Source organism: Symsagittifera roscoffensis, chromosome 9 (assembly GCF_963678635.1).
Source record: "Symsagittifera roscoffensis chromosome 9, txSymRosc1.1, whole genome shotgun sequence".
In the NCBI taxonomy this organism is placed as follows: Eukaryota; Metazoa; Xenacoelomorpha; order Acoela; family Convolutidae; genus Symsagittifera; species Symsagittifera roscoffensis.
In genome coordinates, this window is record NC_087070.1 from 1,730,696 (window position 1) to 1,874,874 (window position 144,179).

A 144,179-nucleotide genomic window follows, 5' to 3' on the forward strand; every position below is an offset into this window, starting at 1 on the left:
GTTGACTTTTCTCAAAAACCCTCTCAAATCTGATATTGTAGGTTAAATGGAAATAACTAGATGCTCCCCTGAAATAGCGGCCACTCACAAAGTTTATCACACAAAAAATTATCGGCCTCGGAAAATTCAAATATTTGATTTTTTTGAGTTCAAATTTTTGAATATTTTCGAAAACTACTCTACCATATCTGAGATTTTGGTTCTATTCAAAGAACGGGTTACAGAAAGCTAGTTTGTCTATGCGACTGCGCCTAAGTTTTTCGGACACCGAAAGTTGTGGCCCTCGCAAATATCAAATTAATGATTTATTGACCGTTTTCTGGACTTTTCTCGCTAGCTTTTCTGTCGAATCTGATATCAAAAATTTAATCAAAACAGGTTGTTGAAAGCTTACCTTTCTATTTGACTATGGCCAGTTTGCAGCTTGCTTAAGAAAAAAAAATTAAGACCTTAAAACAAGTCCGAGTTTTAAAACTTTAGACTAATTTTTGGAAACTTGTTGACTTTACGTGATAACTACCGTGCCAATTCACAGGTTGTGCTCAATCGATAAACGCAACCTGCTTTTTGCACAAAAAATTACGGTTTTTGGAAAAAAATGTTTTTTAATTTTTTTTCAAATTAACAATCTAATCTGAGATGAATAACTCAATTGGAAAGTTGTTGCAATAATTGTTCTGAAGAAACCGGGACTCCTTAATTTTTTGTAGAAAAACGTAATCTTCTTGGGAAAATTGATTATCTCAATTTTTTTTACTCTTCTCTCATATTTTAGTAGAGAAACATCTCTGAGGTCCTCGCCTATTCATCTTGCTGATTTATGAGCTTCCTCATAAAATGTCTCGCCTTCGTCGTTTAACTTATCGAAATATTCAATTGAAGAGTATAAACGTTTGCTGTCTACAAAAATAGAGATTGATAAAATGGACAAAGTGAGAAATAGCAATAGAAGTTCTAATCGTGGCATCAGATACCCTCGAAAACTACAATAATTATCTAGTCCGATTCAGTTCATTTGTCAAAAGAAACCAACTGAAGCTCGTTTGCTTTTGATAGCATCTACAATCGGCAGCCGCTTTGTCTCGTATCTTCTTTTCAGTGCTTCCAGCTCCTGGTTCAAACACACATCCACTTCTGCCATTTTTTGTCTCAATTCAGCCAGATTGGAATCTTCTAGGAACTCGAAATTCGTTTCGTCGTCAAAGGGTCTGACCAAATGACCCTGATGATCGAAAACCCCGGTTGATATTGAGGGGTACTCGTTGTTTCCTGGACCAGGATGGTAACCCGGAGGTTGATAAGCCACTTGATTTTTTTGTTGTTTGTTTCTGATATTATTTGTGCTCGTTTCTGAGCTACTGAGATCGACTCCCTGAGCTGCCTTTTGTTCGAAATGCTGCAAAAAGAAGGGAACTTCTTTTGAGGATGTGTGGGATCCGCGATTACTCCTGGTCTCACTCAACCTTCTCATCGTTCCATCTTCGCCTGAACCTTGACTGCCATCGTCTGCATTGTCTTCATCGTTGATAACCATCGTTTCAAACGCTTCGTTCAAAGTTTCATTTCCTGCAGTACCATTGCTAACACGTTGATTACTTCCGTTGACGAGAAAAGACCCAGACTTTATCGTCTCATTGCAGACCAGTGTTCCGGAAGTTCCAGCGGGGTAGCTTTCCTGGTCGTCACCTTTCGCCATAAAGGTCCCGCCTGAAGTGTCGTACGAATGAAACGTTTTAGCAGTACTGTAACTATCATCCTCTGCGCCAAAATCCACACTGTCTGACCCATTTTGTAAAGCTGAATTTAGAATTTTATTCTCTCTATTTCTTTTAATCGCTAGCTGCTGGCGCTTCTCTTGAGCGTCAACAATTGCAGTCGCAATTAGATCTCTTGAGGCTGCATTTTTGATAAAGTTGTGCTTAAGAAGCTTGTCGGCCGTTGCTCTTTTGTCCGGCTGCTTGACGAGACAATGCGATAAAAAGTCTACAAAGTCGTCGGACCACTTTGATTCGTCGGTTAACGTGGGGGGATCGTTGGATGATATCATAAATATAGCACGCATGGGGTGTATGTCTGAATAGGGGGGTCTTCCTTCGGCTAACTCTATTATGGTGATTCCCAGACTCCAAATGTCAGCCATGCAGTCGTAGCCCTGTGATTGGATGATTTCGGGCGCCATCCAAAACGGAGTGCCAATGAAGGTGTTTCGTTTCACACACGAGTCTGACAACTGCCCGGAAACTCCAAAGTCGGCTAGCTTGGCCATACCTGAAACGGCGAACAACATTTCCAATCGCACTCAACAGCAAATGGAGACAGCACAAACGAAATCGATGCTATCACTTCGTTCACCATGAAAGTTAACTGCTCAAATATATTTCTCATTCTCTCGTATTTCATATTCGTCTTTCATAGTTCCAAACCATTTGAAAAATATAGACTACAATTTCAAATGACATAAATGGTATCCCTTTTGCTCGTTTGCCTCAATTGAAAAATTGCATGAAATAACCTAGAAAAACCTATAAAAAAAGACTCACCGTCTTCACATAGTAAAACATTTCCCCCTTTCACATCTCGGTGCACTTTGCGACTTGCGTGCAGATACCTCATTCCTCTAAGAGTATCCTTCAGCACAGCCGACAGTTCAGATTCGTCCAGGGGCAGATTCCTGTGTCGGATGAGATCGATGACAGACCCGCCGGAACACAGCTCCATCACAATCCAGAGATCGCTGTCTTTGAAGTAACTTCCCGTGTACTTGACTATGAAGTCTGAGTTGCATTGCTGCATGATGTTTATTTCTAACACAATCACAAGTCAATCACAAGCTATCTTAAATCAAATAAAAAAAAGTAACATGAAATAACTTCCGTCCAATTTTAAATACTGGGTGAAAAAAATCCAGTTTCGTTTCACAAAAAGATAAGAATTACTTAAACTTACAATTTTCAAATTTTTTAAAACCTTCAGAATATGGATGACTTTTCACGGTGACATTTTTTCACATTTTTCGCACAAAATAAACGCTCAGCAACTATGAATTTACACGTGAGCTAGAAATCATAGGGTAATATGTTTCGTTCAGAGAAGATGAATTTACAGTTACAGTTTCAAACAGAAAAACGGCAACCGAACTAAAATTGCCACTGAATTTATCGAAAAGACACATTCTTGCGACTAACCTTTGACCACTTTCTGCAGGTCATCTTCAATTGGGACCTGTTTGATTGCAAACGCCTTTCCAGACTGCTTGTGTATGGCCTTGTGCACATATCCATACGAGCCCTTGCCTAGGATCTGGCCCAGTTCGAACACTTCGTCCAGAGGCTGGCGCAGATTCTCATCTGTCAACTGTTGCTGCCCTTTCTTCATTATCATTGATGTTTCAGTTTCAGTCTGGACTCTCTCTTTCTCTCCGCCACCAGTGAAACAATCACCTTTCAGGTTTCATATCCTCATCTTAAAAATGCGACAATCTCTGTAGCCGATTACAGTGGCAAATAGCATATAACGTTGTGGTCACAGTTATATTTGCGAAAAGAATTCATTAGATTCAATTAAAAATATTGAATCACGAAAGAATGATGTATCGCTTTTATTTGTGGAACCTGATTTTGCGAGGAAAAAATTCCAGAGTAGGAAAAAACACTGAAAAGAAAACAGAAAAAATAATAAGCACTCCCAAATACTGATCCTTACAACAGAAAAAAGTTCAGTACAACATAAAAATAAAAAGAACATGTATTATTTTCGCAACTCTAATACTTTGACCTAATGCCAAATAATATCATTCTACATAGAAAATGTTCCTTGACCACACGTGAAAGTATTTCTTAAAGAAAACGGTCCCGCTATTTCAAAAAAGCTTTTATAGTATTCGAAATTATAGTATCAATATAGTTAAGCAGGACAGCGACAGGTGAAGTAGCTTGGTCCTCCGCACCTACGCCGAAGGTAGCTGGTTCGAGGGCAGCCATGATCAGTGCTTTTCCAAGCGGATGAGTAAAAAGTCTCGGCAAATATACTCAGCTAAAAACATAAGCAAAATATGAATGCAGGTCAGGGCACAACAGCAATTCCCCGCAAAGAGCTGAACAGCTTAGCTTGTATTCAAGCTTTTTATCTCCACGATAAAAAAAAGCATTTGAAGTAAAATCGTAAATGAACTGAAAAATATGCAGGTTCAATATCCGAGATATTGCTCCAATTTCAACACTCTCAGAAGACAAAACCAATTGAATCCGCTGTGAATTGAAACAAAAATTAATTTCTGTGAAAAAAAAAGTTGATATAAATTTTCAAGAATTAGTTTACGGGTTCAAAAGATAACTTTTTGGACCACATTGCACCACTGTTACCGCGTCTTCAAGATAAACAAAACAAAAAATGAAACACGCAAAACTTTTAGGGTTTAGTACTCGTCCTCGAATGCTATTTACAAATTGTATCATATTTAGAGCAACGAGTAATTGCATTGATTAATCTTAGCAGTTTCTGGGTGTATAACAATGATACTTGTGAGCCAATTGAAGAACCAAACTTTCAAGACGAAAAATGTTCTTCAAACTTTTCTTTGAAATTATAATTACTTAATACCTGATTTTGTTGAAAGAAAAAACCCAAATCCAAAGTTCCCTTCTACTTTCAGTGGTCAGAACGAAGATAGCCAATAGACAGTTGAAGAAAAGTTAACTAGCTACAGGAAATAAAAAAACTGATCACGAGTTTCATAAAAAATTAAGATCAACTTAGAGCTCAACTTAAGATCAACTTAGAAAATTAAGATCAACTTAGAATGCTCAATTTCAAGAATATTTAATGATTGATAATTATTGATAAAACCAAATTTAAGATTAAACTCGATCAATAGTTAACATTAAGACCTCATGTCCACCATAAGCCAAGGTCCATTTTTGGCTATTTGCAATTTTTCGGCGATTTAACTGAACTTTTAAAAGCCAAAAAGAAAAAAAAATAGATGATTTCTATGCGAGTAGCACAGAATGATCCAACTACAAAAACGTACAGAGGCGATCGATGCATTTGAAACAAAGTTAATGAGCTGAGGGAGATAATTTTTTTTAGTTGTTTTGACTTTATCAACACAGAGGCGAAACTTGGCTTCGCAAACACTAGCGAGAACACGACAAAAAAGCAGCTCTATCAAGTGCAGGAAGAAAAAGTACACATAAGTCTCGAATTAACAAAAAATTCGTCTGTCTGAGATTCGAACCTGCGACCTAGAGATTAAGAGACTCACACTCTAACCACGGAGGCTTAATAGGCAATAGCCAAGCACTAGTCACAAATAAAGCAGAGAACAGATGCTATGCAATTTCCAATTCTACAGCGAAATTTCCAAATAAGTGAACACTTTCAAAGAACGCTTTTATTAGCGAGTTAGATATTGCTCTTAACAATACACTAAGCTGACGCAAGTGTAAAAAAAGGAAATTTTGCTTACATTTCTGTTTTGTGTTTCAGTAAAGGGCGAATAAATTATATATATATCTTCAAAGAAATAATATATGGCTTAAAAGCTCTTTGAATTTCAACAAAAATTAATGATTGACACGTTTCTGATCAAACTTAAATCAATTTGAGAAATCTGGATCAATTGCTTAGTTTTTGTGGCTGCAAAATCTCAAAATCAAAATTCATTTTCGAAACCAGAAGTTTTTCAGGTTTTTTTTCGCGCCATTTCCGCTTTTGTATTTGAAGAGCGTGTACGGTCTAGATTTTAGCAAAATAACTATCATTGAGCTCAAAAATAGCGCATATGCCTAAGTGCATTCATAAATGCATTAAAATTCATGAATGAACTTATGTAATTATTAGAACAATTACAAAACTTTTTCCTGAAAAAAAAAACAAGAAATATCACCAAAACCTACATAACTGTCTTCAATCCGTTCATCGACTCTTAACTAGAAAAAAAATTGCAGAACAATTAGATTGCGAATTCTATCTCTATCTTAACTTAAAAAAATGCAGAGCAATTAGATTGCGAATCCAGAACAATTAGATTGCGAATGACGTGGTGTCATTCGTACACTTCGTGTAATTTAGTCTGAAAAACATTTTGAAATATTTTGCAAACTATTGGAACTAGTTTGAGAGAAGTTTTTGATTCACAAAAGGAGCTGAATATTACCCTTTAAAATATTGGGCTCAAATTTCGCAAAAAATTGCGATTTATTAATTTTGGGAAAATGCTGCAAATTTTCACACATCGCTTATTGACTGATACCAATCCAAATTGAGAAAAACTTTAACGCTTCTTATTTCCTTAATTTTATCCGGATTACCTAAATCAGCAGAATATCACCATATCACGTGTAGCTGAAATGAATATCAAAACTTATCAGAAATCGAACCGAGGATCCTGCTATAGCTGCATGTAGTTTGATTTCCTTCACTTTTCAAAAAAATATATAAGAAAATTGTTAAATTAACAATTCAAATTTATCGATTTTAGCTAACACGACTCGCGAACGTTTAACGTTACTGCACACAGTAATTTATGAAAGTAAGTTTCTTTATGAAAAAATAACAACGCTAACATTTAAATATCTATTATTGGTACAATCAAATTTTACATACATAAATCTTCTTAAAACAACGCTGCAGCCTTTCCGGAAACGCCCACCAACTCCAGAATTTTTGGCAACCAAAAACGAAAACTTCGAATTCTGGACAAAAAATTGTCCTTGTTTTTCACGCACTGGAAGAACATCAACTCACAAATTGACTCAAAAATGATTTGTACTCTGTTTTTCTATCTGTTTCTGTAGAAGTTTATTCACATTGTCAACATGTGTATAGTTGGCCTGCAACTGTTTCTGGTATCTGAGCACAATTTCCTTTTCTTCTAACCAACACACTCTTTCTCGTTCGTACACATTAGCCTGGTGTTGTCGATCTTGTTCCAATTTTGCCAAATTTTTTTCCAGTTGCACAATTTTATCAGACAGGTTTTGAACCGCGCCATTATTCGTACTACCTCCACTGTAGTTATTATTATTGTTAACTTCGTGGTTATTACTTTTTCCAGTCACTGCCCTTCGATGCGGGGCTATGGCGCTGCTGTTTTCTCCATTTTGGATGACGTTTTTAACATGTAAATCACAATTATTGTTGTTTTTGTTCACTCCCTGGGATGTCGCATGTTGTCGCGATGACATAACTTTGTGAGTGGGTAATTGTGACGCGTGATCGCTCGTGCTTTCTCGTTGTTCTGCGTGACTGTTGCAGTGGTCGCACTGCGCTATATTGCACTTTCTGTGGGGTTGGATTTCCTTCTCCCAATTTTCACTAAAAAGTCAGTTGTCACAAGACTAAAAAAAATTATACAACATAGCCAATAGAAAGTTGGAAGAGTCAATGAACGCAAGGCAACAGGAACAAACTGCTTTAATTTTATTAAAAAACGGCAAATTTCAAAATTCAAAGAAAAATTTATGACCTTTAGTTCTTATTTCCCAAAAATTTTAGAATTGAAACATTTTTTTGATAAAATTACAACAAATTTTGAGAAAACTGGATCAATATGTATATTTTTTTATTCCGCTTGGAAACCTGAAAACTAAAATCCTCTTTCAAAACGTTTTTTCTGACTTTTACACTTTCGCTTTTCAATAGTGGAGCTTGCCTTCAAAACAAAAGAAATTAACAATTTTAAAAGAAATCAAAATTCAAACCGCGAAAAAACAATACTTGAGCGTGAATACTTTTTCTTGAAAAAATTTTTGTAAAAAACCACATAGACATATATAAGAGAATTCACTACGTTCATGACTCTTAAAGAAAGCTTCAATTCTAAACCCCAATTCTATTACTAAATGCTTCACGGAATCTGCAGTTTGAATCGTGAAAAAATTTTTGGTTCTGCCAGCAAATTTATATGCCTCGTCTGACAATAGTTATACATTCTTGATACAATTTTCTCAAAAATCCGAACTACTAACTACAAAACACGAAATATCGATTAGACTGATTTAATTTACCTCCTCGTTTGAGGTGTAACATTAATTGTTGACTTGTGGTGCAGCAGTTGTTGAGTTTGTTGCAGCTGTACTTGCAGACTTTGTATGAATCCTCGTGACTGTCTCAACTCATCAGTTAGCTTCAACTTCTCACTCTCACTTGCGGTCGCTCCTTCCTAAAAACAGATTCATGTCAAAAATTCTACGCCAAGCTGCACTCCACATACGGAAGCAAAAAAGAGTGAAAAGGATCATCATTAAAAATCAAAATAAGTGAATAAGCTTTGAAAAAGTAAAAATGTCGCCCATGGGATTCGAGCTTACGACCTTCAGATGTTGTCTCGATAATTTGTGCCTTAGGCACTTGCTAATTTTCATAGGTTCTAAAATGTAAACAGTTCTAAAATGTGAACAGGTCTTGAAAAATGCGTCATAAGCCCTTGCCATTATTCATAGATTCTAAATCTAAGAATTTCTAAAATGAAAACAGACCCATACTCTCAAAAATTTGATTCATAAAAGCGCATCTGACAAACTCAACCCAGGTGAAGTAGTCAGTAGAGATCAGTTCATCTAGCAAAAGAAAAGAAAAGTTCGATTATTTTTCAAAACATAGTATTCAGATAAAATTATCAAACGTAGCCAATAGAGTTGGAGAAGTGCCCATGAATTCGATAATAAAAACCTTTTCGGACAATTCAACACAGATCTGAAGCTGCGCTTCGCAAACACTTGCGAGAACACGACCAAAAAGCAACTCTATCAAGTGAAAACAGAAAAAGTAAAAATAAGCCTCGAATTAGCAAAAACTCGGCTACGTGTCGGATTCGAATATGAGACCTAGCAAATTTGAGTCTAACAGACTGACCACTCAGCCACGGATGCTTAAAATTCTCAAAAACTAGCCACCAATAACAAAGCTGCTAATAAATTGCCAATACAATGCAACAAAAATAGCACCAAATACAAAAGACACAACTTTTCAAGTAATAATTTGGAATATAGCGAACTGAAGGCATCCACACTGAAATTGCATGTAACAAATCGGAAAGCGTAAAACCACATTATGTATAAATTATGCATTTCAAAAAATTGCGAGATATATTGAGTAAGAAAATTTCTGAAACTGAGTTTTAATTATAATTATGTTGTTTGAAACAAATAGCTTTTTTTCGGTTCATTTGATGAATTTAAAATGCACCAACTGTGTTAACTTATTACTATTCAAATATAAAAGCACATTCTATCAAAACGCTGTAAAGGTGCCCCAAAAGTTGCACCAATATACGAAGAAAGTTCGTACTAAAACACTTTGCTGCGCAAGTAAAAAAATTGAAACTTGAACTAATAAGGATATCAAATTGAAGCTCCTTGAATTTTAAGAATCTTCTGTGAGTGACACTTTTTGGGTTAAATTATTGAGGTCAAATAATTCAAATTAGAAAAAAACTAGGTCAATAGGTCTTTTTTCATTTCATCGGGAAGTCTATTATATTAAAAACTTCTTTTAAAAATAAGTGATCACATTTTTGACGCCCTTTGCAGTTTCGTGTTTGGAGAGCTTAATATGTCTTCCATTAAGCAAATTAACTAAATTGAGTTTAAAGCACGTCAAAAATTAAAAGGCGAAAAAAAAACAAAATTGAGACTGAAAACTATAAGCTTTTTTCCTTAACATTTTCTAAGCTTTATTCCTAAAAAATGACCCTGATCGTATACTTTGAAATTTTATGTAATGTAGTCTAAAAAATGACAAAATTCAGACCAATGTTTTTCAAAACTGGGGAAAAAAATTTGAAAACAATCGAAAAAAGACAAAAAACACAAAGTTCCACCGCATGAATAGGAAAAATTTATAACACCTAAAAAAGCCAAAGTCAGAGGAAAAAAAGCTCAAAATTAGACTAAACAGCAATTTTCAAAGAGGTTTTTCTCGACTCTGCAAAAACTTTAACCGTCGATCGACTTAGAAACTTTAAATGTCGATCGACTCAGGTGTGAAAAGTCGTTGATATGATATATCATTCGACACCATTTTGAAGACTAAGTCAATTTTCTTTTTTACTGAGTCATTTCTCATCTTGTCATTTCAGGATTCCACTATACTCGTGAAATTAAATTAACAATTACTTTGTTTACTTAAAAATACACCATTGCTTTATTTTCTTTACCTGCAACTGTGTGATCTGTCCCTTGTAGAAATCAGCCGAACCCTGCAGTTGTTGCACTTTCTGCTGCAACTGGGCCACCATCGAACACTTCTGGTTCAACTCCCGGTTCAGATACGATATCTGATCCCTCATGCCCTGCATCTGGGAGTCCTTACTTCCAAGAATATTCGACAGGTTCCGGATCGTGTTTTGAGCAGCCTTCAGCTCCGTCTCGCGTCTTGACAGTTCTTCCGAGACTGCTTGATGCGAAGACACGTTCGCTTGATTCTGTCTGTATACATGTGAGAATTGTGATTCCATTTCACGATACTTTTGGTCCGCTATAGCTATTTTTTGTTCATATCTGGAATACAAAGAAGAATATTAGGAAGATCAAAAATAATAAATTAAGCAACAATCCTTCAAAAAAGCTTCCAGCATACTTATTTACCGTGAATTATATATTTCAAATTTATGAACAGTGTCCTTCTCAGTGTGATCTTGAATGAAATGATCAAAATATCAATGTTTGTTGCATGTGAGGCATTATGAAAATCTCGGGTTTTAAATAGCTCAAAAAATGCAAATAATCCTCCATCAAAAAAAATATTCCGAAAAGCTCACGCAAAAACTTACAGTTTAACTAGAACTGCTCTCTCCTCGCTCCACTCATCTCGTCCATCACCTTGACCTCTGTTGACCTCCCGTGTAAATCTATCTTCGCCATTCACAGTAACAATTGAAGGGACCTGTCCATGTTTAACATCTCCATTACCTTGTTCGCTCTTAAAATAAGTGTTGTTCCAACCTCTATTACTCCTAGGATCAATTCCGCCGACATTTGCAAGTCCTCGAGATGGTGTTGCTTTCGGATCCGGAACCGACTGATTCGAGGACCAGCTGTCACTTTTCAAGCCAGACACTATTTGACCTGCACCCTGTTCTAATATAGGAGAAACTCCATTTTCCATTGTTGAAACCATGGCATATAACTCATTACAGTCTGTGTCAAGGTCATCGTATTCTAGCTCATCATGAGATTTCACCTCAATGTCATGTTCTGTGTGACCTTGAATAATTTGAACTGAATTTCTGCGGTGCTGCTCTTGACTAGAAAACCAATTCAGATCATTTTGCTGTCTATGCCGATCACAATTTTCAGCTTTCGTGCTTCGAGGAGGAACTATTGGTCCCTCGTAAAATGGGTTATTAGTTGCTGTATTAGACACTGGATAATGAGCATTGCTAACGTATTGTGTATTGTACTGAACTATATTATTTATTGCGTAACTATTACCCGGTTTTACCCCGTTACTATCCACATCTTGGAAGTTTTTGGTGCTATTAACATTAACAACTTGTTGTTCAAATTCTGAATCTTCCTTAATTGGACTGTGCGCTAAGAAGCTCCTTCGAAATTGGTCGCTTTCGTATCTCAAAGCCTCGATATTTCGATCTCCGACAGCCCACGAATAGCGTTTAGACGCATCTCGATATACTAAATTTGGGCCCGCCCGCGACCTTATCGGCACTGCTTGCCCCTCGTAATAAACCTCTCTTGCTTGTTCGGCGCTAACAATTGGGCGAAAATAATTCTCAGATCTGTTCATGTTTTGTTCTTGCGCAGGGTTGATGTTACTAATCGGTTTAAACGCCGACCGATTTTGAGAAACGTCGTTACTCGAATAACTGTGGCTGGTCTGACTCATGAGTTTGTTGCTTAGCAACTGGTTAAACTGGTCATTACTGCTACTATGACTGATTGAATTTCGCTTTTGTTTGTTTGAAGATAGATCTTTATCCGAGCCCTTTCCCAAGGAAAATCTTCGCATTTGAGCAACTATGTTGGGCAGGCTGCCCAAAAATTTGGATCCCTTTTTGTTCAGTTTTTCTTCAGATGATCTTCTACTAAGTTGGTTGATAGGTCCAAACTGATGGTAGTTCATCATCTAAATACGTCACAGGAATCACGAAAATAGGTGCAATTAAAAAAGAAAAGACGGGTCATGTCGAATTTAGTAGAATATATGATCATTAAAGCGCGGATTAAATTTCAGGAAACTTCTTTAATTGGCATTCATTTGTTCCAGCTAGTACAACTTGAGAAAACCGGATCAATACCAAACTAAAATCCAAATACTAAGATCCAAACTAAATATCAAGCACAATTTTTTGTACCAATTCACTTTTGCTCAACGAGTTTAGCGCCATTTTTAAAATGACTTCCTCAGAACCACTTTTTGAAAAAATGAGGATTTATAAAAAAATTATTCGGTATGAACAAATATAACGGATGAAGCTGGAAAACACTTACATTTGCCGGAGTATAGTATGGCGGATAACTGTTCATTTGCTGGTACATCTGGTTCGATACTGATCTGCTATTATCTATCGATCCCTCTTTATTCTCGCAAATTACTGATTTTGGCACTGCATTTGTAACTAGCCCATTGCTCCCTGCAGCCTCCCACGAGAAATCATCGGTCGGAACGGTAGCGCCGCTTGCTTTGTTTTTATCGTTAGCGTTATTTTGTTTCGACTTGGCGCCATTTTTGTTTTTCCCTTTGCGGCCAGATTGTGGATTCTGGGATATTTGCTTTGATCCCGACTTGCTCTTCATTTTCGCTGAGACCGTAGTTGAAATTTGAATGAAGACAACCGCAACACTTTCAGTGGTTGCAAATATTGACAAAATGCACTGGAAATACAAACCCAAGAGTATAATAAATCTCAACTATACCTGTCGTCTGTCACATAGTTAGTTCTCCGTGGCGTTCAAATCAAGAAGAACCACTGAGTTTGTTCCATTTGTAATTAATTGGCACAAAAATACTAACTAAGACTATAGTACTAAATGTGCACCTGAAAGGTAAGAAAACGAGGTTACCTTGTTTTGGTGCGATTGTCAAGTATAAACAGTATATAAACAGATGACCAGTTTTGGTGTAAACTAAATTCTATTCTAATTTTGAAAACCACCAGTGATTTTAAGCATTTTATCCGCTTCGATAGTTAACCACGAAATTGTATTTTCCTCGATCTTCAACTCCGCGTAATTAAAAGAAAATATTTCGAAGGAAATTACTGTCGTTTGGTTCATTTTCCATTCACGTCCAAATAGAGTTACAGGTCACATTATTCCATTCTGAAAGGCAGGCGGTTAATTAGGTCATGGGAATAAATATAACCGAACAATATACATTATATCAAAATTGTATTTGGAAGTATAACGAATAACTTACCATTGAATTTGAACTACTATAAGGGCAAAAAAACTTTAAATCAGAAATGCACAGCTATTTCTTATCACAGTGAAAAAAAAACAGGTCGCTCTATTTCATCTAAGGGGATAAATTACAAAGGAGAGTTTAGAGATATGGATACTTATTAGACAAACCGTGATAATTCCTTCTTCCTTTCAGGTGAAAGCAAGAGCCAGCCTTTCATAAAATTGTCAATTCAGACTTACAGCAAAGTATACGGCGGCAAAGGCATCATTGCAACAACGCATAGCTCAATTTAATAGAAAAACCCCCGCTTAAAAATTCAACCTCTTCACGGATTTTTTGGTACTATGTTACAGAGTCATTTTTTTCAAGAAGTCGTTAACATTTTTAAGACCGCTTATAAGTTCGGAGCAGAATTTTATCCCCCATCAAAAAACTGCGGGTAAAAATGCCAACTTACAAATTTAAATATCCTCACTTTTCCGGATCACTCGGAATACACTGATAGCATAAGTTGCTTAGATCCAGACGGTTCAAGAAAAACATGAATACAGTAAAGTTTTTAAAAAGACCAATTTATGCAACTATATGCCTTGCAGGCGTTCCCAGTTCTTTACCAAACTTGAATGTAAATAGAAACAAAGTGGCAAACCTTCAGGTGTGATTATTTTCATATTTCAGTTGAAGCTCTCACGGTCAAAGTAACGCAACCAGTTTTGATATCATTTATAATGTCAACTGAGTTCTTCGCTTTATGTAAACCTAACGACGGAAGTGGAAATTTCCTGCAATCCATTAACCAGGTTGTCTCAAGTCGATAAATGAACTTTATAGAAAAATAACTCGAATACCTTAGATAGTACAATTCATTCAACTTTACTTCTAAATTCATGCCCGAAACAAAAATTCTACAATAAATGACACTGTCACAAAACTACAATATAAAATTTAAAAATATATACATATTAAGCAAAACTTTTTGCTGAAACTGAAGAACTTAAGTATCAAAAACTCGTGCTTTATTTACAATAATTAATTCGAAAAGTTTAGAGCTTCTTATATCACACTCGGATTTTAAGCACACGGCACAACTGTAACATTTAAAAAACCAAGCCAGCATCCACCGATCACTACGGATATACACTGCAACTTCCTTCACAAATTCAGGAACGATTAAACTTCAGAACTGTTTAACTTCGAAGTAATTTTTTTTTGCTGTTGATGAATCAACACCGCTTTGAGATGATATCTCACTTGACGCCATCGGGCTTTTATTGCTCTGACCACGCCTAGGTTGTTTTTCCTTCCCGATTTTGACAACCTCAAGAAAATCTAGAACGAGGGTCAAGTGTGGCTTTATATGCTTTATATTAAAACCCCTTCAGTCATAATTTGGATTCCAGAAAAAAAAACACTCGAAAAAGCTGTCTGAGTCGAAAAAAGATGGGCTGAATTTTTTCGGTTTTCAGACTGTATTAGACAATTTTTGAAAACATGACAACCTCCAGATTAGTTTCTTATTATAAATTAAACGTTATTCTGGCACTTTCCTTATTCTAGTATAAATAGGTAAAAAAACTAAAATACTCGAATACTAAGTTTCTCCCCATTTTTCATATGGTCGGAACAAAAAACAAAACTTAAGCAAACAAAAAAGAAAGTAGATATCGAATCAATTAAATATTAAAAAACCAGCATAAGACAGAACATCGCATCTCATTGAAACTGTATGATATCTATTTATCTACAGTATTAATTGATTCTGAAAGAAAAATTAACTTAACATAATTTTGTTTTAAAATACTGATAACAAACATAGTTCTCAGATTATCTTGCCTTTTTTCGAAATAAGTCGCATAATTTGTCGCTTTTAGAAATAAGTCAGTGCTGTGGTAAATATGTCGACAAAAATAAGCAAAGCGGAGACAATATAGTGTCAGATCTAAACTCTAAAAGCAGGAAACTTTCAGTTTGCAGAAAACTAAAGGTCCTTTTGTAACTAGCATGGACATAACATCTACACCTCGTGTGCTGAATCAGCGACTCGAACTCGAATTGCTTATAAAATTAAGCTAAAAATGATACTTTTCAGCTAGATAAAACCAAGAAAATGTTATTTTTAGATGTAATAACTCTTGGAAATCCTAAGTTTTTTTTAAAAAAAAACAAAAAACAACCAAGAAACAGTTGGATATAGTCAATGATCTCAAGCAAAACAGAAAAAATTAATTGACTTTTTGAAACTTTCAGAATTCGAAACATTATAATATCCATCTGAAGTCCTCTAAAACTCATTCAAGTAATTTATGATGAAAACTTTTTTAATTAAGCTATCCTAATTAGAGAAGAAAGGATCAATAGGCATTTTTCAATCCACTGGAAACTTAACAACCCACTTCCGAACTAAAAAAAATCGTATTTTTTGCGTTATTTTCACATTTAAATGGATTGCTTAATTTGTCTTTCCTATAGCAAATGATCTTTAAATGAACTAAAAATTATAGCCAACAGACAATTGAAAAGCCTAAAAGAACAAGGAAACCGAAAAAATTTGATTACTTCCTAATTTCGAAAATATATCATGTTGAATTCCAAATAAGATTCATCATTGGCTAATTTTTCTTAAAATTATCCCATTAAGAGGAAAGTTGATTAATAAGTTAAGTATAAATTCCTCTCGAAATTCAGAAAATTAATGTCCAATTTTGAAAATAGAAACGATTCACACTACATTTTGCTAATCAATAGTGGAGTTTGCCTACAAACCAACTGACTAAAAAGACATCAAAAGTCGAAACGCAAAAAAAAATCAAATTTGAGCGTAAAAAAACTACCTAAAAAAGTTTCTTCATCAGATTCCTTCTTTTTATTCAAGCCAATTTTAAATCGGCATATTCTTTCGGTATCTATTCGCCTATAAAATTGTGTGATTTCTGATGTGAGTTTTTAATTTTTGGGTGAGCATACCATCGCATGTTCATCCTGATCTGCAACCACATAGCAGCTTCAGACAACTAGCATATCTTTTAGACTACATTGCAAATGATGCAGAAGTGAAACAATTCGAGTTAATATTCAAAACTAGAATCGGATCGCTGGCAATAAAGTTTTTCGTTAAGTTATTCAAAGGATGAGATATTCAAGAATGTTTTGATATCTTTGCAACCAGTAAAAAAAGTTTAAAAAAAAATTCAAGCAAACTATTTACATGGTAAACACTGTTTGAGGGCTTGATTGAGCTAGCGAAGTTTTTAAGCAGGCTTTTCAGGTGGAAAATTGTATCTGCCTGGTTCAATTCGCTAGCAACTTCAGACCACTGGTATGTTTTTAGACTACATTGCAAATGATGCAAAAGTGAAACAATTCAAGTTGATGTTCATAACTAGAATCTGATCACTGGCAATAAAATCTTCCATTAAGTTACTCAAAGGATGAGATATTGAATAATATTTTGATATCTTTGCAATAAGTAAATAAAGTAAAAAATAAAATTTTTCAAGCTAACTATTCAAATGGTGAAACATTATTTGAGGGCTTGAATGAGTTAGCAAAGTTTTTCAATAAAACTTTTCAGTTGGAGAATTGTTTCTAGAAGCAATTGCAAAAAAAATAGAAGCAATTTATTCAAAAGATGAGAGTAATTAAACAACTACTTTTGGTTTCGATAGCTTCAAATATAGCAAGCGATTCAAGTGGTGAAACTTCGAATGCATGCTTTCAGCTAGCTCACATCAGTAAATTTGGCGAGCAAAATTTTCATGGGAATCAACAGTGAGCAACTAGAAACTTATGCTGAGATTGTGTAGGAACAGAAAAAATGATACCTCTGAAAAAAAGATGATATATTTGAAAATTTCGAAGCAAGCTTAGCAAATGAAATAACTGTATATAAGTCACTTTAATTTCGATTGCAGGAAATTGTTGCGCGAAAAGATGAAAAACTTTTTCAATCAAGCATGTCGAGCGAAAAATGCTAGAATTTTTTGATAGGCTGTATTGATAGCCTGGGTCGGCTCGCAAGTTATTATATTTCAAGCAAGCTATTCATCCAGGCTATGAAACTTCGAAATATTTAGAGTTGTTTTGATTGCTTAAATCGTCAGAAAAAGAACATAGTTGGTTCAAACTTCGCACTCTCAAAGTTAGTTTGAAAAAACTGGGTCAAACTGGCTCGAACCAAATCATTTTCAAAACTGCTGTTCAAATAATGCAGGTCCCAAAAAAGCTAATATAAACTTGGAAATGCGTTAATGAAATCAGAAAACCAATTTTAAATTTACGACAACTAATTTCCCAAGATATCAGCTCAAGGCTGTTTGAATTTGGAGAATCTGAAATGATAAGTCTTTCACCGATTAAAAAAATCAGTAAAAAACAATAGATCAATCAGTAACTTTAACTCTACTGAAAAATCTGGATATTAAAATCCGTGGTTCGTATAATATCAAGAGAAAACTGAGCAAATATGAGGAGAATTTTCGAAAAAGTTTTCAGACTCTGATTTCAAGATAGGTTGAACAAGCCATTTATTCAATCCTAGACAAAATATCTGTCTACATATTTAACCTTGTCCTAGATAAATGGCTCTTATGTCAGTTGAAACTCCTGTAGAATTAAACTCGAATGAAATTTTTAGAAATTTCTGGCTTATTCGCTTAAAAGACTAGGGGCCCAGCTGAAAGCTGGAGAGACCTGTTTGATTATTTTAATATTGATTATTTTAAAATTGTTTTAAAATTTCAGGTTTCTCAAGTCGATAGAGCCCTTCCTACGCAAAAAAAGTGAAAGAGAAGCTTATGCATTCATTGGTAACGCTTTGGTAAAAAGTTTTCATGAGGGAACTTTTCAAGTCCATAGGTGTTTCTCTAGACAATTGGGGCCCAGCTGGAAGCTGGAGAGACCTGTTTGGTTACTTCAGAAAAAACCAGGGTTGGCAAAATGTAAGTTAAAAACAAAAATAACAAACTAACTGTTATTTATCGAAAAAAACATGTTATTTTTGTTAAATTGTTAATTAAATTAACATATCAACAAGAGTTGAGTTTGTTGCACAGAAACGCCAACTTTCCGGCTTTCTCAACGCCGAGTTGAGCACGAAGCTTCCCATACGTCAGGTGAGATTTTTCGCTCTGTAGTTTGTCAAGTGAAACTGCAATTGGTTTGAAATTTTTTTTTCATCCGTTCGAGATTCGCTACAATCGTTTCGGAACAAGCATGCAGTATAGTTGCGTTGTGTTTTTCTAAGAATTACTCATATTTCTAAGAAATAGCTAACATCACTGTTAGAAATTGTAAATAACACTGTAAGTTAAATTCAATGTTAAATAACAATGTTAAATAACATGCCAACCCTGGAAAAAACGTTATACAAATTTTTGATGAAATACAAAAAAACTCAAAACAAAGCCAATAGCACCAAGCAAAAGCGAGAAAACGTAAGCATAGCGGATTCCATTGTCTAAAAAATACACACAATAACTATATTGAATCTTTGTTCCAATGCCAAAAAACTTTTAAAAAAACTTTTCCTAAGTGTACAGCTCTTCCACGAGACAAATTAAGGACCAGCCGCTTGGGCAGGGGAGTTTCCTACAACCTGGTCTATCGATTAAACCCTTAATCCCAAATCTGGATGGGTAGTTTTTGAAGAAATCGAAAAAGTTTGAAAAAATGGCCTAAAAACCGAAAAATTGACTATTCCTAAGTGTATAGCTCTTCCCCTAGACAAATTAGGGACGAGCCGTTTGTGTAGGGGGGTTTCCTACAACCTGGTCCATCAATTAAACCCTTAATCCCTAATCTGGACGGGTAGTTTCTGAGGAAATCGGAAAGATTTGAAAAAAGGCCAAAAAAGTGACTTTTCCTAAGTCTATAGCTCTTCCCCTAGGCAAGTTAAGGACCAGCCGCTTGTGCGGGGGAGTTTCCTACAACCTGGTCTATCGATTAAACCCTTAATTCCAAATCTGGATGGGTAGTTTTTGAGGAAATCTATAATTTCCGAAAAAAATAGGCAAAAAATCAAATAAGTGACTTTTCCTATGTCTATAGCTCTTCCCCTAAGCAAATTAGGGACCAGCCGCTTGTGCATGGGAGTTTCCTACAACCTGGTCTATCGATTAAACCCTTAATCCCAAATCTGGACAGGTAGTTTTTGAGGAAATCGAAAATTTCCGAAAAAATGGGCAAAAAGTGAAAAAAGTACCGAGTTGTGAAGCTTTTCTAAGACCGTAGGGGGTGGGGTAGGGTAAAAATTGCCCTAAATTTCATGCAGGCAGGTAGGTGAAACGCTACTGAATCCATTGGCACCACTTTTATGAGAATCTGACGGGTAGTTTTTCTGGAAAGCGAATTTTTCGAAAAAGCGTCTCAAAAAAAAAAAAAAAAACCAGATCTCATCTGGAAAAAAAAAACGTTTTCATAATACCTGTTTAATAAATCAAACAGGAATTGTCCCCATAAGAAAGGCTTAAATATTATAAACATAAAAGAATTGGCATTACGTTTAATAAGCAGATCTTAAAACTAACAAACTTGAAACTAAAAAACAAACTTCGCACCACTTGCAATATTAACAAAAAAGACCAATTCAATTGCTTGTTATTTTTTGGAATGTTTCGGACATGAGGCGCCATTAACTCTTTTTCGCTGAATGAAACGAAAATGAATTAAAAGTTCGTTGAAAAAATTGTTAAATAGAACTTAATTTCTGAAAAAAAAACAAGAAAAGATCGTATCAATCGGTAATTCTTAGGGAAACTCAAGACATTAAAATCCAGGGTTTTTATAATTTCAAGAGAAAACTGATTGAGTATGCGGAGAATTTTCAAACGACTGTGATTTGAAATTTGGTCATTCATTCAATTCTAGACATTGTACTTTTTTCTCGAAAATAACAAAAACTCTCGCATTCAGCCTTGTACCTTATATGGCTTTTATGTCAGTAGAAATTCCTTCAGGCTTAAAATCGAATGAAAAAATGAAAATTAAAGAAACTTTTGACTATTCGCTTATTCATTGTCCCGGAATTTTTTCAGGAATCATTGTCCCTATAAGAACGACTCAAATATTTTTACATAATTGGAATAAATTTTTAATAAATTAATGTATAAAACACTTCGGAGCTTCACACCTTTTGTTATACTAAAATCAAATAAAAATATGACCATTTCAAATGTTTGTTATTTTTGGAATGTTGACAAGAGGCGCCATTCACTCTTTTTCAAAAATTCCAAAAAAATGAACTAATTCACCTGCATCATCATGGAAAAATCAAAGCACAAAAACGAAAAGAATAAGCTCTACAAATCGCTAAAACAAAAAAAAAACAGGAAAATACTAAAATCAATTTCATTTTGAAATTGAAAAAATCTGATACCCAAGAGTTTTGAACCCATACGAGCGAATGTACAGCAAATTGCGAGTACTTAGCCATGGCAACAAGCATTTCACTACTTGCACGCATACTTCATTCTTAGATACCATTGCTGAAGGCATTATCTAGATCACATGCTGTGCTTTTAACGTAACGCATTAACTCTGTATATGAGACTTTGACTGGAAAGCTAATCCAATGATAAAAACTTACCCAACTTTTTGATAAAAGCTAACCCAATCTGGACGAACAAGAAATTCTTTTCACTTCACTGAAAAATTAACAACCATTTTCAAACGAAAAGTCGCACCCACATTTCTGTTGAAAAATCACAACTTCATTTTTTCCAATTATATTTTTAGAACCCATTACGTTTTGTGTTTTAGGGGAGCTTAATTTACCTTCTAAATAGTAAGTTAATTTGAAGTGAACTTTTAAGTGTGTTACCGAGCTCCTAGGATAACAAACGTTCTTTACAGTTCATTTTCGTGAGATGTTAAGGGTTATCCGCGTGCGTCTTTTTCTACTATTTAAATCACTTTTACATTCAATTAAGGTCCCCTCTTTCTTAACCCCCACCTCCTATTTAATAACACCGCTTTCAATGGTCCCCCACAAAAAAAAATTCATTAGATGTAAACATAGAAAATGTACATCATTAATGAGTAATTTTTTTTAGTTTATTTTCAAATCAGGCCCCCTAAAACCTATGTTATTGAAAGTGGTTGAGCGCTAAATTGAGATCAACTTGGAAATCCGCATTATTCAAAGTGTAAATAATTTTCTTCCAACTATAGAATCTGCTGCTCGTGCAATGGTTGATTGTCGTGCATGTCCTAATCGGAGTCAAACAGTGTTGTCATCCCAAGCATGAACAATCCCAATACATCAAATGGGCTATTCAAAATCTCGAGGAGGTTTTCATACAGGGCCCTTTAAAAATCTCGAACACGATTAAGTGATTATGTTAGACAAATTTTTTAACCAAAAAACCGATTTGTTTACAATTGCTAACCTTAAGGGCAATAACATTCGCGAAGCGGCCTTCTAGTTATATATTTCCCATCTCATAGCGGAGTGAGGGTATAACAAAATAGACCAAAAATTTAAGCCGCGTCTGATTGCAAAATTGTGTGCTAGTTTAGTTGCCCAGCAACCGAGTAGTATTGATAACTTTATACCATTTTTTCCACGTTCACCTCCCAAAATACACTGGGAATATATAACCCACAAAATTGCACTCTAACATCCATATCCTTGAAATGAACGAGTTTTCAGTTCATTATTGCAGATATCAGTCAACTGTGTGACTGCAGCGATTTCATTTTAGCAAAACGAATGCAGCCATATACAATTTTCCCACCTTTGCCCGTTATTAATTCCATTTTATCATCAATTTGCGTTGGTTTCAACAACCTGATCGACTAACAAAACATTATGGATCGCTTGTCATCCATTGTCAAAAATTACCAACCGAATCTTGCTCTGATATTAACAGATGTATTTTCCATGATTCCTTCAATACAATAGCAACAAAAAAGAATCTCCCAATTCAAGCTAAAAAAACACAGAAAAATAACCGCTTTCAAAATGTATGCATTCCAGAAGCCCAAATCGAAAAAAGCCAGCGATGAAAGTGCCGAAATGAACAGCGTTTTCCACTACTCTTGGATTGATCAACCCAATAGCAGGGTTCCAAACTCCAGGCGAAACTCCGGAATTGTTCCAGCAGCTTCCGGAGATCCCAGTTACACGCTAATAAAGAAGCCCAAAATTTACGGCGCTCAAGATTCAAGACAACTGAGACAATTACTGGACCATGAAAACGATGTTCCTCCACCTCATGTACCTCGCAAAATGGCCAGAAAGCACGAAGTTATCCCCAGTTTTGGACCTATGGACTTACTTATGAAGGCTGATTTGAAACGAGAAGTTTGCACGCCCGATCGCAACAAACAAAAAGGCCTCCGAGACTCTCAAGGTGTTGCCGAGCTAATTTCGAACAGCTACCGAGGCCAGTCGCCTTTACACTTTGGCGAAAAACGACTATTCGGCAAGCGAGTTATGAATAACAGGAGTCACGCAATTTCAAGCAGCCTAAACGTGTCACAGGCTTTGTGCCAAGACGACCTGTACAGCCATCAAACGGGATACACCAATCGAAGAGGAATCGAACAAGATAACTTCAATGGAAACTTGAGCGGACCCAACACAGCCAGATCTTTTCCGCACCATCCTCAACTGCCTCCAATAACTTCATAAACAAGTTATCACAACTGATACATACTGTTGTAATACAGAATATCTCAAGAAGAAACACCAATTAGTTCACAACTTCAATTAATGTGTTTTCCATGTAATATCTATCTATATATTAACTAATCGAAAGACATGTTTTTTGTAGTCATGAGGCGCAATTGTTAAGAAATACCACCAAGCACGACGTTTAAGAAGGCTTACTAACTTTTTGTGAACTGATTCTATCTATGAAATAACGTGAAACATTTCATAGGTTGAATAGCTTGCTGAATAAAAACTTGACGCTTTCGAGAACAAAATATCTTGAAATATTTCAAAGATTTATAGCTGAAATAGCGTTGTTAGAAAACTTAAAGTTTTCGCAACTTGATACGCTCTCGGATCATTTCAATATTCATTGCTTCATAGCTTCCTTAGAAACTTTTCCACAAAATGACTCGCTGTATGAAACAACATGATAATTTTCAAAGTTTCATCGGTTAGTTAGCTTACCAAAAAACACTTTACATTTTTGCCAATTGATTCGCTATGAAACTCGCTTTATGAAGTTCCTTTGTTTGAATAGCTTGCAAAAGAAAATTATAATTTTCGCGAAACGATTCGGTCTAAGAAACTTCTTTGTTTATTTTGAAGTTCCTTGCTCGATTAACTCTTAGAAAAAAAAATTTTCCGCAAAAAGTTTCCGTCTAAGAAAAAAAACTTGAAATACTTCATTGCTTGAACAGCTTGCAAAAGAATACTAATTTTTCGCAAAAGGACTTGCTCTACTAATGACTGCTGAAAAAGAATTATTTGAGCGTTCGTGAACGAAGAGTCAGAAAGTATTTGAACTTATCAGGCCGAAAACAGATTTTTCAGTGTCTTCGTACTTGCTGAAGTTATAATAATCTTATCTTCTATGTCAAACGAATGACACGAAAGTTAATGATGTCTTTCAGCTGCTATAAAGTTCAATGGTTGAAAGCTATCATTCAGCTCAACATTTAGGGAAATCTTGTTGAATCTAGAAAAAACTAAAAATTTTCAGTCAAACTCAAGCTTCATTTTTCAACTCGATGCAACTTCAAAGCTAGACAGTACTTGCTGAAAACAACAACCATCATGCATAGTCAACTTATTTTTGGCAAAACATTTCAGTCTAAGAAAAAACATGGAATATGTCAAACTTTTATAGCTTCAATAGCTAACTCAGTTTTTCAGAGCTTTATTGCTGAATAGCATGCACAGTAAAATTTTAATGGGTTTTTGTATTGTGTCTGTACCGGGTGCTTTTTCTCCTACGCTCTTGGAGAATGCACGCTGAAATAGAATTCTCTAAGTTTTCGTGATCGAAGATGCAAAACAAAAATTTTAACCTAAACGTCCTGAAATCGATTTTCCAGTGTCTTCAGACTGGCTGAAGTTATAATAATCTTTTATATCAAACAAATTACAGAATTAAAAGTTTTATGCCAGTCGGTCATATTTGGAAGTTCGACCTTGAGAAAATGTTTTTTCTTGATGTTGGTGTGAAATGCAATATTTCAAAAATTCGAATTGATGTGCCAGTCGGTCATATCTGGAAGTTTGACCTTGAGGGACACGAATATACGTGATTTTGGAGTGAAGTTTTATTTTTCAAAAATTCGAATGGAGCCTGTCATGCTCAGTTTTCTCGCGACAACTGAGAACATAAAATAAGAAATCAGAACGACCGAATTAACAATTGCGGAAAAGTCGTCAAATATATACAGTGAGAAATCGCTATTCGCAATTTCCATCATAGAAAACGAGAGTAGAGCTGTCCTATTTGATATAGGAGACCAAACGAACAAGAGAGCGGAGTTAAAATCAACTTGACCAGTGTGAACCTTCAACGGAAAGGTGGACAAGTGAAGTCTCCCAATGGTCCAGAGCCAAAACTATGTTCTCGAGTTAAAACTTACTTCCTTTGATTGGGACTCATCGTTAGAAAACTTCTTGAGTTATATTTGATTATAATTATGCCAGAGTCGTTAATTAGTTTAGTTACTCTGTGTCTCAAGCGTGCTGCTTTGTAAGTACTAAATTTAGTTTTCTCGAGTGTGTTTTATGATTGTTATGTTGAGATAAGGCGAGTTTTAGGTTGATCCATCTGAAATGGATCAAGGTTCCAGTGTCTAATAAAAAATAACTTAACGGATTGTTCCGACCCTGTTTTTAACGGCGTTCGTGTATTTTGGGTATCTCGAGACCTAAGTATGGGAACGTTCTTATTTTCTAGAGTGGCGGGATATTTTGGTAGTAGCCTTTAAGCTGTAACGGGTTCTAGTCTCATGTCGCAAGCGAACCGAATTGGCTCCGACCGTTTTTGAGGTAGAAAAACACAAGAGATAGTGTCCCTGACTCTTGAGCCAATGGTTATAGGCCCTATTTTTCTTAAGCCTCATATGTGACCGAAGTAGGCGACTGTTACATGAGCATGTCATGCCCAAGTTTCGCGCGACAACTGAAAATATCAGAAAAATAAGGACAAAAGACTCGAACTTCAATCGCGGGAAAATAGTCAAAAATAGCAGCGGGAAATTGCTATTCGCAATTTCCATTACATACTTCGAATGAAAGTAGAGCTGTATTATTCTTGACAGGAGACAGAAGGTAATCACGAGTGAAGGCAGAGTAAATTCGAGTGTACTAGAGTGAACCTTCGGTGGAAAGGTGGACAACCGAAGTCTTCCAATGCTCCAGACCCAAAACTTATTTCTTGAGCTAAAACTTATTCATTACAAACTTCTCGAGTTAAACTTAATTGCCCAATCAATTCTACAGTTGCTTTATAATTTGTAAGAAATTTAAAATGTTAATTCAAACATTTTCGCACATTTTGTGCATCATCAGGATTATTTTTTTTTACAATATATACAAAACGATCAAAGATCTGAAAAATGAAAACATGTCTAAAAAGGCTCTAAAACTTTCTAACCAATTAAACTTAAGCAATTGTAATTACATAAAATAATTGCGTATTCATGAATAACATTTTCCTGTAAATTTCTGAGATTTGTTGGTTTTTTGTTCTTTCATGTTTATAAAATTTCGATTTGAGAATATTTTTGATTCTGACATTTCAGTTTTTAATTTTTAGCCATGTTATACATAGATTATAATTTTAGTGTTACTTCCCGGCTCCCGAATTCTTTGCGTGTGCTGATCCTCGGCTTCTCCCTCCAAATATGCAAAGCCTCTAGTGTCAGTAGCTTATGAGTGTTGGCTGTTTGGTCTATAATCTCTGACTTCAGCTCAGCAGTACCGCCTACCTCCTTATTACATTCTAACAAGTGTTGCCCTACTGCGGAGTCCCCTTTGCAGTGTTCATCGACCCTCGTGGCTAAATGTCGGACTGTCTGGCCGACATAGGTAGAATTACATCCACAACATTTAAGCTTGTACACCACTTTGGATCTCCATTCACGAGCAAAGGAAGTTTTGAGGGATGGCAAGCATGTTTTCAATTTTCTTGTTGTAAGAATTATTTGTGCCCCAGATATTTCCCGAAACTTTGTAGCTAACAGTTGAGATGGATTGCCTCGATATTGCATTGTAAGAATGGGGGCGAGTCTTTCAACCGTTTATAATTTCTCGGTTCTGATGCCTTCACCTCTAAATTTTTCTTTCCCTCAATGATCTTGTTAAGAGTTTCAAACACTACCCTGTCAGACCAATTTTTCGGATATTGATTTTCAATCTGTTGCTTCCGATTTTTTTCAATGCCTGGGCAAAATCATCCTATATTGAGGTACTTCTGAAAACACTATGAACCGTCCCTTCAACAAAGTTTCTTTCGTACTGCAAAGGTGCGCAACCTATGAAATTTAGAATGGTGCCGGTATCAGTGGGTTTTTGGTACCAACCACATGTGACCTTTTTTTCCTGAATCCACGTTGACATTTAAGTCCAAAAAGGCCAAATTACCGTTACTATCAAGTTCTTCTATGGTGAACTGCAAGTTTGGATGGAACTTATTGGCAGCCCCGAGAACTACCCCAGGATCGCCCTTGACCGTTCTAACTATGTCGTCCTTATAACTTAGGAAAATTTTAACACCATTCACAGCCCGATCTGCTTCCTGTTGTGCTTTGTAAGTCATAAAAAACCATACTATTTCAGCGATGTCTGCGTATTTGGATTCCGATATGTTACCACACCCTAAGTGGTACCAAATCAAACAAGCTTCGCATTCTACCCCTTTTGTCCAATATGTCACCTTTTTCTGACATCTAGGGCACACTTCCTTGTTACCCTCATTTAGCACAGTCAATTTTGGTACTTCTTTCTTTAATGCAGGTTCGTATTCTTTGAACCAAAAATTGGCCAAAATTAGTGCAAGGGAGGCGCACATTGCTAAACCGTCTTTTTGTACATACCGCAAACCATTGCATTTAAAGTGTACCTTACTCACTGCCAAATTCAGTAATTTTTTCAGTCTTGCGAGATGTTTTCGGAGGGTTGACTTGCTCACTTAATCTCCTCAGGGCTATTTCAACCGCTTCCTTGAGCGGGACATTAGTGTACAAACTCTTTACATCAAGGGAGATTATACTCCCGTTAGAGTCCAACTCAGTTGTCTCCAAGATCTCCCTGACCATTTGAGTGTTCGTTTCTATGTTTGCCCCCTCAATTTCATCAAAGTACTTTGCCAATGTTTTGTTTAGGTTGTCATATAAGCTACCAGGTAAAGAAAGGACGGGACGAAGTGGTGTGCCTTGTTTGTGTACTTTTGCTAATCCATACAGCCTAGCCGGCTGCGCTCCCGTTGATCTCAACCTAGTATACAGCGCTTCGCTAATCTCGTCCTTCTTCTTCATGGCGAGTAATTCTTTTTTTATGTATTTTTCAATTTTCATATTCCAGCCGTCTGTCAGATTCTTCCTCTCACTATCGTTCAGTTTTTTCTCATATGTCTCCTTTTTCATTACAAAAAAACCCACCCCCGTATCAAATGGCACTGCCAGAAGACCGTTGTCCTTCAAATACTTTCTGACTTTTTCAACACCTTTGTCAGAGGGGGTCTGTTTCACATTCCTAGCATATCTCTTTGCAGCTGCTTCAATCTCACATAATTTTTCTCCGGGTATTCCATTTAACTTCAGTTCAGACAAACAACTATCAATGTCAGCAAGGAAGTGAATTTCTTTGAAATTGTCTCGTATCGGATGTTTTGGTCCATAACTTAAGACTTCCCGCACCCCAAAGCGGGAAAATCACTTCATCCAAAACTATAACTGACCTTTCATCCAAGTTTTTTAATGGTCTATCCTGTCTTTTTTAAAATTTTTCGAGCTTTCTCTTGTTTCGGATTATCAGGTTATTGACACTACACCTTGCTTGCCGGTTCAGATAGAATTTTGCCGAAGGCCACCACTTGTCATCTATACCTCTTCTCGCTACCTCTCTTGCTTTTGCTAGGTTCTACTATATAAATCAAAATGCTGCATGACAATTTTGTGAATGAGTAAAACAAAAGAAATTTTAATCATTATTTGACAAAGGGGAAATTCACGGTTCACGGTGCAGTTTTGGGGTATAGATTAAGTTAATCTGCTGCACACTTCTGTAAATGACCACTGGCACTGTATCTTGAGACGCACTCAACATTCTGGGGGCTCACTGACAGACGACGTCACGCAATGAGGACATCGATCTTGAAACGGGGAGTATGTGCCAGTCGAACATATTTGGAAGTTTGACCTTAAAAAAACTTTTAGTCTTGATTTTGGGGTGAAATGCAATTTTTCAAAAATTTGAGTTGAACATAACATGCTCAAGTTTCTCGCGACAACTGAAAATATCAGAAAAATAAGATTAGAAGATTCGAATTACAATAGCGGGAAAGTGGTCAAAAATAGCAGCGGGAAATTGCTATTCGCATTTTCCAATACATAATTTGAACGAGAGTCGAGCTGTCTTATTCTTGTTTAGAGGCTCCGCGTCCCAAACTTCCCTTCCGCCCCGGCGGTTAAGGCCTATTAAGGGCGTTATTATTAGCATCCGCTCGGCACGGAGTGCTCAATAACTGAGTTTGAGTTTTCTGTAACATACAAAACAATTCTGAGTTTTGACATTTTCTCTTTCATCACTTCTTTGTTTTTTCTTTTTTCATCGTTTAGAGGTTCTGAAATTTCTAAACTCTTCTAATTTCGTTTTTTCTTGCATCTTGTTTTTCGGCCATTTGTAAATGCTCCATCTCCTCCTCCTGCGACATTGACTCTGCACTTTCAGTTTCCGTGTCCTGCAACACATCGGTAGCTATCCTGACGCTGTTGCAAGCAGTCCTCCAACACTTCTGCTCTTCTACCTTTTGTTTACAACAAGTTATGGGATCAACGATAGATTCTCTGTTCCGGCAGAAGCTGTTGTGGAAGCACAACGTCACGTTTCTCTCCAAATCTTCCTTGAACCTCTCTTTTTTCTCCCTTCCATTACATTCACTCGTCCTGGAAGTTCTCTTCACTGCGGTGGTCACTGCATTCCGGTGAGTTACAAAAGCTCGCTTGAAAGCTCCTGCCCCAATGTCCAGCTGATACGCACTGTACACTCTGCTGTGCTTCGACATATGCTTCTTAGCATAATAATACAACCATGCAGTCATGTTGGCTCTAAACCATGGCATCAGACGTCTTCTGGCTCATATCTTTTTCACTTCCATCGGAGCGTTCAAGATTTTTCACATTGTCTCAAAAAGATTTAAATCTCTTAGACAATCCGATTTCTGCAATTGTTCTCTCGTTGGCGCCTCCTGTCTATTGTTCTCCTTCACACGAGCTTCCAGCCATCGTATCGCCATCATAACTCCCACTATCACTATCGTTATGGGCCGTGATGCGTCTAGTAAACAAATGGAGGGCAGCTCTCCACAGTCCCAGATCAACACTAGATTACTACGCCCGGGGTACCATCGTGTTTGCAGCAAGCAGGAGTGGAGAAGAAATAAATTAGAGTGGACCAGAGTGAACATTCGGTGGAAAGGTGGACAGCTGAATCTGGCCAATGGTCCAGACTAAAAAACTTATTTCTTGAGTTAAAACTTACTTGTTTCAAACTTCTCGAGTTGAATTTAATTACCCAATCGATTCTAGAGTTGCTTTATAGTTTAGTTAGTCGCTTCTAGAGGTTGTGTCGGTATGTGAGAACCTAATTTGATTTTCTTGAGTGTGTTTTATATAGTTATGTTGAATTAGGGAGAGTTTTTAGGTTGATCCATCTGAAATGGTTGAAAGGTCCACTGTCTAATAAAAAGTAACTATACATAAGGTTCAGACCCTGTTTTTAACGGCGTTCGCGTATTTTAGGTATTTTGAGACCTCAGTATTGGGGCGTTCTTATTTTCTAGAGTGGGGGGTATTTTGGTAGTGGCGTTTAAGCTGTAACGCGGGTTTTAATCTCATGTCGCAATTGAACCGAATTGGCTCCGACTGCTTTTTCCGTTTCAAACAATATCGATTTCTCAAAAATTGAGATTTGTGGGGTATCAAAATATTGCTAATTTGACCCTAAAAACCGGTCCGCTTACTTTGTTTTTCACTGAAAAACGATATAGGAGTATTGAAACAGGCTATATAATTAACAATAATAGTAATACTATACCCCTCCGGGTTAGTTCAAAATCCGAATTAAGGTGCTTAACTCGGAAATTCGCCGTTTGGTGAAGGGTCACTACAATGCAGCACTGTCGAGCCCCCCACAGATCAATATCTTACTTTTTGTACCAAAAGGGATACAAAACTTGTTAACGATACCCAACAGTCGATTGTTGTTGTCCTTGAGCCCCTTCTTGTCGCTCCTTGAACTGCTTGACGGATCCGTCTTCTTCATTAATCCCGAGAACCTTCTGGATTGAGCGCAAATTAGCATTAACGTGCTTAAATACTCGAATAACCCTACCGTACAAGCCTCACAAACGGGCCGCAAAATTGATCTTAACGATCCTGACTAAAATAAATGCCTGTATCAACAATATATCTAACAACAACAAACGGGAGGGTCGGATCACATCTCGTCTGGGGGAATGATTTCTACTATTTTATACTTTTTTTTACTGTTTTTGATTTTCTCGGTTATTCATTTATGTTTTTTGTTTTTCTTAGGTACTATACTACTTTTTGTTTGGTTTCTTGTATATCTTTAAGTGCTTTTGGTCACGTACCGCTCAGGAAATGACGGGACCGCGAATCCCCTCACCCTTCCTGGTTCGTGAATTTTCGGTCTTAACTAGGTTTCAATGCTATTCACGGGAATCCGGAAGGCTTCCGCGTCCCAAACTTCCCTTCCACACCGGCGGTTAGGGCCTATTAAGGGCGTTATTATGAGCATCCGCTCGGCGCGGAGCGCTCAATAACTGAGTTTTCTGTAACATACAAAACAATTCTCAGTTTTAATTTCTTCTCTTTCATCACTTCTTTGTTTTTTCTTTTTTCATCGTTTAGAGGTTCTAAAACTTCTAAACTCTTCTAATTTCGTTTTTTCTTGCATCTTGTTTTTCGGCCAATTGTCAATGCTCCATCTCCTCCTCCTGCGACATTGACTCTGCACTTTCAGTTTCCGTGTCCTGCAACACATCGGTAGCTATCCTGACGCTGTTGCAAGCAGTCCTCCAACACTTCTGCTCTTCTATCTTTTGTTTACAACAAGGTATGGGATCAACGATAGATTCTCTGTTCCGGCAGAAGCTGTTGTGGAAGCACAACGTCACGTTTCTCTCCAAATCTTCCTTAAACATCTCTTTTTTCTCCCTTCCATTACATTCACTCGTCCTGGAAGTTCTCTTCACTGCGGTGGTCACTGCATTCCGGTGAGTTACAAAAGCTCGCTTGAAAGCTCCTGCCCCAATGACCAGCTGATACGCACTGTACACTCTGCTGTGCTTCGACATATGCTTCTTAGCATAATAATACAACCATGCAGTCATGTTGGCTCTAAACCATGGCATCAGACGTCTTCTGGCTCATATCTTTTTCACTTCCATCGGAGCGTTCAAGATTTTTCACATTGTCTCAAAAAGATTTAAATCTCTTAGTTAATCCGATTTCTGCAATTGTTCTCTCGTTGGCGCCTCCTGTCTATTGTTCTCCTTCACACGAGCTTCCAGCCATCGTATCGCCATCATAACTCCCACTATCACTATCGTTATGGGCCGTGATGCGTCTAGTAAACAAATGGAGGGCAGCTCTCCACAGTCCCAGATCAACACTAGATTACTACGCCCGGGGTACCATCGTGTTTGCAGCAAGCAGGAGTGGAGAAGAAATAAATTAGAGTGGACCAGAGTGAACATTCGGTGGAAAGGTGGACAGCTGAATCTGGCCAATGGTCCAGACTAAAAAACTTATTTCTTGAGTTAAAACTTACTTGTTTCAAACTTCTCGAGTTGAATTTAATTACCCAATCGATTCTAGAGTTGCTTTATAGCTTAGTTAGTCGCTTCTAGAGGTTGTGTCGGTATGTGAGAACCTAATTTGATTTTCTTGAGTGTGTTTTATATAGTTATGTTGAATTAGGGAGAGTTTTTAGGTTGATCCATCTGAAATGGTTGAAAGGTCCACTGTCTAATAAAAAGTAACTATACATAAGGTTCAGACCCTGTTTTTAACGGCGTTCGCGTATTTTAGGTATTTTGAGACCTCAGTATTGGGGCGTTCTTATTTTCTAGAGTGGGGGGTATTTTGGTAGTGGCCTTTAAGCTGTAACGCGGGTTTTAATCTCATGTCGCAATTGAACCGAATTGGCTCCGACTGCTTTTTCCGTTTCAAACAATATCGATTTCTCAAAAACTGCTATTTTGACCCTAAAAACCGGTCCGCTTACTTTGTTTTTCACTGAAAAACGATATAGGAGTATTGAAATAGGCTACATAATTAATAATACTAGTAATACTATACCCCTCCGGGTTTGTTCAATATCCGAATTAAGGTGCTTAACTCGGAAATTCGCAGTTTGGTGAAGGGTCACTGCAGTGCAGCACTGTCGAGCCCCCCACAGATCAATAACCTTCCAGATTGAGCATAAACGTGCTTAAATACTCGAATAACCCTACAGTACAAGCCTCACAAACGGGCCGAAAAATTGATCTCAACGATCCTGACTGATATAAATGCCTGTATCAACAATATATCTAACAACAACAAACGGGAGGGTCGGATCACATCTCGTCTGGGGGAATGATTTCTACTATTTTATACTTTTTTTTTTCTGTTTTTGATGTTTTCTGTTGTTTATTTGTTTTTTGTTTTTCGTAGGTACTATACTACTTTTTGTTTGGTTTCTTGTTATCTTTAAGTGTTTTTGGTCACGTACCGCTCAGGAAATGACGGGACCGCGGATCCCCCCACCCTTCCTGGTTCGTGAATTTTCGGTCTTAACTAGGTTTAAAAGCTATTCACGGGAATCTGGAAGGCTTCCGCGTCCCAAACTTCCCTTCCACCCCGGCGGTTAGGGCCTATTAAGGGCGTTATTATGAGCATCCGCTCGGCGCGGAGTGCTCATTAACGGTTCTGCCGGTCATGATGTTAAAAGAGAATAACACCCAGGAGCGCCATAAAAACATCTCTATAACATTCGCCCGGAAGTACATATCGACGGAAAACAAAGCTAAGCTATAAAAGGACTGGCCAGCGTCTAAACAAAGCTCTACATGCTTTTCACCGTCTCTAACAAAGCCAGTTCTTTTGGTGGTCTTTTCAACATTGGGTCTACAAAAACGTTACTGTTCTCCGGCTTCGACCAGAACGCTCAAATTAACTTACTTACATGCAAAATTAGTGAGCTCATGGCTGGGTCTAAGTATCTCCAGACCACGAGGTCACTCCTAAAAACAGGGCTAGTACTATTCATTATACTACGATTGTTTTTGTTCAGTAGATAAAAATCATCATCTCCATCGAAGATGGATCAACCATTTCCCTCTACTCCTAGCTTCTCATTATGAGAAAATTAATTCAGATGTTTATTAAATTCAATTCAGGACATGACTAGGAAGCTAAAAAATTGTATAAAATAGTTTAAGTTCAAGTCTCAAGACCCCCTCCGGATTCCCAAATCCGGGGAAAAAACACCCTTATTTCCTTTCCAGAAGGCTGAATTCATGGTTCCACCACCCTTCACCGTTGGCGTGAATGGCTTTGTAACGATTGTAGCGACACAATCGTTACAACTCGGAGCGGTCTCTGCTAATACTCTGTCGTATTTTTCCATTTCCCGTCGTTGTTTCTCTCGCAACTATCGTTGTTGTTGTGTTTCTTTTTTGGTTTACTTCTAAAAATGGCCGTTTCGTCGTTTCTCGGAAATATGACGTCATTATTCGAATTTTTAAAAATTCAAAAAACCAGAATATCCTGACCTTCACAGTTTGCCTAATCGTTCAAATAACGTCGCTAATCTACTAAAACTGCCAATTCTCAAGATCAGTGGCCATCAATTTGAATTTGCACTTTTGTCCATTCTGGTCGAATGTCACATACTCCCCGAACAGCCCGGTCAATGTCCCCATTGAATCTCGTAGTCTTCGTAAAAATGGTACAGTGCCATCGAACAGAATTTACAAAATGCACGAAATCACTTTTATCCCACTGCAGAATATAAATGATATCATACTACATCACAATAGCCTTCCAAATTCTTTCACTAATCGGCATTTTCGAGGATATGATCTAAGATAAAACATTTTTTCTGACTTCCAATGTCCATGCCCTGATTTAAAACTTTTTCTCTTATGTATTAAAAAAGTGTCCTTTTGCCGGACAGTCCTGCCGACCAACAAGCTAAAATTACCCTACTATGCTTCTTCCCTTCGGAAATTTTAGTTGTAATTGGTCCTGACTATTAAAATTAGGTAACTCTATGGTTAGAAGGAACAATGACATAATCTCCCTCTTCAAGAGATTACCCAAGTCTTTCATGTCACCACAAAGTGATCAGTCGTCCTAGGTGATTAAAAACAATCATGCAGGCTGGAATATTTAAATATACTCTTCACTCAAGCCTTTCTAATTAAATAGTGAGTGTCTCTAAAGCCACTATATAAAATCAAAATGCAAATTTATAAATGCAACAAACTCTTTAATGTTCAAAACTCAACTAAATGTTTTCTTTCAATTTCAATTACAATTTGGTTGCTTTGTTTCTCAACTGAGTTTTCTGTAACATTCAAAACAATTCTGAGTTTTAACTTCTTCTCTTTCCTCACTTCTTTGTTTTTTCTCTTTTCATCGTTTAGAAGTTCTAAAACTTCTAAACTCTTCTAATTTCGTTTTTTCTTGCATCTTGTTTTTCGGCCATTTGTCAATGCTCCATCTCCTCCTCCTGCGACATTGACTCTGCACTTTCAGTTTCCGTGTCCTGCAACACATCGGTAGCTATCCTGACGCTGTTGCAAGCAGTCCTCCAACACTTCTGCTCTTCTACCTTTTGTTTAGAACAAGGTATGGGATCAACGATACGTTCTCTGTTCCGGCAGAAGCTGTTATGGAAGCACAACGTCACGTTTCTCTCCAAATCTTCCTTCAACATCCCTTTTTTCTCTTTTCCATTACATTCACTTGTCCTGGAAGTTCTCTTCACTGCGGTTGTCACTGCATTCCGATGAGTTACAAAAGCTCGCTTGAAAGCTCCCGCCCCAATGTCCAGCTGATACGCACTGTACACTCTGCTGTGCTTCGACATATGCTTCTTAGCATAATAATACAACCATGCAGTCATGTTGGCTCTAAAACATGGCATTAGACGTCTTCTGGCTCATATATTTTTCACTTCCATCGGAGCGTTCAAGATTTTGCACATTGTCTCAAAAAGATCTAAATCTTTTAGACAATCCGATTTCTGCAATTGTTCTCTCGTTGGCGTCTCCTGTCTATTGTTCTCCTTCACATGAGCTTCCAGCCATCGTAACTCCCACTATCACTATCGTTATGGGCCGTGATGCGTCTGGTAAACCCATGGAGAGCAGCTCTCCACAGTCCCAGATCAACACTAGATTACAACGCCCGGGGTACCACCATGTTTGCAGCAAGCAATGGCAGAGAATCTCATCATGTGTTGACATGATGCTTCTCAAATTACGCTTTTCCGAAGCTTCCAGTAGTGGTTTTTTTCCATCATCACTCGGTGGACTTCATCATTTTCATCTACTGCATTGTAATCCGTGACGGTTGATCCTTTCTGCTTTTGTCTTTCAAAGTCACTCAAGTTCCCACTGGCGTATCCCATGAACTTCTTTCCCAGTATCGATTCTAACTCCTCTTTAGTTCTCTCCGGAACCGCTGAGAACATTTTGCACAGTAAACCATAAGACTTTTCGGACATCCTCGCTAGTCTTACACATTTTGGCACCGAGAAGGCTTGATCCACGATCGTTCTCGTACTTTTCACATCCACAGCTACGAAATGCACCGGGCAACTGCTCTTGCACATTGGAGCTAAAATCGATCCCACCAAATATCGCGCTCCCGACGGTCTGCGATATGTTTCACTATGTCGGATGTTCGCTTCCGCCTCGATCGCTTCCCTCCACCTTCCTATGTGTTTTTGCTCAGTCTGCAAAACTCCTTGGATCACTTTTACACTGATAGCCGTGACCATCTCATGCTTTTGTTCTAGATTCAATAGTGACTCTAAAGATCCAAACATGCTGTAGAATCCTAATGCAGTCACTAGACTCACCTCGGTTCCTCCATGGCATCCGCAATTAGTTCCGTTTCTGTCTTCGCCTTCATCACAATGTTCCCAAACAAAATCGTCAACTGCTTGTGTTGTTTCTCCAAGATCTTCACGCACTCCAGACCTCCACAGACGTGACCTTCCAGTCCACAGACTTCTGCTAGACAGCTACCAGGTTTGACCCAGTCCTCTGGTCCCCAGCCAGGCAACTCTACTTTGTCTTCTCCGTTGCTCTTAGAGGCTGTTGTCATCACGTTATAGATGATGTTAAGATCACGCAGGTTTTAGTCTGAGTTCAGTTCCCTCTGTACGTCTTGTGTCGCCCGTAATATTGAATCAGCGTTGGGACTCGGACACCATGATGGTTTCATCAGTTCCCACACTACCATCAAACTCGTTCTCAGCAGTTCGTCTGAGAATCCCAATCCAAATACTGCTTGCTAATAATCAAAGAAGCAATCGCGTGTGTCCTCATTTAGGAAAGGGTTGTACGCTATCCCTATGATTGCGGACACGTAACGTAACTTTAGGACTTCTTCCTGATTGGTCCACAGTATTCAGTAGATTTCGGCAGTGCTCCCATGGATTCTTTAAGGAGCCTCAGCTCTTTGTTTGAGAATCTCCTTATTTCGTCTATTTTCATGGGTTCTAGTTCCACAGGTTCTTTCATGTTCACTCGCATTGGTTTGCTCTGATATATATCCAAAAGTGCTTGCAAGAGCAAGGCTTTTACTTGTTCATCGCCTTCCCTTAGCATCTTGACACAGGTGTTCAATACTGGCACTGACATTTGTTCTATCATGAACCGAATGAAACAGAGAGCGTCTCTCCGCTTCGCGCACGCTATTGCCGCTTCCTCTTGGGTTATAAGATCTCTCATGCTCGTCATTAGGAATACCTTTTCTTCCATTGATCTTTTCCTTTCTTCTGAATCATATTCCCCGCAAGTCAGTCCGATCATGCACCAGGCGAACCTCAGTTGTAACTCAGTTCTCACGTAAGGTACTGCTATCAGAGTGTGAATCTTCGGCGTGGCTCTCATTTCTTCTTCGAAAAACCGTAACACTACAGCTCTCCATGGAAAAATCACCAACTGCTCTATCGTTTCTGCATGCATCTCAGACGATACCAGAGTCCCATATGCTTTCTGCTTCAGGGTGGTGCCTTGCATCATCGTTTCCAAATAACCTTACATGGAACTTTCGTCTTTCAGAGCCATAAAGTGTCCTCTGGCCGAACTTTTGTACTCCAACATCTCCATGTATCCATTGCCGGGTTCATCTATTGATCCAGTATCCGACACTGTCAGTCGGTTATATTCTACTGGGACTAGCTGTCCTACAACACTTCCTTTTCCATGGTTCATGGGAGACGATTTAAAGTCTTTCATAGTACACTCTCAACATTAGCTGAGTATTTCCACTTCTAATGTTGCTCCAGTCAAAGTGCGGTCACTAGTCTTGGTTTTGTAACCAGTTTTTTTTATCCCTGCCATGAGAATGGGTGGCACCATCGCTTTATCAGTCAACATCCTGTCTGTGCCAGGCAATTGATCATCACCTTGTCCCAAATCCATGGCTTCTTCGACTGGTTTTCTTTTCGCTGAGTTGACATTTTTTATCGAGATTTCCGAATCCACCTTCGTCTTTCCCGTTTTTCTCAATGTCACCCTGCTGCCCAGTTTCATCTTCATTTCATTAATCTTGTCAATCACCAATTGTGATCGCATCGTTCCTTTCCGAGTTCTTGACATATATACCCCTTCTCCTTTGTCTTCTTGCGGCGTCATCTTGATAGGAGAGTTCGCCTCACTTTCGTCAGTGGCTGAGTCGAGCAATAACTCACTCAATCTCCCGTCACACTCGTCGAGTTTGTCATGGAACTCCCGCATTAGTAGTCGGTTGAGACCCAGTTTCAAAATGGACTGGGTACCGTAGCTCTGAACTACTTCCAGACCTCTTCCATAAAGGCTACTCTGTCCATTCTACATCCCGTCCTATTTTCATGGTCCCTGTGATGCACCTCCCACTCTTCTTCTGGCAACGTTCCCAAGAAAGGTACTCTGGCAACGCCTTCTATTCTTCATCTCCTTGGTGATTCCATGAGGAGTCTTTGTTCTGTATCTTTAGAATTGCTCGGAGAGCCGCTCTCCGGCAGATTCGGGCTCGTTTCCATGAAGGCTGACGGGGGTTCCAGCGTGGAAGTACCCTCGTCTGCTGGTTCAGTCGTCTCCAACGCATGCGCGCCGCTTTCAAAATCACTGAGGAAATTGAAGTCTAGGCTGGACACTCCTCCTGTCGACGACTTATCGTCTTCTTTCTCGGCCTGATCGGGTTCCTGTTGCATAGGTTCCTCCCATCGACGGCTTCCTCTCTGCCCATCATCTCCTTCTGATTTCTCTTTCGAATTTGAGGGTCCTTGCTCTTCACTTCTTGCCCCGTCCGGAAATTTCTATATGACTAGCCTGCCAGCTGACAGATCTTCTTCCTCTCCATAGACTTTTTTTACCTCCTCATAGCCAAAGGGTGCTAGCAAGCTTCTCGTCTGTAGCGTTCCTACCACCGTTAACTCCGGTTTCACACTCGTCAAGATCAGGGAGGCCTCTGGTAATTCAGCTCTGCCTCTCATCCTCATAGGCGCTAGATTCAGTTTCGTCCATGCCATGTCAAATCCCCCAGGCTTCGGAGTCGCTGCGTTGCTTATCCGCCTTCTCGTTGCTAGATCCGTGTAAGCAAATCGCGTATGCTGCAACACTGCGGCATTTCTGCCCACAAAACACGGATCCATCGTTTCCGAGAATTTCGCCACTCTACTTTCATTGGTCTCAAACGCTCTCAACCTAGGAGTTTGCACTGCGGAGACTGCTCCGAGCAACATCCTTCTTATCAGAGGGAATTCAGGGATTTTCTCTGGCATCGTCTTGTAATCAACCCAGCCTTTCGTCTCTTCTCTCACCTTGTGGTATGCTGCAGTGAGTCGAGGATCTCTAATGATCTCGCCATTTGTCTTGTCGTAGGGCCTTAGATTCCAGAGCTTTCGGAATACTTCAATGTGCCCTCTGTCCACTTGTCCCATACGATCACGGAAGTGATCGTTGAAGTTGACGACTGTCATCTCTGGCTCCGATATCTTTGCAATCAACAGATCTTCGCTCATGAGTTCTCGCAATACGTGCTGCTCACACCAATTCAGCGCACTTCCGTCCACTTTTGTACTCCAACATCTCCATGTATCCATTGCCGGGTTCATCTATTGATCCAGTATCCGACACTGTCAGTCGGTTATATTCTACTGGGACTAGCTGTCCTACAACACTTCCTTTTCCATGGTTCATGGGAGACGATTTAAAGTCTTTCATAGTACACTCTCAACATTAGCTGAGTATTTCCACTTCTAATGTTGCTCCAGTCAAAGTGCGGTCACTAGTCTTGGTTTTGTAACCAGTTTTTTTTATCCCTGCCATGAGAATGGGTGGCACCATCGCTTTATCAGTCAACATCCTGTCTGTGCCAGGCAATTGATCATCACCTTGTCCCAAATCCATGGCTTCTTCGACTGGTTTTCTTTTCGCTGAGTTGACATTTTTTATCGAGATTTCCGAATCCACCTTCGTCTTTCCCGTTTTTCTCAATGTCACCCTGCTGCCCAGTTTCATCTTCATTTCATTAATCTTGTCAATCACCAATTGTGATCGCATCGTTCCTTTCCGAGTTCTTGACATATATACCCCTTCTCCTTTGTCTTCTTGCGGCGTCATCTTGATAGGAGAGTTCGCCTCACTTTCGTCAGTGGCTGAGTCGAGCAATAACTCACTCAATCTCCCGTCACACTCGTCGAGTTTGTCATGGAACTCCCGCATTAGTAGTCGGTTGAGACCCAGTTTCAAAATGGACTGGGTACCGTAGCTCTGAACTACTTCCAGACCTCTTCCATAAAGGCTACTCTGTCCATTCTACATCCCGTCCTATTTTCATGGTCCCTGTGATGCACCTCCCACTCTTCTTCTGGCAACGTTCCCAAGAAAGGTACTCTGGCAACGCCTTCTATTCTTCATCTCCTTGGTGATTCCATGAGGAGTCTTTGTTCTGTATCTTTAGAATTGCTCGGAGAGCCGCTCTCCGGCAGATTCGGGCTCGTTTCCATGAAGGCTGACGGGGGTTCCAGCGTGGAAGTACCCTCGTCTGCTGGTTCAGTCGTCTCCAACGCATGCGCGCCGCTTTCAAAATCACTGAGGAAATTGAAGTCTAGGCTGGACACTCCTCCTGTCGACGACTTATCGTCTTCTTTCTCGGCCTGATCGGGTTCCTGTTGCATAGGTTCCTCCCATCGACGGCTTCCTCTCTGCCCATCATCTCCTTCTGATTTCTCTTTCGAATTTGAGGGTCCTTGCTCTTCACTTCTTGCCCCGTCCGGAAATTTCTATATGACTAGCCTGCCAGCTGACAGATCTTCTTCCTCTCCATAGACTTTTTTTACCTCCTCATAGCCAAAGGGTGCTAGCAAGCTTCTCGTCTGTAGCGTTCCTACCACCGTTAACTCCGGTTTCACACTCGTCAAGATCAGGGAGGCCTCTGGTAATTCAGCTCTGCCTCTCATCCTCATAGGCGCTAGATTCAGTTTCGTCCATGCCATGTCAAATCCCCCAGGCTTCGGAGTCGCTGCGTTGCTTATCCGCCTTCTCGTTGCTAGATCCGTGTAAGCAAATCGCGTATGCTGCAACACTGCGGCATTTCTGCCCACAAAACACGGATCCATCGTTTCCGAGAATTTCGCCACTCTACTTTCATTGGTCTCAAACGCTCTCAACCTAGGAGTTTGCACTGCGGAGACTGCTCCGAGCAACATCCTTCTTATCAGAGGGAATTCAGGGATTTTCTCTGGCATCGTCTTGTAATCAACCCAGCCTTTCGTCTCTTCTCTCACCTTGTGGTATGCTGCAGTGAGTCGAGGATCTCTAATGATCTCGCCATTTGTCTTGTCGTAGGGCCTTAGATTCCAGAGCTTTCGGAATACTTCAATGTGCCCTCTGTCCACTTGTCCCATACGATCACGGAAGTGATCGTTGAAGTTGACGACTGTCATCTCTGGCTCCGATATCTTTGCAATCAACAGATCTTCGCTCATGAGTTCTCGCAATACGTGCTGCTCACACCAATTCAGCGCACTTCCGTCCACTGCTGATATGAGGTTCAGGTGCAGCACCGCTCTCCTGTATGCTCCCACCTTAACATCAGGGAACGCAAACGTGACTGCTGGTCCGTATATGACTGTCACGAACTCCGTGGCTCCTCTGATCAACGCTAAGGGATCGGTCCTCATAGCTAAGCTCAGATCAGTTAGCAGGGGCATGCCCTCAACATGTCGTCGCACGTCTTCCTCCCTCTGTATTGTTTCATCCTCTCCTGTTCCAAAGCGATTCTGCTGCAGGAGGTACTGGATAAGAGTATGTCTCAAATCTCTTATCTTGTTTCAGAAATCCGTAGCTCGCTTCACGTCGAACTTCCTCACATTCTCTATCATCTGCTCCGGGTAGCGCGTCAAATTGATCAGCCATCTTTATTGCAATCAACATTAGAAGTCCATCTAATCGCAAGTTTTGAAGTCCTTTGGCCAGCAGTACAGCCGGTCCTTTCACAAAATTTTCTGCTCCAAACGCCACGAACAAGGCTAGTAGTTCAACGATCGATACTTCCACTACTGCTTGGAGGAATTCCTTTATCAAATATCGAGAAGGTGTTGGGTAAACTTTCGCCAAGAAGGACGCGGTCCATCCGGCTCCTAGCCCTTTCAGCATGCTATCAGTCCGGTCAAAGCCTTCTTCCCCCTCACTTTCTGAGTCCAGAAAGCTTCTAGGGTAACTTGGCACACTCTGTTTACAAACTCGGCTGATTTCTCTTCAGCATTTTCGGCCAGGTTCACCTCCTTCACTAAGTAGGCATGGATCTTCCTGATCATTACTGGGCCTTGCTCGAAAGCATCCGCGCCCAATGCTGCTATCCAAGGGGTTAAGTGCAGCCACTGGTTAGGCTCTGGTTTCGTCCTCAAAACCATCGCTTCCAAGTGAGCTCTGGTCTCGTTGGAGTTCTTTCTCCTCTATCCTTCCTCTTTTACTTCCATTCCTCGGAACCGTAAATCGTTTGACATCGCTACAATTACTCGATGGTCATCGTCAATTCCTGGTTTCAATTTAAGTTGTCGACTGAAATTGGACAGTTCCAACCCCAGCACTTCGTCCAATACTAGCATGTGTAGTGAATGGTCCTTGAATCCTCTCATCGCATAGAGATTTACGACCACACCGCAGGTAGCTCAGCTCTGAGTGGCCTCAGATTCTCCATATCTATCTCGCGATTTGGGGCAGATTTGATCACATCATATTTCCCTTCCGAGAGCAAAGCCACAATCGCATACACGAACTTCAGTCCATCCGGGACATGTGCATATCCCGGAGACAGTGCAAACACGGCTCTCGGTGTTATTTTAGTGAAGGCACCCTCTTTCAGGGTATCCTCCACTTCACCCATTGACTCGAGGATATCTTTTATAGCTGGCCATACAGCGGTTCCGGCTGTCGTAGGCTTTCTGAGTCTGCTCAGGAAACCTCTGCTGTGTAGATGGTCATTGATGCCAGCGAACACAATTTTTATTGGGTTCATGTCTGTCTGCATTTGTACTCCGATTGCTATCGGCACGGATTGCGTTATGTCCAGGTCGACCGCTGCCAACATTATCACATCAGGCCAAAACAGAGACTTGGAGGTATATACGAAGTCTGAACTCGCGACAATCATAATGTTGGCCTTTCTCATTTCTGCCTTGTCATATGCAGCAAAGATGGTCTCATCTTTCTTTATCGCCTTCAACCCACCGTATCTCTGAACATCACCTTCTTGATTCACTTGTTTCGGGTACGCTCTTTCTTTCACATGGCCTGGGGGTGTTCCACCTGCCTGAACATCTTTACATGTTGTCCAATTGGCGCCCTCGTCGTCAGGAATCTTCCAGGTATCTCTTCTCGATTTCCTTCGTCATGATTCAGTTTCACGTCTTGTAACGGTCTTGCATTCGCTCGACCCATTGTTTTGTTCGAGGGCAGTCCCTCTAGGTCGGCAAACCTCAAAGCAGTTGTAGAGCTGAAGTTTATGCCAGCCGCTATCAACCAGTCCACTCCTGTTATCGAGCACATTCCGCTGACCGATAACCTTGCTCCGTTCAGCATCCTCATGGCATCCGCTGCGAAGCTCACCGTCTGAAGGTTCAGTTTCATCAGGTCATCCTTGTAAAGGTGCCATGGAGAAGGTATGGCCTCAACCACATTAGAGAGCTCCTGTTTGGACGTCGCTCCTCTCGACTGGTGCTCGTTGTCTCAGATCTTGTATCCGATCTAGAGGTACTGTTCGTTTCCGCTGTCGAGTTGACAGGCCCTAATCTTCGTCTAGGATTGATGGTTCTCCTCAAGGGCGCTTCCCCCAATCGATCTTCTACGTCCGTTCTTTGCCCTGGCTCGCTAGAGCTTTGCGGCTTGTAGGTCGTCACGGTTGGGACCGTTCCCAAACGTGTTTCTAAGTTAGGAGGCACAAAGGTTGAAATTGCCGTTTTATTCGATGTTTCTTCCTTCTTCAGCACTTCTGTGTGAAAGAGTTCTACTTCCATTTCAACTAATCGCTCTTGGAAGACTCTGTTCAACCAGGCTTGTCCCTCGATGCTATCAAAGTGGATGCCGTCAGTAGTCAATCTGGCCTGATCCATAGCTCTCAGTTCGTGCTCAATATCCATAAGGATCATCCGTCCAGCATTCCGACTCGCAAGATTCCTTAGAATGTTTTTTCACCTGATTGCTCCTTCATTGTGTCTTCTCCCTGTTGCTGTCAACATCTTTGTGCTCATTGGTAGAGTGCAGACGGTCAGTACCGCGCAGTTGATTCTCTGTCAGAGAGTAGTAAATAGGCACACCATCATTGACTCCCATAGGTCCTCTTCCTCATCTGAGCTGCTCGATATGTCATTCGTCCCTACTAGGATCATTACGTTAGGGATTCTCCCTGGGTTCATCAGCTCCACCATCCAAAATAACTGGACTATCGTTGCGCCTCCAAACGCCTTCACCGTAGTGATCCAGGAAGTCCTCAAATTTTGAAGAACTCTGACCAAGCTGTCCCCCAGTATCAGATGTGATGTCGCAAGTGGCGGTTGCTGCATGTTTACTGCTGGGCTCCAAGTTGATCGATTGAAGCAGGCTCTCGGATCCGTATCCGGAACTCCAGTGAAGCTATAAATCAACTGGTTGTTCTTCTGCACGTCAATCACTCGGGACACTTTCTTTGCCGGCATCTCTCGTATCCTTCAGTCTGGGACCCTAGAGCTCCTTGTTGATAATGTTATATTGCTGACTCTCTCTCTGGTCATCACGTCTTGGGAGAGTTGTACTCTAACTGTGTCATCGATTGTTCCATAGGGTGAAGTCACCCCGGAACCTGACGCATTCCTATTAGCGACCAATCGTTCATCTGTTTCTACCAATTTTCTCACTGTTTCCTCCCTGACTGGGTCACCTAGGGTGTCACTCGGTTCCGGAATTGTTACTCTCCCTGTCGTATTGGAGGTCACACCTCCGTTGTCTGACCTAGTTTGCGAGGCGTCAAGAGTTCCATCGGGGACTGCCCACGAGGAATATCCCTTGTAGGTATCACTTTTTCCACGGCTGTCGTTAACGACAGACGCTTCAATCGCTGCTTGTATTCTCGAATCAGGCGTTCTATTTTTTGACCCTGTTTCTTGTTTCAATTTTCAAACAGTTTTTTCCACATATCTCTGTCTTCTTCCATACTGAGCATGGTTTTGGTCATTTAATCCAGCTATCTTCTGATCTTCTCCATTTCTTCTATCGTTCCGTTGAGGTCTTGCAGGGTCTTACTTTTTTCATGAAAAATTTTTCAGTGTGTGTTAGTCCTACCCCCACTCCCCGGACAAAAATATCCATCGACGTCCCCGTCGATCGCATACCGGACATAAATCGAGGTTGGATGCAGGAATGGCATTTCTCGTATCTTCCTGTCTGGGACCTTTGAGCTCTTTGTTGGTAACGTTGTATCACTAACTCCCGTTCTCGCCATCGTCTCTTGGGAGAGTTTTACTCTGCCCGTATCATCTATTGTTCCATAGGGTGCAGTCACCCCGGAACCTGGCGCATTCCTATTAGCGACCAATCGTCCAGCTGTTTCTACCAACTTTCTCACTGTTTCCTCCCTGACTGGGTCACCTAGGGTGTCACTCGGGTCCGGAATTGTTACTCTCCCTGTCGTAATTGGAGGTCGCAACTCCGTTGTCTGACCTAGTTTGCGAGGCGTCAAGAGTTCCATCGGGGACTGCCCACGAGGAATATCCCTTTAAGTATCACTTTTTCTACGGCTGTCGTTAACGACAGACGCTCCAATCGCTGCTTGTATTCTCGAATCAGGCGTTCTATTTCTTGACCCTGTTTCTTGTTTCAATTTTCAAACAGTTTTTTCCACATATCTCTGTCTTCTTCCATACTGAGCATGGTTTTGGTCATTTCATCCAGCTCTCTTCTGATCTTCTCCAGTTCTTCTATCGTTCCGTTGAGGTCTTGCAGGGTCTTACTTTTTTTTATAAAATTTTTTTTAATGTCTGTTAGTCCTACCCCCACTCCCCGGACAAAAATATCCATCAACGTCCCCGTCGATCGCATACCGGACATAAATCGAGGTTGGATGCAGGAATGGCATTTCTCGTATCTTACTGTCTGGGACCTTAGAGCTCTTTGTTGGTAACGTTGTATCACTAACTCCCGATCTCGCCATCGTCTCTTGGGAGAGTTGTACTCTGCCCGTATCATCTATTGTTCCATAGGTTGCAGTCACCCCAGAACCTGGCGCATTCCTATTAGCGACCAATTGTCCAGCTGTTTCTATCAATTTTCTCACTGTTTCCTCCACGACTGGGTCACCTAGGGTGTCACTCGGGTCCGGAATTGTTACTCTCCCTGTCGTAATTGGAGGTCGCACCTCCGTTGTCTGACTTAGTTTGCGAGGCGTCAGGAGCTCCATAGGGGACTGCCCACGAGGAACATTCCTGGCAGGTATCACTTTTCCTACTGCAGTCGTCAACGCCAGCCGTTTCGATTGCTCTTTATATTCCTGCCTCAAGCGTTCTATTTCTTGACCCTGTTTCTTGTTTCAATTTTCAAACATTCTTTTCCACATATCTCTGTCTTCTTCTATACTGAGCATAGTTTTGGTCATTTCATCCAGCTCCCTTCTGATCTTCTCCAGTTCTTCTATCGTTCCGTTGAGGTCTTGCAGGGTCTTACTTTTTTTTAAAAAAGTTTTTCAGTGTGGCTGAGTCCTACCCCCACTCCCCGGACAAAAATATCCATCGACGTCCCCGTCGATCGCATACCGGATATCAAATCGAAATTGGAAGCCGGAATGAGTAGTCGCCCTTCCTGGGCAGCCCAGGAAGGATCCTCTCGTTCGGTTTTCTTGTATTTCGTGCTTTCACGATCTACATCTTGAATTGTGACACTGGTCTCCTTTGGGTCCGACGTCATTTCATTCAGCCACTCCAAGACACGCGGATTCGTCAACTCTTGTTCGTAGGATTGCTGTTGCTCGTCATCGAATTCTACCTCGGGTTTTGACCGGTCCTCGATCCACTCCTCGTCGTGATCATTGACTATGTCAATGTCCTGTGACACAGTTATTTCTTCTAGACCCACTACTTCTTCCACTATCTTCTTTAGATCTATCCTATCGACTACAAAGTCGTCGCCGTAAGGGTTATATTTCTTCGTGAGTCTTGTCCTGTCACTCTGTCGAGTGTGTATGGTAAACGGAAGATCTGGTTCCAAATTCTTGGGGACCTCCATCTGTTCGGGGTCTTGCCAGTTCTCTTCTGCGTAGGGTAAGGTTTCTTCATCTGCTTCAATCACCTCGTTGGGATCCAGGTCCAGTGGTGGACATAACCCTTCCTCTACGACCTCATTCCCATCATTCTTTCCCCTGGTGCCCTTCTCATTGACCTCACAGGCAGGGTCCATCGTCAGATAATCCCCCTTTTCCATATCTGCAGGTATACACCAATCTTCTGTCGATGGGTTGTGTGGCTTAATGTTTTCGTAATGAACGGCTCGGCCAGTACTCAGTCTATAAAAGCGTCCCTCCTGGTGCACTTCCGTAATCATGAACGGTCCCGTCCACTTTTTTAGGAGCTTTTTCTTTCCTTTCGGTGGTATGATGTTCTGAAATACCCATACGTAGTCTCCTACCGAATAAGCTTTTGCACCAGCTGCTTTCTTGTCAAATCTTTTCCTCTGCCTTGCCTGTGCCTGATGAGTATTTTGTCTACATAAGTCCTTTTTTTTCCTGTTGACGTCTAATTACATCCCTTACATAGACCTGTGGTGACGTTTCCTCAAAGCGCTTCAAGATCCACTGGTATTTTTTGTCGATTCCCTGATGGCCCATCTGATCAAGCGACCTGAATAAAAAATCTGTCTGATAGAGTTGCGGCAACACTATCGCGTTATGTTTGTACAGGACTTTGTCTTCTTATCTTCTCTTGCAAGCCACAATCCCGTCCTTGTTCAGATATAACCTTCCCTCTTTCTACATAAAGTACTGTCTCAGAATACGGTAACTGTCTTCCTCCAGGTCACCTTTGTCTGGTGTTCCATTTTTGATCCACCTTTTCAAGTTTCTAGTCATGCGGTCATTTCTCTGTGCTCTTAGCATGTCTGAGAGTCTGTATCTTGCCTTCAAGTACGTCTTCATGACCCTCAAATGACTATTCGTTTCATCTGGCCGATGCGTGTCATCTTCCATCTTTACGCACCTAATTTTCACCAATGGCTCTGTCTCTTGTCTGAAGGATTGAAGATCAGTCCTGACCACTTCTTTCTGCGGCAAGAAACTGTTGTTGTTTCTAGATCATCCGCTGCATTGTCAAAGACTGTTTCGCTACGTAGCAGGTGACGATCACTGTCAGGGTCTTGATATACCTCCCTGTCCAGATCCCTTGCTCAAGTCTCCGCTAACAGTATGTGGATCGCTAGCTTTGACAGTTCCGATCCTGAGCTCGAGTTCCTGTCTGAGTAGGTGTCGATTCCTGAGTTCCTGGAGTTGTCATCCATTGAGGAATCTGCGATAGAGCACGTGTCCTCCTCCGGATCAGTTCTGTGCCTTCTTCGCCTCCATCTGAACTCCCCGGACAAAACTTTTTTCTCCAAGTCCTGTTTCACATCAGGAATTTTTTCATCTACATCAGACTCCCCGGACAACCTTTCTTGTCCCGGGTGTTGATCTTGAACTCGCCGGCTCTTTTCACTGTTCGTCTCCCCGGATAAACAATCTTGCCCCAGGTTTCGTTCAACCTTCTCACCTTCCTTATCCTGGTCCTCAAAGGTTACGATTTTCTTTTGCGTATCGTTCCCCTGTTCTTTCCGTCTTTATGAAGTGCTTGTTAAAACCTCGTGGGTTTTGAGGATACTAGTTGCTGAACTATTGTCCTACAATCCCTCTCGGTTTCTTTGTGTTGTCATTTGGACGGCATGATCTTCACCTTCTCACTGACTGTCAGTGATGCCATTGCTGCTGCCCACTCGGGGTCATCTCTGGTCACTTATCTCTCTAACAATTCACCCAGCATCCGCATCACTTGCGGTGTGACCTGCACCGCCTTATCCAATAATGAGAGGTTGTTAATGTTCATGCGAGAGAGTTCCTGCTGGACCAGGTTCGAGCGCAGCAACAGGTCCAAGGACACCGGGTCCTTCTTGAATAGAATCTTTATCTCGGCTGCTTTCTCCACAGGTAACTCAGGATGTCCTGGGATTGGATGTCCAGACTTATCCAACCATCTCGTCAGGGGAAGCGCTTCATAAGTTTCTTTATCCAGAAACGAGAATCCTTCCTTGATTTCTGCCTGATTGGCTTGCTTCTGTTCCAATCTTTCAAAGAACTCGGTTTTCTTGCTGAGCTTGTCAGCATTCTGGTGTTTGTCACGCATCCTGTGCTCGATAATCATGTGGTAGCCATCTAATCTCACTATCCATCTACTAATATAACTCTAATCCATCGAGTATGTCTTCAACCAGCATAACGCTCTGCTGTCCACAAGCAACTTAAAGGGAGCGCTCCCCAAGTATGCGCGATACTTTTCCACAAATGTGACTACTGCAAACATTTATGCTTTTGGTGCACCATATTTCATCTCAGTGTCACTTAAGACCTTACTGCCATAAGCAATGGGACGGAGAATGGTTCTTCCATTTCATTCCTGCTCCTGATGCAGTATTCCTGAGATGGCTACTACTGATGCGTATGTGTCAAGAACATACATGCCCTTTTCAGTAGGCATGCCTAGCACTGGCGCTTAGCACAGTTCCCGCTTTATGTTCTCGAAGGCAGTTTGAGCTTCATCGCTCCAGTCGAACTTCTTTCCTTTGTTGCGCATCAGCTTATGCATGGGATACACCTTGTCTGCATATCCTTTTATGAGTTCACGGTAATAATAGCAAACCCTAAGAAGCTCATGCGTTGTGTGCCCATTCTGGGAGCCTTCCACGTCAGCACAGCCTCTACTGCTTCCGGATTCGGCCTCACAGCATGCCTGTCTACCATTCTTCCTTGATACTTGATTGAATCCCTAAGGATTTCACATTTCGATGGTTTGCATTTCAAGCCTGCTCTTTTCATGCATTCAAAGAACTCATCGAGGCGATCAGTGTGATCTTACAGGGTTGGTGTTGCTATGACCACGTCATCCACGTAACACATCACAAGATTCCCGTACTTCTTCGTCACTCTTGTCAAAGCCTGAGCCATCAGTCTTTGAAAAGTGGCCGTTGCGTTGCACAAAATGAAGGGTATCATCTTCCACTGGTACGACCCCATCTCGCATGCGAATCCGGTCTTTTCTCTATCCTTCTTACGTAGAGGGACCAGCCAGAAGGCAGAACCCAAGTCCAATGTGGTGAAGAACTTGGCATCGCCAAGTTTAGAGAGGCTCTCGTCTATCCGCGGTATCGGGTACGCATCTTTTATTGTCACCGCGTTCAAGTAGCGAAAGTCGCAAAAAAACCTAAGCTGCCCCCTTTCCTTTTTACCATGACTACCCCCGCAAGCCCACGGTAATTTCGAGGGTTCTATCATGTCATATTCGAGCAACATTTCTATCTCGGCACGCTTCCGATTTATGCGGCGTCATTCGTCTTGCGCCTTCCCTGTGGGGAACGGCGCCTTCCTCGAGTTCGATTTCGTGTTCGACGAAGTTACAGCAACCAATACCCGCCTTATGTTTTGAAAACACATCCGCGTTCCGATTTAAAACCGCCCGCAATATTTCAAAATCTCCCTCGCCTATTTCCCTTTTAAGCGTTCTATTTCTGGCAAAACTGGTTTGTCAGATTCTAATTCATATGACGAGGGGCGTTCCGGAAAATTCAAGCAGCTCGAAAAACCGTCGTCCGTTTCAAATTTCATTGAAAACTGTTTAGAAATAGATTTAAATTCATTAATTTTTTTTAAAATTTCATCTTTATTGGCATGATAAGGACAGTCTTTCACACTATATCTCTTCAAGTTTTGTGTCTCTTCATAGTCGGTCCTCATCGGCAAAGCGTAACCAAGTTTCTTTCCACGCTGGATGGAAACCGTGGTGTCCAGTGTGTTCAATAACACACTGACACACAGTCCGTTTCGAGTTACCGAGAAGCTCCGGCCTAAAAGCACTGATTTTTGACTATTTGGATTCGGTACCAAACAAACCTGTTTACTTAAGTTTTAAGTTATGAATTTAAGTTTCTCCTTCTAAAAATAGCTACTACCGCTCGTCCCGGCTGCAGTTTTACCTTTCTATCTAAAAAGATTGGTACATTGTTTTCAACTGTTATTATTCTATTAATTGATTTCTTAACATACTTCCGGTCCGGGTTTCTAATCCTTATTAGACCTTTGTTCAAGTCAATCATCACGTCCTGACAAAAAATTCCTGACAAAATCTCTGCCCAAGATGAATTGATCGGAGTAATCCAGATTCTCTACTATCAGGAAGCTCATCCAAAGATCCCGTCCTCCCATGTGGAGGACCGTTATTGATGTTCTTCCGGCTACGTAAACGCTCCTCGATTGGCCGCGGCCAGTCGTAGATTCGTCGGAGTTAGATCTTCCCTCGTGAAGCCCATTTTTTCCCAAGTTTTTATCGGCATCACGCTCACTACCGCTTCTGTGTATAGAAGCCCTGTGACTCCGATTTTCTTCCTGTTGGTGTCAAGCAGATGTGCAGTCACATCTGCCTCGTATCCAATGTGTACAGCGTCTTGCTCCATCATGGCGTCATGGCCAATTCTGCGGATCTTGAGTCCTTCCTGTCCCAAATAGATCTATCTGTTGTCACATATGTCCTAGTGTAGATGCTAATTCTAACCACGTTCAGCATCACTTGATACGGTCCATAGACTTCCACGTAGCGCCCGTGAAGTTTCTTTATTCGAGGGCCACCCGTTGTTATTAGTGCTCGCACAGCTCTTGACTCAGTGAGTGGCTCCACCTGCCTCAGATTATCTGCATATGTGTCCAAATGCATCAAAGTGAACTCTGACTCTGATGGTTCACTCAGATTTCTGATTACCTGGTGTCCCGCTACCGAGACTTTTGATTGTATTTTGCTTCCTTGTGGCACCATACCGAACCTCTGCCCGGAGATCACATTTAATTTCATGCTCAAATTATTTGGTGCCTTCGTTTCTTCGACCTCTGATGCATCGAAGGCGTTTAGTTTTTCCTGTAATTTCTCATTTTCCAATTCGTGCTTCACCTTTTGTTCGATCTCCTTCGTTACCAATTCCTGCTGGACTCTATTTAGAGCATCCCTCGCGGCTGCCCTATAATCAATCTTGAAGTCATCCGCTGCAGTCACCGGTTCCGGTTCACATGTCTCTTCACTTACCGCCTGCATCTTCTTCGTTGCCAGCTCTTGCGGTTTTTCTTTTCTGCGCGCCTCCGCTTCACTCAACAGGCGAGGCTTGCTGGCTTTCACATCCGATAAAACCTCCTCATGCCTTGGATGCTTGATGTCTGCTACAGAATCCCAGAATTGCGGACATTCTGATTTAAAATGACCTTCCAAGTTACAAAAGAAGCACCTGTGGCCGAATTTTGCAATTACTCCTCTCATGAAATTTTCATGGTCGACTTCTGACGCATCTTCGTCCTCGAGGCTAAAGCCTATTACTTTCATGCCCTGTTTGTAACTTGGGCATGCTGACACATGATGGTCCGTCGAACTGCAATTTGCACAAGAGCGCCTCTTGTCCATATCGTCCCTTGGTTTGCTGGTCCGTTGTTAAAATTGCCATAATTGTTCTTGTAATATCCAGATCTCGATGAAGGCTTCAGCAAAAGATATTCCTTTGACTTGATTCTCAACTCCTCTGGTGTTGGCGCATTGGTTGAGAGCGGTATGTAATGTGTTGCTAACATTATTCGAAGTTCATAATTAATTAAACCGTCGATGAATTTTGAGGCTACTGCCAGGTTCATCCTTCTGTTTGACTCATCTGGTTGTTTACGCCTTCTCAGCATCTCCAAATCTTCTAGAAACTTGTCTATTGTCTCATCTTTTCGTTGCCTCAGTTTCTCGAAGCGCATCATTGCTTGGTGTCCCTGCACCCCTGATCCAAAACGATTTAACAAGATTTCAAAGATTTTCTCAGCAGTCTCCCGTTGGTATTGCTTTTTGGCCATCATGCACTTTAGCCCTGTCCCTTCCAAGTTATTGGTACGCGCACTGCATTCTTGCCTTTCTGACAAGTCCTCTTCCTCAAAATGCAGTTTCATCACCTCTATCAGGTATCAATACAGCCATCAGATTCGTCTTTGTAGCATCTTGGTTTCTTAAAAACCCTTCTGGATTTTTCGCTACGTTCATTGGTTTTAGATAACCTCGTAAGGAATGTCTCCAAAGACCTATTCAGAGGTTCAAAAGCTGTGGCCATTGATGTCGCATCTCTTGAATGCCCCGCCAGAGTATCATCGCCCCTTGATAAGGGTTCTGTATTGGCACTTCCTTTCTGTGCCTTGCGTCGGTCGTTCGTTTGAGGTCTGTCTGTTGCCAGTTGAACTTCCTCTGAAGTTTGGGCCCCATGTTCTATTATCCCCTGTGGCATAGCCTGCTGAACTGCCCCTACCTCTAGTGGGTCCATATGTCCTTCTCCTACTTTGTTGGTAATTGAAGTTCACCCTCGGCTCCCTGCTGGGTCCTCCCGAGTTTGGTTCCCCATCTTTTGGTCCACTCCTGCTGCCTAGTAGCCCGTCCAAACTATCCATGATAGCCTGAGTTCGCCTTCCCATCATCGCATCTATCTTTGTGTCAAGAGTCTCAAGAGTCTGCTCTTGTTGAATTCTCAACTTCTCCGTGTCGTCTCTCAATCGTAACTCTCTTTGTTCCGCTTCTCTTGTCATTCGCGACAAGCTCTTTGCCAAGTGTTCATCAATTTTTTCCTTCAAGCGTTTTTCGCTTCCAGCAACTTCTTGTCTATTGCGGTTTATTTCTTCCCGCAGACTTTCTCTCTCGACGTGGACTGCTTTTTTTAGTTCACTCATTCTTATGGACATCAGTTCATTCTGTTCTCCTATGCTGCCCACTATGTTGGTCAAGGCTTCTTTAATTGATACTCCGTTGTCCACTAGTGGCGTCACAAGTGGCGGTGTCACCCTGTCAACCCAGATAGTTTGGTGCTGGTCGAGATTCGGGCTTTGATTCTCTGCCTCGACGTCTTTTTAGGCCGGTGCGTTGCTTAGCCCTGTGTTTCTACTCTCCCCAGTTCGCATTTCCGAATTCGTTATCCTCACAAAGTCTCCTGACTGGCCTGATGTGTTTATGATTTTGCTTATTGTCCTCACTGCACCAAATTGGTACATGGTGCCAGTCCCTTTGTCGATGTATGCTTCATTCTCCTGAGTCGAACTATTGAGGCTGATTCGAGATCCAAAGTCAACTTGCTCGTCATCGTACTCTTCTTCCTCCTGGGATTCTTCTTCATCGCCTGTACCCGCTCCCATGGTAAATGGAAAGATATTTCCGAAAGTGTTCATCACTCTTTCTGAAAAGGATGAGGACGTTGCCTGTTTCTCCGTCACGCCTGCCATCATGGTGTTGTCTTTGGGAGATCTTCTAATTGCCACAATTTCACCAGAGATGTCGGACAGTTCCGACATCTCCTCTCTGTCCAGTGTCCCGGTGGATGTGGCAAAATCTTGGCCTTGTTCTATCGGAATAGACTCACTCGCCAGCCTTCTGTTACCCCTCCCCTCCGTTCCATATTTTTCCTGGTTCTCATCCATGGCCTGGTCCGGATGGACCTCCTCTTCTAGCATTGCTTTTCGCTCTTCTGAAGACTTTTGACACCTGGTCTCAACCATTCTGCCTGAAACCGTCTCCCATTTGTCGGTCCGGGTTCGTTTGATCCTTACCACAAAAGGGTCGTTCATTGCTTTCTCTGTTTCTCGGTATAAATTTCCTTGAGCTATCACTAAGTTTAGATATCCTTGACTTGTCTAGACTCATTTTTAATGTATCACTTCTTACTGCCTATGCATTTAATTCGATTGCTAGTGTCCTTTTAGTCTATCTACTTATAACATTAACACAACACAATAATTTTCAAACGTTTCTATTAAATAGTGACCACGAGTCCTTGTATGTTATCACAGTACAGCGTGTATTCAATTTATTCACAATGATCGGTTATTAGTTGTAAAATGTGAAGCTAGCCCAGTATGATGATATCAGTCTATTTAAAAGGTAGTGTTCTCACTACTCAATCAAGCACAAATGTTATTGATTTAAAACCAGAAATAACAAAAATAAGAATATTTTTTTTATGAAAAACGTATGTGTTTTGTTCTTTCAGTCGGTCGCAATACAATAGTCGAACTTGTTTCTAAAGAAAGAGCTTTCCCTGCTTGGTGCTGCACCAAACAGACAAAATAAAACTTGAAGGCAGTAATTTTCTCAAGTTGGCGTCTATTGCACCCACCGAGTCCTGTGTTACCTATCTGCCTTCAGACTGCCCGAGCTAGACCTACTAAAATCCTCAGCGCAATCACTTTTCTCAAAAACGTTTGGGATTTCAATCACCACCAATGAGATATACACTCTTGTTCAATTTAGACTTAGTGTCGCGAATATCCGAGTTTAGACCTGTTTTGTTTGGGATTGGTTTTTTATAAAAGACAAGTTACCAGTGCAGTCACTGGTTCCCAGCCTATCTCTTAATAATCTATTACCTTTCACTATTTAATTTTCTTCTATCTACTTAAGTATTAACTAAATAATACCCCTCCGGATTGACAAAAACAAAACCCCTCCGGATCGGCAAACAACAGGACCCCTCCAGACTGGCAAAATTAAGACCCCTCCGGATTGGCAAAATCGGGACCCCTCCGGATTGGCAAAATTATGACCCCTCCGGATTGGCAAAAACAGGACACCTCCGGATTGGCAAAATTGGGAGCCCCTCCGGATTGGGACCACCCCGGGTTTGTAAAAATAGCTTCTCGGGAACTTTCTAAATTTTCACCCGATACCCTTCCGGATACGTTCTCCGATGCTATTATGCTGTTTGAACTAACTAGGAAGGGCGTATCGTCTTTCCTTAGACCCTTCCGGATTGAAGCTAAGCCACTTATTTGACAATTCACCTTAACTGTGAAGGGTCTTATCGCTAGCCTAGCTTCGACTTGACTAACGTTTTCTGTTGCCCTTAGCCTTTCCTTTTTGTCTAGAACAACGTAAAATTGCCTTTTTTAACCGTCACTACCCTTTGGTAGGGGTGTAACGGCTTTCCAAAATTTTTTTATAGAACGTGAAGGGTCTACCTTCCCGAATTAGTGAACTTGCTAAAAACAATCGTAAAAAGTTTTCACACTTACTTTTTTGAATAATTGATGTTTTTATTAGTAACCTCAGCTAATTTCTGATCTAATCGTATCAAGATCAACTGGATCTGTCCAGTAGTTCCGAAGTTATTAACCAAAACGTCTTTTTTCCAAAGTCAAAAAATTTCTCTCTTATAGGTTCTGCCTAATTTTTTTTTGCAATTCTGTTCTTTTCGACCTAAAAGTTATTGATCCGAGCTCAGAAGGCCTATACTCTTCTAGTTCAAAAACCCGATCTAAAACGTTCTAATCGAAAAAATTTGCTAAAAACTATGCTACTTTCTCGTACCAACTGAAAACAAGAACTGAAAAATCAGAACATCCGAATTTACAATTGCGGGAAAACACTCAAGAAAAACAGCAGGAAATTGCTATTCGCAATTTCCAGATATAAAGTAGGACACGAGAAGAGCTGTCTTATCCCGAAATAGGAAGAGAAAACAACTCAGGTGAGTGGTAGCTCGTCACGACTGAAAGAGTTACCAGTATTAAACTTATCTAGTTATATTATCTAACTCTTGAGTTGCTTACCAATTTAATTACTCCCTGTACTCGAGTGCATCAACATGTGAGTCCCTAATTTAAATTTCTCGAGTGTGTTTTATGATTGTTATGTTGAGGTAAGGCGAGTTTTAGGTTGATTCATCTGAAATGGATCAAAGTGTCACTGTCCAATAAAAAGTAACTTAACGGATTGTTCTGACCCTGTTTTTAACGGCGTTCGTGTATTTTGGGTATTTTGAGACCTAAGTATGGGAACGTTCTTATTTTCTAGAGTGGGGGGATATTTTGGTAGTAGCCTTTAAGCTGTAACGGGTTCTAGTCTCATGTCGCAAGCGAGCCGAATTGGCTCCGACCGTTCTTGAGGTAGAAAAACACAAGAGATAGTGTCCCTTGGTTATAGGGCCTATTTTTCTTAAGCCTCAAAAGTGACCGAAGTAGGCGACTGTTACATAATGTTTTTATGGCGCTCCCGGGTGTTTTTACGACATCATGACTACGGAGTCGAACCCACTTGACACAGCTCCGGGCTGCATGCCCATTCTAGAGTACCGGTGGTACGGTTCAGCGGGAACGTGTAAACCTTCCGGTTGTACCGTGATAGCTTTTTAAGAAAACTTGAGAAAACTTCCTGGTACGCTCTCCGAACAAGGCCTAGCTAACCGAGTAAAAGGGGGTAACTAGGGAAACAAAAACAAGAAAAAAGTATAGAAAAAGGAACAAAAACCATAAAACGAAAAGACAGTGACTTTGATACCGGATCATTTGGATCAAACCTTATATTAATTAAATAGTATACCCATACTGTTTTATAAGACCGATTGTTTCGATCAATATAGCAATTTAAACCAGTGACTTCAATAAGGTGCCCAAGTGGGGGGCGTTGTTAAGGGTTTTCAGATAGATTGCAACCAAGCCGGACAACTAGGAGACTTGACTGGAAAGGGTGACCAGCCGAGTGGGAAAGTGGTTCACAAGGATCGAACCGGACCACTAGGAGACTTGACTGAGAGAGGTGACCAGCCAAGTGGGAAAGTGGTGCTGCTGTCAAGTGCAGAACAGAGACAACTAGCACAGGATCACCACAGGAGGACGCACAGGGGTGTTCTCAAGTTGGCCAACGGGTATCGTTAGAATACACATTACATTATAGGAGATAAGTGTAAAAGTGGATAAGCGGAGTCCCATTGTTTTGAGGAAGTTTTTGCACAAGCAGGCCTGGAAACAGGTCTACGGTTTTCTCTCGAGAGGTTTAGCACCCGGCGCTTAAGGGATTTTTTGGCTTAAGAGGGGGGCTAAAGAGGGGGGAGGTTAGAAGGGGGGCTGGTTAAGTTAGAGGTTAGCGGTTATAAATTGTAAAAAGGGGGGACACATTAGAGTAACTAATTGTTCGGCATCGTCGACTTAGTTACATTAGATATTTACACGCGTTGGTTATAGGAAGCGGATATCCAAAATTAGAATCAGGTTAAGGTAGGTACCCTGGTCGGATCGGTAAGGGGGAACGGACATAGACAGTTTTTGTGATACCCCATAAGATCGCTAGTAGGGGGGGGGGGAAACGCGTGGCAATCGGGTACCAGACATTTTTTCGGACAAGATTGACATCAGTCAACCTTGAATTTCAGGAGAATCCACCCATCTGTTTTTGAAATTTTTTCCAGTTTAAAATTTTACGTTTTGGTGAAAATTTGTTGTTGGTATTTTAACGAACAGGTGATCACAAGATACCTGCGGGGAATTTATAGTTTCAAATAGCCTGAAAAGACTGGATTAGTATTTGGGTTTCGACCATTAAGATAGGGATTTTGGGAAAATTTTTTACTAGAGCTCAAGTGGTGGTAAAAGGTACAGTGGTTCAATAGTCCCTACAACGAAGAAGGAGAGACCCGATATCCAAACACTCAGTGACGAGTCTTGGGACAGTACCGAAGAAGTCTTGGGACATTGGTCTTAGGACATTGGTCTTGGGACATTAGTCTTGGGCCATTGGTCTTGGGACATTGGTCTTGGGACATTGGTCTTGGGACAGTGGTCTTGGGAAATTGGTCTTGGGACATTAGTCTTGGGACAGTGGTCTTGGGACATTAGTCTTGGGCCATTGGTCTTGGGACATTAGTCTTGGGACAATAGTCTTGGGACGTTGGTCTTGGGCCATTGGTCTTGGGACATTAGTCTTGGGACAGTGGTCTTGGGACGTTGGTCTTGGGCCATTGGTCTTGGGACATTAGTCTTGATACACCAGTCTTGGGACGTTGGTCTTGGGACATAAGTCAGGTTGAAGTAACAAATTGTAAAATCATATTCTCTATCCTATACTAACATATAAAATTTTAAAGAGCTTAAGAAAAGTTTTTTTTAGCAAATCGTCGATTTTTTTTAAATTTTTTTTGTCAAAGGAGTTTTAACCTTAGAGTAGAATTTTGTAGATAATAATACTGTAAATAGTAACAATTGTAAATAATGAGGCGGAGCAGGGTACTGGTAGCTGAAAAAAGATCTACCGAAGCGAAGACAAAGTACAATTCGTCGCTACGTAGGACAACGTCAAAGGGTCCGAAGGTAACAAAGAAGAACTTTTCAGTTAGTATGGTCAGCACGAGGAGCACCACGGAGAACAAAGCAAGAGAGGGCATGGAAGGGGAACGAGTAGAACCCACCATCGAGATTGAACTAGAGAAACCGGATCAAAGTGTGGATGAAGTGGGAAAGAAAACGACAGAGTCAACCCCGATGCCCAATGCGGAAGAACCTAATCCGAAGCCCATGGAGTTCTCACCGATAGACAACTTGGAAGACACACGGGCAACACGCTAGAAACGGTGAAGGATGAGTCTCAAAAGAGAACGTCTTTTACTGAAAGATTGGCGATGATGGTCGGAATGAAATCGAGAGACGCAGCAGTGGAGGAGACGAAAGCCGAGAAAAGCAAAACATTCGGAACAGTATCCACGAGAACGACAGAGACCGATCAAAACGAGGATCAGAAAAAACCGGGACCAGCGACCGACTACAGGACAACAACGGACCATGGAACAACTACTCTTGAGCTAAGCGACTTGATGGCGAAGCTAGATCAGATAGACGAGAAACTAAAGCACAGCGAAGAGGATAGAAATGTGACAAGGAAGGAAATGAGAAACAACAAACATGAGTACCTGGACAGCTATTTCCATCTAGCGAGAGCAACAGAGGAAAAGCTTCAGCAGATGTCGGACAAAATAGACACCACTGATGAAGAGCGAGACAAGAACATCAGAAAAGACATGCGAGAAATGAAGCAGCGATATGACGCAGTGAATAGCCAGTTGGGGAGTTTGGAAACGAGAATGGATACGATGAGTAGGGACCAGGCTGAGAGCTCAAGTGCAATACAGAAAAAGTTAGACGCTATCTTGAGGAATTCAACAAGACAGGCCAGCGGCGGAGCGGACACAAGGTAATAGAGTGGACTTCATAGAGCCTCAAAGGAACAAACAACAGTCAACACCGTTACCAGCAACCCGGGAGGTCGCGATTACGGCACCGGGGGCTGGCCAAGGCGATCATAAAAAATGGAACAGCGAACACAACCAGTGGTCCAGGGGACTCCACGACTCACAACAACGTGGGACCGGATGCCATGACCTGGGCAAGCACCTGGGAAATGATGAACAGGACGCTAGAAGCCTTCGCCACGAGGAACACCGACTCGAGTGACAGAGGAGGCAACAAATCCAGGAAAACCTTCAAGAAACCGAAGGAGTTCAAAGATGATTCAGATGGATGCATTGACACTTGGGTAGAAGTCATGAGGTTGCACTTAGAACAAGACAACTTGAACGATGAGAGGCACGCATGCACAGCAATACTGAGCAATCTGGAAGGAACGGCATTGAAATGCGTGGTTGCGAAGAAAGAAGAGGAACGCGACACAGCGGACAAAATCTTTGAAATATTGTTAAACAGATTCGGCTCAGGCATGAAGGGTCATCAAGCGATGATGCGATTTGAAAAGAGGAGACAAAAGGACGATGAATCGATAGACAGGTTCCTAGATGACCTTGAGAGCTTGAGAAGAAGGAGTGACCCGGAAGAATCTACCAATCGAAGGAACTTCAGCATCGCCTCAAAGTTCATTGTTGGGGTAAAGAGTGATGACTTGAGAACGATGTTAGCAACGTACTATACATTGTCGAAAGACAGTGCACCAACTCCAGAAGAGATGAGGCAGAAGTCAAGAGAGTACATGCTGATGAAACCCAAGAAATACTCGTACTCAGACAACAGGAACACACAAGGGGGAAGTCAGCCACAGAGGTCGTCATGGTACAAGCCCAGAGATGACATGGACAAACGCAGGTCATGTGCTAACTGCGGGTCGACGGATCATCATGTGGCGGAATGCACGACATACAAACAGGGCATGAAGAGTTTGGGATATGCACCCGATGAGGAAGAGATGAGCCAGATGGAGGAACACGAGTTCTATAGTGGCTTGATCATCAAATAGGTGCAAGATGCTTCTTCTGCAACCAAGAGGGGCACTTCAGGATGGACTGTTCGTTGTTTTGGGAAGCGGTGAAGAATCAGAGTCATCCAAAACACAAGTTGGCGCTAGCAGTGGTGCAGAACCAGAGAAACAGACAAGGTGAATTTGAGACAAAAAACCTAGAAAGACCAAGTGCGGAGCTACCAACGAAAACAGTGAAAGCTGTGACACAATGTAATAGCGCAGTAGAGGCCACGGCGAAGAACGACCTAGCAATAGATTATGAGAAGGTGGCAGCGGAGGCCATCAACAAAGTGAAACAAGACCTGGCAGCGAAAGAAATAGAACAACGGTTGAAGCAAGAGATCCAAAGACAGAGAATGAACAAAACATTAAGTTGCGCACAAACAATACCAGAAGCTGCTGAGGGGTCGACAAAAAATGGAAACTGCAACACTGTAAAAATGGTTACAGGAAAGCCATTTGGCATAACAAAGATTGGGGCAAGAGTAATGTCAGTAATCACTGTGGGCGGCCACGAAGTAACGAGAAACTTAAGTGAACCAAGTGACCAGACAATAATGCACATTGTTGTTTACGCAGATTACTTGAGTTGTATAAGCCCACAAACGACTTCTAGAGCGTTGAGAGCACTACTCACGAGAGGGGGCAACAAGTCGGTACGTGTTGATAACAGGTACACAGAAGCTTATGGTCCACATGAAGTGATGCTAAATATAGATGGAATCAACATCTATACCAAAACAATGATAACATGTGATGAAGACCTAATTGGGCAAATCTACGTGGGAAAAGAAGAGTTGAAAGTGAGATCGATCGGACACTGCGCCATGCTTGAAGAAGATGCGATGCACATCGGGACAGAGGCAGATGTGACAGGACACGTGCTAGACATAAGTGGCAAAAAGACTCAGTTACGTTGGGTTACTCGATACGGGAGCAGTCTTGAGTGTCATACCAATCGAAACTTGGGAACGAATGGGCTTCAACAAAGATGATTTGATAGATTCGAGAATACGGTTGTCAGCTACAAATAAAGAGGCCCTGCGGGTGTTGGGCAGAACGCCGATAATAGCCCTCAATCTGGGGGAACGTAACCTGTGGATGAGCTTTCTTGTGGTAGAAAACCTAGATGAGTCTGACCAATTTATTTTAGGCAGAGACTTCAATAGGCAGGAACTTTGATGTAGCGATTGATCTAAACAACGCAATGTTCAGGATACGGAACCCGGATAGGAGGTACGCAATCAAACCGGTAAATTTAATAATGGCAAAAGAAACCAAAGCACCGGTATTCTTGAGTAGGAGGGTGAGGCTAAAGGCGAACGAGGCGGCGATTGTAAGCTTACGAATGAAAAATTACAATGAACTAAGTGACAACAAGCAGGTATGTGTAGTCCCAAACCCAAATAGTCAAAGTGCTGCTGTTTTAGGAAGATCCTTCTCGATTACGAAGAACGGCCTCTGCGTGAGTGTCTTGTTGAATACCCTTGACATGCCAATCACGATACAGAGGGGGAGGAAACTGGGATATGCTTTACCTGTCAAAACTCGATATGAAATGACTGAAAACCATAAACAAAATGAAGTTGTTGATTGTCCCAATCATAGAGACAAAATTTGTATCTTGAGACGATTGAATAAAATAAAAGATTCATCAAGTCTTGTGGAGTCACTTAAGTCAGAGACGGACGATGGACTATCGAGCTGTTCGAATTTCCCGGAACGACCCACATTAGACGAAATACAGGGTGATAAACCGGCTCTACCGGATATTGAACACCTAAGAGGCAAGTTCACGGACGAACAGCTCGAAGCCATCAAGGACGTACTAGAACGGAACGAAGAAGTTTTTTCAAGACATAAGGCAGACATCGGGTGTTGTAATTTTGTTGAGCACGAAATAGAACTTAAGGAAAACGCAATATCGCACAGGGAGGGGGCGAGGATTATGACCCCACACAAATCGGATGCGTGTAGAAAGGAGATTGAAACGCTACTAGAGTATGACATGATAGAACCATCCAAATCACCGTGGGCGTGTGGAGTAGTGATGGCCAAAAAGAAAGGCGACCAGTTGAGGTTTTGTTGTGACTTTCGATACCTGAACTCCGTCACGGTGAAGGATGCCTATCCCATACCTAGGATTGATGAGAGCCTCTCGAAGTTAGGTGATGCAAAATTTTTTACGATTTTTGATTTAGGCTCGGCTTTTTGGCAGGTACCACTCAGGAAGCAGGACAGGGACAAGACAGGGTTTGCCTGCGAGTTGGGTCTATTTCAATGGAAACGGATGCCGTTTGGTATTTGCAATGCCACAGCCACGTTTCAGCGGTTGATGGGACACGCGCTGATAGGCGTGACGAAGAAGTATGGCAATCTGGTGATGTGCTATGTGGATGACCGGGTAATAGCGACACCCACACTAGAGGACCACATTGAAAGACTTGACGAAGTATTTGCGTGTATGAAGAGGTCGGGGCTGAAGTGCAAACCATCAAAGTGTGAGATACTCAAGGACTCGATAAAATACTTGGGGAGGATGGTGGACAATCACGGCATCAGACCAGATCCAGACGCAGTAGAGGCAGTTCTAACTTGGAAATCGCCAAAAACGGAACACCAATTGATAAGCTTTCTGGGTTTTGCAAATTACTATAGGGAATTCGTCAAAGGCTACGCAGACAAGGTCTATCCGATGCAACAGTTAATGATGCACAAGGGCAAGAAGTTCACGTGGAATAACGCAGCAGAAGAGTCATTCAAGAGAATAAAGAAAGAGTTGTGCGAGGCACCAGTACTAGGGATGCCAACAGAGAAGGGGATGTACGTACTGGATACGGACGCATCGGTAGTAGCGATATCTGGAATTCTACACCAAGAACAAGAGTGGAATGGGAAGACAGTCTTGAGACCAATAGCGTATGGGAGCAAAGTCCTAAGTGACACGGAAATGAAGTACGGAGCACCGAAAGCTGAGATGTTCGCGGTGGTTACCTTTGTCGAGAAATATAGAGCATACCTAGGCAGTGAGCCATTCAAGTTGCGAGTCGACAACCGGGCACTGAGCTGGCTGAAGACGTACTCAATGGACCAAAGTTACATTGGGAGATGGATAGTTCGCCTGGACGGATACAATATGATAATTGAGCACAGAACACGAGACAAACATCAAAATGCTGATAGCTTGAGCAAGAAGACGGAGTTCTACGAGAGACAAGAACAGAGGGAGGCAGATAGACCTGAGATCAAAGATGGCTTCTCCTTCTTGGACAAGGAAACGTATGACAGTCTTCCTCTCACGAGATGGTTGGACAAATCAGGCAAACCAATAGAAGATCACCCCGAGTTACCAAAGGAAACTACGAGAAAAACAATCTTGAGAAAGAACCGAGGGATGCCGATAGGGATAATGCTCCAGTCAAAGATCGTGAGGGAGACGCTCAAAGCAAAAGGCTACGATCTCAACCAGGTAGAGACGGGGGAAGCACAAATAGACGAAGACTTAAAGGGGTTACTCGAGAGACTAGCAGATGATAGGCCCGTGATTCAAGAAAACTGTAAAGAGGAACCTGAGGTCACAATACTGCGAAAGAGCGGGACAGCCAGTGATAGAAATACCTCGAAGGTGACTAACCTTGATGGGAAGGAAGTGGTGCAGTCACTGGTTGAAAAGATCCCAGCTGAATTACTTGAACAGACTAGAGTCAGGAGAAAGAGAGTGGAATTCAAGGAAGAAGCTGAATACCTGGGACCAGGTCAAGAGTCCGGGGAGCGGTCCACGTCCACAGAAGAAGAAAACACTGAAGGAGAAAATTTGTCCGGGGAGTGTGAAATGTGGGATGAGGACTCGGAAGCGAGCAGTGACGATCAAGATAATCTCTGCATGATACTAGCAGAAGAAAAGATTAGACACCACGACAGAGAACTACAAACAGATCCGTCCTCAGGAACCTTCAACATGGACGTGCAGGAGATACGAGGTGGTGAAGAACTTGAAAGGATTGCAGTTTCGAGGAAGCCATTCAGGGAGCTATCATGCAATTCAAATGTGAGAACAAATCTGGTGCCGGAAGACGACATGAAGGTGGTAAGGAGGATAGTATGCGTGAAGCTGAATGACGACGTCCACAACCCTGGGGAGATGAATGGGCAGATCATGGCGCTGAAGGAACATGTCAAAGCGAGATATAGGCTGTCGGACCTGATAAGAGCCCAGAAGAATGACAAGATGACAACCAATCTCTCCAAATGGATCCGAACGGGGTCCAAGGAGAAAGGGGAGCTTGAAGAAGACAGCTACAAGATCCTGAGCCAGTTCTACAAAGAGAGGAAAGAGTTACTCTATCACACGGCTGATGGGGTTGTAGCATGCAAGAGAAAAGAAGAAGACAAGATACTACACAAGCACAACCTCATCATACTACCACAATTATATCAAACAGAGGTGCTGTTCAGATCACATGATCAAATGGGGCACCAGGGGACAGACAAAGTGCAACAAAGAATACTTCACAGGTTCGATTGGCCAGGATTGAGGAAAGCCTGTGAGAGGTGGGTGAATGCATGCCTGGCATGTTTGCAAATGAAAGACCCAAGGAAGATGAAATTCCCAGTCAAGTCGGTGGAAAGCTCGGAATTTAATGAAGTGGTGCAGATAGACCATCAGAAGATCTGTATGACGGAGTCAGGGTATAACCAGATAACCCATTGATATACATTGGATATCAAGGTATGGTTGTCCAATGACTTTTCAGTCAGACAACGGCAAAGCCTTTGTGGGGGACTTGACTAAGGAATTAATGAAAAGGTCACACATAGCTCAAGCACACTCGACGACTTACCATCCTCAGACCAACGGGCTGGTAGAAAGACAGAATAGAACGTTGGTGAACATGCTGAGGGTATACTGCTCTAGATACATGACGGACTGGGACAAGTATATGCCGCAAGTCGTAGGGGCATACAACAGTACTCAACACTCAACGACGGGAATCAGTCCATTCATGATGATGGCAGGCAAAGAAAGAGCGATGCCTCTGACGTTCTTTTACCCAGAGTATGAAGGGGAGAGGACGTCGCCTCAAGCTTACCTGAAAGAACCGATCAGGAGACAGCAGGAAATAAACGAGCTATGCAGGAGGAACACTGCGCAGGCACAAATGAGACAGCGCAAGAAATATGATGAAAAAATATTACAGGCGAAGCCATATGAAGTGGGCCAGTATGTGTGGGTTTTCCAGAATGTGATACCGCCCAAAGGGACGAAGAAACTACTCAAGAAATGGAGAGGACCATTCATGATAACTGAAGTACACCAACAGGACGGTTCTACCGCTTGAGTACTGGGCGAGCAGCACATTATGAGAACCTGAAGCCTCATGTCCCATCCCCAGAGGACTGGTGCATACCAAAGGACATGGAGGGACTAGAGTACCTACTGGCGGAACCAGCTTGTGAAGTAAACGAGAAAGGCACCAGAGATAAGAATGATGGCAATGAGAACTTGAGTCTGGATGACAATGGAAAAATAGACGCGGACTCTGAAGCGGAATCTTTTGTGGAAGAAGATTGGAACGATCCGGAGCAAGGTGAGGTGCCGAAGTGGACAGAAACAGACTTGTAAATACCAGCGGGGACAAGGAGTGGCAATCGCAAACGCACAGGCATGAGGTACAACAGGTACGGGGACGATTTCCTGATCGACAAGATACAGCCAGATAACCTAAGCAAAGAACTAATAAGTGTGGGCGAGCTGGCGGCAGATGGTGAATGGCAGATCATCGACGATAATGAACACTACCCACAGGAAGACTACTCGACGCCGGAGCGGGAGACGGATTTAGAACAGAGCGAGATAGAGAGGAGGGAGAATACGAACCTGAGGGTATTAGAATGGATGCGCGATGTCAAGAACGGAAGCGAGGAAGGACAGAGCATACAGCAAGTTGACATATCAGCGGGGAAGTACATGAAAACGGAGGATCCTCTTTTCGGCTGGACGGCAACAGACAGCCCGCTCGACATTCCGCCGGATAATTCAGACCCAGCATCATCGACGGGGACGTCGATAAATATTTTTGTCCGGGGATTGGGGGTAGGACTTACCCACACCGAAAAATTGATGATAAAGAAACTCAGAGAAGTGAGAGAAAAGTGGGGACTGGAACTGGAAGGGGAGGAGGCCGAGCCTACCATAGGACGAAATTTGAAACGAAGTTTGAAATACCAAACGAATACTCAGAAAATATCCTGATAACGGATAGTGACTTCATTCTGTCAGACAGGACTAGCGCAATCTGTATCACGGCGGACATGAGTTTCAAATCAAGACTGGAAGCTGACTTCAAGAGAGAGTACCAGAACGTGGAGTTTCTGTTTAGACAGAGACCGGGACTGGGAGGAATGGCCGCGCTTCCACCATCAGTAGCACAAGTCCCGGGCAAATACCTGTGCTTCCTAGTGACGAGGGTCAATGACAGGAACACGATCGATCCTGAACACGTGATGTTGGCACTAACGAGACTACGAAACTTCATGATTGAAAGAGGGATAACGGAGGTCTCAATGCCGGTGTATGACCCAAACAGGGGGAAATTGAGCCCAAGGGAATTGTACGCTATCCTACACGTGGTCTTCGCAGAAACTGAGATAATGGTGCATCTTCACAAGAAATACTACTTGAGCATCGCCTGATTCGGGTACGCGGGGGCCTCGAGTTGGGCATGAGAGAAGAATCACGAGTTAGGTGTGGGGGTACAAAACAGGTAAAGATTTTTAGAGGTGATTGGCATGACAATTAACATTTTAAATGATTGATGGTGCTAAAACATAAACTGAATCTGCATATTTTTAGAAGATTTCCAATTGAACTATTTTAATAAGACGGAAAGGAAAGGGTTTTAAATATATTAGTGAAGGGGGGTTTTTAGGGTAGGAACACAGCCTGTTAGTCTTAAAATGGGGTGTTATTTTCAGATTGATTTGGTAAAGTCAAATTGACTACTCAACTGTATTCAATTGAAGAAAGAGAACACAAGTTGAACGACACCTCAAGAAGTAAACTCATGTTGCTAATACTCAAGTTGTTCAGGTAAAACTCAAGTTGCTAAGACTCAAGTTGCTCAGGTAAAACTCAAGTTGCTAATACTCAAGATCACTTGGAAATTACGCAAATGGCAGATCGATTCTGGAAGTCCATGCCATCGGCTTTGAAAAAACCCACACTTGACGAATTGTACAGACGTCTAAGGGACCTGGATTATACTCAAGTGGATGAGAGAATGGCAGTGATGTTGAATGCCATCCTTCAGTTGGAGGATGAGGGCGAGTGCCGGGAGTCTGCGACAGAAGCAGTTTTGATGGTGGGCTACACCACCGATGGAATATCTAATCAAGAGCAAACCAGGTGGCTGTCTTGGAACGTGGATGGAGCAATAAGGGGGTTCGATTTGGCAAGGAACCCTGGCTTGAGCAATAATACCGAGTATGGTGCAGGGGAATTCCCACTGCCGGTCAGACCATCAGTCAGATCCACGGGCCAGAGCACGAGCAAGACACCATTGATGTCTCGAGCACAGCAGACGGGGGAAGCGTATCCGGACGTCAGTATCATGAAGAGAGAGCTTGAGAGGACTCAGCGGGAGAGGAACAAGGCGAACCTCGACCGGGATCAAGCGGTGCTCGAGAGAGATCAGGCAAAAGTTGAGAGGGATCAAGCGCGGAGGGAACTGGACATGATGAGAGCTGAACAGCTACAGGCAGAAAGGGTGCGAGAGACTCTTGTTCAATTTAGACTTTGTGTCGCGAATATCCGAGTTTAGACCTGTTTTGTTTTGGATTGGTTTTTTATAAAAGACAAGTTACCAGTGCAGTCACTGGTTCCCAGCCTATCTCTTAATAATCTATTACCTTTCACTATTTAATTTTCTTCTATCTACTTAAGTATTAACAAAATAATACCCCTCTGGAATGACAAAAACAAAACCCCTCCGGATCGGCAAACAACAGGACCCCTCCAGACTGGCAAAATTAAGACCCCTCCAGATTGGCAAAATCGGGACCCCTCCGGATTGGCAAAATTACGACCCCTCCGGATTGGCAAAAACAGGACCCCTCCGGTTTGGCAAAATTGGGACCCCTCCGGATTGGCAAAATTGGGAGCCCCTCCGGGTTGGGACCACCCCGGGTTTGTAAAAATAGCTTCTCGGGAACTTTCTAAATTTTCACCCGATACCCTTCCGGATACGTTCTCCGATGCTATTATGCTGTTTGAACTAACTAGGAAGGGCGTATCGTCTTTCCTTAGACCCTTCCGGATTGAAGCTAAGCCACTTATTTGACAATTCACCTTAACTGTGAAGGGTCTTATCGCTAGCCTAGCTTCGACTTGACTAACGTTTTCTGTTGCCCTTAGCCTTTCCTTTTTGTCTAGAACAACGTAAAATTGCCTTTTTTAACCGTCACTACCCTTTGGTAGGGGTGTAACGGCTTTCCAAAATTTTTTTATAGAACGTGAAGGGTCTACCTTCCCGAATTAGTGAACTTGCTAAAAACAATCGTAAAAAGTTTTCACACTTACTTTTTTGAATAATTGATGTTTTTATTAGTAACCTCAGCTAATTTCTGATCTAATCGTATCAAGATCAACTGGATCTGTCCAGTAGTTCCGAAGTTATTAACCAAAACGTCTTTTTTCCAAAGTCAAAAAATTTCTCTCTTATAGGTTCTGCCTAATTTTTTTTTGCAATTCTGTTCTTTTCGACCTAAAAGTTATTGATCCGAGCTCAGAAGGCCTATACTCTTCTAGTTCAAAAACCCGATCTAAAACGTTCTAATCGAAAAAATTTGCTAAAAACTATGCTATTTGGACCCCTCCGGATTGATGAATCCACTAAATCAAACACGTTAAGATCGATTTCTCTTGTGCCAGTCGGTCATGTCTGGAAGTTTGACCTTGAGAGACACAAAAATACGTAATCTTGGAATGAAGTTTTAATTTTAAAAATTTCGAATGGAGCCTGTCATGCTCAGTTTTCTCGTACCAACTGAAAACAAGAACTGAAAAATCAGAACATCCGAATTTACAATTGCGGGAAAACACTCAAGAAAAACAGCAGGAAATTGCTATTCGCAATTTCCAGATATAAAGTAGGACACGAGAAGAGCTGTCTTATCCCGAAATAGGAAGAGAAAACAACTCAGGTGAGTGGTAGCTCGTCACGACTGAAAGAGTTGCACGAGCGGCTACAACTAAGGATACGCGAGAGAGTCCAGCAAGAGTGGACTTACCCTCGACGTGGGGGGAGCAACCTGTCAGGAGTGTGGTAATCTCGAGTTACAAAAAGAATGAGGAAGGTAGATACCACAGGCACAATCGGATGGACTGGAGCACGGCGCAGAGAGACAGGAGAGATTGCTTCCATGACGCAGCTTGGGTGGAATACCACACGCATTCACGTGTGCCTGAGGGGGCAGTCCACCTGATCATAGGGGACAGCTTGTTGCGGGTGCTGACCCGGATCCAGTCCCATTGGCAAACGGGGATCTTGAGCTTCGCTGGAGCCGCGACGCCGCAGATGCTAGCGACACTTGAGATGCTAGGTATGGTAAGAGTATACACGGTGACTCTGATGATCGGGACGAATGACGTGTCCAGGGGGGAAGCAAGGAAGGTGGCGAGGCTGCACGACAAGATGAGCTGCATTCTTGAGGATTTGCGGATTCAAATGGATCCGGCTATTCTTACGGTGTGCACCATCCCTTACAACATGAAAGCGGACCAGCATGCAATGGAAATGAACACAAAAGTGCGAAACCTGAACGAAATAATCAGGCATATAAACCGAAGATGTGTCCTCCCCGTTGGGTTGTTGGACGTGGCCGAGCAAATGGACCTATCCGCTTTCCCTGACGATGCATCCTCGGATGGGATTCACTTTGATAGGCCCAGAGGGGTGGAGTGGTTGAATGACGTCTTCCAAAGGCACATAAGCGCATTGGAGGCAGTGTTGCTAGAGACGGCACAGGTCACATTTGGACCACCCTCAAATCCACCCTTCTTCAACTCGAGGGCTTTGTCCAGTCGCTTGGGTGCAATGGCCGATTCTAGAGACAGTTCGAGGAACAGCCGAACCAAGTTGCCGGGCGCCGCGCCCATGGAGGCTGATGAGGCAACGTCATCAACTCCCCAGGGATCGATAATATCCTCGGTGGTGGTGGCGGAGAAGAAGAAGCCGGAGAGACAAGCGGAGACCAGCAGGTCGAAATATGTGGAGAAGGTCAAGGAGCTGGACTTGGAAGACCTGGAATGCAGGCTAGAGTTAGCGAAAGCTTTGGGTCTTGAGCAGGTTTCGCACGAAGACTTGGGTAGACTCCAGTGCGTGGACTGGCTGAAGGCTCACGAGACACACTTCTCGAGAGCCAAAATGATGGAGACGGCGGATCTGACTGGGATTCCCACAAAATCGGTGATGGGACCGATTAACTATAGACCTCTAAAGTCATTAGGGAGTCCGGGATTCGTGGTGGAGCCCCCCAAACACCGAACCAGCATTGCCAGGATTAGGGTGGCCACTCCAGCACAGTTGAGGGTGGTGGACAAGCTGATGGATCCGAGAGAGATAGAATTACCAGACGCCGCGTATGAAGGTACGAAACTAGCCAACGACCCCAGATACGGGAAACCCTGCGGGAATACAGAGCTGGCCAAAACCTTAGCTGTTTATGACAGGGCGGACCCAGCCGCAGCGAGGGTGGTCATCGTGGCGGGATCGGACTTTGAGGGGACGTCTCCCAAATTGTTTTGGCCGGAAACTCTGATATATTCATTGCCAGGAGCGGAGCTAAACCAGATATTAACCCTGGTGGTGCCCGTGAAATCAGAGATGCCTTGCGAGCCTGAGCTACTGCTGTTTGCAGGGATGAACGATCACTTGCATGCGACGGGGTTTCTTGAGCAGCTAAAGGGTGATGAACCTACGCCGAAGAAGATCTGGGAAGCCATCCAGACATTATTTGCAGCCATGAATGAAGTACAAGAGAACGTTGCCTCACGATTTGGCTCCAAGACCAAAGTGGCGTTCACGACGTCCCCCGGGTACGCGAGCATGCCTCCCGCTCTGCAATTTGTGTATGCGATCTTGATCTTGATAGCAGAAGGGAATGGATGGCGTATTCTGATGGCAGCTCCCAATCGGGAACTGGAACCTACGAACTTGAGACTTCGCAGGTCAGAACTCGCGGCGGCGTGGGCGGATGTGTCCCACGCGTTGAGGAGCTTTCACGAGTTGGCCGACATCCTCATCGTATTGGACGAGGTCCTCTTGCTGGAGATATCTAACTTCGCTAGGCAACTCAAGCTCAGTCCGATTATAGGGGACGATCATCCAGTGGTGACTCACCTGACGGCCAGTCTGTGGTTTCGAAACATGGAGGTGACCATCACAAGCTCCACCAGTAAATCTAGAGGGCCGAGCAACGAGAGGAAGAACGTGGCCGCATCGGAGAAGCAGCTGGAGTCGATGGTGTATCGACTGACACAAGAGGGAGGCAGGTGGCCCTTCCTGACACCAAGGCTGGAGAACGCCACGGAGAAGACGAGAGAAGATGCTCCGCTTCTGGTGAAGCAGATCTGGGATTTTCTTGAGGAGCAGCTGGGAGTGGCCGAGAAAAGGGAAATGACGGTTGGCAGGTTCGTCACAGCAGCCAACGAAGTCACGATTGAGGGATTCTGGAGGGAGCACGCAAGGGGTGAGCTGAGGACGAGGAGGGATCACGAGATTCTTGAGTTCTTGAGTCCTTGTTGGGGAAAGGAGTTCCTGGCCGAAGTGTATAGCGCGAAAGAGACCATCTTTAAAGCCTTCATACAGAAGTATTGAATATGCTCATCAGTCTGTTGCTGGCACTGTACCTGGTTTACCCAAGGTACCTGTTCAATATGGGCCCAGCATACATGTTCAGTCGGGGCGTGGACACCCTCCGGATAGACGGATACTTGACATTGGTGCTTCTAACCCACGGGGAACTGGTGTCATTTCACCGACTGATGAAATACGGAGAGCCTCTGTAGATGGGAAAAACACACTCGAGTATTGACACCTACTCGTATAAGTGTGCTGTCGGGCTAAAGACGCTGCTGATACAGTATCTACTGATGCAGAACCGGCACCTGACTGGTGAAGAAAAGAGCCCGAAGACAAGAGAGGAGTGGAGGAAAGTGAATGGGGGCATGCCTCTATTGATGGACCTATGCCTGGCCATGAGATCGGACCCCATGGGGATGATCCGGGGACTAGGGGAGGTCGTAACCTGTATCTATGGACCGGCCGTCACGTTCGCGTTTCCAGATCCTCTGGTGAAAGCTTATCGACACTCAGTAACCCACGTGAGCCTCATAAGCGTACTAGATGGGACGACACTTAATTGGTGTCAGCAGGAGGTGCTAAGGGCACAGATGAGCAACACGGTGCTCTTCGGAAACGTGAAGGATCCGGAGTTAGTGGTGTACAGTTTTCGAGGACAACTGCAGTGCAGGATGGGAGGCAAGCGCGAAGGTCCCATCGAAACCTATCCCAAGTTCTGGAACCTAAATCCCCTGACAGCAGATGGACAAGAGATCTTGAGAATTCCCGCGTGGAAGAAAAGCTTCGAGCTGGTGAAAAGGGAGCTAGAGGCGATATTGGAGAAGGAAGTCCTGCCAGCAAGCATTCCAGAATTTCCAACAGTGAGGAGAATGACCCTGGGGATGAACAGCCCCCTGGTGGTCCCGTCCCTTTTCGCGAGAGCAGCAACTGAAGAACAGCAGAAGGAGTTCATCGACGGCTGGGATTCTCTCTTCATCGGCTACTCTACAGCGATCTATTTTCATACCAGCCATACGAAAATAAATTCATGGACGACTCAAGCCAAGAAAATGAGAGGGTCGATGCCCCCGAAGTTCGAGGTACGAGATGCCTTGAGAACACTTGAGCGGGCAGGTCTAGAGAACAAGTTGCCGGTGTGAGACGATGGCAGGATGATAGTGAATGAAGGGCATATCGCACTGAAAGCAGACGATATGCTGTTTGCCACAAGGAAATACCGGGCACCTTATGGACTAGAGCAGGTGGAAAGGAGACAGGAGGGAAAGGAGCTGGATGCAGCAGGCCCATTGCATGTGGCTCTGACGTAGTATAAGGAAACGGGTCCAGCTACACCATCACCCCTATCAGTGGGCACCCCTGGGGATAAAAGGAGTGGTCCCGTAGAAGATCGATTCAGAAGGATTCTTGAGAGAAGAGAAGCAGAATCGGGGGAGGAGAGCATGGATGAAACTCTCAGTGAGGCAGGAGAGGATATGGAGGTGGGAAATACACCGGAGCAGAAGCCATCAGAGGAAGAGTTCACTACGCAAGAACTGTTGAAAGATCTGAGTGGAGAAAATTGGGCAGACACCCCCACGCCACCTTTGACCTCATCTCCCCGCAAGAACCTAGAGTTGCCACTGACGAGCGAGAATCCCAACATGGGAATGATCTTCCTGAGTGCGGAGAAAAGGGAGAAGAACACCTTCGAGGGAAACAGGGATGCCTTCCTAGGCACTCTGGATGCGGGTGCTTGGCGAAGATTCTTGGGCGATTTTAATCGAGAAGTGGACGAGGACACCACATTGGACGATTTTAAGGAGGAGCTGTGGGACACGGTGGTGAAGTTCGGAGAACCTATCCTGATGGGGACAGGTCTCGAGGAGAAAGCTAGAGGAGAGCTGCTGAGCAAGATGGTCGAGTTGAGGAAGGCACCACGAAAGACCAGAGAAGACAAATGTAAAGACAGCTCTACTCCGAAACAAAAAACTGACGATAAGATAATTGAACATGTAAGGGGGGATAAGATCGAAACTAGTAATATAATTAAAAGTACTAATGTCCTTAAGGCTCGAGCAGGGGGGAGGCAAGAGTTGGAAGGGTTGGACGGAGACAAGGAACTCGAATCAGTGATGATAACGACAACGCCCCCGAGTAAAGACGTGAGGTCTCGCAAGAGGAAGAGGGACGTGGAGGGATTGGGCAGTCCTTCAGCGGATGCGGTCTCGGAGAAAAACTTGAGAGAGACGGCCCCCATGGTTCTGGCACGATGAAAGACAGCAGCCTACAAGAGTAGCTACGAGCTGAGGAAACTGCTCGACGTAGAAAAGGAGATGGAGATCCCCACCAGCTCAACAAAGGGAGAAGACTTCAAGCCTCAGAGGATAAAAATGAAGCGAGGTTCGACGAGCGGGCAGACCTGGGAAGTGGACGTCGGCAAAGAATGGGTCTCAAATGAACACCAGGCTACCGGGAAGCAAGTGACTAGCGATCCTCTTGAGAAAAATAAAACGAGGAACACCGCCCGACCGTGGTGGGTGGCCCTGGAAACATTGCAGCAATTGGAAGACTGCTTGAAGAAGCTCGACAGTGGAGTGTCACGCAAACGACGCAACTGGGCTACCCAGCAGAAGGCTGGTATCAATAAATTGGAATTGAGGAGCCAACTGAAGAGAACTTGGCAGAACTTGTTAAAGGATCATTTTGAAGAAGCGATGAGAACATCCTCATCGGCATCGCCGTTGATGGCGAATCCCTTTATTAGGACCGCAGGACAACTGATGTTCGCGTGGAGCCTGTTGGGGATAGAGTTAGAGACACTGACTTCGTACGACAAGTTGAAGTTGGGAGGCAAGAATCTAGAGGTGTATCGAATGCTGATGCAGCACGTTGCTAGGGACAACTCAGGCTTGAGTCTGGCAAGGAGGAAAGATGCTACCTGTTTCTTGAGATGGACAATGTCGATGATGACTGACAGTACCATCCTAGCATGTCACCAGAGAGCAATTGGAAGCAAGACGCTGGAAAGGAGAGTCTCCACAGTCATCTTGAATGTGTACCAGAGTACTGGGATAGAAAAGGAGGATGGTTCTAGGCAATCTCTAGAGAGCCACAGGAAGTTAGATGAGATACGGAGATTCTACAACAAGAAGTTCGAAGAGAAACATGACGTCCACCGTAACTTGGCTTCTTCAGGAGAGTACTTGAAACCCAACAAAAAGGGAGAGTATCAGTATGTGTCTGGAGTGATGGGGATGGCATACAACCCTTTCTTAGACTTAGAAGCTGGAGGTGCACATAGAAACTATGAGGTGGCGGAGCTGCTGAAGTTCTGGACAGAGAGGATAATGGAGATAGACCCTGTGGAAAGAGAGAGATCTAGTTTAGGTTTGATTCTCGAGAGAACACCGGAAGTAATAAGTGTGCCACGCTCAAGTAAAAGAGTAGAACTAAAAATGGGTAACGGGAACGGCATATTGACCACGAATCTGGGAGTGGTGTGGAAATTGCTCAGGCCCTCCTGGTGTCCACATCCCCATGCGAGCCTGATCGAGGAAGTCACTGAGCGAGTGAGATTGGCGCCGACAGAGGATGAAGATTTAGCGACCTTGAGTATAGTACATAGACTGATCCTGCCTCATATGAAGGAGTCAAATGAAATGACGAGTGGAACAGGGTCGGTAAAGAAGATGGAGCCGGGCAGTTGTCTTGACTCGACGTGTGGGAATGGCGAGCACACCTGTGATGGACGATCGTGCGTCAGGATACAGTCTTTCCAGAAAGAAGACCTAGTCACCTGGTTTGAAGATATCACCGAAAGGGAGAAAAGTGAGATACAGATAGTGGCTGAGTGTTACGCGAGTACCACTGTGAACCTAGCAACAGCTCTGGGATTCTTCTCAAGAATGTGTAGTCTCCAGTCACTGGAGAGGCTAGAGTCAGAACACCACTTGGTGACTGCGTTGAGCGTGGAGTCATGGCCCGGAGTGTTGCAAGTGACCCAGAAACACATCAATAGTGGGAAGGTTGGACTCGAAGCGGAGATGGGATTTCCTATGAGCGAAGCCTATGGACTGCCTCTGAATGCGAAGTCCCTAGTGGGGTCAGTGATGGCCAACCTATGTGGCACCCACTATCCATTACACATGGCGATGGTAGAAGTGTCCAGCCAGAAGGTATTGATAGACAAAGCCTTCTCAATGCCCAAATGTGTAAGACTAGCTCGGATGTTACATCATTCACACAAGCTGTTGAGGAAGGTCCGAGGAACAGTGCCTAAAGAACAAAGGGATGACTTGAGTGAAATCTGGGGTGAAGAACTTCTAGGCTTGGAGAGCGAAAATACAAGTGACCTCGAGAGACAAAACGTGATTGGGAAACCCATGGTAGGTGCCCCAAACTTGAGAGAAGTCGACGTGATACACGAGAAGATGATGGAACTTGAGCCTCTCCTGGAAGCCTCGGGAGAACGCAACCTTAGGAGCATCGACCTCACACACGGGTATTGTCCATGCCACTGTCTGTCGCAGATAGTGTGGTACCCAGACCAAGCCAATCTCTGCCTGATCTGGGATGTAGAAGAAATCAGGTCGTTGGGATTACCCGAGCATCAACAAAAAGTGACCATCTTGGTGGTGAGCACAATGCTGGCTCTACGATGGATGGAAGAAAACATAGCAAAGTATCGAGAATCGAAGACGCCAACAGCAGAGTCGATTCACGCGATAGATTATAGCAGGAGACTTGAGTTGTTCGAGACAGCATGCAAGGTGTTTGCCATACCAATGGAAGTCAGACACGTGTGGAGCCGCTTGAGATTCTTTCCTTGGTTTCGCGCGACGTTAACATCCTGGTTATATGTAGCGACCAAGGATCACATGAGGAAACATCAAAAGGAATATCGACAATTCCAGGCCGAGATAGGACCAGATGCCTTCAAGAGAGAGACCTCTGCTGACCCATCAAAATGCGATCACGACGGAGTGGAAAAGAGTGGGTAGAGTATCCAGAGACAACACTAGAGCGAGGGAGTCAATACTGGAGGAGGACCTGGCGAAGAATGTAAGCCTGAGTCTTCACAATTCCTTCTGTTTGATTCGGGAGTCGAAGGTGAAGAGCTTACCGAATCAAGCGAAGAGATTGCAAGAGCAAAGGGAGTGGATGCGATCCTATGAACAGCTGAAGTCTTGGGAGGAGATTGTGATCAGCTCCGATGACGAAGAAGCACTATTGGAACAGATCACAGTGTCAAAAGTATCCGGATGGGGTACCTCGAGGGCGAAGAACACAAGGTGAGCCAGTGGCTCAAAAGGGAAAATTCTAGAGTCTTGAGTCTTGAGAGGAAGGGGGCTCGAGGGTGAACTCGGATGAAATCTGGGTTCACGAAAAAGAAATTTTAACAAATAGGATATTGTTATTAATATGCTAGATCTATTATATAAATCAAAATGCAGCATGACAATTTCCTGATTGAATAGGACAAAAGAAATTTTAAATCACCAGCTTAAAAAGCGGGAATTCATAAGGTGCAGGTGTGTGCAGATTTTGATTGCTGTTTAGCGATAGTATGAAAATTTTATATAGTCGTGAATTTTGGAAGGTAGATAAACTTAAGTCTGTTGCAAACTTCTGTAAATGACCACTGGCACTGTATCTTGAGTGACACTCGGGCTTCTGGGGATTCACTGACAAAGACAGCACGCGATGAGGACATCGATCTTGAGTCCGGGGAGTATGTGCCAGTCGGTCATGTCTGGAAGTTTGACCTTGAGAGACACGAAAATACGTAATCTTGGAGTGAAGTTTTAATTTTAAAAATTTCGAATGGAGCCTGTCATGCTCAGTTTTCTCGTACCAACTGAAAACAAGAAGTGAAAAATCAGAACATCCGAATTTACAATTGCGGGAAAATACTCAAGAAAAACAGCAGGAAATTGCTATTCGCAATTTCCAGATATAAAGTAGGACACGAGTAGAGCTGTCTTATCCCGAAATAGGAAGAGAGAACAACTATTCGGAACAAACTAGAGTGAACTTTCAACGGAAAGGTGGACAGCTTGAGTGTCCCAATGGTTCATACCAAAACTCCAATTCTAGAGCCAAAATTTTTTCTGTTACCAAAACTGACCAGTATTAAACTTATCCAGTTATATTATCTAATTCTTGAGTTGCTTACCAATTTAATTACTCCCTGTACTCGAGTGCATCAACATGTGAGTCCCTAATTTAAATTTCTCGAGTGTGTTTTATGATTGTTATGTTGAGGTAAGGCGAGTTTTAGGTTGATCCATCTGAAATGGATCAAAGTGTCACTGTCCAATAAAAAGTAACTTAACGGATTGTTCTGACCCTGTTTTTAACGGCGTTCGTGTATTTTGGGTATTTTGAGACCTAAGTATGGGAACGTTCTTATTTTCTAGAGTGGGGGGATATTTTGGTAGTAGCCTTTAAGCTGTAACGGGTTCTAGTCTCATGTCGCAAGCGAACCGAATTGGCTCCGACCGTTTTTGAGGTAGAAAAACACAAGAGATAGTGTCCCTGACTCTTGAGCCAATGGTTATAGGGTCTATTTTTCTTAAGCCTCATATGTGACCGAAGTAAGCGACTGTTACATCTGTAACCCGGAAGGTTATCGTCAAACGGGTTTTAAAACCTGTCGATTCACTAGTGGACGTTTTCCTAACAACAATTTTTACCGTCTTAATTCAAAAATTTAAAAAAATTATCTTATTTTACTGCGTTTCGTATATTCAAAAATCACGAAAATTCGGTTTTTGGTACCCAAATAGTTCTAACCACTTCTGAACTAAACTCAACCGGTTCTACTTATTATACTAGTAAAGTTACGATGTAACTCACTAATTTAGCGCTTTTTCCGTTTCAGAAAAAAATGATTTCTCAAAAATTGCGATTTGTGGGGGGATCAAAATATCTCTATCTTGACCCTAAAAACCGGTCCGCTTACTCATATGTAACTTAAGTAATCGACTGTTACATAGTGTTTTTCTGGCGCTCCTGGGCGTTTTTACGACATTAAGACTACGGGATCAAACCCACTTGACACAGTTCCGGACTCAATGCCCATTCTAGAGTACCGGTGGTGCGGTTCAACGGGAACGTATTCACCTTTTGGTTGTACCAAAATTTTAAGAAAACTTGATAAAATTTCCCGGTACGCTTTCCGAAATGAGGCCTAGCTAACCGAGTAAGGGGGTCACTAGGGGGACAAAAAACGAGTAAAAGAGAGAAGCGAAACAAAATACCTAAAATAGATTGGAAACAGGAACAAAAAAAACAATAAAACAAAAAGGACTGTGGCTTTGACTTCCAAATTTGGTGGATCAAACCTTAATATTAATTAAAATAGTATACCCAAACTGATTTCCAATAAGACCGATCGTCTCGATCAAATCAGCAACGTTGTACAGGTGCCCAAGTGTGGGGCGTTGTAAGGTTTTCAGATAGCTTTTTCAAACTGTTCAACAGGGAAAGAGCTTCACGTAATGAGCAATCCATCGAACCTTTCTTTGTTTTCGAGAATAGAACTTTCAGCTGATTGCTGTCCATAGTCGATAGCTCAGCGATAGTTGGATAATAGTTCGAGTCCGATGAAGTTGTTGATCGCGTTTTAAGGCTTGGTTCCATTTTGGAGTTGGATTGCACTCTCGATCTTCAACTGGTTTCTGTTTTCCGGTTAGAACTGCGCAAAGTTGATCGGTGAAAGCTATTCTTCATCAAATACGGGTTGAATTAGAGTAAGAAACTTCATATCTATCTCAAACTATTTAATAAGCTTATCACATAGGCTAATTGTTGTGATAATCATACTTATCTAACAGATGCGAATGTTTAGTTTTTTATAATAAGTTCCATTTCCTCATTTTTTGTCTAAGCCTGCGTAAGAAAAGTGGTATTGCGTAAGGAGTCGGACCTAGTATTCAGTTCAGTTCAGTTGAAATGAACACTTTAATTGCAAAATGATAAGCAATAACATGATTCAAGTGTAGGTCATGCAATTTTGCTAGTTGAATAAATTTACAGAATAATAATGGAACGATTATAATTGTCTCTTCAAATAAATTTAAATTGTTTCCACGATGTTTTTGCATAGGTTGCCATAGAGGGATCTTCACTGAAAATAGATAGCAAATAATTCTTAACTTTAAATTTCATATTCTTATATGTTAAGCTGCTGTTGGTAAGGTTTGCATTTGTGCTTTCTATTTGGTTCCATACTAAAACAGATTTTTAGCTCAACGTTTTACAGCTCAATTATGCATTTCGTGCATGAAGTGCGCGATTGAACAGCATTTATTTTTAAGGCTAATGAATACTCAACAACGCCGCACTGATTCTTTCCGGTTTCAATTACCACCAATGTCTCAGTCAAATTTCAATAATCTGACTTTAAATAGTCAGAGTCTCAATTTAGATGGTTTCAACAATCAGCAGCGATATCTTAATTCATCAATGCCATTAAACGTAAGTTGATTTTTGAGAGTAGTTTTAATAAAAATGAAATCAGAAACGCTGGCTTTCATTTTGAATTTTTGCAGCTTAATATGTTAGTCCCACATGCACGTTCGATGCCCCAATCGCATCTTTCTGATTCACGATTACCCCAGCGAGTTCATAGATTGTCGCACAACAGCAGTAAGGGAATTCAGAAACGGACTGCGCAAAGTGCTCAGAATAACCATCAGAAGCAGCAACTGCGGGCTTTGAAAGACCGAATTGGAAAGAAGCCGGCGAACCAAGACCAACCTTTCATATACGAGAGCACTAATCGTTTCCTCGAACAATCTAATCGATTTGACGTCGGTTATGAAACGAAAAATAACCAGCAAAGGCAAGGTGGATCGAGATTGCATCCTGTTGACTTATCAGACTCTGATGAAATCGCCAATACCACTCACAATGTAAGTTCGGAAATTTTGGCCGTGTTTGCGTGAAAACTGATTTTTTTAAAATAAATATATTTTTTGGTATTTTGTTTCAGTTTTCTGGTAAAAGCTCGGTATTGTCTCTTGTGGTAGACAAGTCATCGTTTACGGAGAAATTAAATCACCAAATTAGTAAATTTTTCTTCCGAAACGTGCAAACATTGGATGTGCTAAAGCAGAAGCGATCTTTATGCAACAGGCTCTTCGAAGTTGCTCGAGCAGCGGCTGAAACTCAGTGTAAGTAGCCTAGAAGAGAAGTTCATATAAAGCTAGCTTATTCGTTAATTGATGCAAAATATAGTTGATGCCAAATTGCTGATGAAAACTTTAAGGTCAACGTATTTGAACGAAGTTTATAAACCTAAAACTGCGCATTCTATGAAGAAAAAAGCATGGTGAAAAAATTTAGCCAAAAAGTATTTTTTGACCAATTAAGCTTAAGGTCATCGATATCGGAAAAAAATTTAGCCAAAAAGTGTTTTATGACCGATTAAGCTCAAGGTCATCAATATTAGCAACGTTCTGGCAGTAACTAAATTATAAAAGATATAGCTTCAATTTTCTTCGACAGATTCGTGCAATATGTTCTTGGTTGGATCGACACTGAATGGCTGCGCGAGCAAAACCTCAGACGCGGACTTGTGTCTATATTTGCCAAACACTTCGGTTGACAAAAGAAAAACTTTAAATTTACTCGAGAGACTGCGCAACCGCTTAAGGAAAACAGGTAATCATGCAATACCTTATGACAATATTCGTCTTGTTTTCCCGAGAAAACAAATTGTTGCATAGTCAAGGTAAAAAATAACTGTACGGCAAAAATGGCTTAACAAATTTATGGGTAATATGTGGAAGTTCGTACTTTATGTAAAATTACTATTCTATAAATTTGATGTTTTTTGGACCAAGTGAACAGTATCCCACAATCCAGTTGAGAAGTGATACGTTCTGTTGGTTACTGTTGTAAATTTTTTATTTTTAATTAATCAGAAACGACTGGTTTGCTCGAAACGAAATTCGGAATAAATAATTGAATCTTTACGATTTGCTTCAATAGAAGCTTTTTTCCAGCAGTTTGACAAAAAACTCATGGGCAGGTTTTTGTAACTTAGTTTTTGCCATAAGTTAAGCGGGCAAAAATTTGATGATTTCAATAAGTGGCGTAGAAAGAAAAAGCTGATAGATCAACTCTGCTGCTGATTTGAGGAATGATATTAAAGTTCCAAAAAAATGAGTGAGTTGAGACTAACTTCTGCGTAAATTACAGGTGAGTTCCACGGAATTCAACTCATCCGAGCTACAGTTCCTATTCTGAAGTTCCACGATTATGTGACTGGATTTGAATGTGACTTGAACATCAACAACAGTGTCGGCATTAGGAACACACACCTGCTAAAAGCATATTCATTAGGTGGGTGCGACCTCTCGAGTTTTATTTAAACGCTTTTTACATAGGCGTCAATCTGATTACGCAGTTTTCAGGGTGAATTACTGCGTCCGCTCAAATTCCTTTTTAAAGTAATTATCTAGGCTGTACTTTAACCACTTTGAATTTGTGTTCGAATAAAAAAGGTAGAACAAGAAGAAAATATGACTTAACATTTTGTTTGCTCAAGTGCAATTCCTCACTAAAATTTAGTTAAATAATTTAATGATCAAATTATTAAGAGTCATGAACGACGTGAACTCTAATATAAGTCTTGGTTATTTTTATGTTTGCTTTTTTCAAGAAAAAAAAATTAAATAAAATCAGTTTTCTCATAAGGTTATTATTTTATCAAAAAGTATTAATCATAAATTGATCTTAAATTTAAGGATCTTTAACGGCGTATAATTTTTCTTTCAAATTCGATATTTCATTTTTTTTGTATTTCTGCTTCCTTCCGTTCGTCAAACTATCTGTTGGCTATGTTCATATCATCTGAATGTTTTTGTTTGTTTCAGTTGACGAGAGGCTGGCGCAGCTGATGTTTGCGATTAAGTACTGGGCCAGATACAATGGCATCAATGATGCCTCTTGTGGCACGTTCAACAGCTACTCACTCGCACTCATGACCATATTCTTCCTGCAAGGTACAAAATCCAGTTGGATTTCGAACATCATGTCATTTTTCTCTCTTTCCAGCTTATTTCATGATCATAATAATGAATATTTTAATACCTGTCGTACTTTATTACGCTAACGCTAGTTGGGTGAATCAAAAGTACCTCTAGCCTTGCTGTGTATTGAGGTTTAGCTGGCTACCTATTTACCACCTTTTTGCAGGTTTTGTATGTGTGATTCAAATAGTAATGAAGTGGCTGATGTTTCAGTTGGAGTGTCGCCTCCCATCGCACCAGTTTTGCAACAAGTAGAACAGGTATAAGCTGAGATTCTTTTTGATTATATACCCCTAAAGGTACTAATTACACTGGCGGTGGTAGTTTTATTGTAGTAAGGCAATTTTTGTGCGATATATTTGGTATATTGCATTGTCAATTCTCTGTGTAAAAGAACGAAGTGATTATCCTTTATAGGTCCTGATGATTTTTTTTCAGGAAAGTCTTCAAACTTGTTCAGGTTCAAATTTGGTTGTTCGCGGTTTGACTTAATTTCGTTTCAAGTAAACATCCTTTCCTTTGGTCACGAAAAATGTGAATGACTTCTAGTTTCAAAAGCACAGTTTATTTTTTGAATTCTCAGTGGAATGAAAAAATACACTTTGATCCAGTTTTCTCTGAATGGGATATCTTTACGAAAAAAGTGCCCATCTTGAATAGTATTTGAAATTCAAAGATCTTCAATGTGATATATTTTCTGCTTTCTTGTTCTTTTTCAACTGTCTTTTGATTATGCTTATTAAGTGTCAATAGACTAAGTGATGACACTTTATAGGTTGTGTGGTTTGTCCTGGAAAAATTCTATAAAAATGTTCACGCTCAATTTAATTTATTTACACAAGCATAGCTTGTGTTATAGTATAAACTTTCTTTTTTTCCAACCTAAGTCGCAAATATTGTTGCGATGCAATTGTTGCGACAAAATGTGTTCATTTTGAATGTGTTCATTTTGAATGTGTTCATTTTGAATGTGTTCATTTTGATCCAGCTATCAAGTAGAGCTAATGCTATGGATATTAGCACAGACTATTATATTACAAATAGCACTTTAGCTTCAAGGTATCATGGTTCTGTTTCTGTAGTGTAGAGGTAGGGAAGAAGACCAGCAGCAAAAAAAAACAGGGTTCAAAACTGGCCAGTGTCGGATTTTTTAATGAGCTTTTTCGTATACTAGTTAAAATGCGTCAGCTTTATAAATTGAGGCATGTAGTTGGTAAATTTCTTTTTTTTTTCAAATTGGCTGGTACTGCTAATGCGTCATAATTGGCTTGCGTTACTTAGCAATTGTGTAGACTCATTATTGACGTGCATCACTTAGTAAATTTTGTAGAATCAAAGTTTTACTCATTCAGTTTTTTCCAGTAGCGTTGTCAGTCATATCTTTGCTTGTGTATGCGAAGTGCAACTTCGCCTCTGTGTCAAAGGAAAGAAAGGGAAATTACGCTCTCAATTATGAAAAAGGAAATGACGCGAAAAAAAAGTGAGCGACTTTTTTGGAAGTGGAATTTTTTCAGGTTTCCAGCGAAATGAAATTAACTTAATTATTGTTCTGCCACATTTTTTTTCAATTGCATTGTTTTAAAGATCTTTAAACAATTTTTTATTCAAAAGTTTTATCTCAAACCAATCGTTTTTCTGCGAGATTTAAGTTTCTAATGGATTTAAACAACATGCTATAAAAGCTTCTTGGAGATATACACAACATGCTATAAAAGCATTTTTAAAAGTGCATTAATTGAATTTTCTTTTTTTAAATGGAGCATTTGGCCTTAGCCATGCTTATAGCCTATGAGAGTTTCAGATGTTTTCGTTTGTGAGCAATGTTCTGTTCATATGTGCTTTCGTGTGACAGAAAAAAATCTGAGAATTTGATCTTGTTGCTTTTTCTTTTCTCTGGGGACCTCAACTCATGTTCATAGTAGAACTAAAGTTAAGCTCTGTGTTAACAAAAAAGGAAATGGAGCAAAAAAAAGTGTGGCGATTATTCAACATTGCTTTCTTAGTTTTCTGACAGCATAAAAATTACTAATGGTCCGTTGTTCTGTTTTTTTTGGTCAAAATTTGATTACATGAAATTTTTCTAACTTTGAAAGAGTTTTACCGTGATGTAATTGATCTATCAAAAATGAAGTGTTCATGTTTCCCTGTTTGGTTGTCTTGAATTTGTTAGCGCTGTTTCAGTTGTCTGTTTGGAATTTCTTGTTGAAACATCCTAGAAGTAGTCGTTAATTGTTTGAATATATGCTTTTTAATAACCGAAGTGGGTTTCCACTTATCTATGTGATATGATGATTTGTGCTGATACTCGCAGAGTTCGTTTTTACTCTTTTCATTAAGTGTTAAAAAAAACTAAGTAACTAAGTGAGAACAGTAAAAAAAAGGCAGCGAAAAACGTGAATTCACGATTGAATTCTAATTTTATGAATTACATATTAATCTAGTTTTCTCTAAATGGGTTAACAGAATTATAGCAATAATTATTATACAGGCGTAGTGTAATTTGATAGTACGTTGCAATTTTGTTTTCTATCCTAAGTCGCAAATAAAGTGCTAGTTTTGGACGTATTAGCAAACAGTTGGACGTATTAGCAAACAGTCCAACTTCAAACAGTTGGACGTATTAGCAGTATTTTGCCCAGACTTTTGATTGGTAATAGGCTAACACAGTTGATGTTTTTTTTCAATTCATCAATTGTACCGAAAAAGTTATTTGTTTCATCCAAAAGTATAATAGTTTTCAGAAAAATTCCAACTTGATTTACTCCGCGAAAATTCTGAAATCCATAATTTATTCGAAATTTGGTTTAATAAATTCTAATTTATTACATGCAACGTTAGAATGGTTGCCTTTAGTATATTACATTCCAAGTTATTACATGCAGAGTTATGAGCATTTTAAAGCCACTGATTTTTTGCAGCTTTCTAGCTCGTGTTTGCGAAGCTGCAGCCTCGTGTAATTCTTGAAATTCAAAGAGCTCCAGCGTGATATAATTTTTTGCGAAAGGTTTTTTGGTTTCTTGTTCTTTTACACTTCCAGGAGCTTTTACACCAACCATCTGTTGGATATGTCTATATTATTGATTTCGTCTCAGTTTTCCTATTCATTTTTGAGTAGAGCTCAAAATACTCTCCAACATCAATTGTGGGAATCATGCTAAATTTAAAATTAATGTGTTTTTCAAGAATGAATGAAATTTAGAAGTGTCACTGAGATCAAACTCACATATTGAAAATAAGTTATTTATAAACACATAATTATGGTTCAGTTGTTTTTGTTTAAAATGCTGACACTCTCTCAACTAAATATTTTCAAATCAAAAACAAATAGTAGAAAAAGAAGGTTTAAAAGGAAAATGTATATTATTAAGATAGAACTTCATTAGGCTCATGGGCGCGAATAAACACGAAAGCTGCTGAAGCTAATGCTAAAGCTGCGAAAGTCATTAGGCTCATGGGCGCGAATAAACACGAAAGCTACTGAAGCTAATGCTAAAGCTGCGAAAGTCGTGTTTTTTTTTCTTCAAGAAAGTATATTAGAAATTCTTCGCGCTCACTTTTGTTTCAAATTGATTTATGGTATTCCACGTTCAGTTCGAATTCATTTGCTAAAAGGAGAGCATAGTAATCTCAAACTCTACAAAATCAAATCAGCAAAATCGAGCAAAAAATGACTAAATTTTTCAAAGGTGGTTTTTAATTTTTACATTTCCCTGCGGAATTAATAAGATGACTATTGATCCAGTTTAGCCAAATTGTGTTAGTTTTATCAATGTAGTGTCAATCACAGAAGATTTTTAAATTATAAAGAGCTTTAAGTGAAACATTTTAAAAAATATGCTATGTTCTCCAACAACAAACGTGGAAATATGCAAATTTTGAAACTAAAATTATTTCACAAGAGTGGATGAAAATTAGAAGTGTCACTGAACTCAAACTCACCTTTGAAAGTGTTTTATAAACACGAAATTGTGGTTGAGTTTTTTGTAACAATTGCTAACCTCAATCCATCAACAAACCTTTTTCGAATCACAAACAAATAGCAGAAAAAGAAGGTTTTAAAGGAAAAAGTATATACTTTAATTGAAATCTCATTAGGCTCAGGGCTAAAATAAACGTGAAAGCTGCTGAAGTTAATTTGTCTTTGCGATTTAGCCCTATTAGTTGTTTAGTGCTGAAAGCATTTCCTATGAAATTGATGGCTTAAATGGAGTCAATTAGGTTTGGTTAATCGCCAACGAATTGTAAAACTCATAGTCAGATCGTATTTTTTCTTCAAGAATAAAGATGTTAAAAAATTCTTAAACATTTAACGCGGTCATTTTTGGTAGTGGATTTTAATTTTAAGATTACCCTACGAATTAAATAAGACGACTATTGATCCAGTTTTTTTTTTTTCAAATTATGTTAGTTTTATCAATGTAGTGTCAATAATAAAGGAATTAAATTGCAAAAAGTTCTAAGCGAAACATTTTTCTTCAAAACTCGAGGGAAAGTTTTTTTAAAAAAAGTTTGCGAAGAAACGGCCAATCATTAACACTTCAACTGTCTGCTGGCTATGCGTAGGGAAAAAAGTATATCTAATTTAAAAAAAACGGAAGTGATCTAGAAAAATTACTTTGATCCAGTTTTCTCATGTGGGGCGAGTTTTTTTTGAAAATGATATCAATCAACAAGGATTCTCGAAAGTCCCTAAATTTAACTTGGTGCTATTTGCACTAGCGATCACGCAAACCTAACGCGCAAACAAAAGTGATCATTAGAAGTGTTCTCTCATTAGGAAATTTCACCGTAGCATTGGAAATTGCATAGCATCTGTTTTCTGACTTATTTGTTCCTAGTGTTTGGGGTCTATTAAGCTTCCGTTCCTGAGTGGTTACTGTTTGAGACTCTAAATCTCTAGCCGATTTTTTTGAATAACTCGAGGCTTTTTTCCAATTTTTCTCATTGCACTTAATAAAGCTGCTTTTTGTCGTGTTCTCGTTTGTGTTTCCGAAGCAAAGCTTTGCCTCTGTGTTATTAAGGACACTATATATGTAAGCGACGGCCGTAGTAGATGTTTTTTGGACTCTGAAGCCAACATACTGAAAATTGAGGAGCTCAGTGGTCATTGAAAAAGCCAAAAAGTTATTGTTTTATTTATGTGTTTTTAAATGCTAAAATCCTATAAAATATTTACACAATAAAGCGAAGCTTGTAATATAGTATGAATTCTCTTTTTTTCAGCCTAAGTCGAACGTTTTGTTGCGACGCAAATTTTGTTGCGACAAAATGTGTTCATTTTGAAAGCGTTTATTTTAATCAATAACCAGCTATTAATTAAGTACAACCAATGCTAAGGATTTTAACACAGACTATTATACAAATATCACTTTAGCTTTAAGGTATCATAGATATGTAGCGTAGAGGTAGGGAAGGAGACCCGCCACAAAATAAGAGGGTTTGAAACTGGGCAGGGTCGGATGTTTTACATGAACTTTTTCGTATACATGTTAAAATGCATCCGCACTATAAATTGAGGCTTGTTAGTTGGTAAGTTTCTTTTTTTTCAAATTGACTGGTACTGCTAATGCGTCATAATTGGCTTGCGTCACTTAGCAATTATATAGTCTAAAAATTGGCGTGCGTCACTTAAGAAATTTTGTAGACTCAAAATTTTACTCATTCAGGTTTTTCCAGTAGCGTTATCAGTCATATTTTTGCTTGTGTACGCGAAGTGCAACTTCGCCTCTGTGTTAATGTTTCCGGCCTGGCAATCATACTATTGCCAGGCAAGCATCACTTCTACTGTGCCGCTTTTCATTATAGTCTGTGGTTTCAGAATGTGTTCTCCACTGAGCGTGAGGTTGAGCAGCTGCCCCGTCTGGACTTCATAGCCGCCAAGTACTCCTCTCCCGCACAGGCCAACAAACTCTCAGTCGCTCAGCTATTCTGCAACTTCTTCTCATTCTACAACAAAAAGTTCAAGTATTAAAGACCTCGCTATTTTTGAAAAAAAAACTTAAATTTAGTAGCAGCTTTCTGACCTTTTTGGGGTTGTTCTGAGATAGGGTTCGAAAATTAATTTTGTAAATTATAAGCAAATTGTTTCCTTCTTGATAACGGGTTTTACCCTTGCGGTAAGCAAGAGTATTACAGTCGGTACCAGACTTTTTCCCCATAGAAACCTTTTTCAACTGGATCTTCATTTCTTCTAGAGGATCTTCACTGCTAGAGGATCTTTCAAATGTAAATAAAAGTATTATCACTTAAGCTCAAATAAGTTTGGTTTCTCGCGATTTGACTTTTGATTTCACGAAAAACGTGATCGACTTCTAATTTGAAAGTGGATTTTAATTTTCGGATTTCCCAGCGGAATAAAAACTTTACCCTTTATTTGGTCCAGCTTTCTCAAACTTAGTGAATTTTATTGAAAGTGTCAATCATCAATTGTTTTTGAAATTCAAAGAGCTTTAAGGCCATATATATATATATATATATATATATATATATATATATATATATATTTGAGTTTTTTGTTCAGTTTTCTATTTCTTTGCGTTCATTGACTCTTCCGTTTATATATTAGTTATGTTGATCTTTTATAATTGACCCGGCGTGAAAGAATTTTTGTTCTGGTACTTTTTTGACCCGTCGTCGCGATCTGTGACCGGCGAATTCGTCTTGCGGTCAAAATTTTTAAAAAAATTTCTCGAAATTTGATGGCAATGTTGCAGAATAATTTTTTTATGAACTGATTTGAAAATTGCGACGTAAGCGAGTTGGATTGGCATATTCGATTTCAAATTGTGCTTTATGTTCAAAGTAATTGAGGATTAAAAAGCAATATTCGAATTGAGTTTGTTCGAAGTATTGATATCCTAGGTAGGGCGACAATTCGTAACAAGCGACAATTCGTAACAGCGACAATTCGTAACAGGCGACAATTCGTAACTGGCGACAATTCGTGACAAGGCATTGGCAAATAGAATACGCTTGCTCCGTTTCCCCCGTGTGCTTGCATCCGGCATGATAGGAATATTGCGCGTGAATCAGTGTTCCCCGATTAAATCTACTGTTACGAATTGTCGCTTGTTACGAATTGTCGCCTGTTACGAATTGTCGCTAATTACGGATATCCTGGCAGGAGATATTATGTAATCCCACTGGTTTGTTTAGCTTCGAATATGACATCGCGAGTATCCGCCTAGGACGTAAAATCAAGAGATCGACCAAAAGCGAACCCCAATGGACTGAGAAGTACATCTGCATCGAAGGTACCGTACACTTTATTAATTCGATATGATGTTCTTATTTGTAGAGTTATTGCATAATTATTGACACTATTGATCACCTTGAGCAACTTTCTCGAGCTTCTAGAAGAGCCTGAAGATCCTTCTTTTCTGTGATAAGCGATTTTGCTATTTAACTTATTGACATCTGCATTGACATCTAAACCTTAATATCTGTAGATTTATCATCTCTCTTGAGTGTCTTTTTTTCGGGTAAAAGTCTTAAAAGTTGCTCGCTCTGCAAGTCAGTGTTGTAGGGTATGCGTCATTAAAAATTGAAAGTCTGCAAAGCAAGACCGAAGGACATGGTTCAAATCCCGTCTTTCTAGGCGAAGTGCATCTTTGCTTCTGTGTTAATAATATGCAGCTCGGACGTGTTATTCAATACCATTTGTTTTTTTAGAACCCTTTGACCAATCTAACACGGCGCGAGCAGTCTACAGCGTCGACAAGTTTGAGCAAATAAAGTCGGCATTTCAGGACGTAAGTAGACTGACTTTATGCTTGGAAGAGAAAAGCCTAGGAAATGCAAGCCATTTTTTAAATTCATTAAAGGCACACTTTTTAATTGAAAAGTCTCTGAACCGCCGATCTGTTCAAAGATAGTGTTTTTTTTTGTTTTTTTTACTTAGTGATATTTTTAGAGCAATTCTCTATGAATTCAGCAAAAAAGCATTTTTTAATAGCAAACTGCTATTCGTGTTTCACTATCGACAAGGTTTCGTCTTAGGCCGAGGGAAAAATTCAAAACGAAAGAAGATTTGATTGTTTCATTTCGACTCATGGCTGAAATGTAACCTGCATCTCTTGGCTGAAATGTGAGTTCAAAGGGACTTGCATCAAGTCAGGAGCATCATCCTAGAACTGAAATTTCAGAGCTATCTCAAACTTTTCTAAAAATCGTATGGTTTTTGTTTTTTCACTATTACAGATTTGTTATATATGATATATAATAATTCAAATATATATATATCACCTGATAGTTTTCATCGTCAAGATTTGTACTTAAACGATTGTGGCTATATGCTGAAAGGTTGAGCTAGATATAATTGTTCGAGCACTTTCGTTCAGTTTTTTTTTGTTTTATATTTTGTTCCGCGCAAAGTCAGATTCTACAAATAGTCATCAGAATGAGTTGAACTATATATACTATTACAGCCCTTTCATTCTTGATTCCATCGACATTGAAATTTTCAGAAATGTTTTTCAGTGACAAGAATAACCGGTTGAAAAGTTTGCTTAATAGAAACCTTTTTTATACAAAAATTGGGAGACAAAGATAATTATTTATGTCGCGCTTTCTAGTCAACTAAGAATTGAATTTTGAAGTTTGGTTGAATGTTTACACATGCGCAGCATAGTTTGATTGCAATGCAACTTTTTTTCCAATCTAAGTCGCAAATAAAAATTCGACTTTTGGGGCTTTGTTGAAGCTGGAGGCAGCATTGGCTGTAAAATACGATCTGCTTTGATTTTAGTAGTAATAAGTCAACACAGTTAATGCTTTTCTAATTCATCAAATGAACCGAAAAAAAATATGTTTCATATAACAGTTTATTAATGAAAATTCGATTTCAGAAATTTTTTAACTCAGTATATTTTGAAAGGCTTGATATTTTTATGCAAAATTTGGCCTGATAATTTTCTAATTTATCACATGCAAAATTTGTGGGTTTGCTTTAAGCTTATTACATTCCAAATTAGTATATGCAAAGTTAATATTTTGTGAATTTCGAAGCTCTTTTTGCCGCTTGTTTTTAAGATTAATGAACGTAGTGAGTGCTCTTATATAGTTCTTGCTGATTTTTTTTTTCAGGAAAAAGTCTTAATATTTGTTCAAGCTCAATTTTGATTTTTTTCCGCGGTTTGACTTGTGATTTTTTTAAGTTCAGTGCATTTATACTGTTAAAGGGAAGGCAAACTCCACTATCGAACAGCGAAAGTGTAAAGTTCACGAAAAACGTGATCGACTTCTAGTTTTGAAAATAGAATTTTTTTCTTTGAAAAGCAAAAACGAAGTCCGTATTTTTTGTTTACTTGCGTCTGTTGGCTATATTTCATTTTCGAAAGACAGTTGTAGTCATTTAAGGCCAATGGTAATCGATGTTTTATGAATTAGTTAAGTTACATTCACCACATGCAAAATTTGTGGGTTTGCTTTAAGCTTATTACATTCCAAATTAGTATATGCAAAGTTAATATTTTGTGAATTTCGAAGCTCTTTTTGCCGCTTGTTTTTAAGATTAATGAACGTAATGAGTGCTCTTATATAATTCTTGCTGATTTTTTTTTTCAGGAAAAAGTCTTAATATTTGTTCAAGCTCAATTTTGATTTTTTTCCGCGGTTTGACTTGTGATTTTTTTAAGTTCAGTGCATTTATATTGTTAAAGGGAAGGCAAACTCCACTATCGAACAGCGAAAGTGTAAAGTTCACGAAAAACGTGATCGACTTCTAGTTTTGAAAATAGAATTTTTTCCTTTGAAAAGCAAAAACGAAGTCCGTATTTTTTGTTTACTTGCGTCTGTTGGATTTATTTCATTTTCGAAAGGCAGTTGTAGTCATTTAAGGCCAATGGTAATCGATGTTTTATGAATTAGTTAAGTTACATTCACCACAGCGGGCGCTTAAAGCTGCCTAAATTTGCGTTTGGCTATCATTAAATTGTGCTTTTTAATCAATGCTGATTGGTATGTTCTATTCGAGAACGTGAAATTCTGTTATTCATTATGTTTCAAATGGGAAGTGGTCGAGTGGACTGTATGAATGTTTGCTTAGCACGTTGCAGATTTAGGGTTCAATCCTTTGCTTTCGTGGGGTTTTTTTTGGGATCAAGTTTTGAAGCTTTTCACGTTCATTTTGTAGTTAGAAAATTGATATATTCATAAATACCCGTAGAAGAAAAAATCCCCTAATATCGGTTTTCTCGAATTTGGTTAGCAGTTACAAGTAACTTACTATCATGAAATTTATTGACTTTCTGAATTTAGTTTTGAATTAAAAAGTCATATTTGAGAGTTTTTTTCGAGTTGCGATGAGTAATTTAGCGCTTTGTTACCTCCCGGAACACGTACTTCAGTGTATTTGCCAGTATTTAACCAAGAGTTTCCTGGTGGGTGATCAAGATCATGTATCTGATATTGTCTCCTTAATGATGACTTGTTCGGACTTATACGCGATTATTAAACGATTGCAGTTGAGGTGCAAGCTTCAAATAGTGGAAGCCTTCGCTGCGACCCAAAGTTGGGGTTCTGAAACGAGTGGAATTGAAAAGACAGGGGAATCGATTATAGCCCTTAAAAATAATCCTCAATGGAAGATAATTAAATTACAGCTCAATGTTTACTCCTATGAAGCTATTCTTACTCCTATTTCTTTCAACAGAATCTATAACATACTCGAAGCTCTGGATGTTAACCTGCGGGATAATTTAGAGTGTGTGGTTCTGCTTATAAGTTTAAATGCAAAAATGGACTCAGATTTGGACCCTTTAGTTGAAATGGCTCGCAATCTGGCATCGTACAATAAATGCATAGAGTTCCATATTGTTCATTGCCGTATTGATTTGTTCGCAGACAATTTCTACGAAAAATTATCAAAATGTGTAGCTGTTAAAAGTGTTCATTTTCGAATGAACGCTCCTGATTGGTTCAGATATTTGAAGACCTTAGATCAGTTGAACCAAGTAGTTGAAGCACACGACTCGGGGCCTCTAAACATTTCAGATGTCAGACATCTGCAAAATCTGTGTGATTTACACATCGAGAGTCTAAATATTGGGAAACCAGAATTCGTGGCTTTCAATCTTCCAAATCTCAAAAACCTTCATCTGTACAACCAAAATGACATTTCTGAACAACTTGGGGCGCTTATTTCACGCGTGTTTCCAAACTTGGAATCGATTGCTGTTTTCTCCCTGAAATTAGCTACAAAACCAGAAGAAATTGGTCTGGACAAGCTACCTAGTTGCTGTTCCACTTTAGCGATCAATTATAGAATGCTGTCAACGAGAATAAAATTAATTAGCAATCAATTTAGCCATTTGTCTCTTGAGGTAACGGATTTTGATCTAAATTTTTGCTTACTTGAAAAAATGGTGTTTCATTATCTTAAAGCTCTCACTGTCGTTGGTAATTTTGAAGGAGTGACCGAAAGATCGTTTTCCTTATGCTTGGATTTGATCACACGAGTCATCAGATGGCAGCCGAAGTTACAGGTTTTAGCAGTGTCGACCGAATTTTCTCTCGATGATTTAGAAAACGAAAATGGAGCCGAAATGTTTCAATTAATGTCCTGGCTCGGCCAGAATGAGGAGCTATTTGAAACAAGTGATATCAAATTTATTAGTTTTGGAGAAAAAGTGATTCATATGAAAAATTCCCTCGACCTTAAAACTGTGCGAATGATGAAATACTTGAATGCGGTTAGATGGGATCTGGGAACCACTAACTTGATCAAAAGAAAACAGAGTATACCACTGAGATACTCTCAACTCAACTGTGAAAAATAGACTGAAAAAGTAAGGGTTCTCGGCACAGCACAATTGTGACAGTATTTTAACTGTCACAATATTTTAATTGTGATTGAGTTGTTTTAAACAGATATTCATAAACAGAAAATATTACTCGAAATAGGTGTGCGGAAACCTCTATATACACTAACTCAATCTCAAGTTCATAAATAGATAACTCAATCTAATATTTCTTTCATTTTTTAGTCAGGAACATGGTGAGTGCTCCTATATAGGTCTTCGTGATTTTTTTTTCAGGAAAAAGTCTAAAATTTGTTCACGCTCAATTTTGACTTTCGGCTTATTTTTAAGTTTACTTAATGTTCAGGTAAACTCCCGTATCGAACAGCAAAAGTGTAAAGGTGACGAAAATTGTGATCGGCTTCTAACTTCGAAAGTGGAATTTAGTTATTAGATTTCCCAGCGAAATATAAAAATTTTACTTACTAATACAGTTTTCTCAAATTGGGTTAATTTTTATCAAAAAAATGCACATATCATAAAATTTCGGGATATTATATATATTTTCTTCAAAATTTGAAAGTTGAATATTACGAGGCCAAACTGCACTGGATAAGAGCTCAATGTGGTGTGTATATGTCTCTGAAGGCAAGTGTTTAAACATACTAAAATTTTGTAGAAACGATCAAACAAAACAAAAGGACAAAAACTAAAAAGAGCTTCATTGTTGCGGAATCCGCTAACAACTCACAAATTACACAGTTTGGCCTCTTTATGATGTTTTATTTTCCAAAAACTTGTCAGTTTTTTTTTCTGTTTTCCTCCGTTCATTACACTTTTCCAACTGTCAGTTTGCAATTTTCAGATTTCCCCTCGGAATAAAAAAATTACTCTTGATTCAAATTTTTCAAATTGGAGAAATTTTATCAAATAAGTGTTAGTTTTGAATTTTTCTTGAAACCTCACTAAAAGTTATTAGTGAGCAAGGCCAAACATATGTTTGAAAAATTGTAAGTTTGTTTTAAAATGCGACAGAAATAACTGATTTTTGGGAACAGTCAGTGTCGCACCTGGTGCCGCGTGGTGCTTTGCGGTGGGGCCGTGGTGATCACATCTATCACGGTGGGCCCTATGACTTGGTGTGATCTTTTTGGCTGTTGAGCTGGTTTTTGTACTTCCTGTTACCAGCGCGTATTGGATCACTTGCTTCCAATATGGCACTAGCAGTACATCAAATGAGGCTTTGGCTGCCGACGTTGTCACACGCCGCTTTGCCTTGTGCTTAGAGACTTAAGTGCGTACCTTAGAGAGCAGGCAATTGTAAACCTTCAGGATTACGCGAAGTTTTCGCATTGCGCTTGTCCAGTTCAGATCGGTTTTGGAAGCCATGGAACTTAGCGTGTTCAGCAGTTATCTCACAGGTCTAGGGATCAAAAAATTTTTGATCACTCAGCTGTGTTAGTGGGATCACGCGAGGGAACATGTCTCGATGGTTATTTAAAAAGATTTTTTTCTTGAAATGGGTTTTCCCGAAGTTGCCTTGCATGGCAACCGCTGCAATGCTTTTTAGCACTATGGATCCTATGAGGTTAAATTAAGGGTTGAACCCCTTGTTTTTAAAAAGCTCGGAAGGTGAGTGCTCTTATATAGGTCTTCGTGATTTTTTTAGGAAAAAGTCTAAAATTTGTTAACGCTCAATTTTGACTTTTGGGTTTATTTTTAAGTTTAGTTCATGTTCAGGTAAACTCCCGTATCGAACAGCAGAAGTGTAAAGGTAACGAAAATTGTGATCGGCTTCTAACTTCGAAAGTGGAATTTAGTTATTAGATTTCCCAGCGAAATAAAAATTTTTGACTTACTAATACAGTTTTCTCAAATTGGGTTAAATTTTATCAAAAAAATGCACATATCATAAATTTTCATGATATTATATATATTTTCTTCCAAATTCGAAAGTTGAATATTACGAGGCCAAACTGCACTGGATAAGAGCTCAATGTGGTGTGTGTATGTCTCTGAAGGCAAGTGTTTATACATGTTAAAATTTTGTAGACACGATCAAACAAAACGAAAGGACAAAAAACAAAAAGAGCTTCATAGTTGCGGAATCCGCTTACAACTCACAAATTATACAGTTTGGCCTCTTTATGATGTTTTGTTTTCAAAAAAACGTGTCAGTTTTTTTTTTCTGTTTTCCTCCGTCCAATACTCTTTTCCAACTGTCAGTTTGTAATATTTTTATTTTTCAGATTTCCCATCGGAATAAAAAAATTACTCTTGATTCAAATTGCTCAAATTGGGGTAATTTTATCAAACAAGTGTTAGTTTTGAATTTTTCTTGAAGCCTCACTAAAAGTTATTAGTGAGCAAGGCCAAACATATGTTTGAAAAATTGTAAGTTTGTTTTAAAATGCGACAGAAATAACTGATTTTTGGAAACAGTCAGTGTGGCACCTCGTGCCGTGTGGTGCTTTGCGGTGGGGCCGTGATGATCACATCTATCCCGGTAAGCCCTATGGCTTGGTGTGATCTTTTTGGCTGTTGAGCTGGTTTTTGTACTTCCTGTTACCAGCGCGTATTGGATCACTTGCTTCCAATATGGCACTAGCAGTACATCAAATGAGGCTTTGGCTGCCGACGTTGTCACACGCCGCTTTGCCTTGCGCTTAGAGACTTAAGTGCGAACCTTAGAGAGCAGGCAATTGTAAACCTTCAGGATCACGCGAAGTTTTCGCATTGCGCTTGTCAAGTTCAGATCGGTTTTGGAAGCCATGGAACTTAGCGTGTTCAGCAGTTATCTCACAGGTCTAGGGATCAAGAAATTTTTGATCACTCAGCTGTGTTAGTGGGATCAGGCGAGGGAACATGTCTCGATGGTTATTTAAAAAAAAATTTACTTGAAATGGGTTTTCCCGAAGTTGCCTTGCATGGCAACCGCTGCAATGCTTTTTAGCACTATGGATCCTATGAGGTTAAAGTAAGGGTTGAACCCCTTGGTTTTAAAAAGCTCGGAAGGTGCTTGGCTCTCCATGTCAAGAATCTTACATCTTGGTGAAACTAACTCTCAGTCATGGCCATTCTATGGCTTATAGTAAAATGAGAACCTACGCTTCCTGTAGTTTTTACGGTCATGAATTGGTTACCTGTATTTTTTAATAATTTTTTGGTAAGTTTTCTTTCTAGTCGAAACTAAACGTTGAAATGGAATGTCGTGCAGAACTTGTTTGCCACTCTTAACATCGAGTCCATCCTTAATTTTTCTTTTCAGTTTTTCAAGTGGAAACTTGAGAGGCCAGCTTTTATATCCAAAGTGTTCATTTTGATCATCCAATAAAAAATATAACTATTTGAATTATTCGGAAATGTTAAAATTAGACCATGGCTAGTTTTGCCAGTTTATTAGCTCATTTTTAGCAAAAGAGGCCGGTTGCATCAGCGAAAGTCGTGTGTTATCTTAGTAATTTTGTGATAGCATAGTAGTCGTGTGTTAGCTTAGTAGTCGTGTGTCAGCTTAGTAGTCGTGTGTTTGCTTAGTATTCGCGTGTTAGCTTAGTAGTTGTGTGCTGGCGTAGTAGTCATGCGTTAGCTTAGTAGTCGCATAATTGCTTAGTAGTCGTGTGTTAGCATAGTAGTCGTGTGTTAGCTTGGTAGTCGTATGTTCGCTTAGTAGTCGTGTGTCAGCTTAGTAGTCGTGTGTTTGCTTAGTATTTGCGTGTTAGCTTAGTAGTTGTGTGCTGGCGTAGTAGTCATGCGTTAGCTTAGTAGTCGCATAATTGCTTAGTAGTCGTGTGTTAGCATAGTAGTCGTGTGTTAGCTTGGTAGTCGTGTGTTAGCTTAGTAGTCGTGTGTCAGCTTAGTAGTCGTGTGTTTGCTTAGTATTCGCGTGTTAGCTTAGTAGTTGTGTGCTGGCGTAGTAGTCATGCGTTAGCTTAGTAGTCGCATAATTGCTTAGTAGTCGTGTGTTAGCATAGTAGTCGTGTGTTAGCTTGGTAGTCGTATGTTCGCTTAGTAGTCCTGTGTGAGCTGCTTAGTAGTCGTGTGTTTGCTTAGTATTCGCGTGTTAGCTTAGTAGTTGTGTGCTGGCGTAGTAGTCATGCGTTAGCTTAGTAGTCGCATAATTGCTTAGTAGTCGTGTGTTAGCATAGTAGTCGTGTGTTAGCTTGGTAGTCGTATGTTCGCTTAGTAGTCGTGTGTCAGCTTAGTAGTCGTGTGTTTGCTTAGTATTCGCGTGTTAGCTTAGTAGTTGTGTGCTGGCGTAGTAGTCATGCGTTAGCTTAGTAGTCGCATAATTGCTTAGTAGTCGTGTGTTAGCATAGTAGTCGTGTGTTAGCTTAGTAGTCGTGTGTCAGCTTAGTAGTCGTGTGTTTGCTTAGTATTCGCGTGTTAGCTTAGTAGTTGTGTGCTGGCGTAGTAGTCATGCGTTAGCTTAGTAGTCGCATAATTGCTTAGTAGTCGTGTGTTAGCATAGTAGTCGTGTGTTAGCTTGGTAGTCGTATGTTCGCTTAGTAGTCCTGTGTGAGCTGCTTAGTAGTCGTGTGTTCATTTTTATGCTAACTTTATTTTCTTTTGAAGCTTTCTTCTATAACGGATACTTCAACTATCATCTTTTTTTTCAAATTTTATTTCAGATGCAGAAAAAATTCACCGTTTTGTGATTTGCTTTTTATTAAAGTAATTGAAATTCACTTTAAACTGACAAACACCTTCTGTTATTTGTTGCCCAGAATTGTTGCTCAGAATACAAAACGCAACTGCGTTCTATTAGATATTTTTGAATTTTTTGATCGATTGAATTATTAATAGCTATCAGCTCACAATATCAGTTTTAACTATCTGTTTTCCAGTAATTCTACCGGCTGACTCGCACTGAAAAAAAAAGAGGATGGAGACCGAGTTTGAGATTTTATTATCAAAATAGTAACGTTTGCAGTAAAAATTTCTTTATCAAGTGACAGTAAATCACAGTAGTACTAGCAATTTTTCTAAACAAAATTTGAGTTAAGCTTTATATTAAACTAAACTTGATAGTAATGTACAGAGGCGAAAAAACCAGAACTAAGAAAACTTCATAATAAACGATCTTGCCTGTAATGATGTTCTATTTGGGGAATACGCGTCCAGGAACACAATCGAATAATTTCACTAACAATTCGAAAGTAATCAATTATCGAGGGGCAATTGAGGCGACAAAATCGAGGAGAAATTGAGGTGACAAAACTCACAACATTTTAGCTTTCCGTGCAATCTGGAGGGGACCATAAAAAACCGCTTTCCTTGAAACCATCCAAAATCAGGTCATTAAGACGTTAAAGTATCAGCCGAAATCATTTGGACGACCTAAATGAGTTTTTAAATCGGAAAAACTGAACAAAGTCAATGATAGTACAATTTTTTTCAAGGATAGTACTAAACTGCAAAATGCACTCGTAAATTAAAACACTAAGAGCAAATACAATGAAAATTGCAAACAGTAAAAAAACAAGCGAGCAAAAATAAGCAGCCGACCTTTTGTTAAACGGAATTTTTCCTGTTTGGAAAGATTCAGGTCCTGGTCAGCTTAGAACTAGGGACTTTTGCCGTCCTAGGCGTATTCGTCTCGTCACCTACAGACTAAATATGTCGAGGACGTTGGGAAAATCATTTTCCTTATGCACCAAGATACCAAATACAGCAACTGAATCCTGTGATTTTGTTGAGCAAATTGTTAATTCGACAAAACGTCTATGTCCCAAATTTATTACATTTGCTAATCGCAAGAGTAATAAGGCTACAAAATTGGAGGTTTTCGCGGCTCAATAAACAAGCAATTTAAATTGATTGTAAAGAGATTTTCATGATTATAAGTGTCTTGCAAAAACCGATGTTAAACGATTTAAACAGTTTTGGTATACAATAAAATCAATTTTCTTACGACAATAAAAAAAACGTTAAAATCCGATGTAAATCGACAAACCTGAGACCATAGGGTCCATTTCTATCGGGTCCATTCTATCTGCATGTTACCTCTATAAAACGCGATTTCTATCATCTTAATCCATTTTCGTCAGTGCGAAAGTGCTTAAATAGAGCCATATTTGTGGAGGTTGCCTCTATGGATTACAAAGAAAGTTGATTTGCTTTCTGTCAATAAAAATTAATTGCTTTCTGTCAATAAACGAAAAGTAATCGAAGCAGTTTGCGGGGCTGAGACAATGTCAAAAACTTGAAAATACTTTCATTTTAAATCTGTTTTGAAATGCCTAATAAACACCATTGAAAAATTGAAACAAAGTTTTCTTTCTTGGATAAAAATTACTAAATTTTTTAGTTGGATAGTTGGAGAACCATTCGCTTTTTATTTGAGGCTGTTTAACTGATGTGCTTGAAATGAGAGAACAATTTTGGTATTCAAGAGTTTTTAACACAGAGTTGAAATAGAGTTTTGTACCTCATCTTGCCTTTCCACACACACTATATAGCCACAAAATTGATACGAAAGCCGCTAAATTGAAAAATCTTGAAAATGTCAAATAATTTAAATCTACCAAAGTTATCACATATGTTTGGGTTCGTCCTCAAAAAAAATTTATTTCAAAACCAAATTTTCATGAAGAGGCAACAGCCGAGAATACTGGTTACCAGTTAAGCAAAAAAATTTTCTCATGAAAAAATCTGAGCTATCAAACACACCAGATAGACCGGTGATTTGATTGTCGTAATCACCCAAAATGAGATGGTGATTTAGTTAGACACCTTTTAACCTGAAAAAATCCTGTCCGAATATTAACTCTATCTGCTTGCATAGTAATAAAACCTTACAAGGCTACGGGTTTATCAGGGCGAAGCCCTCAATCTTTTAACTGCACTTCAAAACCAATCAAATAGCTTTTGCTTGATAAAATGATATAATCAAAAAAGTATAATTATTTTTTTCTTGCCCCTCTCCATTTCGCTATACCCCCCCACAGGCTATATTAAGAGCAAAGGGTTAAATTTAGCCTCTACTTTTCGAAATAAAAGACCAAATGACATGCCTGGATTAAATTTGGACCGACTAATTTTGCCGCTTCTGCGTGTTATAAGAATGCAATATATCGCTCGCCCGTTAATAATTCCCAAATTGGCCAAATTAGCTATTTTCAAACCCCCATAACTTTACGAAAAAATATCATAGGAAATATTTATAATTTAAATTCGGACAATTATATATTTCTCATCTAATTTTAGTCAAAAACGCTTGAACGAATGAAAATGACTTTAAGATTGACTGAATGAAAAAACACCCCAAGCGTCAATATTTCTTCATTTTCTTCGAAAGTCGGAACAAAAAATTGTTTGATACAAAAGTATCCGAGAACAGCAGTTACTTCTATCAACAACATACATTATTTTTGGCGTCTCTCTAAAATACAAATTCAATGTTATAAAAAATATCGCATATGTTTGATTTTTCTAAGTTTATTCTTCTACAGAAAAGATTTCTGAGATATAGCTAAATTGGAGTTTCAAATACAAATAATTACAAACTTTTAAAAAATGAATTGAACTATACGGTCTTTCAAAAGAATCAGTTGTTAAAGTAAGAAGGAGAAGGTGGCTGATCAAACACTAATTAAAACCAAAATAACCCCAAAGTCTGACAACATTTTCAACCATTAAAGAACGCAATAAAGAAAGCAATCTTGTTAGCTGATTTTTGAGTCTATGTATGCATATATTGAATTTTTTCCCCATAGACACTTTTTGTAATTGTTTTTCTGGTATATTCAATAGAACTTGTGTCTCCTTTGTAGCACTGATGGAGACTTGGCTCAGTGAAATTTCCGTGCGAATTTCTTCAATCAATGATTGGTAGAACTTTTCCTGTCCTATTGTTGTGAGAAGTGCTTCGTACTCATTCAACCAATCCGACAACGCCGACAGAGCCATGCTTAGGATTTGTCTGCTCTGATCCTGTCCCGGATTCCATTCCAACGATTCCAGTGCATAACGAGCTGTACACTCATTAATTTTACGTGCACTTCGTTGAATAAAAAATATTCTGTCTGTCGCAGTGGGCTCAGCTTTTTTTATTGCTGTGAAACTTTCCAGCGCTAAATTCGAGAAGCTATCGGCCAATATTATTCGAAGATCAATCATATTTTGCAGTTGCAGACGCCCGAGTCCTTTTACGTATTCCTGCCGTTTCTCCTCAATTTCCATCAGTTGCAGGAGAACGTTGACATTTTCTGGAAATTCAATCTTTTGACCTCGTAAACCATGTAAAACTCCCCGTACCACATCTTGTTCTATCAGTTTTTGAAGAGAAATAATGATATTTTCAAATTGATTGTTTCCTGTTTCATCCCTATGATTTATCATCTGTTGAACTTCTTTTAATCGTTCGTACCCTTTAGCCCAGTAGGGGTGTAAATCGATTGCGCTGGAAGCGCATGAAAGTGCTTCGAGGATACAAGATTCAAAAGAATGTTCGAGTTCAAATTGCTCGTCAGAATGATCTTCTTCCACTAAACAACTTATACACATTTTGCTAAGGTTTGACTTTAACTTTGCCATTTCTTTCTCATCTGTAATGGCCGCTTCAAACTCTCCTTTCTTGATGCGATCCTCTTTCTCTCGGTCTAGAAAAAAAACACTGTTTTTGTACGCTTTAAATGCATCAAAAGGTCTCTTGGAACGATACAGCTCAGTTGCTTTTTCTTTCCAATTCTCCCATTTGCTGCTGGGTCCAGATGTTGGGATACCAGTTTTGCCTGCCAAAAAAGTTTCTATTGCTGATTGTTCAAGTTTTTGAGCTTTTTCAATGGGATAAGTATTCAGACTGGCATTATAAACAAGATAGTCATAATAAAAATACCAGTAATAATTAAATATTTTAAATTTATTGAAAATCTGGTCAGACTTCAACGCAATTTCTGTGAACTGAAAAAACGATAAAGTTGAAAAATGGAAGTTTTCAATGTCACCCATAATAATAACGTCTGTAATTCCAAAACTGTGGAGTTCTTTAACATCTTCTTTTCTACAGATGTCGTCAAGCTGGAAAAACAGTCCACCCTTGGGTCCCTCGAAAAGCTGAATGGATTTTATTTTTGGACAAGCGACCTTCAATTTATAGACTTCCGATATTTTTTTGAGTCCCATAAGTTTTTTAATAATCCCAATGATGACAATTTTGGGAGCAAAACTTGGTGATAAATCGAGCTTCTCTTGTAAATATTCACAGATTCTAGTCCTTTGTAAATTCTCTTCATCTTCTTTGTCATTTTGAGTATAACCGGTGCTTCGAACAATAACTACTTTTCTCGATGCTCTTGTAATGGCAGAAAAAAATTTGCGTGAAAAAGGTTGATCAGCTTCTAATTGCAGTTCGTAAATGTTGCACATAAGCAGAACAACCTCAGGGAATTCCGCGCCTTCTGCCTGTAGGACTTTGATAAACCACACTGTTGGCTGTTTACTATTAAGCATTTGATTAAAATCTTCTGAGGTACACTGGTATATTTTACATAAGATTTTTGCCGGATGATTTTCTACGGTTAAGCCGGCTATAATTTGCTCTAATATTTCGTCCTTGATAGAATCAACAATTACTGGTAAAAAATGGTAAGCTGACTTATATGCATAGTTTTTAATTGTAGAAACACACTCCTCAATAAAACTAGACACCGGATCCGAGCCTGGACTGGATTTGAGCGATACATGATTAATGTCGGGCTTCTCGCCAAAAAAGTAATTACCAGACTTGCATTCAATGTACCTATTCTTTCTGCTCAAATCAAAGCTGGCCCAATCACAAGCAAGTTTGGCTATCTCGTTTGTTGATCTTAGACACACAGAAAGTTTCATGTGACGAAACTCAGAATGATGATTTTGAATTTGCTCCAGAACATGCGGTTCTGACGTGAACAATATACAATGTTGATTATTTCCCAGTTCGTCCAAATAACTGAAGTTCATTCCCGCAGCTAAAAATAAAAGATAATATCCGTTTATACTGGAATTCCGAGAAAAAAGAATTCCTTATAATGGATTACGGATGTAAAACTCAGACTATTAAATTGATTATAGAGTATTTCTACTCAATTATTTTAGGGTAAAAACCATTATAAACGATAACTTTTGTCGAAACAATCCAATAAACTAGTGATAAACTTATTGAATAGATGTGCTATGTTTCATATGTGTGCCTGTTTGTAAAGCGACCTTTAAAGGGTTTTAGAGACAGGTGTGTCTAGTGGCTTTCTGAGGGGAAAGTGGAAATGTAACTGGCTTCAAGAGACCGGTGGAACACTGCTGGAACTGTTGAGCTTGGGTAAGTGTGTTCCTTGTTTTCAATTTTTTTACTTTGAGTTTAATATTTATTTTAATTGTCTTTTATCATGGGCTAGTTCAGTCTCCCAGAGTCCAAACAAAATTCTTTTTTTCTTCTTTTATGTGCGTTTGTGTCCAAATTAAGAAAAAACAACAAAAAAAATTTCACTAACAAAGGTTGTTTAAGACCTTCGGGACTGATGAATTGCATTAGATAAGATTGTTTTTCTTGTTGGTACCATCTCAGTTGTGTAAATATTTGTATTAGCAACTCAATGATTTTTTTTGTGTCGATTTAAAATCTGTCATTAAAGCAAAACTATGTTATGATTTAGTGCTGGACAATTATGCTAATACAGTCACCTCAAATGAGTACCAGAAGACTCGCTTGTTCCCTTGACTGAAAGTCTTCAGGACAAAAAAAAACGTCTTCTTCAATGTAGAGGATGTTAAAAAATAGCTTTTTTTAAAAAAAATTTTCGGAGCTACTCTCTCTTTGTTTTTTTTTGGAGCAACCAAAAAGAAATGGACGCACGCAAACAAACCACAACCATGCGCTCTTTGTTGAATGAAAAAACTCGATCAAATACTCTTTTCCTTTCAAAACCTCACCAACAATCTTCAAGCCTGCCTCTGTGTCATATCGGACAGAGAATAAAGCTAATAAGATATAAGCTCGATGAAAGAAATATAAAGGCAGGATTCAAACTTGCTGCTTTGGATGGCAAGATTGGTCCTTTTTCATCTGATAACTATAAAAAAGCTGTCTAAGCACCCTTAGCGAGCCGAAAATGGCTCTCTAAATCCAAAACTTCTACATGTTTTTTTCATATCCGAACTCGGTCTATACAAAGATTTAAGGTCCTATCCGAACGGATCAGGAGCAAGTCCTGATGAAACTTTGCCTAAATTTTTAAAGATCATGTTGGTAAACCGAATGGCAGTGCAGGACTTATTTTTCTGAAAATGCTTGCTGAGCTGATAAACCTCATTAGAGAAGGAAAAATGCCTAAGCCCCTGTGACCTTAATTCTTTTGGCGCAAATCTTCTCAACCTTTTAAAGATATACAAAGGAGTGAGGCTAATTACCATAGGCAACCAGCTAATACGCAAATACGCATCTCGTCTAAATGACTTGAAGCAAGGCCCTCTCCGAGCAACTTTTTTCGGAAAGTTTTTGATCGGGTATAATGAATTGCAGAAAAAGCTGCACTCTCGTTTCTAAAGCTAATTGAGCGCGACGGCCATCTAAATTGCACTGTTTTTTTCAAATTAAACTTTGAAATTGCCTTTTATTCTCAGAATAAAGACAAAAATTATATCATGTTTTTTCGAATCGTCCAGAAGTGTACAAATTCAACCACTACGCGTACAGTAAACCTATTAACATTTTTTATCGGGGGCACCTTTATAATCTCACAATTTGTACCTCAACAAGACGATCCTTAATCTCCACCCTTTTTTGCAGAAGCACACGCTAGTAAAACTGCAAGAGTCGAAAAAAAACGTATGTAATTTAGACCTTAAAAATATTCAGAAATTGAAACAAATATACGGCCGGAGCTTGAACACTAAAAAATTCCAACTTGTGTCTTAGGACCGACCACGAGTACGCAGTTTAATTCAATTTCAACGAAATTTTGTATAATGTGCCCAAAAAAGGTTCTAGTGGGATCGCCACCGGCGAAATTCACCGTAAACAGTTGCTTCTATGCAACTTCTCTTACAATTAAAGCTAAGAGGATAATAGTCTTGAAAAACAACAACTAAATTATACAACAAAATTTTGGAAGAATTTTCGTCGTCTGCTGCTGTATAAAATGATTGATGTGGTTGAGAAGTAAAAGATATAATAGTTGTATATGGCGGGTAGAAAATGCGAGTCAAACTAAAGATTCCGCGTAGTTCGAGGTTGGCTTTAAACAATTAGTAACCAGGCTACGCATTAGTTAAAATATTTCATATATTTCAATCTAGGTTGTCATTTTCCCAAGATGGTAATTTTTAGATGGTTACTTTCCTATAACAATTTCAACAAAAATGGCGCCTGAAATCGACAACACAGCAATATTCAGATCACATACAGGTTTGTTCTTGGTTTTCGGAATGGTAATTTTTTCTTTTTTTTTTCTTAGAAAATCAGCTATAGACTTTGAAATATTAACTTAACTCATGCGTTTAACTCATGAGTTTAAACAAGAAGTAATAGTTGCATTCGTAGTTGCTACATAATCTTTTACAGATTTAGAGATTTTGTATATAATTCGTCTCAATCATCCCTCTTCCCGAGTAGAGTAACAACAGCTAACTTTTTTTTCAGTTTGTTCAAAGCTGGCAATTTTACGATTAAAAATTTTCAGTTCTCTCTTGATTGACCTAATGCTCTTTGTGTCATTCAAAAATTATCGAAATTTTGCCATCGGTCCATCTACACAGTCTTCTAATGTTTGTTCGCTCAGCCCTTAATTTTTGAACTTAATTTTTTGGTTTTCACTACCGTAACAGCAACAAATCTTAACGCACATTTGCTTCCGGAACCTTCATCGTGCGAGAGCTTATATGTCTAGGATGAATACGAAAAAAAATAACTACCACACTAAAGTCATGAAAATAACCCAGCCGGCCTGATTGAAAACAGAAAACAGCTACTTTTTACTTCTAGTTTAAAGGATTACTTCAAAACAATACTCGCCTTCTACCCCGCTTTTTTTTTCATGCCAGTCTGATCTATTCCAAGGGCCAAATTCGCCAAATAAATGTTAATGAAAATGACACAAAAATCCAAAAACCAACGATAAAAAACGTAGTCTCGTACAATTGTTTGTATTTGATATCCATCATCATGATCAAGACCAGTTTCTAGACTAATAGCCAGCTAATATTCGCTAAAACTTGCATTTGAATCTTCACTCCTTGTTAGTGAAAAGGCGCTAAAAGCTGAGGAAGCGCAAAGCCGAAACAATGACACCTATTGAGGTAGCCTTTCATGTGGAAAGGCTCGGTTACCGCCTATGACATTGCACAGACTGTGGAATGGAATCGATGAATTAAATTTCTTAGGTCTTAATCAAGGGGAACTCAGAGAAGCAAGATCACGGGAATATTCAGGTTGAGATTGTTTCATCAATGAACACGAGACCATGCAATGTAGCAATCGAAAGAAGCATCACCCGTTATGGCACTCCATTGGTCATTTGGTCCGATAACGGTACCAATTTTGTAAGAGCGGAGAAAGAAATTTCGATGCGTAATCAATCTTGGATCGAAAACTAGCCCAAAAAGATTTTTTTTGATGAGTTTTAATCGACCCTCAAGCGGCGCAACAAAGTGGCCCATGGTAACAACTTTTTCGGCGTTGTAAGAAAATGTGCTACCCCTTAAAAGGAAATGAGCAACTCACTTGGGAATTTTTTGAAACAAAAACACGCAACGCTTGCTCTAAAGTCGGTAGGTGCGAATCCGGTTGGCTTCGAAATGCTAACTCGAAATATTTCTGGCTCGACCAAAGCTGCACTAGCAACCTATCTATCTCTTGCATATCTCTTGCCTAAAGCAAGACATCGAAGACCAAAGCTACGCAAACGCATCTGGAACCGTGGGATTTGCCCGCGCTGAATGACCGCAAACAGCACACTGAGAGCGTTACTTAAATGAAAACCGGTGGCTATTTTTGGGTTGTGGACAAAAATAGCGCGAGTGGACATTTTTATGGCTAGCTTTCAATTTCTTAATTATGAAACAGACGTTTGAACTTGATCAGTTTTCATGGCTTTTTGCTTTGAGGAGCAAACAGCGCCTATTCTAAAGATTGTACTAGTTGTCGCTAGTTTGTTGGCAGAAAATTTTTGGACTTAAACGCATGAGGTCATTTGGTTCACAAACAATGATTAGCTTATCTAAATCAGGCGTTTTTTTATGTTGAACTGATTTAAATTCCATGCTGAAGACCTCGAATTTGCCCTCGGACCAATTTTTTGTCCAGATAAGCTCAGTTTTGCCCTCAACTTTTTTTTTCGTTGGCTGAAATCTAGTTTTACAAAATTGATATTTATCTCCTCGGGGGTGCTACTTTTGGTTTTATTGAGTTGCCAAACACTTAAAGACAACAAATAGGACATTACCACTCTGAACCTTACAGAGAAAAGCGCGAGAACACAGTTTTTTAGAATTTTCAGATTTTGTTCAAAAAAAATTGAATCAGCTTTTCCAGTTTAATAAGACCATTGAATTGTTTCCAAGCACTTGCTCAAAAATATAAAATGATTTTTTCATTTTGCTTACACAATTGAATTTTTTTTACCGTTGCGATAGGGAAGGGTAATGCAGTCGATTAAAGGACCTTTTTTTGTTATATAGTTTTGTTCACAGAATATTCAAAATTGAAAAGGCTCTATTTAGTTTCAACTCAATTGAAATGTCTTTAAGTTTCCGACACGCTTGGTCAGGAGGCTCTGTATATGCCTGGGGTGGCAAAGATAAAAGGTTCGAATTTGACATTTTTTGAATTTTTAAACTGCAAACATTCAGTTTCAATTAAATTGTTGATCAAATTTTCATGTGCCTATATATTTTTGTCGGCATAGTTGCGACATCATAGAATGTGTTCTTGGCTGAACGCAGTTTAACTTGAGTTAATTTTATTCTTTTGCTTCAGCTTCTTGTAATTTTTGCTTCATTCTTTGCTTCAGCTGTTTGTAATTTTCCTAATCTTGGCTTCGTATGCTTTTCTTGTTTTTTTTCGCTCAAAAATTTTATTCTATCCAAATTTATTTGCTAATGTTTTTTCGGTTTAATTGCCATTTTGTGAGTCATTTCAAGGAGAACATAAAGTTCTTGCTCACCTCTGGACTGCACAAAAATTTGAGATGAAAAGGGATTTTTGTCGGTTTTGTAGGATAGGAGATTACCTTTTTTTTGGTAAACTCAAAATTCGATTGCGAGTTTTACATTGAAAAGTTCAGATTTGTTTTTTAATTTTTTTTTCGAAATCTTAAAGGAATTCAGCTAGTAATAGCTGAAAAGATAGTCAGTTTATCTCTTGCTCACATAATTAAAGGATTTACAATACTAAAGGCTCAACCATTTCGGAACATAACCAGCTGATCTAGTCCCTCAACTACCAAAAAAAATCAAATGCATTTTAAAAAAAAGCTGCCTGCAGCAATAAAGGAGGTCATTGGAAGATTGCTGCACAATAAAACAGCTGTTTTTTTAGCATTTCAACTAAGCGGAAAAACATTTAATCAAAACTCTCTAACAAAAAAAGATCAGCGCGTGATTCAGCGGACACTAAATTAAGTGTTAATTTGTGCAAATTTTACGCTACTTATTCAGCTTATTTCAAAATAAAATAACAAAAAAGATACTTTCCTAAATTTTTCTAATTTATGAAAATGTTTACAGTAAACAGTGTCCCATCTCCCACAAAAATAATTACTGTAAACAGCTTCGCAGCTCATATCGAAGGAGGTAACATCTGGTTTCACAAATGTAACATAGTTTTGCTTACGTCCACCTCCTCGCTTTAACAATAACAAAGGTGGAAGTTTGTTTAAAAAATCTCAGCGTCTCCGCTCATCGAACGGAGTAACAAGTGGTGAGGCAAATGCGACATGTTTACCTGAAAAAAAAATTGTTTCAATTGGCCAGGTCTACCCTGTTCAACAAAACAAGGGACACAGTTAATCTACCATAATCAACGTCACTGATTATCACGGGAGGTAACATGTGGGTCGCAAATGACACATAGTTCTCTAAAAAAATATTTGACGAAAAAGTCAAAGTTTTTTCTGAAGTTTACTCTCTGATTTTTACCATCCTGGTAGGATTGCTGAAATCTAGCTATCACTTATCCTAAATTATAGAGAACGAATTGGAAACGCATGTATTGAGAGTTTCTGGTGTTGAAAAATTTTCATATGAAACTTACTACTTCAAACTTTTCATTACATGGCAAAAAAGGAAAAAACTGACTTTAAGTACGAGTAACTCTGTTGCCTATCTTATTTCTTAGATGATTAACCGGATGTCTATGGCCTTTCTTTAACACATGGAGGTCATCCATGTGTTAAAGATTTTTTTTTGAATTCTGCTTTAGAGTACGAGACAAATTTTCGAAAAATTTGTTGCAATAACAAAAAATAAATCTTATAGGAAATCGCAGAATGGGGAATCAAAGGAAATATAATCAAAGTTTACAACTACAAATTGAAGATTTCGAAAGACAATTCAGACAATTTGATACCCTTCTCTCAATAATGAGTTTTAAAAAAAACCTGTAAAAAATCGTGTCATTAATCAGGAAGGCAGAGGGATTTTTGTAAATTCTTATAAAATTTTTTGATTCTTTGTACCTAAAAAAGTTTGTTTGGACGTTGATTTGTTTTTTAAAAATGGATCAAATCTTTCCCCTTGTGCGCTTATTCGATACAAAAACGCAGGAATGGATTTTTTTGCCAATTTCTACTACTTCTTTGCTGGATCAGTAGAATCAAACACACACAAAGAACTTCTATTTGTTTTTTTTTCGCACCAAGCCTTCCTAAATCAAGACTTCTTGGTACAATTATTAGATTCCTGTTTTGCCTAGCTGTCAAATTTTTTGCATTTAAGGGGCAATATTCCCTTTTCCAAATAAATCTTGATGGAAGCCGTATTCTTCTAAGAATAAAAGTGATAACCACAATCGTTTTAAAAACCATTTAGGATGTTCACTTGAAGCTTACAATTTTGAATTACCGCTCCTTATTGAAGTCCATATCTATAGAAAGAGCAGAGCCAAGACCATCACATCTATGATGCCAGTGTTGCAAGGAGAAAGGTTCCGTTACCCCCACTGAATTATCATGAAAGATTGTTTCTTCACTGTATACTGCATTGCCTGTTATGACCTTTCATTGACCATTTGGTCCGATAACGACACCAGCTGGGTAGGATCCGAAAAACAATTCTCGATGTGTTTTCTGCCTCGAAAAGAAAGCTAGTCCAAAAAGGTAGTATATGGAAACTGAGAGAACCTCAACCCTACAATCATAATGTTTCATTAGAACGACGCTTTTCTTATTTTGCTTATTTTAGACCAAAAAAGAACCCACATTGTTTGCAAAAGATGAAAATGGTTGCCTTGGAAAATTTCGGCCAAGTGCTGTTTAAATGCTTAGGTTTTATTTGAAACCAAAAATTACTGCAGTAAAGTCATGGGAGTATTTGAGCTGGCAGAACTATAAACAAAATAACCACGACTTTTGTTGCTACCAAAAACAAGTTTTCGACTCAAACGTCACCATTTTGTACCGCAACAAAATCGACAGACAAAAAATTCAACTATAATGCGAAACACCCCGCGTTTTTTGGTTCTTCCAACTTTATCCCTCTCACGGGCAAAATTATCCACCTAATTGTAATCGACTATGACACAAAATTCCAAATAAACCTTGAAATAAGGCGTAGTTTCTTGAAACGTTTGTGATATCTACCTTAGTTATCAAAAGCAGTTGTTATTTATATACCTATATTTGCGTCTTGAGTCTCCGCGTTTTTTTAAAAGTCAATCAAGAAATCGAATTACTTCTTGGAAGTGCGAAACCAAAAGTATCACAACTATATCATCAGCGCTTAATATAGAAAAGTTCGCATACCGCTAGTGACTTTTCACAAACTCTCGAGCCGATTGCGGACTTTTTTAACGATTCAATCTGGAAGAGTTCGGAGAAGCAATGTGACCTCCTGTTTACCAGCATGATCACAGGCCTATAGATTTTGAGATTGTTTAATCATTGTGGCGAGTTCATATAAATGGCAAGCAAACGATTCATTACTTTCAATATTTCAAATCTCGCAATGTTTGGTATGCAATATTCTCGAGTAAACAAAAAGTTGCAATATGCAAAAGTATGCAATATTCTCGAGTAAGCAGGAAACAAAAAGTTCTTTGATTAGAGTCTGAATAGAAAAGGATAAGAAGTTTTTATAAGGCAGCAGCCAATAGAAAAATGTTTTTTTTTTTGGAATGAAAGTTTTATTTTAAAGTAGAGCCCACGCAAATTCCTCTGAGAAATCTTGTCAGCTCACCAACGATTTATGCCGTGTTCAGTAACATTTTCCAATTTACGAGAATGAGTCGTATCTAAATGAAAATTCTCAATAAGTTGGTTTCCTTTTCCTTTCTACTGATCAGTTTGCTCTCTCATACACACGAACACACAATCTCTCTATTCCACCAAATTGAAATTTTAACTGGGAGTTTTTCTTGGTCCAAAAGAATCCTGCAATGAGAAAGTTCATTTTCAACCGTGCTTCAAACTATTTAACAAAAATGAATAGTGTAAACCGAAAAGCAACAATCTTACGCAATATTGTCAATTAAAAATCCTATTATTCACGCTGCAAAAAACTTCTGCCAAAAAGTCAGCTAATGTCAAAAGTTTTTCCAATGCAGTAGTTATGGAAGCATTGAAGCTTGCAAAGAAAACTTGATTGTTTTTGAATTAAGAAGTACACATCCAAAAAGTAATTTTTTGCATCTGAGGAGAATGCACTTTCCAAACAAATCTTGATGAAAGGAGTAGTCTTCTAAGAATTAAAGTGATAAACACAATCGTTTTAAAATTCAGATAGGATGTTCACTTAAAGTTTGCAATCTTGAATCACCGCTTCTTGTTGAAGTCATTCGAAAACCAGCGTATTATCTATAGAAAAAGCAGAGTCAAAACAATCACGCCTATGATGCCAGCTTTGCAAGAACAAAGATTCGGTCAGCGCCTCTGACTTTTCAGGAATTGTTGAATCAATTACTGATTTTGTACGTTTCAATCAAAACGAATTCGGAGCAACAAAATTGCTCCTTGTTTACAAGATGATTACAGGCCTATATATTTCGAGATTGTTTCATCACTGTATACTGCATCGCCTATTATGCTATTCCATTGACCATTTGGTCCGATAAAGACACCAGCTGGCTGGGATCCGAAAACAACGTATCGAAAAAAAAGCTAGACCAAAAAGGTAGTATATGGAAACTAGGAGAACCTCAAACCTACTACCATGAGGTTTCATAAGGACAACTTATTCGGTGTTGCTTAAGAGTGTGTTAACCAATCAAAGGAAGTATCAAACTCATTATTATAGTTTTTGAAACAATTTTGTGTCTTGCAGAGAAATCTCACAATGTCTGCAATATCGATGAGTGCATGATCGGATAGTATTGAAGTGCTATACCGAAATTTTTTCTTTTTGGCCAAAACTGCTCCAGCTTTTTTCCGCTCCTGTTGTAGGGGCACTTTGACCCTTGAAAGCAAGATAACGCAGCCCAAAGTTTGCCAAACGCATCTCGAGCTGTTCGACATGGTATTACATTCCAGCGCTGAACAAACGCAAGTGGTATGCCGATGAAGACGTTCGAACGAAAACCGTTGGCTAATTCTGGAATTGTAGACAAACGTAGCCCGAACGGACATTAGTAGACCCTTGGTTATGGGAACAAATTAAACCGATTCGCTTTCATCGCAAACTGCATCGGGAACTAAAACGACCTACTGTAAAACTTGTTCCAACAATTTCTTTTAAGAGAGCTTAGAATATTTTGGGGGAGCAAACGAATAGTTTCTGAGTTGTCGCCCCAATGTTACAACGAAAAAATCATTTATTTTAACGAACAGGTACTACTTTTTCACAAACAGTAAATGCTAATTTTTGATTTGATTTCACTACAGGAGGCAACTGAGCAGCTGCATCATCCATAACTTAATGAAAGAAGCTTGAGATTTGAAATGTTTTTCCAATTTTCCTTGAATCAAGTAAAGAAAATGATAGTCTCATGCTCGGAACAATCGCTATAAATGTTTAATTTGGTTCACAAACTTTTTGTTGCTACAAAAAAGTTAAATATTTTGCGTTTTCTCATTGAAAAAGTTCTTGTGGTATCTATTTGGTGTTTCTTCGAATCTAAATACTTAGGAAATTAGGACAATGAATGCTGCTTAGTTGATACTCTAAAATCTTTTACTGGATCAGATTTAAAAAAAATTACACTCCAGTGCAATTAATTTATTTCCAACATTTGCAAAGAAAAAACAGATTTGTTTTTTATTTTTTTTTTTCGAAATCTTAAAGGAATTCAGCTAACAATAGCTGCAAAGATAGTCAATTTATCTCTTGCTCACATAATTAAAGGATTTACAATACTAAAGGCTCAACCATTTCGGAACATAACCAGCTGATCTAGTCCCTCAACTACCAAAAAAAAATCAAATGCATTTAAAAAAAAAGCTGCCTGCAGCAATAAAGGAGGTCATTGGAAGATTGCTGCACAATAAAACAGCTGTTTTTTTATCATTTCAACTAAGCGGAAAAACATTTAATCAAAACTCTCTAACAAAAAAAGATCAGCGCGTGATTCAGCGGACACTAAATCAAGTGTTAATTTGTGCAAATTTTACGCTACTTATTCAGCTTATTTCTAAATAAAATAACAAAAAAGATACTTTCCTAAATTTTTCTCATTTATGAAAATGTTTACAGTAAACAGTGTCCCAACTCCCACAAAAATAATTACTGTAAACAGCTTCGCAGCTCATCGTGTCTATGGCCTTTCTTTAACACATGGAGGTCATCAATAGGACTCGCGCATATCACCCGGCATGATTTTTTTTTATTCTTGAATCTAATACTTGTCCTTAAAAATAACACTGAAAGCATAACCCGTAAACTTGGAGTTCGATTTTACGGGGCATTGAAATGTCCTTTTTTTGAAGAAGAAAAAAAGAAATTTCGAACGTTGGTTTCGTCAGTATAACCTTGTGATTAACCTTCATTTATTTTTTCTGTATTTGCTCAGTCAGATCATGTGAAAAAACTATCGAGCTCTAAAGCGTATCAGATGCTACGAGATAATGATTTAGACTACCTTACAAATGAGCCATACATTTTCCCATGATCTTGACAAATTCGTCGCAGACCATCAGCTTTGATTTCTTTAGTTGCACTCCGATATGCTCTTTCACACTGTGAATGGCGTCAAATACTGATCCAGTATAGTCGTCATGGCGATAAATTTTTTCATAAATTCCTAAACTATAATGGTGTTAATTCTAATATCGTTGCAGGATGAAGCTCCAAAACCCGTTCAGGATGGCAAACCATCATCAAATATCTATCTAACCGGCTGCTGTCAAAAAACACAAGCTGACCACCATCATGATTTTTACCACAGTTACTGAGTCTTTAGAACAAGGAAAACTTCTATCAAAACACTTCATTTTTTGAGATTTATTTTTGAATTTTGCGCTTTTTCGGATGAACTATTTTATCCACGAGTGTTTTTGAATGGCTTTGTTGAAAACATATATGTTTCATTTAAACTCGTGACTCAGATTAATGGTGTGAGCAAATTACAATGTAATTCTATTGCAGGTGTTTTCGAAACTTTGCTCAACACGGACAAAAGCAGTTGATTAAGGTTAAAATCACAATAAAAAATTGTATAGACTCAACAAAAATTGTTTGCTGCTTGAAACTTTTAGCGGCTACGTCGATTGAAAAATAGGTGGTCGGACAATGAGCAACCTCGTCGAATACTAACCCATTGGATGTAGAAAATTTACACCATATGGCTCGAGAAGCCCCTGCAAGATATCTGCAAGGAGCGTGTAATGAATAAGGCCGGGGAGTGCAGAAACTTTATACGGAAAATGAGAATCTGTGGTAGACAGCTTGAACACTTCCACAGCAACTCTTGCGAGGAAGACCATCAACATTGTTTTGCCAGAACCTTTGCAGCCAGTCACGACAAGTCGCAAATAACCGTTTTCAGTCGGATTAAGCAGATGTTTCATCACTTTGGCTGTTATATTCAACTGCTCTTCTGTCCACATTATGAAACGCACTTTTTCGTTTCTCTCTTGTTTCTCTCTTTGTTGATGCCATTTTGATTTTTGATGTGCTTTCGAGAATTGATTTGGTATCCTGATCAAAGTCTTTAAATTGACTAGCTTTTTTGGAGAATTGGCCTTTGCTTTTGTTGGTAGCCTGCATGTCATTTAAAATCAGTTGCTCATGGATCAATGCCGCAGAGCTTTCTAGTGAGCTAAGAGCGACCAATCGTGCTACAGCAACGTCAAAAAAGTGCTTGTCGTTGAGGTTGAAATTCGAAATCTCTGCTAGGTTCTGGTTCCACTGCTTTGCAAAGCTATCTACCGTTAGCTCACTTTTGCTGAGAATAAAAGTCCGATTATCTTTTCCATCTGATTTTGCGATTGAGTCAATTTTTTTCTTATTGTCATCGTGTAGCAGACAAATAACGGAGTGTATCGGAATTGGATCCACTTTTTCTTGGCCATACTGTAACAGCATTCGTATGAAGTTAGCATGACGCTCAATGTCATTTTGTATATTCTGGGGTGTCAGTTTTTCGCCTTGATTTTTTACATTGAACACGAAGAATCCCTTAGTTGGGTGAGCTAAAACTGTGTCAATTTCAACTTGTGCACTTTCTGTTTTGAAAACTTCTTGGGGGTTTACATTCGGGAATACCATCACACCTTTCTCGTTTGGATCGACCGCGTCCAAGAGCAATCTGTAAACTTTGATTTCTCCGACTTCTCCTTTTAGCAAATATTTGAACTCATCCTGAAGTTTTTTAGACATTTGAATATTATTCAAAAAGAGTCTGGGAACCCTAGCTATTGGAACCGATGATATGTTTCCAACTTTTTCCCAATTTGGGTACTGCAGTCGAAGCATTTTGATCAAATTCTCATTGTCGCGAAAAGGAACTCTATGTGCTCCCGGCATTTGTAACTCGAAAGTGTCCAGTTCGCGGGAAAAAGCACTGAACGCTCCATATTTGTTCAAAACAAATAATCGTGCCACAAAAACGTCGAAACGATATTTATCGCTTAAATCGGGATGATGGGTCATCTTTTGGTTCCATTCCGAGACAAAATTCTCGTGCATTAGTTCATTTTTCCGGAGGATCCAAGGTTGATTTCCGCCTAGCTCCGTCGATATAGAGGCAAAATTTTGAATTTTGTCGTCATGCAGTAGGCAAATCACTGACTGGATTGGGACTGAACCCTCTAATTTGTCATGACCGTAATCTATCAGCATTTTCATGAATTCGCAGTTGCGGTTATTTTTGTCCAGTAAAATTTCTGCGTTTTTGTTCTTTTCAGAACTCGTTGTGAAAACAAATATTCCCTTTGTTGGATGAGCAATCACCAGGTCAATTTGAAAATCCGCATTTTCAAAAACGCCGAGTTTTCTGGAATTCAGATTTGGAAAAAGCATCAAACCTTTCTGATTTTTGTCCGCGGATTTCAAAAACAACTTGTAGACACCAAAAGCTCCTTGTCCCTTGCTATTCGTGATTCGTGGAGGAGTTTTAGGGCTAGGGTTAGGGTTATCTATCGGAACCGAAGAAGTGCAGCCTTCCTTTCCCCAGTTGGGATGATGATTCTGGAAAACTTTGAGCACTTCTGCATCATCGCGGAATGAAACTTTCTGTCCTCCCGGTATTTGTAACTCCAAAGCCTCCAGATCTCCCTTGAACAAATCACCATCCGAGCTCTGGGCCATTTTTGTTTCACTCAAATTTTCTGGTTTCAAAGCAAAAAACTGAATAAAAACCAAAATAAATGTACAAACTGAGAGAAATAAAGAACGTGCTTTGTTTTGCCAATAGAGTTGTTTTGAATGTTTTTGATAGTAGTTAATTTCAAATCGATGATTAAAAATCAGCTTATTTTGATTTTTGTTTTGGTTGCTGTAGATGATTCTGTTCACATAAGGTAAAAATGTAAAAAATGCAATGCGATATAATAATAGTTATTTTTTTTGCGTCATTTTAAATGTCATTTTTGTTTTTCTTTGCAATTTTGGCACCTTACGTCATAATTTTGCTAATTTTTACCTCATGTGATCAGAATTATCTTCTGCTGCCAAAACTAAATCGAAACAAGCTTTTTTTTGAGATTTGAATTAGTTTCTAGATTACATAATTAATCTTAAGCATTTAACCACGGTGCAAAAAAACATGTTTTTTGGTTTTCGCAAATTGTATTGTTTAAGTGCGAGTGCAACTTTTTCACAAATACTTTGCTTTAAAGCTCTTAGCATTAGAAATTTTGGTTGAGTTTACAGGAAAAAATTATTCCTGATATAACATGCGCATTATTTTTTCATGAGGTAATTTGCAGCACTGACTGGTAGTTAGAATATAGACATTGATACCGCTCAATTATATTCATTTTCTTTCAATTTTACAGAGAAAGTTGGTGTTTTATTCTGCAACTGTTCCCTGCTTTCGAAAGTTTCTGTGCATATCACTTTTTTTCTATCGGAGATAGTATGTAAGATCTACTTTTCTCTGTAAATTCTAACCAACAATTAAAATATTGGTCTGAGTCTGTAAACCCAAACATTCACTGACAGCTCTTCGACATTTCAGCACTGATTATTCATATATTATGGGTAGATTGTTTATGTACTTTTATTATGCTCTAAAAATTAAAGTAGTTGATTGATGTACTAAGGGGAAGAAATTATCTCTTTTTTAAGTCATGACCAATTTTGAAGAAATTAAGTCTTGAATAATTTTGAGCTTCGTAAGGAATGCGGTGGCGTCAGTAAGGGGTCTAGGATGTTAGCCAACAAGCGATTTAGACGATCGTAAAATAAATGAATTAGATGATATTTTTTTTTGAATTCAGACGTCAAAAACTTGGTCAAGGAAATTTTTGCTTACAATGAAGTTACACAAAAAAAGAAGGAGTTTATTCTCACAAAACTGAACACAAAGGTTTTAGTGTAATATTTTCATATTAAATTGAATCAAAAAAGTACAGTGAATTTTTGAATTGCATTTATTATGCAATTGTGACATAAATAAGTTGATTTTTGATTGGATAACCAGTGTTAACTCAGCCAAAATTTAATCTAAGTCTGAAACAATTTTGACGCAATTTGCATGCAAGTTAGCGTCTAAGTTCTGTTACACTCTAAACGTCTATTTTCCTTGTAGTCTGTTTTCATTAACCCCAGTCCATAATGATTAAAAGTCCAAATGAGGAAGATCTAATTTCAGCCAATCAGATTTGTGTATTCAAAAATCTCAAACAATCGCCAACTTTAAAATTAAGTTCATGAATTTAGGCTGCTAAAGTTGAAATTGACCCCATGCAAAATAAGCAGAGAAATGATTTGTTCAAAATTGTCAGATACAAGACGCATTGTTAAAAATTAATATTTTAAGGATACTAATTTTCTGAAAAGAGAAAAACGAATCTTTAAGGATACCATTTTTATAAAAAAAAAGAAAAAAGAAAACGAAATTTATTTGATGTCAGCAGCAAAATTTAGTTGGACTGTTACAATTCAATTTCTTTAAATTTATTATTCCAATCATTTTCCAAACATAGCCTAGAAAAGCGCAAATCTTTGAGAAAGCTCCTCTCCAGGCTAACCAATAAATTATAGCAATATCTATAAATGAACGCTTCGGTTGTGGTCAAATAGTAGAAAACTCGCTCCAACTAAAAAAAAAATTTTCGAGGTCAATGAATTCAATTTTTTTCTGCAAGAAAATCTTCATGCATTTGAATTCGTTAAGCTTTTGTGTAGCTTAAATTTGTTCGACCGTGCAAAAAAAAATTTTAGTGAAAATTATTATAAATTAATAAGGAATGCCGCATTCGCCAACCTTTCATATACTTCTGTGGTAACAACAATTTGATGAGACAGAAAACTGGTTCCGAGTGTTGGATGTTGTTTATAAACCTAACAAGAAATCAGACGTCTTCAGTTTGAAAATTGGGATTTTTTTCTAAGTATCGTTTCCGACAAACATAAATCATATCTTATAGTTTAATAGCTAACTGACTGAAGTCTCACATTTTTTTCTAAAATCATTGCTTTGATTTGATAATTCAATCGAATCAAATTTTATACGTTACTGAACGGAGGGAACATTACACTCTAAACGCCTAGTTTCGAGTGAGAAACTAAAAAAAGTTTTTATTTTTTCTCCAATTATGCTTATTAATTATAACATGCACTGCAAAAACAATGCTGACACCCCATAAGTATTCATAAACTTACCGAAAGAGGGCTAAGCCAACAAAATTTTTAAAAAGTTTGAAAAATTTGCCTTTTTAAGAATTTTTAATAGCAAGTTTTTAGCGCCAAAAAAGTCTATAAAAAATTCCGAAACAATAACGAAAACTATTTGCCTAATATGAATAAACATAATAAGATTTATTCAAATTAAATTTTCAATCCAAGTTTAAAAAAAGATAAAAACAAAAGTTTGATTTTTATTCATTAGAAATCTCAAATAATTAAAATTAGTTTCAGTTAAATAGTGATTCATCACTGAAAAACAAAAAAAGCTGAAAAGGGAAAAACTATTCAGTTTATTTGCTGCCCTCGCTTAATGTTTTGTTTGTGGATTGATTACGTTCAAATGTTTTTTTAACATCTGAAGAACCAGAAATTCAACGATGCCAGGACTTCAACGATTACATAATATTACAATAATTTCCGAGAAATTGTTAGAGTTCAGAAAATGCCATTTTCGACAATTTTTTTTTAAAAAAAAACATTCATCTAAAGAGCTACAGTACATTTTTGAAAAATAATAATTATACAACTGTGAGGAAAGTGACTTGATTTTTTATTGGATAGCTAGTGATTACTCAGCAAAAAGTTGATCTATGTCTGATAAAATTTTCTCGCAATTTGCACGCACGTTATCGCCTACGTTCAGGTACAATTTAAACACCTGATTTTCTTTTCGTCTTTTTTCCTTAACCGCGGTCCGTAATGATGAATATACCAAATTAGGAAGATCTAAGTTCAGCCAATTGAATTTATGTATTCAAAAATCTCAAAGAATCTCATCCTCTAAAGTTTCGTGAATTAATTCAGGCTACTAAAATTAAACTTGACCCCATTGAAAATAAGCAGACAAATATTTTTATCAAAACTTCTCAGATGCAAGACGCAGTGTAAAACCTTAATACTCTAAGGATACCAACTTAATAACGAAGGAAAAAAGAAAATGAAATTTATTCGATATCTGAGCAAAATACAGCAGAATTTGATTGCACTGTTAAAACTTTAATTTTGCAAATTTATGATCCAAAACAATTTGCAAAAGTAACCTGAAAAAAGTGCAAAACTTTGAGACCGATTCTCCCCTTGAAATGACTGCTTACAAATGAACCATATCAATATTCAAAATGAAGTTTTCAGTTCAATCAAATAAGAGAGAATTAGCTTCAACTAAATTTTTTATCGAGACCCGTTAATTCAAAAATTTTCTGCAAGGAACTCTTCATGCGTTTGAATTCCTTAATTTTTTTAGTAGCTTAAAAGGTTATTCGACTGCGCAAAAAACAAAAGATTTCAATGACAATTATCCGAAATTAATATGGAATATCTTTTTTGCCAACCATTCCAATACTTTTGTGTTTAAAACAATTTGATGAGAAATCAAGTTTTCAAGCGTTCAGGCGTCTCCAATTTGAAAATTGTGACTGTTATGTTTTCTATGTATAATTTCCGATTACGCATTCGAGAAAACAAAAACAAATCACATATAGAAATATTATACCGAATTGAATGATAAATGATATCCCGCATTATATTCTAAAGTCAGCGCATTGATTTGAAAATTGAATCGTAACAAACTATATACATTGTTGAACGAAGAAAACATGTCAGAAAGTTTCAAAAAAAAAAGTTGTCTTATTTTTCTCCAAAAATGCTCATTGAGTGAAACACTTACTGCAAAATTTTTTTTACATCCCATAAGTATTCATAAACATATCGAGCGGCGGCTGAGACAATAAAACTTGTGAAAACTTTTGAAAAACTTGAACTTAGAAGAATTTTAGGTCGCAAATGCCGAGATACTTGAATTTTTCATCTATCAATTTAACAAGCAATTCAATTGATTTTGTTGAACAAATTGTTTGCGCGAAAAGAGTCTAAAACCCGATTTGATAACGTAAGCCAATCGCTTATTATGAATAAAGTTAATATGATTTTTTTGAATTAAAATTTCAAACTAAATTCACAAAATTTTATAAACAAAAAATGAATTTTTGCTCCTTAGAAAGCTCAATTATTTAATTTTTTTTCAGTTAAATAGTGATTTCATCAATGACAAACAACAAAATGCTGACAAGGGGAAAACTTTTCAGTTTATTCGCTTCCCTCACTTAATGTTTTGTTTGTGGAAAATTACGTTAAAATAATTTTTAACATCTGAAGGTTATTGATGTCAGGAATTCAGAACTCAAAGATTATTTTATATTCGGAAATTTCTACGTTCATCAGTTTGACATTTTTGTATTGTAAATATACAAGCAACGTTTTTTTTCAACCAAAATCGGAGTGATTTTGGGAAGTTGAATTTAATGTACTGAGTTGCGTTGTCAGTATTAAAATGTGGTTAAATAGCAGCAATATGAACTTGTTATATCAAGAAAATATGGTGGTGAAAAATTAGAGGGTTAAATAACAAGTTAAACTGGAGCTAATCTGTCCTATTTTTTCGGAGAAGTTAAATGCTTTAGACGCTTTTCATATTTCATATGATACAATATTTGACTGAGTTTTAAAAAAGTCATCCACAGTTTTCGATGCGCTGAGTTCAAATACAAAAAGATCTACTAGCTTTTTTGTGAACTCTTGGTTGTTTAAAAACTGCCCGTTTAGCTGTTTGTCATGTGCTTATTTGGGTAGTTAGGCCAAATTGGGAGAATGATTTCAAATAAGTCACTCAAGCGCGGTTTACAAGTGCCGTTTCCATTTTTTCGCAAGCTTGCAAATTTTTGAACCGCATGAAAGATATTGATGACTACAGTTTCCTAAATTAAGAAAAAATTGCCACTACTTTTTGCAAAAATAAAAGGTTTATTTAGAAACTGTCATATTAGCTAATTAGGGATAATTAAAACGCTGAAAAATTCTATGAACTTTTTCAATGCGCCAAATGTTAAAAGCAATTAATGACCTTTTTATTCAAAGCCATTTCCAGCAATCAAATCCAATTTTTGTAAAAATTTGAGATTCATAAATTTACAGAGATATGACCAGGGGCGGATCTAGGATTTTTTCTCGGGGGTTGGGGCTTGTGAGGCGGATTTTCAAAAAAAGTTCGAAAATTTTGCCAGTTTTTTTAAAGTTGACCAACTTGATTTTCCGAGTTTTACCAAACACTATAAAAACCCCATTTTGACCAAACTTTCTACGCTGCAGGGGAATTTTTAAAATAAGGCCGACAAAGTATATTTTGGTGCCTAAGGCGCATTTAGAAAATGTTTACGGCCAGTCAGCCAGAAATGAATATCTAAAAAAAAACAAAGGGGAGACTCTTTGTGTCGGCAGGGGGTCGAATCACTGAGGGTGGCGTGAGTATGGGCATTGCACACTTGAGTAACGGCGGAAAAACAAGATACGTACACACTTTTTAGGTTAGTCAAAAAAAATACATGAATGCATGACAAAAGGAATTGACAATGCATTTCAATCGCTTCGTTGTTCTCGTATTTTTTTACGCATCGGCAAAACTACTCTAGCTGAATACTATCAATTTGGTTCCCGCGCTGATATTTTCAAGTAGTCCGAGATCCTCGAGCAAATTCGGGTACCGCTTTTGATGAGAAGAATTCCACTGAAGCTGAAGAAGGCACCCAAACATCTCGTTATCACCTTCGACAAAGCTTTGACCTGGGGCCCTCACTGCCGAAACTTGGCCTCAAGAGCCAACAACCGAGTCAACATCCTCAAAGCGCTCTCTTGGACCAACTGGGGCCGGCAAAAGGAGATTCTCGTCACATCATATAAGGTGTTCATTTGACCCATCATGGAGTACGCCGCACCTGTCTTGACCCCGATTGTTGCAGAAACGCGTGTCGAAGCAGAGTGCACTCCCATGTCAGCCATCGAACACCTCCGCGAGGACTGCAAAACCCTGCCAGTGAGACGCCACCTGCGCCTGATGATTGCGCAGTTTCAGACCGCTCGCCACCTCAACAACAACCCCGGCAGAAGCCAGCTAGTCAACGAAAATCCGCCATGTCTCGTCAAGCAAACTCTGAAGAGCAGGTACCAACACTATGTCGATGAGCTTGCAGACTACGACGACGACGTTCCTTCTGACGAGTACCCAAGGTTCTCAGAGGACAAATTTAAGCGAATCATCAGGACGCTCTACATCAATGAGGTCTAAGACTACCTAACCGAGCGTGACGACAACAAGGTTCTCTGCTCCGGCGCCCCTGCGGTCAGCCCTGACGAGACCGGGCTTCCAGACAACCAAGCGCTCCCTAGCCCAGCTACAGAGTTGTTACTCCTCATTTTTAAATTTCTAATAAAACAGAATCGCCCCAGAAGAACACCCCTCCAACCTGTGTCCACACTGCCTGCTGCACACCCACACCACCGCCCATCGTTCAGCTGCACCACAAATCCAACTAGTCTAACACCCAAAGACCTCTGGACAAACCCCGGGGAAGTTTCCTCTTTCCTTCGGCTGAAGACAGAAGAACTCGTCGATGAGTAGCCGACCTCCGCCCAGAAGGCAAATATCATCATCATCATGAGAAGAATTTTTCAGCAGAGTAGAATGAACGTTAAAAAACTAGTTCCTTTCGTTTCAAAGTTTTGACAAGCAAAACAAGCAATCTCGCTGGACTACATGGTGTTTTTTATGAGGTTTGGTCTCATCTGAATGACCTGAGGTTTGCCTAATCTACCCTTAGCAATTTTTTTTTAAATAGAATTAACTGTCGCAACATTCCGATCACTGTTACTTTCACAGTTAACCTCTTTCTTTCCTTTTTCTTAAATAGTCTTGAAGTTCAGAGGCGGATCTCGGATTTTCTTTAGGGGGGAGCGGATTTTTAAAAAATTTTGTTTTCTAGATTGACGTTAATTTGGAAATTGTAGACCACAAAATCGAATGTTTTTCTCGGCAAGCTCTTCCCCTCAAAATTAGTTTATTTTGGCGCCCCAGAGGCGCCGTTTGAAAAATTTAGGGTCTGAAAAACTTTCTCCAGAGGGGAGCGGATTTTCAAAAAAAAAAAAAAAACATTTTTTTTAGATCGACCTTGTTTTTTTTAGGTGGACCATATTGATTTTCTGAGCTCTCCCAAATTACTATAAAGACCCCATTTCCACCAAATTTTCAGGGCCGCAGGGCAGGTAAATTTTTGCAAAAAAAACAGGCCAAAAAAGGCGTTTCTAGCTACTATTTGGAAAATGTAGACCAAAAAATTGATTGTTTTCGGCGCGCGCTCCACCTCAAACTTAGTATATTTTGGCGCCAAAAGCGCTGTTAGAAAAGTTTCGGGTCAGTCAGCAAAATTTAGGGTCAGTCAACAAAAAATAGATATCTCAAAACACTACAAAAGGGTACCTTTTGAGTCGGCAGGGGGTCGAACCCACGAGAGAAGGGAACGCCACCCCGCCCCCTTTAAATCCGCTGGTTTTGAAGTTCGTAACAGTTGCTCATTTTATGATTTACATTGTAGGAGAATTTTAGTTTCACCTCCCAAGCGAAATCATCCTTTAGTGTTGATTCCATTTTTAGATGTTGTCAAGTTCGAGGTTGTTCTTAAGTTTGCGGTTGTTCTCTGAATTACACCTATTTTTCAAATAGATTTTGTGGGGTCTAAGGGTTGTGATGGAGCCCTTATTGATAATTCTTTAACCGAGCTTAGTTTTATGTTGCTTGGCTGTCAACTTTCGAAGTTAAATGGAAAAGAGTTAAAGCTACATGTTAAAAGTAACTCGAACAAGGCGCAGTCTAACTTTCCATGGGTTATACGGTTGATTTGCTTTTCAGTTCATTTTCTGAAGAAAAGGAAGAAAAACTTGAGCTCGTTCTGGTTTTTTTTCTCCAGACAAATCCCGAATTTTAACAAGAAATTTTCGTGACTTTTTATCTCATTCGAAAGGTTCCAAACTTTTAGAAGACGTTCCAAACTGAATTGAGGCATGCTATTTGGTGTACTTGACACGTTGCTATATGCTAAAAATGTCGCTTTGTTTTTTACATAGCATTAAGTGGATGATTTTCAAAAGCAAATCTTAGAAAAAAAATTTAAAGATAACACTACTCTATCGAACTTGAAAGGCAGTCGAAACCTTCAGTGCTAAAAAGACTACAAACATTTTGAAACCTTCAAACAAAACTTCTTCAATTTTTTTTCAGTTTCTTTTTTTGATAGCCGGTTCAATTAGTGAAGTGATTTTTCAGTGTCGACGCAGTTCGATGTAATTTTGAAATTTGCTGCAGTTTTGTTGGGCGATGACTTAGGTAATGGTTAATCTATCTCCAGGAGTTTGAGAAACACTGAAGACTAAATTCACGGCTTTTTACAGTTTTTTTCTTAATATTACGGTCCTAGCATTGTCGCATCAGGCTTCGCCCTGGTACGAGCAGTCTTGTTTCACTAATATTTAGATTAATGAAGCCAAACGTTATACAATTGGCAGCGGCCAGTCGCCGAAATTTGTTGCTATTTTTCATATTTTTGGATTGGTTTGTTATTGCTTGCTGTTGCGTCTTGTCGTTTTTGCTGCTTATCGACTCAGTTTTTCTAAAAAAAAATTATTGTTCCGACTTTGGTAACGAAAGTAACGGAATATTCGTGCTCGGATGGGTTTTTTTCTTCAGACAAACTTCGATTTTTGAACACGGAATTTTTATATCTCATTCAAAAAGTATTGTTGTCTTGAGCTTAAATTTGTTTAAAAAAATTCACCTGTGACCATTTTTTGTAAAGTTATGGGAGTTTAAACATTGCCATTCTTGCCATTTTTGCCTTTTGGCCAATTACGGACAATTAACGTGCAATATATTTCGAGCTATTAACGCGTAAGCGGAGGTTGAATCCGTCTTAGAAATCAATCCAAATTGGTTGAACAAAGCTTATTTGCCATAATTGATTTGTTACAAGGAGCAAAATTTTTTTTATATGGCGTTTGGGCGGATGATGTTCACAAAAAATCTCAAATTTTGTTAAAAAAAATTCGATTCTCTTATTAAATTTAATTTTTTCAGGTTATTACAGCCCCATAGACCTTACAAAGCAGTCGCAATCTTCAGGGCTTCACCCTGATACGAGCAGTGTTGTTTGAATTTTGAATTGTTTTTTTTTTCATGCATGTTTTCGCGGCCTATCGAGATTAGTTTACATCAATTTATTAGTTTATTGTATAACATTTTTCGCTGTCAAGTATTTCAAAACCAACTTTGCTTATGTAGCCGCCATTTTACCAGATTAGTGTTTATGTTTTCAAATCTCCATCACTTCAAATCTCCATCATTCAAAACAGTGGCTTCATAGAGTAGCAGAATATCTTAAATTTGGTGGAAACTGCCATGCTTGACACGATCAAAAATCAAATAACTTGATCAAGTTTGAGCTGAAGTGTTCGTATCAGCTTACATTGAGCACTGATGCAGCAGTGACGTAGCACTGGTGAAGAAAGATGCACTGGAAAAACGAATGCCAACCAAGCCTAAGACGAAGGGACTATCAACAAACACCTTAAAAAATTACTGAGCCACCCCGAAAGTTACAACCGCGACTGGAAAAGATTTTTCGTTCATGCGCTAAAATGTGGTATCATTACTGAAAAGAGCATCCAGTGAGCCAGCGCACGCAGGATACTTTTCCCCATGTTACAGTTCCGTTAAGCTCCATTACACAGCTCCACAAACTTGCGAGTTTTGTCAGCAAAGTTTCTCAAAGTCCTGGAGATACAAGAATCATACAAAAAGACTAAGAAAAAATAAAAAAAGATTTGAAAAACTTTTGAAAAAAAAAAATTAAAAAACAAGATCTTTTTATAATGGAAGTCAAAATTCAACGGAAGTTTGACGAGGCGAAGCTGCGAAGACAATGTTGGAGTTATAATATCCTTGCTAGTGTAAAAAATTAAAACTTATTATAGTTTCATAAAATTTATTATCTAATTAATTAAAAGTGTTTTTGAAAAATGAGTTATCGGTAAATAAACAGAAAAAAATTTCTAGATTATTAAGCAACAGAATGTAGGAAATGCTATGAGTCTTTAAATGGTACAGATATTTATTTTCGCAGAAATGCCACCAAATTATATTTTTTCAACCTAGCTCGCAAATAAAAATGCTCAAGTCAAACTATTACACTATGCTCGCTAGCTTGCTAGTGTACTACTCTATTACTAACTAGATGCGTAGTGTTGAAACAATCTTTCAATATTTCAAGTAGAGAGACGATAGACTTTATCGACGAAATGTAAATTCAATAAAAACAGGAAGGGTTTGCGTGCACTATTAAAATTCTGAACTAAAATAATTCATGTTAGATAATTATAACGTCAATTTCAAAGTTACCAAAAAAATTGTTTCCCAGCTTAAGGTTGATGCTATGTCTCTGTATAATGGCAAAAAGACTACAAATTTTTAGATGCAATTGCATGTTCAACCGCGATGGGATTTTTTGGCTCGCCATATTGCTTTTGAATTTCGCGTCTCAATTGAATTTGAATTCGTCTCAACTCTGCGTTTTCGTTCAATTGGGGCATTCTGTTTATTGCAATGTCATTCAATTGTACTGGAGCAGGCGTGTGAACTAAAAAACAAACCATTTCAAAGATTATTCAGAACAAAAAGAATTAGAATTACCCAAAAAATATATTTTTACAACGAACCCATAGATTTGTAAATTAACTGAGCTTTTTTACACAGAAGCGCACCTCTGGTCACCCGGCAAAAGTAAAAAATTAACCGGCTATGATTCTCAATGATTCAATGATTCTATATTTTTTTATGAAAATGAGTTAAACTTAAATGACATCTACAATTTCATCTTTTTTGACTTTTGCTTGATAAGCAAAACCGAATCAAAAATTAAGAAAATTTTCTCGGCATCCAAACTATTTGTTCTGACCACTGAAAGTTGGTTTTGGGTTCTTTTGGGTTCATTTCAGTTTTTTTGACCACAGAAAGTTGGAGGAACTCTGTCTCCGGTTTGATTATAGTTTTTTTCTTATTTTTTTTTTGAAATTTTGTTCAAGATTATTTGTGGCAAAATCAGGTGCCACAAAAAATCATCAGAATTGTTCGAGTGATATATCTTTCGCGAGTCGAGATTTTTCACCTAACTTGAAGCAAAAATTAAACCGTTTGAGCGTTTTTTTTAGACGATTGCGCTCAAAAGCTTGCTTTATAATGAGCGAAATGAGCGGTTTTGAGCAATTTATCAAAAAGCCGCTCAAAAATAGCGCAAGATTTGAGCGGCGTTTGAGCGGTTTATATAAATAAACGCTCAAACCGCTCAAATCCTGCTAGGTTTTGAGCAGTTTTTGAGCGGGATCTCGACCCGGGTTACGCTTGCGACTAGCAAGCGTTTTCAAACTGGAATATAAACTTTTTTTTCTAGTTAACAACTACTTGAACAAAATCAGTTGAATCACTTGCTGACTATGCAGCTGATTTCTTTTTACTTGTCTTCTTTTCTCTTAATATCTTCCAGGTTGCTGCCCCTTTGGCATGGACTTAAATCAGATGCCATTCTAGGGTTAGAGTCGTGGCCGGACCTTGTTTTTTCAGTATCAAGGAAACTGAAAAAAAAACTCCAAGAAAATTGAATTGTTGGTTTTTGTTTGTTCGTTCAAGTTTCGTCGGCTAAATCACCACAACGGATTTTTCTTGTGCGGTAGATAATTTCACTTGTAATTTTGCAGTTGGAATAGTTGCAGGTGCAAGTGTTGCTCATTCTACTTTCAGGCAGGGGGGGGGGGGGGGAAAGGGGGGGGGGGGGGGGCTTGAAAGATTAAAAAAAAATTTCATGAACTTTTTTTTTTCGTTTCAGATGTTGTCTGCTCAAAACTTGTCGGCTTAATTGCCTTATCACTGTTTTTTTTCCTTTAAACTCAGACTTTCATTGTAGTTGCAAGTGGAAGTGCTGTTCATTCTAGTTTCAAGGGGGACTTGAAAGATTTTAAAAAAATCAAAAATCTTTTTTTTTCAGTTCAAGTGATTTCAGCGCAAAGATTGTTGGCTTAAGTGCCACATTACTGATTTTGTTTGTGCTGTAATCAACTTTCATTTTAGCTGCAAGTGCAGGTGTTGTCCATTGTTATTTAAGGTGGAACTTTAATTTTTTAAATTAAACCATATTTATTTTGGCTCAACTTATGTCTGCTCAAAGGTTGTCGGCTTTGTTTCCTTTCGTGAATTTTGTTCCGTTGTTGCTGCTTCAAAATTCATGTGTCTGGCATGTTTGCCTGGATTGAACTTTTATCGAGACATATGAAAGTAAAATTACTATTGGCACCAACCGATTGTTATGAAAATTGACATGAGAACTAAATATGCCATAACAAACATATTTGGTCCTCAGAATCAAACTTGTGAAACCACTCATTACAACATAAATTTGATGCCTACGTGAGATTGGGGAAGAAAAAAAAAGAGCCAAATATTAATGACCTAGTTTTTTTTCAAAAAAAATGTCATTTTTCATTTTCATTTCCTCTGTGCTTTGAAGCTCTTTCATTCGTATAGAAACTTATCTCAGTGTCAAGAAATTTCGGCTGAAAACTTTTTCTCAGTGTTGAGAAAAATTATTTTTTGTGTTGAAAAAAAAAACTTTTCTCAGTGTAAAAAAAAACGTTTATTGTAATTCATTTACAAAAAACTGTAATTTTTTGTAATTCTATTTTGATTACACGGTTTTCTTATTAAGTTTCACTTTTGCTCATTTACTTAGCTCAGTCAGAATTACAAAACAGTAACAGTCAATTGAGCAAAAAATATGTATATATTTTTTTGCTTCAGATTTAAAACTATTATTTTTCGGATATCTGTCGTCAGAACAACCTGGGCTAACAAGTATAAAAGTTGAAGTATAACAACAAGTATAAAAGAAAGTTTTCTAACAAGTATAAAAGTCTAAGTATTTTAATTCAATTCAAGCCTTGAACTTCACTTTCAGAAACAAATCAGTATTTTTTCTGCAAAAAAGTTTTAAAATTTTTTTCTAATTTTTCTGTCTGATAAAAGTATTTGTTTAAAAAATAAGGTTTTGATGAAATGCAATGATAAAGAAAACAATTTATGCTATAGCACAATTATCAAAAACATTTCGAAACAGTTTAAGGAAATGATCCGCAAGTTTCACAAATTACTCCGATCACAATAACTCCCATCATACATTTTTTTTCTAGATAAATTCTTCTTCCCTGGCGGGGGTCAGAGTTTTTCTGAAAAATTATCTTTAAGATAGAAACAATTGCTCGATTGAACCAGGCAAGTTCAAAATTTAACAAACGACCCGTGTTGACCTCTAGACACCGAAATGCTATTCTAGCACCTCCATACAGCTTGTCTGTGAAAAATTGCTGAGTCATACCATTCCCAATCCCCCAAAAAAATAATGTTTCCATAAATTATTCAAACTTTGCTCAAGTTTTCTCCAAAACCAGATCAAATCAATACTCAAGCAAAAATTTTTTCTTTGAGCATATTATAACTCAAGCTAAATTATAATTGTTTGTTTGTATCGTTGTTCCAGATACTCAAGAAAAATAAGTTCGTCAAATTTGGGTCCCTGCATTCCACCACTTTTATTAATTATAAATTTTTCAGTACCCTGCAATCAAACGAAAATTTAATCATGTGTGGTCTGAATCAAGCGTACGCTTTAAAATAGTCGGATCAACAAAATAAAAATATCGGTTTTAGTTTATTCATATCTCAGTTATTTGCTTCGGCGAATTGTTTAGCAAATTTTATACAATTTTACTGGCTAACAAAAAACACGCAACATTTAGGAGAAAAAATTGTGCACAGAGCGTATCCCGTAGAAAATTTTTTTAAAGCGCGTATGAAAATTGATTGAAAAACTCTTGAATAAAACCGTTTTTGCTTTTTCATAAACATTTGGAATATAGGTTTTTCATGTCTCACTAAAATATAAATGATTCAATTAGTCAAAATGCTATTCGGTTTTCTGAAGCCTCCATTTTTGGATGACATTAAGGCAAATTTACCTCTATAATTTATATTAGGTTCATATTTTAGTCAAAAATTGACCAGGAGCTTCTGATAAGCTTAGTGATGATGTCCCAAAACGTTTTAAAATTTTACTTAAGATTGCAAAAAATTTGAATCAGTATTTATTGGTAAAAAACTAACAAGTAACTTTGATAGTGATTTGTTATAGAAATTCCAAAATAAAATTGATGTGATGAAAAAGTTTGTTCCGTCTTAAGAATTTTTCGTGTGAAGGAAATAACCTTGATGACTTTTTTTTGAGTATCGCACAGGCTTCTTATGCGACTGCAAAAATTCCTAAATTGAGATATCAAAGAATATTTGACAAATGCTCCGACACATTTTGAAACAAAAATAGCAAAATGCCGAGCAAGTAGTACAGAATGTTATAATCACAGAAAATTTTGCAGAAAAAGTTTATCAATTTTTGTAAGAAAACGATTTTTATCTGAGTTTTTTTTAAAAATTTTTAATATTTTTCCTTAAATTGATGTGGTCTTAATTTTACTGTAGAATGACATTTTCACTGAATTAATTCACATCGTGTACACCATTACAATCATTCTGAAAAACACAAAAACTCATCCCAATATTTATTTTCGAGTTTTGTAATAGATTTTCGGGATTCAAATGACGATTAACTGGGCTTCAGAACGATAGCGAATTAAAACAAAACTCAGTTTTTTAAGTAAGCTGCAATCACGCTGTAAAATAGCCTCCAACGGCGCTGTTTTTTTTCGCCTAATTTGAGAATATTTTAACAAACACGTTTAAACCAAAACATCGATCGTAAATTTTCACAATGTTCAGACAATTTTAAGCCAATGTAGTCAGAAAATGAAAATGAAGATTCCCCAAAAATTGTGCATGTTTAAAGTAAAAACTGTGCTTATTTTCAATTCTGACAGCTCTTAATTTTCATTTTTTCATTGAAAAACAATTCAGGCTGTATACCTGCAAATTGCACTCGGCGGGGCCGATTTCCGTTTTGATTGTTGTCTTGGTGCTGGTCCGGCTTTGATAGATTTCGTCCCATGACAGATCTCGTCTTATTTTATTTTCAACAGATTTCGTCCCAAAATTTTGGATATGGATAATAGGATGTTGGATATGGGACGAAACCTGTTAAGTAAATAAATAGGACGAAATCTGAAGTAGGATGAAATCTGTGCCAATCGCTGGTCCTGGTTTGATTGTTGTCCTAGTTGGCAAAAACGCCTAATTGGTCGAAGAGCTTCGCCTATATCTTTACGAAACGCATCATTTTGTGCGACCAAAAGTAGCAAAACAATTGGCATGTTCCAAGTTGCGAGAATCATAGAAAAGTTTCTGATTAGAGTTATCAGAAAACGTTCTCCTTCGACTCCTAGACCTGTTGAAACCATATCACGTTCAATAATTCTTGCCACCATCATTAAAATTGAGCGGACGAACGAAAATAAGAAATAAATTATGCTGCATAAAATGGATCCAGTTGTCATCGTTTTCTCATTCTGCCACTCATCGTCTGAAATTTGCAGCATATCACGCAGCTCTCTTGTCATTTTTCTAAAAAAAAAAAAGAACAAATGGCTTTAAGAGCGAAAAAATTGATTCATATAAGTTTTTCTAAAATTTTCTTCATCAAGTTTTTGGGGGTTTGTTGGAAAGTCCTGACATCAAACTTGCGCGTGCGCTTCGGGTGTATATTGGCGCCATAAACGCGCTTAGATCATTTATATTGTTGGTCGACCAAAAATGGATGTCAAAATTAATCGTTGGCGGCTTCTTTTAAGAACATATTTTTGAGGCGCGACTTAAGAAAATACTTTGAGCGGCAGCGCGACTGCAGAAACGACTTTGGCGGCGCGACAAGAGAAAATACTTAGACCACAGCGCGACTCAAAATAGGATTTTGACGTCATGGATTGCGAACAGACCTCGGCGGCTCGATTCAAGAAAAGACTTCAGAATAGGTTTTGAGTCGAGATGGTTTTTCCGTCGTGCCGGGTTGGAATTGGCAATTCTTGGTTGCGTTGGTTACGCTTCTGTTTATGGTCATGCAACGCTGTTTTTTTAGCTGCGTCGTTTTTTTGCCGCACCGGTTTTCAATTGCTGCGATTCAGTCGAGACGGTCTGGAATTGCACAGATTAAGCCGAACCGTCTTATTCTAAGTCGTGGATCTCAAACTGGGTCAATATAAACCCATTGAAGGTAAATAACTGTGACATAATAGTTAAGTAGCAATAAAAAGAGTTCACATGTTCCTTGATTCCCGGGTCGAGGTCATCGATTTGTGTTTCGACTTTGAAAGTCAAGCTAGTGCAGTTTTACGATCGAAGTTCCGTGGTCGAGAATAAGTCGAGCACAAAGTAGAAACATACCCGATTTCGGTCAAGAAGGTCGAAAAATAAGTCGAACACAGTCGAAACATACCCAGTTTTGGCCGAGAAATTCAAAACATAGGTCGAGAACAGTCGAAACATACCTGATCTCAAAATGAATAAGTCAAATAAATTTTGGAAACTTTTTGTCTGTCGAGAATGACGAGAGAGTCTGAGCATACCCACTTTTGATCGAGAAAGTCAGAACATATATTTGCGGGGTCGAACAGATAAACTTTTAAAAAATATCGATCGAGACACTCGAGAAATTTAAAAAAATCGAATTTTGGCCGAGAACATTGAAACATAACTGAACTGGGTCAAATGAATTCCAACACTTTTGTTGTTGGGACGAAAAAATCGAAACACCAAAACTTGGTCGAGAAAATTGAAACTTATTAAATTTTGGTCGAGAAAGTCGATATATACGGAAGTTTGGTCGAGATGTTTAAACATGCCAATTTTTGGTCGAGAAAGTCGAAACATAAATCGAGCACTTCAACCCGAAAACTTTTAAAAACAGACGTACAACCGAGTAAGTTTGGATGATCAATATCAGCTTTATTAGTTTTTTACTTTTAAGCAAAGTTGTACTATCTTGGTTTAATATCAAAAGTTCTAAAATCGAAAAAACTGTTCCTAACACAAGTATAAAATCGATGCATGAAGTTTTGGTTCCAATGTGATTCTCCTTTTAGTTTCTGCCTACACTGGTAAAAGTTAAATAACCTGCTCTCACCTGACTTTAATCACAACATATAAATTTAGAGCCACATTCAAAAATATTGGTAAAAAATTGAAAACAATTCCGTAGCCGATGAATAGTAACTGAAACTTCTGTAGAGAAGTGTACTCCATGTGGCAAACATTGTTATTCTGGTCGAAGTCCACGAGAAAAAATGTAGGTAAATACGCCAAAATTGTCAGTATAAAGTTGGATATTGTCCCAATAACTGGATATTTGAGTTTGTACATTAAATGTCGCCTATACCAAGAAAAGTGCTTCAGGGCTATGACGCGGTCGATGGCCAGCAATAATTGTTGGTTGTATGAAGCGACTATCAGAGATAAGCCCAGCCAGCGAGACATTTTGCAGTAGAAGTCAGAGAAGTCTGCATATTGTAGACTGAAAACAAAAGCTTACATCTGCTAAGTTTTTCATTCAAAATTGGAAATTTCAAAATTTAACACAAGATAACTAAAATAACGCGACAGAAAAATTACGAACTGCAAGATATATAAATGAACACTAATTTTAAACTAACGCTAAAAAAAACTTTTCAGAAACAACGTTTACATTAGAACATTTTTTTCCTGACTTGCGAATCCAGTTTTGTTCTGCTACATGTTTTTTAAATATGACAAAGAGCGTTTTTTATATCCAAAACGATCTAAAATTTTCTCAAAAAAAGACGAATTTTCCAAATTTTTTTAAATAATTACGATTATCTACTGTTTGGTTGGCCAAATTGATTTAGCAAGCTCTTTTAAAACACAAAAGAGACGACTTAATTTTCTCAAATATTTCAGCGCTGCAGGCAATATTTTGTAAAAACTAGCCAAAAAGCCATTTTTTGGCACTTTTTGGAAAATTTTGACCAATAAATTGCGTGTTTTCGGCAAGCACTACCCGTCAAATCAGTGTATATTGGCGCCTTTAGAAAATAAGCCGCCCCTGTTTCTAGATCACACATAAATGCCTTTTCACAACTTGTTTTTTTGTTCTTCTTACTATAAAAGCTTATTGATACTTTTTTGTCCTCAAAAATTGTGTGCTATTATATATCTATTTTTGAAAAAAGCGATGGTATGTATGGTAAATTTACTGTTTTCAAGCAAAATCTTCGCAGACTACAGCAAAAGTTTCAGAAAAACAAATTTCTGGACGCGTCTTCATGAATAAGCTTTAATAAATGAATTAATTTCACAACTTCAGATAAACTGGTTTACAATAACTAAGTAGACATGACAATGATTTCATCGAGCAAATAAACGAAAACTTTTGCCATTTTCTCGTTTTTGCCATTTTCTCTAAAACTAATTGAGATATCAGATTGACATTTTAATTTTAACACATGCTGATGAAACGTTTTAGAAGGACTTAGCCAGGTCGAAATTCGAGAAATCTTACTTTATAGGCGAAGAATAGCTAGTTGGGCAGTACAACACTGCCGAAAAAAATATGTCGAACAGTGCCGAAAATGAAAAAGTTGTTCAACAGTGCCAAAAATATGAACAAATTTCAACATCATCAAGTGCGGCAATCAAAAATTAAAGGGCCAATGTTTACAATCTTAAGTGATACTTAAAGATTTTCAGTGAGAAATTTTTCAATTTAGACGTTTTGGCGCCAAAATAATTGTTTAATTTTCAGTTGCAGACACTTTGGCGCCGAAATTGGAGTTATTTTCTTTGAAAATTAGCGTTAGTAATTTCCTGCTCTTTAGAAAATGCGTTTTCATTATTCTGAAAATTTCCCGCCTTTTTCGGCACTGTTGAACGACCCCTAGCTAGTATATGCTAAGTAGTTCCAGAGTTGTTTTGATGTGGAAATAACATCGCAAATAACCTAAAACATGCAAATTCGTGGGCTCATAATGGTTTTTTGGGACATCGATAAGTTTTGCTTACTCTTTATACCGCGGAAAAACGACAAACAGAATAATTGAAAGAGTGGCTTGGTGCGGCGTCAAAAAATGGTTAAATATATAAAAGTCTTTTTGCATGAACGAAAAGAATCAATAACGTTTCCAACCCTATACAAAAACGTGGAGAAAAAAAATTTCGCTTATTTGCTTGCTGAAAGCAAGTTTCCATATATTTGTAGCCCAGTGTATCTAATTTTAGTGGTCATCAGCTCAAAAATTTTTCGTTCCATTTTTTTTCTAATGTTTTAGATAATGTTTGGCTGCTTAGCGTTTTCACATTTGTTTCTAAATAAAATTTGTCATTTGATTATGTTTTCGAAAGTTGTTTATTTTTTTGTTTTTAATTTTTCTACTGTAGTGAGTACTAATTTGCCAGGTGTTTACTGTTCCGTGTGATGTTAATAATTTATTCACTAACTCAAAAACCAGAATTAAAAAGATTTATTTATTTAAAATCTTTTGCGGACAAACTTTAGTTTAAACTCCATTTTGAAGTTTTCTTACCTGATGAGGCCAAAAGACTGAAATATGTCTGCCACTGCTAACAAAAAAATGTAAAATTTCGAAGCTCTTTCGAATCCTGTTTTGAGTATAGTAAAGCATATAGTCAAACAACAGATCACGGCAACAGAACAAAAGATTGGGAAAATAAAGTTCCTCGTAACTCTAACTGCCACCATCAGGCTATTTTCAATGTTCGATTGGCTAATCATAGATAAATTGCGTGTAATTGAACCGTTTTCTAATTCCATCATAAGACTTTGACCTGTAGAATAAACAATTAATCGTAGATTGTTCGCTATTGGCGAAGCCCTGAATGTTTCATGCAAATGTTCGACAACTCCATCCAAAATCAGGCGCCAAAAAATCTTGGGATTGATTCAAAAAACATATCAAATCAAAATTTTTTCAGTCGTGATTCGAACCTTATTATAAATTTCCAAAAAACTCTCCCAGTATGGAGAAAACCTGAATTGAGTTTTTTTTATTTTTTTGGTCTAATTTTGAGCAAACAAAGCGAGCGAGCAGATTTTGCTTAAAAGCGGGCAGAGTAACCATACATAGTTATACTCAAGTAAAAAATTTTCTCCAAATTTTTTAGCGCCTTCATGGGAATATATAGAAAATTTATTCGAATAAAAACAAAACATCCGTGCATTATATTATCGAACCCTAAAATTTGGAAAATTTCGTACATGCTCTATTGGAAAATCTGTATTGAAAAACCGAATTTGGAAAAAGAAAAAGACAGTTACAGAAAAACGATTTAGTAGAAAAAGAAATTATAGCTTTTCAACAGAAAAGAAAACTGTTTTGCAGAAAAATTATTTGACAGAAAAAGAAAATTTTTTTTTGCAGAAAAAAGTTATTTCTAGCAGAAAATATTTATCAGCAGAAAAACAGGTAGTCATTGCTTGATCTGGACGGCAATTTATTTCGTCAATTCAATTATTTACTGGGAACTGATCACAGTCTCTTCCCCTTCTGGACGGCAATTTATTTCGTCAATTCAATTATTTACTGGGAACTGATCACAGTCTCTTCCCCTTCAACTGATTGTACCCCGCATCCTGATCGAACCACTTTCAACTCATCGTTCGCCCAGAATTGGCATAGCGAAAGAAAATAGACAGCCAGAAATCAACAGCTAGAAATCAGTAGTCAACCGATTTTAACCATGTCAAGCAAAAAACTTAGCCAAGAAGAATTTAATGGACTTCAAAAATCAGCATTATACAAGATTTACTCCAATTTGTACGACCAGAAAGAAGATTATCGTAAAATAATGGAGTTTATTGAGAAAACATCGGAAGCAGACAAAGATGGCAAACTACAGTCAACATCGACGAAAGCAAAAGAAGTATCAAAAAATGTGAGAAACTTTTCGCCTTTTCCTGTACCAGAGGAGTGTGTAAACTTGATTTTGGGTTCAAGTATAATTGCTAGGGTAAAAACTGAAACTTTCCCCAATGATACAATTGTTCATGCATACAGGGGTAGCTCCACTGAGGAGAAAATAAAAGTCCTTGACCAATATAGTGAAAAAAAACTTAAGTGTGTGATAATCCAAGATGGGACAAACTCCATCTTAAAAAAAATTTACTCAACGATTGATGAGTTTAGCGCCAAATATGAAGAACTTATCGCTTTAATAACTGCAAAATTTTCACCAGAATCGATTGTTATTTGCGAAATACCACCAATACTTAACAATGATGATGCTAATGACAAAATTGATCATTATAATCGTTTTCTGAATGAAATGTATGGTTCGACGACGGGATTTGAGGTGCTAAATCTAAACTCAAACATCAAAAGCTTGGAGAACTATCAGAGTTTTTATTTTGACACTATACACCTGAACGATGAGTTAGGTATAGCATTCTTGCGCAATTGCCTTGGCTCATACGTGTTCAAACACTCAAGTAAACTCCCGAGGGTAAAACCAGCCCCTGATTATACTGGAAAAGCAAATTCCAACCAAAAATCGCTTTCCAATTATCAACATAAAAATGTTTATAGGTCTACCAATAGACCCTATAGTAACAATCGCATGCACCCATATGGCCGACAAACTGCTCATGGCCGACAAACTGGTCAAAATAATTTCAACAACAACTCATGGGGCTGTGATAATAATTATAACCATAATCTGAATCGTAACCAGCAGTCATATAACTACTCGCAAGGTTTTCATTATTAAGTAATGCTAGTTATGACTATCTTTTTGATAAACGACTGTTATTTGTAATTTTAACTATAATTGTTCTACAAAGCGATACGCTGTTACTTTTTGCCTTAACTAGCATATCTGTCATCAGCTTCTGCGAAAGCGATCAGTTCGTAGCTTATGCGGTACTGAATAAAAGAAAAGGAAAGTATCTTTTTCCATGGGTTGCCACAATATACTCGAACAAACATTATTGCACTATACTTAATAATATAAGCTATTACTATTACAGTTATTATATAAAAAACACAAGCAAGACTTATAAAAAACAAGAAAGGTCCCTTCATAAAACTCTCCTAACATCAGGGGATATCCACCCAAATCCAGGACCATTCATGCAATTCAGTCAAATAAAGAAAAAACTGGAAAACTACAACAACAACTTAAAAGTACTACATCTTAATTGTAGAAGCTTAGCTAGAAAGCGTTCAGATCTCAAACAACTTATCAAAACTTTTAATGATAATACAATTTTCGGATTTTCCGAGACATGGTTCAATGATACAAATGACAATAAAATATGGGCCATAGACAATGACAAACATAAGTTGTTCCGATGTGATAGAACTTATGAATCAAGTAAAAAATTGAAGGATGGATGGGTCATGTTACTGGTTCCTAAAAAGTTAAACCCAAAAGTAAGACATGACTTAAACAACATGCACAAAAAATATGATAGCATCTGGATAGAATTTAAAGCCGGACTCAACAAAAATGATAGAACCACTCTATTAAACCTGGCCTACAATCCTAATAGAAACAACAAAACAGACTTCTTAGAAGATCTAGCCAAATCAATTGACCATGCACAGTCATTTAATTCAAACCTAATTTTACTAGGAGATTACAATCTCAACTATCTCAACGAAGACGACAAACAGTCTTTAGATACAATCCTAATACCATATAATCTGGACGTCACTAACAAATTAACACCTACTCACTCAAAAGCACTAATTGACTATATTATCACCGACCTAGGCATAAAAGATCTAACAAATAATTCAATAGTATTCACACCACCAATTAAGACCGACCACCAAGCAACAGCATTCATTACAGAACTTAAGCTGAACAACAATGTAAGACCAATCAAACGTAAAATATATGACAAATCCAATTACTCCAATTGCAAATTCAAACAAAAACTATCAGCTATAAATTGGAGAAGTTTCTATAGCAATAATAATCCCGAAATAATGCTCGACATCTTCACATCTAACATTGCTGACACCATTAAAGAATGTGCCCCACAGAAGACTATCTCATTCGCAACGACAAACCAAAGGTAAACTACGAAGATGATAAATTTATTTCCCAACTGTTTAACTCGAAAAAAAAAGCGAACGCGAAAAATGGAGTATAATAAACGATACAAGAAACTCAAAAAAAGTCTTCCAACCTCATTCCATTACTTAGAAACTCCTTCGGCGATTTCATAACCAATAATTTACAGATGGCGAACCTGCTAAATTACAAGTTCTCAACTCTTGGATGCTTTTATGAGAAAAATTCAAAAATCAGGCAAAGTCCACCGACTTCTACATACAAAATTCGAAATAATAATAAATTTTCATTCCGATTCATCACACATCAGCTGAATGTAAAAAAGAAATACATAATTTAAATTGTCAAAAGGCACCAGGTCCATCCAAAATTCCAGCCTGGGCACTGAAGGATGGCTGCAATGAAATATACACACATCTGACATTTCTGTACAATGAGTTTTTGAAAAACAAGACATATCCTTGCAAGCTCAAAAAAGCAATTGTCACACCAATATACAAAAAAGAAGATCCAGAACTGTCAGAAAATTATAGGCCTATCTCTATAACTGGGGATCCTTCAAAA

General features: G+C 39.0%; 4 protein-coding genes across 6 annotated transcripts; 1 reads left to right on the plus strand and 3 right to left on the minus strand.

Annotated features, from left to right (window-relative positions):
* Window positions 1-854: 854 nt before the first annotated feature.
* LOC134853858 (serine/threonine-protein kinase 4-like) lies at window positions 855-81,247 on the minus strand. The gene is made up of 4 exons (XM_063869802.1): window positions 81,236-81,247; window positions 3,186-3,462; window positions 2,541-2,804; window positions 855-2,268 (listed from the first exon to the last, which is right to left on the minus strand). The coding sequence occupies exons 2-4, from the start codon at window positions 3,379-3,381 to the stop codon at window positions 1,019-1,021; spliced, it is 1,710 nt and encodes a 569-aa protein (XP_063725872.1). The 5' UTR covers window positions 3,382-3,462; window positions 81,236-81,247; the 3' UTR covers window positions 855-1,018.
* On the minus strand, window positions 6,439-14,333 carry LOC134854200 (uncharacterized). 2 transcript variants are annotated; one of them, XM_063870360.1, is made up of 7 exons: window positions 14,018-14,333; window positions 13,026-13,283; window positions 12,453-12,836; window positions 10,775-12,087; window positions 10,160-10,502; window positions 8,010-8,164; window positions 6,439-7,317 (listed from the first exon to the last, which is right to left on the minus strand). In XM_063870360.1, exons 3-7 carry the CDS (start codon window positions 12,756-12,758, stop codon window positions 6,756-6,758), a joined length of 2,679 nt encoding a protein of 892 aa, XP_063726430.1. In that variant the 5' UTR covers window positions 12,759-12,836; window positions 13,026-13,283; window positions 14,018-14,333; the 3' UTR covers window positions 6,439-6,755. The 2 variants fall into 2 exon arrangements, with proteins under 2 accessions (XP_063726430.1, XP_063726429.1); XM_063870359.1 differs by having other exon boundaries at window positions 12,453-13,283; window positions 14,018-14,332.
* A 394-nt stretch (window positions 81,248-81,641) lies between the features above and the next one.
* On the plus strand, window positions 81,642-92,745 carry LOC134853859 (poly(A) RNA polymerase GLD2-like). Its single transcript, XM_063869803.1, has 11 exons — window positions 81,642-81,936; window positions 82,011-82,373; window positions 82,454-82,634; window positions 82,969-83,124; window positions 83,665-83,808; window positions 84,342-84,470; window positions 84,711-84,757; window positions 90,316-90,461; window positions 91,653-91,750; window positions 92,169-92,248; window positions 92,496-92,745. Exons 1-11 carry the CDS (start codon window positions 81,742-81,744, stop codon window positions 92,553-92,555), a joined length of 1,599 nt encoding a protein of 532 aa, XP_063725873.1. The 5' UTR covers window positions 81,642-81,741; the 3' UTR covers window positions 92,556-92,745.
* An 11,026-nt stretch (window positions 92,746-103,771) lies between these two features.
* Window positions 103,772-120,272, minus strand: LOC134854488 (uncharacterized). Of its 2 annotated transcripts, XM_063870757.1 has the most exons (4): window positions 118,107-120,272; window positions 117,450-117,593; window positions 105,975-106,182; window positions 103,772-104,967 (listed from the first exon to the last, which is right to left on the minus strand). In XM_063870757.1, the coding sequence occupies exon 1, from the start codon at window positions 120,098-120,100 to the stop codon at window positions 118,343-118,345; it is 1,758 nt and encodes a 585-aa protein (XP_063726827.1). In that variant the 5' UTR covers window positions 120,101-120,272; the 3' UTR covers window positions 103,772-104,967; window positions 105,975-106,182; window positions 117,450-117,593; window positions 118,107-118,342. The 2 variants fall into 2 exon arrangements, with proteins under 2 accessions (XP_063726827.1, XP_063726826.1); XM_063870756.1 differs by having other exon boundaries at window positions 103,772-106,182.
* Between the last annotated feature and the right edge of the window lie 23,907 nt (window positions 120,273-144,179).

What these genes read in the sequence shown, in the direction of transcription:
- LOC134853858 (XM_063869802.1), bottom strand. Translation starts at nt 3,381, where the DNA reads ATGATAATGAAGAAAGGGCAGCAACAGTTGACAGATGAGAATCTGCGC. An exon ending in CCTGCAGAAAGTGGTCAAAG is followed by an intron (nt 2,805 to 3,185) that starts GTTAGTCGCAAG and finishes TGATTGTGTTAG; the next exon opens with AAATAAACATCATGCAGCAA. An exon ending in TGTTTTACTATGTGAAGACG is followed by an intron (nt 2,269 to 2,540) that starts GTGAGTCTTTTT and finishes TCGCCGTTTCAG; the next exon opens with GTATGGCCAAGCTAGCCGAC.
- LOC134854200 (XM_063870360.1), bottom strand. Translation starts at nt 12,758, where the DNA reads ATGAAGAGCAAGTCGGGATCAAAGCAAATATCCCAGAATCCACAATCT. An exon ending in AGAGCAGTTCTAGTTAAACT is followed by an intron (nt 10,503 to 10,774) that starts GTAAGTTTTTGC and finishes TTTGTATTCCAG; the next exon opens with ATATGAACAAAAAATAGCTA. An exon ending in GACAGATCACACAGTTGCAG is followed by an intron (nt 8,165 to 10,159) that starts GTAAAGAAAATA and finishes ATCTGTTTTTAG; the next exon opens with GAAGGAGCGACCGCAAGTGA.
- LOC134853859 (XM_063869803.1), top strand. Translation starts at nt 81,742, where the DNA reads ATGAAGTGCGCGATTGAACAGCATTTATTTTTAAGGCTAATGAATACT. An exon ending in CAACCGCTTAAGGAAAACAG is followed by an intron (nt 83,125 to 83,664) that starts GTAATCATGCAA and finishes CGTAAATTACAG; the next exon opens with GTGAGTTCCACGGAATTCAA. An exon ending in GCTAAAAGCATATTCATTAG is followed by an intron (nt 83,809 to 84,341) that starts GTGGGTGCGACC and finishes TGTTTGTTTCAG; the next exon opens with TTGACGAGAGGCTGGCGCAG.
- LOC134854488 (XM_063870757.1), bottom strand. Translation starts at nt 120,100, where the DNA reads ATGGCCCAGAGCTCGGATGGTGATTTGTTCAAGGGAGATCTGGAGGCT.